This window comes from Spermophilus citellus (genome assembly GCF_964194105.1).
Source record: "Spermophilus citellus genome assembly, chromosome: 15".
Classification (NCBI taxonomy): Eukaryota; Metazoa; Chordata; class Mammalia; order Rodentia; family Sciuridae; genus Spermophilus; species Spermophilus citellus.
The window spans coordinates 45,815,155-45,959,333 of record NC_138195.1 but is presented as its reverse complement, the minus strand read 5'-3'; the positions used below and the strand labels follow the sequence as shown (position 1 = coordinate 45,959,333).

At 39.8% G+C, this 144,179-nt stretch overlaps 2 protein-coding genes and 1 long non-coding RNA gene across 6 annotated transcripts in view; 2 read left to right on the top strand and 1 right to left on the bottom strand.

The window, feature by feature from the left end:
- LOC308633888 overlaps positions 1-1,669 on the top strand; it is a 2,033-nt gene extending 364 nt beyond the window's left edge. The window contains exons 1-3 of the long non-coding RNA XR_014018893.1: positions 1-529; positions 1,058-1,296; positions 1,438-1,669. The exon at positions 1-529 is cut by the window's left edge and continues 364 nt beyond it. This is a non-coding gene — a long non-coding RNA (uncharacterized lncRNA). The remainder of the gene's footprint in view (positions 530-1,057; positions 1,297-1,437) is intronic.
- A 29,010-nt stretch (positions 1,670-30,679) lies between these two features.
- On the bottom strand, positions 30,680-46,831 carry ANAPC16 (anaphase promoting complex subunit 16). The gene is made up of 4 exons (XM_081268458.1): positions 46,696-46,831; positions 40,870-41,036; positions 34,814-34,888; positions 30,680-32,559 (listed from the first exon to the last, which is right to left on the bottom strand). The coding sequence occupies exons 2-4, from the start codon at positions 41,009-41,011 to the stop codon at positions 32,444-32,446; spliced, it is 333 nt and encodes a 110-aa protein (XP_081124584.1). The 5' UTR covers positions 41,012-41,036; positions 46,696-46,831; the 3' UTR covers positions 30,680-32,443.
- Positions 46,399-140,301, top strand: ASCC1 (activating signal cointegrator 1 complex subunit 1). Of its 4 annotated transcripts, none has more exons than XM_081268454.1 (11): positions 46,399-46,630; positions 48,631-48,775; positions 50,627-50,726; positions 54,199-54,296; positions 56,456-56,634; positions 83,422-83,558; positions 92,810-92,929; positions 103,049-103,173; positions 105,858-105,943; positions 138,614-138,771; positions 139,923-140,301. In XM_081268454.1, exons 2-10 carry the CDS (start codon positions 48,664-48,666, stop codon positions 138,728-138,730), a joined length of 1,074 nt encoding a protein of 357 aa, XP_081124580.1. In that variant the 5' UTR covers positions 46,399-46,630; positions 48,631-48,663; the 3' UTR covers positions 138,731-138,771; positions 139,923-140,301. The 4 variants fall into 4 exon arrangements, with proteins under 4 accessions (XP_081124580.1, XP_081124582.1, XP_081124583.1 ...); XM_081268456.1 differs by lacking the exons at positions 138,614-138,771; positions 139,923-140,301 and adding exons at positions 117,694-117,729; positions 117,841-117,888; XM_081268457.1 differs by lacking the exon at positions 46,399-46,630 and adding an exon at positions 46,877-46,984.
- The last annotated feature ends 3,878 nt before the right edge of the window (positions 140,302-144,179 follow it).

The following is a 144,179-nucleotide window of genomic DNA, read 5'->3' as shown; positions in this document are numbered from 1 at the left end:
GCCCCCAAACGAGCCTAGTCCCCTGTCCTACCCGCTCCCATTGCACTGCTGAAGCCTTGGGTAGGTGGTCAGAGGAATAAGTTTCTGGGCTTGGGCTCCTGCCCCCTGGCCCAGCGGCCGACAACAAGGACCCACAACAGACCAACACACTGACCCATCCGTGGGCCCTAGGGACCGACAGCAGCGCTGCCCGGCCTCCCCCGCCTGCAGCGGCGAGAGGGGGCATCCGCCAGGTCCTAGAGCCCTTTGTCCCCGCTTTGTCTAAAAGACTCAGAATTCATCAAACCGGGAACCGATATCTCAGACAAGCATTGCAGAGAGTGCAATGGCCATCCCCGGTTTCGTCATTCAGGCGGGGCCACAGGAAATTTGGCCTGGCAGCGATGCTCTAGGGCTGACAGTGGGTTGCTGGGGGTGGGAGGAGGTTTGGACGATCTCGACCTTTATTCGTTAAAGGTTTATCAATCCGGGACGCGCGGACACTGATGGAAGAGAGAACCAAACTTACATCAGACACTCTGGACCGCCGGTAGGAGCCAAACCAGATCAGACCGACGAGCCTCGCTCCAGGGCAGGCTTGCGCGTGACATGTGACACATGCCAAAGAAGTCAGGCCACTGCCATCTCCAGCCCCACCACACCCCCACCCCAAATTTATTTTTTTTTAAAAAAGTCCGACCTATGGGGGCTGGGATTGTGGCTCAGTGGTGGAGCGCTGGCCTAGCACGGGGGGGACCCGGGTTCGATCCTCAGCACCACATAAAGATAAAGGCATTGTGTTGTGTCCATCTACACCTAAAAAATAATATTTTTTAAAAAATAGTCCGACCTACTGACCATGGGGCAAACTAAGACTTAGTACCGCAAAGGGCCCAATCCAAGCCCTGCATTCCTACTCCCATTTTACAGGTGGAGAATCATTTTAGGGGGCAAATTTATGGGAAAAAAATCAGGGGCCCCAGATTAGGAGACATCTTAAATAGAAGAGTCTTTAGCCCTGAGGCTTCCAAGGCCTGAACACTGACCACCTCTTCCTATGCCTCTTTCTATCCTTTAGGCTCCACCACTTGCTGGGAGCCTTTAAGACATCAGATCAAGGTGATGAGATGAAGGACGAGGAGTTGGAGCAAATCACCCATGACTGAGGGGGAAAGAAGAGTTGGGGATGTCTTGTGTGAGTGAGTCTTCCTGTTGCTCAGGAGAGGAGATAAGGGAATTAATCTACAAGAGTAACATCCATTTCTCCTACCAGGCTAACTGAGCTGGGGACACCAGGCCAGCTGAGCACAGACTAAGGTGGTTTTCTTTTTCTTCCATTCCCCCCCACCCCAGGGCTTGGACCCCGGCTTGATGCATGCTAGGCACAGCATGTGCTGGACCCTGAGCTTCACCTCTAGCCCTTCATTTCCTTTTTTCTCCCTTTTTTCTTTTTGACAGAAAAAAAGAAAAGAAATATATCAGAAAAATCTGGAACATTAACCAAGAAAAATAGAAAAAATTAAGCGGATAGTAATGAGCAAAGGTATCCAAAGTCAGTTGGGGAAGGTCAGTTTATTAGGAATCACTCATTTATCCAACAAACACCATCATGGACTATATGCCTAGAGGTGTGCCCGGCATCTTTTTTTTTCATTCACTGTCTCTTTAATAACTGTTAATAAAAGAGTTTCTCGAAAATGGAAAGTGTGATGTTAATAGGCACTGGGTAATTTTCTTTTCAAAAGAAATCTGTAGGGCTGGGGCTGGGGCTCAGTGGGAGAGCGCTTGCCTAGCATGCGTGAGGCACTGGTGTTGGATCCTCAGCACCACATAAAAATAAACAAATAAAATGAAGGCATTCTGTCCATCTACAACTACAAAAAAAAATTATTAAAAAAATCCCCAGAAATCCGGGCTGGGGTTGTGGTTCAGTGATAGAGTGCTCCCTAGCAAGCATGGGGCACTGGGTTTGATCCTCAGCACTACATAAAAATAAAATAAAGATATTGTGTCCACCTAAAACTAAAAAATAAATTAAAAAAATAAATCCATAAATGTTGCTCCCCTCTCCCTACCCCACCGCCTTTCTCCAATCCTGAAGACTGATGTGTTTACCATGAACCATATCTCCAGCCCTTTTTAAAATTTTGAGACAGGATCTTGTTAAGTTGCCCAGGATGACATCTTATTTGTGATCCTTCTGCCTCAGCCTCCCTCAGAGTTGTGTACCACCCCCTCTGGCTGGTTTCTCTTGCTTTTTAAGAGGGTGTGGGTGGGTGTGGGGAGGACCGAGGTCCTGGCCCTGGAGGTGTTTCCCAGACTAGGAGGGAGTATGTCCCAGGATAAACAGAATCCTGCTAGAAGAACTGACAGAGGCTTAGGATGGGGGCTCACTTGTCTTCCCCTGTGTGATCCACACTGAGATAGAGGGGGACAAGGCCCTATGTCTGGTCTGCCAGGAGAACCTTTGAACCTAGAAGAGGGATTCCTTAACCTGTCTGAGGAGATGGAGAGAAGGGTCTCTGGAGCTGGAAAGCCTTTATCATTGCATCACTCACCCTTTCCTGCCCTAAACACTGCCCCTCCTCCCCCGCCCCCGGGGAGCCTTTCTGGAAAGGGCAGCTCAGCTTCTAGCCTCTGAACCAAGCCTCTGCAGAGCCCTCAGAGAGCCTGTGAACTTACATTTGGTGTTCTCCCCTCACGCTCCTACTGCCGTCCGCCAAAGCTGGCTGCAGGTCAGGCTTGCCTGGACCTGCTTCCGACCTGCTTCCACCAGCGCCCCTACCCCAACCCTTCACCCTTAGGTGTCCTCATCAAGTCACTCTCACACCCTGTGTATATCTCTTATTAATGATTGTTTCCACTTGGAATGCTCGAGGATAGTGTTCTGCTCATCTTGCAGTACCCAGCACTGTACCAGGTGCCTAGTAGAGGCTGGGTCAGTGTCCCTTGGATGAATAATGAATGAATGGATAAATGGATAGCCAGGTGAAGCGCGAAGTTGGCTTCTTCCAGAATTGCACAGATCTACACCTGGATAGCCAGGATCTAGCCGGGCCAATGGGATGGCCCTTCATAGGACCTTGATGCTACCTTCCAATCCCCTTTCTGACAAGCACTGCCAAGGGCCTTGGACATGTTTGAACATTTCCTTTTTCAGGTGGGGTCTGGAAGCAAGGCTTCTAAGCAAGTTGGTTTTTTCCATCTGGAACATAGGTAGCAACCCAGGAAGCTAGGGAGAGGTGACACAGTACAAAGGACTTTCCCTTTAAGAATTAAAATGGTACTGGGGGTGGGGGCTGTGCTGGGGATTGAACCCAGAACTCACACCTGCTAGACAAGTGCTTTACACCCCCAGCCAAAATATTTTTAATTGAGATGAAGATCATATAGGAAATTAACCAGTTCAAAGTAAACAATTAGGGCTGGGGATGTGCGCTCGCCTGGCATGCGTGCGGCCCGGGTTCGATCCTCAGCACCACATAAACAAAGATGTTGTGTCTGCTGAAAACTAAAAAATAAATATTAAAAAATTCTCTCTCTCTCTCTCTCTCTTTAAAAAAAAGTAAACAATTAGTACATTCAAAATGTTGTGCAACTGTCACCTCTATATAGTTTCAAAACATCATTGTCCTCGCAAAGGGGACAGTGTGCCCATCAAACAGTCACTCCCCTCAAAACATCTTTGACGTTTATGTTTCTTGTTGGTGGCGTTGGGGGCCGCTTCTGAGTGGCTTACTCTGGAGAGTAGTGTTCCAGGGATCACTTACCACTCACTGCCCAATGCGCAACATGGACTCTACCTTGAGGTGACCCTGGTAGGAGACTAACCAGCCACCTTGCAGGAGTGGGCTGTCATTGTGGCCTAGGCAGCCCAGACCTCTGGAGCTGGTGACCAAGCCCCACGTTCCAGCCTCTGTGTCCTGGGCCCTGACCATGCAGAAACCCTCTTTCTGGGCTGTGCTCTATTCCCGTGGGACCCACTGCAGCCTGCAATTTAGAGTCAATGAGCACTCCCTCCCGGCCACCTGCCCCTCCCTGTGCAGGCGGTTCCTGTCCCATGCACCCGTTCCCAGGGCCTCGGTCTGGCACATTGCCCCAGTCGGGTTTGGGAAGTTAAACCAGATCTTGGAGTGGGGGTGTGATTCTGGGAACCCGAGAATTCAAGATGGGAACCCCCGAAGGCCAGCTAGCTCGCCTGCATGGCTTGCAGTGTCTTCTCAGCTCTTTGGAAACTTCTGACTGGGGTTAGTAATGGTGGAGTGGGGAGCCCGCGGGTCAGGGCTGCCGGGAGAGGCTGGAGTGTTGGTAGGAGGTGGAGACAAGAAGCCAGCAAAAGTCTTCCCAGGCCTTCTCGGGCTCTTTTACTTAAAACAACAACAAACAGCTTGGTCAAAATAGCAAGATTATAAAATGCACCTGGCTTAGTAAGATGGTTTTTGAAAAGCTGGCGCCAGCCAGGGGTTTCAAGTAGGATTTTGATTGTTCTACTGAAGGGTGAGTTAAAGACTCAGTGGGGAGTCTTTTTGCAAATGAGGCTGCTTTTTGAAATGGAAATACTAACAATACAATGTATTGCAGCCTTTCAAAGAAGCTTTTAAAATTTGTTAGCTGCGAGCACCCTGAGGAACAAATATACTGACTTCTACAGACCGGACATTGAAGCCCAGAGAGCCCAGTAATCCTTCCATCAGCCTGGGGCTTTCAAGTCTGATTCATAATTGGAATCAGGGGCTTGGGCTGTAGCTCAACAGTAGAGTTCGAGGTTAGCATGCACGAGGCCCTGGTTCAATCCCCAGCGTGCACGCGTGCTCACACACACACCCCAAATTGGAATCACTGGGGGAGGTCATTTCCACAAGCCCAATCTGAATGACTGGGCAGGTTAGGTGTGATTCTATTATACAGAATTATCTGGGTAATTCTGTGCTCATCTTTAGCACAGACATGACTGTTAATCTCTTGAACAGAAAAACAGGGCCTGGAATGAAAGCTGGGTAGCTCGCCGGACTATCAAAGGGCCTCCTTGTGGAGGCAGGGTGGGTTATGGGTGGGTGAGGGCATACAGCTGCGAAGACAAGGCCCACACATGACAATAGTGAGCTCACAGATAGCCAATTCTGTTGGAGTCTTAAGTTCACAAGAAGTCACTTCCTCTGGGGACAGGACAGAGGTAGTGTTAACCCCACAAAGGGTTGGCTTGATAAACCACTCATGCCCACCGACTGGAAAAACAGCTTTAGGATTCTGCAGACCCACGTTTATTCCCAGCGATAGCAAAGGTCCAGACAGCCCAGGAGAATAACCCAGCCTCCTTGTCTCATTCCCACCAGCCAGGGTGGTCAAGGGAGTTGCCTGAGGGACACAGCCAGGTTTAAAACCTCGTCCTTCTATCTCTTCCTTAACCTGTGGTTTTCTGGAAACCCCTCTGTTCTTGGTAACAGCTTTCTGCCAGTTTACTTCCATCCTGGGACAGAATCCTCGAAAGAAAGCAATGAAGTGGGAGGAGGGATAGGCAGCCCCCTCTTTAGTTAGTACCTGAACCTAAGCTAAATGGCTGGCCACTTCCTGGAGGCCAGGCCAGGCCCTGTGGATCAGGGACAGAAGTTAGTAGGCTGTAGCCTTGATGCAGTCTCCAGGAAGCATAGCATGTCTTTGAAGCCCAGTGTTTTTATTTAAAAAAAAAAAACAACAACAACAACAAAAACCAATACAACTCTGCATTCTATTTTATATTCTATCTGTTAATTTTAGTAGCAAACTTTTAAATTACTAGGGACATGAATCTCTCCCAGCAAAAATATTTTAATAAAAAGAAAGAAACACTGTGTTTATCCTGTGGCTTTATGAAGTTTTGAGATTTTCATAACCCAGTTTTGAAATTCAGAGCTACAGAATCTCAAAGGCCCCTTCAACCTCCACAAGGACCATAGCAAAGGAAAAAGATATGACAAGTTCAGTGGACCTGCTGTTCCCAAAATTCCAGGCCAAAAAAAGAATAAGAAAAAAAAAATGACCAGGCCTGGCCTGCAGGGGGTTCACAGTCAGGGGTCTGGAGGAGGCCTACCCTACTGGAGAAGGCATTTACAGAGGGCTCAGCACTTTTTGAGGGTTTCCAACTGTCAAATATCAAAGGGGGAAGAGGGAAAGGATGGACTTTGTTCCTCCAGCTAGAGAGCTGGGGGTGACGGCAAGGATGATCAGATGTCACGGTGTGGGCAGCCAGAATCCAGTCTTACAGATGGCCTAGACAGCCAAATGAGCTTACTTTCTTTCTCTCCCTTTTTTCAGAGAAGAAACTCTGTGTGTGTGTGTGTGTGTGTGTGTGTGTGTGTGTGTGTGTAGGGGTTTGGTCCAGCCCCTGGGTTTCCCAAAGGGCTCTGGTGAGTAGACCAGATTAGGATGCTTCAGCACAGACAATTAATTGCTCTCCCTTTTAGGACTCTGGCAGTAGAGTGAACTTTAAAGATTTTAAATGTTAGGGCCAGCAGGCCTGGGGAGTACCCTGTCTGTCCCCACTCTACTGAGCTGAGCTGCAGGGCAGGGAGCCTTAGGAGATGCAGTTAGGCCTCAAGTTAGGCCTCAGGAATTTGGCTTTCCCCTCCTGGGAACTCCTTCCTCACCCCTTTGTCAAACCTCTAACCTCACCCACGAAATGCATTTTTATCTCCAGTGACCTTAGAAGTCAAAGGCTTGGGAAACTCAGGTCTATGCAAAAAGCAGCAGCCCAGGGTCTGAATTCTGGACCTTTCTTTGGAATTCTTGAACTGGCAGTTGGTAGGAGCTGCCAGTCCCACCTGGCAATTTTGCCACCTCCTCACAAAGCTCTTGAACCCATATGGGGCTCTCCACGTTTTTTAAAAAACACTTTCATATCCTTTAGGATTTTTACACCTCTGCTAATAAAAGTAATATTTATGTAGCATATGTAGGTAGGTCAGGGCTCATCAGTGTTATTTTACAGGTGAGAAAATGAAGAAAGTTCAGATAGGTATGGTGACTTGCCTAAGGTCACACAGCCAGTCAGCAGGCTGGAGCTGACTCTAGACTTAGGAGAATCTCCTGATCCTTGGCCACCAAGGCTCTTAGTTATGAGCCAAAAGGTAATGTAAAGGCCGGAGGTGGTGGGAGTGTTGAATGGGGTGCAGAACAGGTAGAGTGGACACCTGCAATCCTATGCAGTTATTGACACAAAAACTTTCTCTGGGGTTGGCTCTTGTTTTATCTGATCAAGTTCTTCCTCCTCTTGGAGAATTCAGCAGGGCCCAGCAGTGCTGACTCAAATGGCTCGGCAGATTGACACCCAGGGGTTTCCCTCTGGCCAGACACCTTCAGTTCCAGAAGTGACAGTGATTCTCTCACCACATCACCCTCCCAGAATCCTCTCCTTGAGGACTCTGGCGCCCCACAGCAAGGGCCATCTGGGAAGTGGTGTGTGAGAAGAGGGGCCCCTTCTGGCTCCAGCTGTTCCATTTATAACCCACAAAGGGACAGACTTTGACATAGGCACCCAGGAGCCACTGCTGATTTTATTGTATTTTAATTTAAAAAACAAATGCAGAAGCCGGTCCTGGTGGTGCATGCCTGTGAACCAGCTACTGGGGAGACAGAGAAGGATGATCCCAAGTCTGTGCCCTGGCTAAGCAATTTAGGGAGACCTTGTCTCAAAATAAAAAATAAAAAGGATTGGGAGGTAGCTCAGTGGTAGAAGACCACTTGGGTTCAATTTCCAGTATCCAAACCAAAACAAAAATGTAGAGAAACACAAAACTTTTAGGGTCGGCTCTGGGAACTGGTGCCCCCAAGAGCTAACCCCACTTCCCTGCGGTCTGCAGTGGCTCGTCTGGGGCCAGCGGGGATCAGGGCAGGGAAGACCCCCAGGTCCCTCTCCCCTTCCCCCCACAGGCGAGGTGCGCCCTCAGGGGAGTCGGGCCGCTGAGGTGACAGATGCGGAGCAGCTGACTTGGGGGAGGGGTCGTTCCCCACCACCCCCTGCTGGAGGGAAGCGAGAACGTGACTTGGAAAACGTGCGTCTGGGGCGGTAGGGGGGGACGGCGGGGTATAGAAGGCGAATGGGACGAGGAGAGGGGCGGGGCTGTCCCGACCCCGCCTTCCCGCGAGAGAAGGTAGGCTCCGCCCACCGTCCGGCCGAGATGCTGAGCTCAGCGCTTCTGCGGCGGCGGCGGCGGCTGGGTGGGGGCAGGGCGGCGAGGCCGGCGCCTTTCTGGAGAGGGCCGCGGAGAGGGCGAGGGGGAGGGGAGTCGGAGGAGGCCCTCGCAGCCCCGAGGCTGTAACGACGGGGTCCTGCTAACAAAGCCATCTCTGTTGGGGTGGGGGAGGCCTCCTGGGTGCACACACAACCTAAGGGGGGTGTGGGGGGGTTTCTGTGACTCACCCCAACCCCGACTTGGCCCTTCCGAGGGGCCAGCCGCGGTGCTCTCTGACCTCGGGATTTACTCGGTGGTGTTAGGGCGCAGGGTGCGGGGCCTGCCTCCGTAGTGGGGCCGTTCGGCACCGCCCCGGCCACCCCCAGCTAGTACTGGCAGGAACTTTTATTTCAGGCAGCCTTGTAAAGAGCAGAGCAGAGGAGCTTGGGAGGGGGAGCCAGCAAACCCTTTGTCCCCACCTGGCACAAATGGTTACCCAGGCCAAGTGGGTGGGGGCTATTTTTGAGCTGACCTACATACCTATTTGCCTCTTTATCTTTTTATTATCACACATGGTTATTATGGGAGCTTTTCTTTAGCACTTGGTGCAGCCTCCGTGTTTGCTGAGGGCTGCACAGCAAAGCGTGTTGCCTCACTCACCAGGAAGTTTTAAGAGTGTCTGGGCCTGGGAAGAAGGGCATCCACAGGCCTGCGGAAGCTTCCCCAAGCTCTTTCCCGGTGAAACAGCACCCAGCCCTGAGACAGCAGACTCCAGAGCTGGGCGGCCCCGATTCAGATTTGGATCACACTGTCTCTGGGTTTTCCGGGGACTGCCTAAAGCTTGGGCCTTTGTGTTTTGCCAGGTTTGACCCTGTGGTCCTGCAGCCCCAACCTACAGGTTTCCTTTACAGATGCAGGGACAGAGGCCCAGGGAGGAGTGGGCAGACCTGGTTTGGGATTTGCTGCACTGATTGTAGAAACGCCTCTATTTTCTTAGGTCCAGGTAAAGAGAGCTCAACCTTTTGTTTGCCTTTGCTCATCCTCTCTAGGGCCTCCCTCTCCGAACCTTTTAATAGCTCTCCTTGCCTCAGCCTAGCAAACCTCCAGGGCAGGCCCTTGCCTATCTCTAGGTTCATCTCCCTCCCACAGCCTAGGAGGGGGAAATCACATATGGTTCTAATTATCTCCAAAAAGCTCTTAAATTTTTCATAAAGTACAGTATGCCTAGCTTTGTGTATACAGCTTTACACGGTAATATGTGTGCAAAATATATACAGCCACAGAAGGTGGATCATAAAGAGAACATCAACAAGTATAAGCATATAATTTACAGTATTTTTATCATGCTAAAGAGAGACAGACATATAGACCTGGAAGTGAGACTGGCAGAAGTAACAGTAGATTTCTATCTTGTCTTATCTGGTGCCCCATTTGGGGCAAGAAATCCTTGGCCCCTGAGAAAAGTGGGGGGGAGGGGGATGCTTGCACACATTAACCTTTCTTTCATTGGGATTTTCCTTTCAACACTGATATAATTGGCTTTGCCCAGATTCCCTGTACCCTGAGGGATGCCATTCCTCTGTGGTCTCAATTCCCTTCCAGCTTGTTCCTACCATCACAACAATTACAGTCAGTCCTCCATATCCATGGATTTGACCAACTGTGGATTAAAAATATTCAGGAAAGGGGCTGGGATTGTGGCTGAGCGGTAGAGTGCCCCCCCCCATCATGGGCGGGACCCGGGTTCGATTCTCAGCACCACATAAAGATAAAGGCATTGTGTTGTGTCCATCCACACCTAAAAAATAAATTTTTTAAAAAAGGAAATATTCAGGAAAGAGAAATCAGGTCTGTACTGCACAAGTACAGATGTTTTTCCCGAAAAATATAGTATAACAAGTATTTACAGAGCATTATATTGTTAGGTATTGTAAATAACCTAGAGGTGGCTTAAAGTATATCAGAAATTAGGCATAATTTATTTTCAAATCTTATGCCATTTTATATAAGGGACTAGAGTGTGGGTGGGTTGTGGTATTAGCAGAGAATCTGGAACCTATTCTTCATGGATATCAAGAACAACTGTACTAGCTGAACACAGTCACACATGCCTGTAATCCCAGAGGCTCAGGAGGTTGAGGCAGGAGGATTTCGAGTTTGAAGCCAGCCTCAGCAACTTAGCAAGGCCCTAAGGATATGGCTCAGTGGTCAAGTTCCCTGGGTTCAATCCCGAGTTAAGAACAACTGTATTCCTCTCAGATGCCCTTCTCCCTGGCACCCACAGTGCCAGCTCATCTCTCTAGGCCAGGGTCCTTCAGAAAGCCCTCCATGAACAGATTTGAGAAGTCAAGTCCCCTTCCTGGGGAGTGAAGTACAGGGCGTCAAGGCCAGAGCAGGTGCAACTGACATGGCGGCAGCTGAGTTGCTTTCTTCTCACTCATTAGCTTGTATTGAAATGATTATGTCCTGGGTCTGATGCCCCATCAGACTGAACTCCTTCTAGTGAACATATGTTTTAAAATCTTTAAACATCTCCCCATTCCCACATCACTCCCCTTCTACACACCCCTATCCCAGCGTCAGAAACCTATGGTACATGCACAGTGAGTATTTGATCCAGAATTGATGATCCAGAATTAAATGGAACTAGAACCTACCAGTGACTCCAGGGCAATGTGGAATCAGCAAGAGATCGCCCCTGACAGTGGAGAACTCTGTTTCCAATGAACTTGGATAACATTTATTATTGTCATATAAAGTTAAAATTGAAAGGGGGATTTCCCTTATTGCACATTGGGGGAGGCTAAATGGGAAGTGCCAAGAGTGACACAGGATGGGAACCAGATCCCATGGTCTGCTGGCATCTCTCCATTGTGCCTATCATCTCTTCAGAGAGCCTTCCCTGGTGGTCCCTGTCCTTCCCCTCCGTTGTTTTCTTTCAAAGAACTCACTGCATTGGTAATTGCAAGTATGTTTATGTGTGTCTGATGCCTGACTTTCCCACTAAACTGCAAGCTGCGGGAGGCCAGGGGCTGTTTATTTCATCCTGAATCTGCCACTGTCCAGCCGGAAAAGAAAGAATGAGTGAGTGTCCATGTAGCCTGAGGCCTAAGAACATTTCCCTGGGGTAGCAGCACTGAGACTGGCTCAAAAACTGCTGAGTTGACAGGCCTGGGGGGCACCTTGCCAGGAGCTCCAAGGCCACACCCTGCCTGGAGGAGGTTAAGCCTGGAGGAGGTAGACACCTAGAATTACCTTGACCCCAGGGAGAAGTGTCACCTGGGAATGACAAATTAGAATCTAGTAGTGGTGTAGATAGAGGATTGCAGGTTTGAGACCCAGGGTGGTAGACTAATTAGATAGCTTTTGCAAAAATGGAAAACCACCTCAATGTCTCTGGTGGGAAAACAGATAAATAAAGGATAGTACATCCAAGTAATGGAAAACTATCTGGTGTTAAAAAGGGAGAGGTAAACAAGACACAGTAGCACATGCCTATAATCCCAGCCACTCAGGAGGCTGAGTCAAGAGGATCGAAATTTGAAAACAACCTCAGCATCTTAGCAACTTAGTGAAGCCTGTCTCAAAATAAAAGCATGAAAAGGGCTGAGGGTGTAGCTTAGTGGTAAAGCACCCCTGGGTTCAATCCCCAATACTGAAAGGGGGAAATAAAAACAAGGGAAAGGTGACTGCTCGGGTGTATGTAGCTCAAAGGTAGAGTGCTTACCTAGCATGCCTGAGGCCCTGGGTTCCATCCCAACACCTCAGCAACAACAGGAAAAACAAAATTAAAAAGGAGGGGAGAGGATATTTTTGAAAGGTGTCCAAGATACACTTGGGTGAAAAGAACAAATCACAGAACAATTTGTACACTTTAATCCCATTCTGGAGGAAAAAAAGAACATTCCCTTGAGGATCCATGCTCTTAAACATGCCAGTGGCCATCCAGGACACAGGGAGGCTGTACACAGAGTTATCTCTGAGAGCTGGAGAGGCTTTTTTTTTTTTTTTTTTTTTTTGGTACCAGGGATTGAACTGGGGATTAACCACTGAGCCACATCCACAGCCCTTTTTTATATTTTATTTAGAGACAGGGTTTTGCTGAGTTGCTCAGGCCTTGCTAAACTGCTGAGGCTGGCTTTGAACTCATCATCCTCCTGCCTCAGCCTCCTGAGCCACTGGGATTACAGTCATGTGCCCAGTGCAGGAGCAGCTTTTACTTTTACTTTACACCTTCTGCACTGTTGGATTTTTACCATGAACATATATTACTTACATCAGATTTTTTTTTGTGGGGGTGGGGCCGGGTAGGGATGGAACCCAGGGCCTCGTACATGGCTGAGTAAGCACTCCACCACTGAGCTGCATCCCTCTTCACAGCTTTTTCCCCAGCTCTCCCAGGACTGAGGGCGATGGGAAAAGAGGTGGGGTGACTATAACAGTGGAGGCCTACTGAGAAGTACTGCAGAGAGGGGAAACTGACAGATGGACAGGCGCCTAGAGGTGTGGGACATGGGAAGCATAGTGCAGTGTTGGAGAGGCTCATTTGAAGTGTCTGACCTTCTCTGTGCCAGTGACCCTGTGTTGAATCCAAGTCCAAGGCCAGGAAACTCTGACATTTGAGGAAGAAGGGCTAGGAAGGGAAGAAAGTCGACCTTTAGGACCCCACGGATTCCCTGGCCGTCAGCACCGTCCTTCGGTACAGGCCGTTCTGGCTGCAGCAGGGAAACAAACAAACCCGGGAGGGGCGGGAGCCCAGGCGGGCGGGAGGGGACCGAGCTTCAGCAGTGGCGGTGAGGGCCCTCCTCATGCTTGTTTTGTGGCTGCCCGCCTGCAGGCCAGGCTAGCATCCAGGCCCAGGGTGAAAGGCCAGGACTTCTGGCCCCTTCTGAAGGCTCAGCCCCTTCCCAGGACCTGGAGCAGAGGAAGCCAGAACAATGCTGTTCTTGGAGAGATGGGGGGAGCTCTGAGTGGGGGCTGGAGAAGGGTTTGGCTCAGATAAGCCAGTAAAAGCCAGCAGAAGGTCAAAGATAGAGGAATGTTCTGTGACTTCTAAGACAGCAGCTCATTTATCTCATAAACACTCGCTCAGAGCTCCAATCCAGTTGTATACTGCCCTGCACAGAGCTGGATAGGGACCTGCAGGGGGACTGTGCTTGGAGTCTTGTTGCCAAGGTCTTTCTGTGAAAGCCCCCCCCCTCCCCCGTGAGCTGCTGAGGTTCATCGTGTCTATTTAGTTTATTCTATTTATTTTTTTCTATTTTTTAGAACCTTCTAAAGAGATATTTGTTCAAAGGAAGAAACTGAGGCTGGGCATGATCACTGGTGCGAAGCGTTCAAACTGGGATTCCTACCTGGGTGTGCCTACAGCCCACTTGTAATTTGGTTGCTTGGAGCTCAGAACACATTTTTCCATTGAGACAATGCTGTAAGTGGTGGTTTGGCTGCCCTGGTGGCCTGGCTCACCCGGGGGACAGCCAGGATTAATTCTATGTTTCACTGTGATTGTGGAGGAACCAGGCTTCTGTGGGCTTGCCTGGAACCCACAGGAAAGGGAAGAAGCATTGGAGGGTGTGCCCAGCTGGGAACTCTTGCCCTTCCTATAGCACCTGACTCAGGGCAAGCAGGGCGTATGGTGGCTCAGGAGCACTTGTCCATTTCCAGGGCATTGCCAGCAAGCTTTGAAGGTTCTTCTGGGGCATGGGCAGGTTATGAGACAGAGAGTGCGACCTGAGAACAGGCATTAGGTTTTCAGACTCTGGAAATCTTGAGTCCTTTCTCTTTCTTTCTTATACTACCTCTCCATACAGTCATCTTCTATCTTCTTCCTCTGGATGGAGCACAGAAGGCAAGGTCTAGGGCTCAGGGCAGCTACTATGAGAAACTAGGATCAGACCAAGTTTTACAGTGACTTCAGGGCAAGCATTCATTCAGCCATTCAACAGACATTTTCCGTGGATGCACTGGGAACTATGCTCATTCCTTCATGGAGCTTCTGTAACTCAAAGAATCCTGGACAGGAATGACTATGGGTCTCAGACCCGGAATCTCAGCATTGGAAGGAATCTTTTTATAGACAGGAATTGTAGTCATTCATTAGTTCAAAAAGGCATGGGCTATTCTAAATACCAAAGATCCATAAATCCTGAACACTGAGGTCTAGAGAGGTGGGAAATGATTTGCTTAGTATCTTACTCCAAGGTCCTAGTGCCTGGACCAGAACCCACCCCATCCAGTGTCTCCCCTTGGCCTTCCTGTCTAAGTGTGTCCCAGCCATCTTTTAGGATTTTCCATGGTCCCCAGGACTGGGGCCTGAGGCCTAAGGACAGACCACAGAGAAGCAGTGGATTTCTTTCTACCTAGAAATAATATGCCTGGGTGCTCCCCTGGAGTGAGGAATGAGGAATTTTCTTGCTGCTGGAGTTCAGAAGACTCCAAAGACTTTCCTCAGTTCTCCCAATGAACCACTTGCTTTCTAAATCTAGGTCTTCTGAAGCACTTTTAGCTTAGCTTGAACTGTTCTCCCAACCCTCCATCTGGTGAATTTGTGAGACTGAATATTAAACCCAGGGGCATTCTACTACTGAGCTACATTCCCAGCTCCCCCTCCTTTTTTTTTTTTTTGAGACAGAGTCTCACTAAATTCCCAAAGCTGGCTTTGAAATTGTGATCCTCCTGCCTCAGCATCCCAAGTAGCTGGGACTATAGGCATGTGCCACTGCACCTGGCTCATTCTTTTTTTTTTTTTTTAATTTTTTTTATAGTTGTAGATGGAGAGCATGCCTTTATTTATTTTTTTATGTGGTGCTGAGGATTGAACCCAGTGCCTCACACATGCTAGGCAAGTGCTCTGCCACTGAGCTACAGCCTCAGCCTGACTCATTCTTTTTTTTTTTTTTTTTTTTTTTTTTTTTTAGTTTTTCTGTGGATACAACATCTTTATTTTATTTTTTAATGTGGTGCTGAGGATCGAACCCAGCGCCCCGCGCATGCCAGGCGAGCACATTACCGCTTGAGCCACATCCCCAGCCCTGACTCATTCTTTTTTTTTTTTTTTTTTTTAAAGAGAGAGGAGAGAGAGAGAGAGAGAAGAGAATTTTTAATATTTATTTTTTAGTTCTCAGCGGACACAACATCTTTGTTGGTATGTGGTGCTGAGGATCGAACCCGGGCCGCACGCATGCCAGGCAAGCGCGCTACCGCTTGAGCCACATCCCCAGCCCTGACTCATTCTTTTTTAAAAATACATTTGAAGGGCTGGGGTTGTGGCTCAGAGATAGAGCGTTTGCCTAGCATGCGTGGGGCACTGGGTTCGATCCTCAGCACCATATTAAAATAAAGATATTTATTTTATAAATATAACTAAACTATAAATATAACTAAAAATAATAAATATTAAAAAAATACATTTGAAAACAATTTTATTGAGATGTAGTTGACGTATAATAAACCTAAGCATATATGAAATATGCAATCTAAGTTTAACATTTGTAACTTGGCATATAATAATTGTACACATAGCTAGGTACAGTGGTTCATACCTGTAATCCCACCTACTCTAGAGGCTGAGGCAGGAGGATCAAAAGTTTGAGGTCAACCTCAGCAATTTAGAGAGGCCCTGAGCAACTTAGGAAGACCCAGACTCAAAATAAACATTACAAGGACTGGGGATGTGGCTCAGTGTTAAAGTGCCCTGGGTTCAATCTCCAATACTCCCCTCACAAAATATATATATATTTATGGGTTAAAGTATGATGTTTCAGTACATGTATACAGTGTGTAAGGATTAGATCAGGTTAATTGGTATAATTAGCACCTTAAACATGTATAATTTCTATGTGTTAGAAACATTCAAAATCCTCTCCACTAGTTAATTTGGACTATGCAGTTCATGGGTGTCAAGCATGGCCACTGAGCTGTGCTGTAGAATGTTAGAACTGACTCCTCACACCCACCTGCTCCCTTAGCCATGTTCTCTCCGTCCCTCTCCCCTCTGGCTAATTCTTGGCTTCCCCTCTGGGCCTTGGCTTAGTGACCTCTTCCTGGAGGAGGCTCTCCTGGCCCTCAGTGTCAGGTCTCCGCTCTGCGCTCATCCACAACACTCCTGCCTTCCTAGCAGTACCAGGAGCCCTTGGCATTCTTTTTCTTTCTTTTTGCCCCTGGTGCTGGGGATAAACGCAGGGCCTCGGGGCTGGGGATGTGGCTCAGCGGTAGCGCGCTCGCCTGGCATGCGTGCAGCCGGGGTTCGATCCTCAGCACCACATACAAACAAAGATGTTGTGTCCGCTGAGAACTAAAAAATAAATATTAAAAATTTTCTCTCTCTCTCTCTCTCTCTCTCTCTCTCTCTCTCTCTTTAAAACAAACAAACAAACAAACAAACAAACAAACAAAAACGCAGGGCCTCATTATGCCAGGCAGACTCTCCACCAATGAGTTACGTCCCCAGCCCTTCTAATTTTTTATTTTGTGATAGATTTTCACTGAGCTTCTCAAGTTGGTCTTCAACTTTGATCCTTCTTTCTCAGCCTCTCGAGTAAAGTCACTGAAATTACAGGGGTGCACCACCATTCCCAGCCCCCCGGAATTATTCTTTTTTTAAAAAAAATATGTATTTTTAAATTGTAGATGGACACAATATCTTCATTTTATTTATTTATTTATTTATTTATTTTTATGGGGTGCTGAGGATCAAACCCAGAGCCTCATGTATGCAAGACAAGTACTCTACCACTGAGCCACGACTCGAGAATTATTCTTATTGGGTGTCTTTCTTTGTGCTAGACTGTGATCTCAAGGAGGGGCCTTCCCTATGTTGCTGTCCTTGTTGGGGGCAACTGTGTGTGCATTCTCTGTCAGTGCCTGGTACATTATAGGTGCTCAGTGCACAGTTAGTGAATGACCATGACCCATGGCTGGAGGAAAGGTCTTCTGGCGAGAGACTTTCCTTCAGGTCATTCAACAACTATTGATCCTATTGGTTGGAGGGACTCTGCATACCCAAGGCCAAGGATGTGGTTGGCTACAAAGATTACTTGGAAAGAAAGGCCTATGGTCTGAAAGGGGAATTTATAATCCAGAACATATTTTGAAAATTGCAAAACCCTTTAACAGCCAGAGAGCCTGTGGAGTGTGTGGTTTGGAGGTGGTTTGTGTGTGTCCTCCAGAGGTTCATGTGCTGGAAGCTTGAACCAGTGTGGGAGGGTGGGGGATCTTTAAGAGGTGGGGTCTAGTGGGAGGTAATCAGGTCGTGGGGACTCAACCTCATGATTAGATGAACAAGCAAGGGTATTGTTATAAAGTGAGGTCATCCCACGTGCTCACCCCTTCTGCACAGGACTGATTCTATTTCCCCTTCACTGCCATGTTGTAACACAGCCAGGGAGTGCTCTCCAGGATGCTGGCAACAGGCTGTTTAGACCCTCTAGCCACCAGAATGAGAGCCAAGTAAACTTCTTAGCTTTATAAGGTAGCCAGCCTCAAGTATTTTGTCATAACAATGCAAAATGGACTAAGACAGCCCCCATTTCCTCCTAAGTAATCCCCCTTCCCCTGCTGGCTCATTGAGTCTTGGCTTCTTGGATTGGAGCCCAGCAATGTCTTGAGTTCTAGGACCCTACACAGCACTGGACAATCTAGGGCCTCGTGTGGTGGCAGTTCGAGGAGTCATGCAGGCAGCATATGATCTAGGCTCTGGATCACCTGCCTGACTTTTAGCTGTTTTAGAGACTTCACTAAGAAAGCACCTATTGAAGCTGGATGTGGTGATGGATGCCTAGAACAGCTACTTGGGAGGCTGAGGTTTGAGGCAGGAGGATTGAGGCCAGCCTTGGCAACTTAGGGAGACCCTGTCTCACAATAAAGTAAAAAGGACTGGAGATGTAGCCCAGTGGTAGAGCATGCCTGGGTTCAAGCCTCAGTACCACTAAAATAAACAAAAAGCACCTATTGGGGGTGGAGTGTAGCTCAGTGGTAGAGCACTCGCCTAGCATGCACCAGGCCATGGGTTAGATATCCAGCATTGCAAAATAAATAAATCAATAAAACATTACAAAGTGCCTATTTTCAAACTTCTCTGGAGGGAAACCTTGAAGGCAAGGGCTCATATTAATTTCTAGGGTTTGAAATAATGCCTCAAAATCAGTTACTCCTGAAGGGATAGGAAACCTGCATCCAGAAACCTCTACTAAAAAAATATTAACATTGGTGGACCCCCAATTTCCCTGACCCTCTGTCCTGTTATCCCAAAGATATTTTGTCACGAGGCATATGCAGTGTCCACATGCCACGTGCATGGAAGATGCTTTGGAAGTGTCAGATTCTCAGTGCTCACAGTCAGTCACTCAGGGCCTCCCCCACAGGGAGGCCACAGTGGAGAGGGCTCCCTTGGGTGCAGCAAGGGCTGAGGCTGGAGAGGCCCAGCACTAGGACCCAGGGGCCGAGTGTGGAGCCGGCTCAGCAAGAATAGTTCCCAGCCAGAACACAGTGTTCTCGGTGTACCCACAGGAAACCCCAAGAAGAGGGCTGCCCATGGCCGCTGCTGGGCGTGTGCTCTCTCAGCCTTTTATTCTTTTTCCTAAACTCAGTCCCCACTTTCACATCCTGTAACCTGCAAAGCTGCCTGCCCCACCCGGCTGGGCTGGTCCCAGGCCCCAGGAGAGCAATCAAGGCAGGAAGCCCAAGACCTTGCCCGTGTCACCATCTTCAGATGAGACCCATGGCTCCTAACCTTGGTTTCCTGAATGGACCTCTGTGATGGAAACTTTGTGCTGTGCAGAAGGCAGACAAAGCTGCGCTTCTAGCCTTGGCCAGGGTCTTGGCCCCAGTGCAAGGGAAACAGCTGATGGTGCAGGGCCACCTCCTCCCTTCCTCCCCCAAGGCCAGGCCCCACCTGGGTGGGGGTGGGTCCCCACAGCCGCTGCATAAATCAGAAGGAACTTGGAGCTGTCCTGGAAACCAGAGCCAAGTTTGCTGCAGAACATCCTATGATGTGGTTCCTAGTTTTTATTTCCACGAATGCTATAATATGTTGTCCCACCAAGCTATTTTTATTGAATGAAAAATTTTTTACAAAATTTAAAAAAGCAAACCACTGCAGAACCAACAGGCCTGTGACAGGGAAGGACAAGGTGAACTTTTCACTTCCTTTCTTGCAGCCTATCAACTCCATCTGTGGTTTGGTGTCGCCCACACTTTTGTGCTATATTCAATCTCAATTTTTGCCTCTTTGTTTCTGAGGTCACAAGAGCAAGGCTTTTTTTTTTTTTTTTTTTTTTTTATACCAGGGATTAAACCCAGAGAGGCTCAGCCACTGAGCCACATCCCCAGCTCTTTTTATATTTTATTTTGAGACAGGATCTTAATAGTTGCTTAGGGCCTTGCTACATTGCTGAGGCTGGCTTTGAATTTGCAATCCTCCTGCCTCAGCCTCCTGAGCGGCTGGGATTACAGGTGTGCACCATGGTACTCTGTTAGGCTCTTAAACCTGTGTCACTTCCGTAAGTTACATGGAACTTTTTTGCCCTGAATACTAGGGATTGAACCCAGAGTCTTGCAAAGCACCAAGTGAGGGGATGTGGCTCAGTGGGGAGCACTTGCCTAGCATGTGTAAGGCTTGGGTTCAATACCCAGTGCTGGGGGAAAAAAAAAGACTTCTGGCGAGTTCTTAAAACAGATTGCAAAATGTGGACCACCGGCCTTTTGGCCAGGCCTAAGCAAAGGCAGGCCCAAGAGTGAACAGCAGGAGTCTGCAAGAGAGCCCACCAGAAGTCTAGCAAATTCCCAGCCAAATTCTGGCCAACTGTGCTGTTGGGGGCCCTGCAAGTAAGGAATGGAGCTCTATGTGACAGACTGCATTTCTGGCCCCTTAATTAACCATTGAAAATAAGACTCCGTGCTAACAGGAAGCTCCATTAATAGGGCTAACTTCCACTTTGGTGTTTTAGAGTCTTTTCCCAATTATTGGTTGGGAATAATAAGTGAGAGTGTGGACTCACTTTAGACCTGTAAATAGATTTGTGTGTGTGTGTGTGTGTATGCGTGTGTGCTGGGGATTTCACTCAGGGCCTTGCATATGGTAGACAAGCACTCTACCACTGAGCTGCATGCCAGCCCCTGTAAAGAGATTTGACTGGGTACTTCCCTGAGTTGCCCAAACTGCAGATGCCCCTCTTGGGGAAGGAGCTTCCAAAAGCAGGTAATGCTGCTACCCCTGGGGTGCCCTCTCAAGGTGGGGGGCCCCCAAAAGACTTGGATTCTAGTCTTAGATTTTTCTTTTTTTTAATATTTATTCTTTAGTTGTAGTTGGACACAACACCTTTATTTCACTTGTTTATTTTTATGTGGTGCTGAGGATCGAACCCAGGGTCTCGCACGCGTGAGGCAAGCGCTCTACCACTGAGCCACAACCCCAGCCCCAGTCTTAGATTTTTCAACTTGCTGTATGACCAATGCAATTCACTTCCCAACTTGAGACTTCAATACCCTCATTTAAGGAGAGTTGGGTTATCGCTTCTGTGTTGAATTGTGTCCCCCTCAAAATTCATATGTTCAAGTCCTAATCCTGGTACTACATAGTGTGAGCTCATTTGGAGATAGGTCTTGTTTGTTTGTTTGTTTGGTACCTGGGATTAAACTTAGGGGTTCTTAACCACTGAACCACATCCTTAGCCCTTTTTCATATTTTTTATTTAGAGACAGGGTCTCACTGAGTTGTTTAGGGCCTTGCTAAATTGCTGAGGCTGGCTTTGAACTCACGGTCCTCCTGCCTCAGCTTCCTGAGCCGCTGGGATTACAGGTGTGTGCTACTGTGCTTGGCTGGAGATAGGTCTTGACAGAGGTCATCAATGAGGTCAGTAGGGTAGGCTCTGATCCTAATCCAAAAGGACTTTGTCTCTGAATAAAAAGGCAAAATTTGCACAGAGACATGTACAGAGGGAAGACTATGTAAAGGGACATTAGTAGAAGATGGCATCTATAAGCCAAGGAAGGAGGCCTGGGGCAGATCCTTCCCTCATGGCCCTCATAAGGGAGCAACCTGTGGACCTCTTTCTTGGTCACAGATTCCCAACCTTCTGAACTGGGAGGTAAGAAGTTCCTGTTGTTTCGGTCACGTAGTCTGTGATATTATTATCATTATTTTTATTTTTTGGTATGGGGGATTGAACCCAGGGATGCTTAACCACGGAGCCACATCCCCAGCCCTTTTTTATTTTTTGTTTTGAGACAGGATCCCGCTAAGTTGCTTGGGGCCTCACTAAATTGCTGAGGCTGGCCTTGAGTTTGTGCTCCTCCTGCTTCACCTTCAGAGTCACTGGGGTTACAGGTGTGCACCACTGCACTCAGCTCTTAGGCTCTGGGTTCTTTCTGGCCATCCCAGCCATACCTTGGTGGCTCCCTGCCATCCCACATGGCCTTTCTATTATCTCTTCCCAGTGAGTAAATGACATCATGTGTGGGAAGTGCTTGGCACAATGCCCACATACGGCCCCTTGCTGACCGTGATGAATGTTCTCAGCCACTGGGAACCACTTGTACCTACCCTGAGACCCTGGGTACCAAAATGAGATGTGTGGGTCCCAAGCCCAGTCCTCCTCCTCACTCCTGCCTCATTATTGAAGACTTTGCTACCCCACAGCAGCTTTCAAATCTAAAAGCCTTGCAGGGCATGGGCATGGTGGCGCACGCCTGTAATCCCAGTGACATGGAAGGCTGCGGCAGGAGGATTGCAAGCTCCAGGTCAGCCTCAGCAACTTAGTGAGACCCTGTCTCTAAGTAAAATAGAAAAAGGACTAGAGATGTTGCTCAGTGTAGAGTGCCCTGAGTTCCATCCTCAATACGGAGTAAATCAACCCATCATAAAACAAACAAACAAACAAAAAAAAAATGAAAAAAACCCAAAGCCCTGAAAGTATTCAGTTGGCATCTTCCTGGAGCCCAACTCTTTTATAATTATTTTTGGAGGTACTGGGGTTTGATCCCTGGGGTGCTCTACCACTGATCTACATCTTCACCTCTTTTTAAATCTTAAGACAGGGTGTCCCTGAGTAGTCCAGGATGGTCTTAAGCTTTTGATTCTCCTGCCTCAACCTCGAAGTCACTGTGATTGCAGATGTGCACCACCATGACTGGCCCAGTTCTTTTTTTTAATTATTTATTTGTTTATTGATTCTTTTTAGTTGTGTATGACAACAGAATCCATTTTGGTATAATTATGTAAGCATGGAATAGAGCTTATTCTAGTTAGAGTCCCATTCTTATGCGTGTCCGTGGTGGTGGGGTTCGCTGTTTTGTTTTTGTATATGTACATGGGAGAACAGTCAGATTCATTCCCCTGGCTTTCCGTTGCTTATCCTCCATCCTTTCCCTCCAACCCCCATCGTCTAATCTACTGCATTTCTATGCTTCCCCTTTCACTTCCTTATTGTGGGTTAGCTTCCACCTATCAGAAAATATTTGACCTTTGTTTTTTGGGGACTGGCTCACTTTACTTAGCATGATAGTCTCCACATCCATCCATTTACTGGCAAATGTCATAGCCATTCTTCTTACTGGCTGAGTAATATTCCATTTTGTATATATAGCACATTTTCTTTACCCATTCCTCTGTTGAAGGGCATCATCGCTTGGATATTGTGAATTGAGCTGCTATAAATATTGTTGTGGCTGTGTCACTATAGTATGCTGATTTTAAGTCCTTTGGGTATAAACCAAGGAGTGGGATAGCTGGGTCAAATAGTGATTCCATTCCAAGTTTTCTGAGGAATCTCCATACTGCTTTCCAGAGTGGTTGCACCAATTTGCAGTTCTTTTTAATGGAGCCACAGAGCCAGCAGGTCTAGAAAGAGACTGAAGAACTCGGGGTGGAAGACTGTTTCTCCGTCCTGGAGTATTTGCCTGTATGAGCTGGTCCCCAGGGTCTAGAAACCTCTGGGGCTAAGCCTCAGGTTTCCCATTTGTCTCCTGAGGACAGGTCCTGGCTGGCAAGGTCCTGAATCAGTCTTGGCCACTGCAGGTGTCAGGGGCTTGACTCTCTGACTGAAGGCACTGCCCCGCTTTGCTCCTCCACCTTCCCTTCCAGATTCTGTTCTAGCTTCCAGAATGAAGGAAGCTCTGTGTGGAGAGATGGTATGGGGACAGTGTCCTCTCTTCTGATCCGGGTCCACGGGTCCCTGGAGGCCATAGGGTCCTGTACTAGAGCTGGACTCCGAGGCTGGCCAGAGAGTCTGCTTTCCTTTTCGTTATCGGGAGTCTTGGGGAATAATTCTCTAGCCGAGGGCACTGAAGTGGGGCCACAGGATGAACCTCAAGTCCTCTCTGGGCAATGACTCTGGTCTGGGATGGTCAAGTCCTAGGTTATATTCTCATCCATGTGGGTTTGAGAGCTTAGTCACTCCGGTTTTGTAGAATATTTCAGATTGACTCTGTTTTGGAAACTCTGCAGAGAGTTAAGTGGGGATTGGGAGACTTGAGCGGCCCCCAAGCATGACCTTTTGGTTTGCTAAACAAATGAAATGTCTGTATGGTTTATCTTTAAAATGTGCCCAGAGATTTCTGAGAATAGGCGGGAGAGAAAGGGCTTGGAGCAGACTTCAGGCTTTCAGGGCCCAGGGAAGGAAGGAGGAGAAACCATCTGGGGAAAAACATCTCTCAAAGATGTGTATATGTTTTAAATTTGATCACTCCAGGCTGCCTCTTATCCTGGTTTTTGGCTCAGAGCCCAGAAGGGAGCTTCCTTCAATAATTCTCTCTGAGCTTAGGATGTCTGCCTTTTCCTAAAAGTCAATAAGTAACTACAGAACTGTGAATGCTTAGTTTCCAGACAGAGCAAAAATCCTGTTCCCCACCTAGAGGTCTGCACAGATCCCATCTGTGGTCTAACCCCCGGGGCTGGAGGAGCCTGCTTTCCAAGTGATTTATTGTGGGTTCTTGGCTTCTTTCTTAGGCGTCCCCTGGCAGTTTCAGAGAAGTGCTCTTCTGTTGGAAAGTGGAGCACAGTGAACAAGACTCAGAACAATGTGCTTCTTGCTTCCTTCTCCTGAGACATCTCACCACTCCCCTGTTTACAGCCGGCATTCCAGCCACACCGAATGACTTGGAGTTCCACAGCTGTGGCCCTGACTTTGCACATGCTGTTCCCTGAGCTTGGAGCAGTTCCCCTCTCTGCCTGGCTACCTCCCACTCCCTCATCACACTCAAGCCAGGCTCAGCTTCAACAGAAAATTGTCCTTGTCCTCTCTCCAGCATTCCTGCCTTCAAGCCCTCGTGGCTTCCACAGCCACCTGCGTCGACCAGGGCCATGATCATCACATTGTGTGTGTTTCCTGTTTCTGTTTACTTGTCTACTTTTTCCATTAGTCCAAGTGGCTTCAAAATTCAACTTTGTGGGCTGGGGCTGGGGCTCAGTGGCAGAGCGCTTGCCTAGTACCTGTGAGGCACTGGGTTCCATCCTTAGCAGCACATAAAGTTAAACAAATAAAATAAAGGCATGCTGTCCATATCCAACTACAAAAAACAAAAACAACAACAACAAAAAAAAAAATAGATAAAAGTAAGAAAAAGCCGGGCACAGTTTGTACATGCCTACTCAGCAGCTCAGGAGGCTGAGGCAGGAGGATCCTGTGTTCAAAGCCAGCTTCAGCAAAAGCGAGGCTCTAAGCAACTCAGTGAAACCCTGTCTCTAAATAAAACACAAAATAGGGGAATGAGGTTCAGTGGTCAAAGGCCATGGAGTTCAATCCCTGGTAGGCCCCACAAAAAAAAAAAAAAAAAAAAGAAAGAGAAAAATTTGACTACCTGAGAGTCACACTTGATGTCATCCCTCCCATTCACTTATTGGACCCCAGAATGGGGCTGGGGAGTTTGTATTGTTATTTGGCTTAATCATGAGACATGGTCAGGTGTGGGAACTGCGGCCTTATCTTTTTGTTTTGGGAGTGCTGGGGGGGAACCCAGGGCTTGAGCATGCTAGGTGAGCACTCTATGCTGAACTAGTCTCTAGCCCCCGACCTTTTCATTTCTGTCTCCCTGTGTATTTCTTTCTGGCAAGCTCTCTTGTTTTCACTTCTCTCCCTCTCTCGCCTAGACCAACAATTTGCTTATGCCCTTGCCATTACCATGCAAAACCTTAACCACCCACTGTTTAGTTTTTCCATTCCCATTGCCAGGCTGCTGGTGGACTGCCCCAAAGATTGTACTACTGCAATTCATGGATTCTGAGCGCACCAGGATGCTCAATGTGCTTGGTGGTCCTTCTGACCCTGGACAACTCCTGCCTCTCACCACAGGCAGAAGAGCTTGCCACCTCCTTTGCAGAGAAAACAGAAGCCATCACATGGACTCCCTTGTCTTGCTGCCGCCTCCCTACACACGCACTTCCGTCAGCGTTATTCCTTTTTTCTCCTTCACTCCAACCAGGGTCTGCACCCCTCTCCTCCCACTTGCCCAGTGACCTTGCCCTCAGTCGTCCCCCTTTCTCTCTGACCTCTCCCTCTGGACTCTGGGCTGTCTGGCCCCTCATTTTTGCCACCCTTTCCTGTTAAGGTCTTGAAGGTGTTCTAGATTGGTCCCATATTTCCACCTTCCACTCATTCTCCCACCCGCGGCTGAACGGCTCTGCCCCATGACCCCTGAGGTGGCTGAGCTTAAGGCAAGGTCACACAGCCTTCCTGGTAAGATCCAGAGACCTTCTCCGTCTCTTCTCACTGAATTGCTTGGGTGCACCAGATACTACTGTTGGCAGCTTTCTTGAAATTTTTCCCTCTGGTTTCTGTGATGCCACCTTCCTTGCTCTCTCTGGGGACTTTTTGCCAGTTGATTTTCGGAATCCTGCTTCTCTGCCTTCCCTTGTGTGTCAGCATTCCTGGGGGATCCCTCCTTACTGCAATTCTTTTCTCACTTCCCGGGCTTTCCCTCTGGGTAATTCCATCCACACCCTACATTTGGTTGGATAAACACCTCTGGGCTGGTGAGTCCCAAGTCTAACTTCAGCCCGGTCCACTCTCCTGTACTATAGACCATAGAGCTGACTACGGGACACCTCCTCGGCCTGCTGCTCTCTCTGGACCCTAACCTAGTGAATGGCATGACGAGTCCCTCAGTTCCTATCACAAGAAACCTGGGTGTTCTGAGTTCTCCAAGTTCCACCAGCCACCAAGTCCTGTGTAGGACACTTTTGAGTAATTCTCAAATCAAATCTGTCCTCTTGTCTCCACATCTTTTTTTCTGGCTCGGTCATCCCTCCCTGTATTTCTATGCCAGCGTCCAAGAGACCAGTCATCTGCCATTCCCTCTAACTCAGTTTTCTGAAGTGTAACTAGATTGGCATTCCCTTACCTTATGCCCTTTGGTGGCTCCCCACTATCCTCTGGTGAAGTTCAAATTCCTTAACAAAGTGCGTCAAGTCCTAGTCTTGGTCTCATCTCTTGCCCTTACACGGTGTGAATCCACCATGACAAAGCACCTGCAGCCTTACGAAAGCACAGTGCCCTCTGCTCACCCTGGGACTCTGCACACTTTGCCCCATTCCCTGCACCTAGACGTCCTTGCCTCCCACTCCTGATTTTTCTTCAGGTCCCTGTCAAACCATGCTCCTTTTAGAAAGCCTTCTGTGATCTCTTACTGAACTGGATTAGTTGCCCTTGCTATGGGATTTCATAGCATCTCATGCTTCCCCTGATCAGAAAAGTTTTTATACTTAAAATTACCTTTTTTTCTTAGTGTTTATGTAAACATGTCTTTTTTTTTTTTTGGTAATGGGGATTGAACCCAGGAGTGCTCTACCACTGAGCTATCTCCCCAGCTCTTTTTGTCTATCATCTATTTATTTATTTGAAGTGCTGGCCAGGGCCTAATGCATGCCAGGTAAAGTCTCTACCACTGAGCCACATTCTCAGCCTCTCTATTTTTAATTTTGAGACAGGGTCTTGCTAAGTTACCCAGGCTGACCTGGAACTTTGTGAGTCACTGGAATTATAGGGATGTGCTACCACACCTGGCTTGGGTCTTGTTTTATAACATATCCTCAGCATCTGGCATATGCTAGACACATAGTGAGTGCTCAATAATATCTGCTAAAAGAGTAAAAGACAGGGATTGGGGCTGTAGCTCAGTGGTGGGGCGCTTGCCTGGCATGTGCATGTGTGAGGCATTGGGTTCAATTCTTAGCACCGCATAAAAATAAAATAAAGGCATGCTGTCCATCTGTAACTAAAAAAAAAAAAAAAAAAAGGAAAGAAAGAAAGTAAAAGACATCTGAAAAGTTACACTCCCCTCTCTTTCTTGGGGTAATAAATTGCATGTTGTTACATTACCTGCTCTAGACAGCTTATAATAAGGAAATAGGTTAATTTGGGAAAACAAGTCCTCCTAGGGAAACTTGACAGACTGGAGAAATTAAAGCATCTGAGAGGTGGAGACTAGCTTGTGGATGCTGACACATGGCACTAACCCCAGGCTCATGTGCAGGAGCCCATGAGGGCAGGGAGCCACAGCATCCTCTGCCTTGGCTCATCCCATGACGGTCATGTGAAGCATGGCTGCTCTGGAACAGTCTCCACCTGTCAGTGTAGTAGTAGCATTACAGAAGGCTGCACCTGGGTTATGGTCGTCCCTCTGGCCACTAATTATCTGAATTGCCTCAGGCAATACTCCATTATGGATTCTGCACTGGAAATGGTAGTTTTAAAAATAGGGTAAATGCTCATATGTCATCTATTACTTTTTTAACAAATACCTATTATAAGGCTGGGGGTGGAAGTCAGCACAGTAGAGTACTCCTCCAGCATGCATGGGGCCCTAGGTTCTATCCCTAGCACTGAAAAACAAACAAGAATGCTTTTATAGGGCTAGGGTTGTGGCTCAGTGGTAGAGCGCTTGCCTACATGCATGGGGCACTGGGTTTGATCCTCAGCACCACATAAAAATAAAATATTGTGTCCACCTAAAAACTAAAATATAAATATTAAAAAAAAATAACCCTGTTATATACCTACTATGTGCCAGATACTGTTTCAGGTACTGGGATCTGGCAGTGAATGAACTGGATCAGGTTGCAACTTCCTGTCTGTAAGCAAGGGGGTGAACCAGATAATCTCTCCCAGCTTAATGTTCTGAGACCCCACTTTGATCAGATACAAACTTATGCATGGAAGGGCTAATGGTAAAATAGCAGGCTCCAGTCTCCCTCCCCCTTCTCCCTTGGTGATATCTCCCTCCCAAACTCAACATTGGGAAAACAGAAAAAGGTTTGGCATCATTTATGTTTGCCTGCAACCAAAGATTTAACTCTCCCCAAGTATCTGTCATTTAATACTTTTATCTCTTTTGTGGAATGAAAGGTTTTGTTTTGGTTAGAACTGCAGACAGTTACAAGGAGGCCTGGCAAGATATTTTAGGCAAAGGTAGGTGCATTGGTAAAGGACAAAGCACAGTTTCTCTGATTTGCCAGAAAGGGCAGGTCACTCAGGTTCCTCCCTTCTGGGTGTTAGGATCTCCTGGTCCTAGTTCCTTTCCTTTACAGAGGTAAAGGTCTTCAGCCTGAAGGTCCTGAGTCTCTACCACTTCAGTATCTGGTACACTAATTAGGAACAGAGGATTCAAGAGAAAGCCTTGGGTCCTCAGCCTGATTTATAGTTCCAGATGACCATCATTCCAGGTTAATGTCAGGTGTGGGATGGCACTACTCAATTTTTAGGTTGGGTGCCTTGGCACACACCTGTAGTCCCAGCTACTTGGAGGCTGAGGCAGGAGGATCAGTTAAGCCCAGTTCAGAGCCAGTCTGGACAACATGGTGAGACCCTTTATTGAACAAACCCGCCCTCTACAGAATGCTGAACCTTAATGTTGACACTGGATAATTACATGTGATAATTAAATTTTCAATTTTTGACTATATAATAGAAAAGTAAATGAGTCAGTAAGTTTACTATTTGTGTCCCACTACTATGAGACAACAGTTATATGGAATTATGTCAGAGTGACATGAACATTTCCTTATCAACAGCAAACTCTGACTTCAGATCTTGAAGTATATGATGAAACAGAGGGCAGATGATTCAAAAGACACAGCTCCTTTGCTTATTAGCCGTAATACTATATTGATATCTTCTCTGTGCAGATTTCAACTATTAAGATACTTGCCTCATTTGTTACAGGATTGATGTGACTCCAGACAACATATGTGAAAGTGCTCTGGAACGGCCAACTGTTTTATGCACAGAAGGCACTGTCACCATCAGCCTCCCAAGGCTGGCTGGCTGTGCAGTCCTTGTTGCTGGCCACCATCTGACCTCTTGCCCTCTGTCTTGCTCACTCAGGCATCCCTAGGAGAACAGCCTCCCCAGCACCTAACAATATGCCCCCCCTCCCCCCACTGAACCTTAAGAGGATATGTGGAAAGCTAATTCTTGTCTGCTCCATCACACTTGAGAGCCCTTCTCATCAAGCACTGGAAGGAAGAAGGGAGGGCAGTGACAAGGCTTATTTTCTCCAGGTAGTTCATTCATTTTACCAACGAATAAGAGGTTTTAGAATTTTTCTTTGTACAAACGTTCTGAGTTGGGTTCAGTGATACAGCATGATGCTTCTCAAAGAATCTCAGCTTCACAGTCTGGCAGACTTGAGTCCACATCTGGACATGGCCAACTTTGGCTGTGCAGCCTTATTCTGAACTTGAAGTTCCTCTTCTATATGAAGGGGTACTAGATAGCTTGAAGCATTACTGAAAGGATTATAATTATTGTCTGAGTGACTGGCATCTAAGTGCACCGAAGACAACAGATGAGCCACATGGCCCATCTTTGAGTTCAAAGCATCATAGAGTTGTGGGCGATGGGACATAAAGACCAAGAGAAGGTACACAGAGGGAGGTACCATATTCAAAAAATAGTGAGGGTCTTGTTCTTGGCGGGACTCGTGAAGGACCTGAATGATCCAGGTGAACATTGAAAGCATTTCAGTTCAACTTTAAGATCTCCATCTCTTTTTTGGACCAGGGATTGAAGCCAGGGGTATTTAACCACTGAGCCAAATCCCCAAGTCAAATCACTCTTTATATTTTGAGAACAGGGTCTTGCTAAGTTGCTGAGGCTGGCTTTGAACTTGCCATCCTCCTGCCTAGGCCTCCTGAGCTGCTAGGATTACAGGCGTGTTCTACTGCACCCTGTAGATCTCCTTAATTGTTAAGGTCATACAAAGAAATATCCATCTGAGGAGACATTCTGTAAAAAACTCAAAATACTGCTGGGTTTGGTGGCACATGCCTGTAATCCAAGCAACCTGTGGGCTGAGGCAGGAGGATCACAAGTTGGAGGCCAACCTTCGAAACTTAAGTTAGACCCTAAGCAACTTAGTGAGACCCTGTCTCAAAAAAAAAAAAAAAAAAAAAAAAAAAGGCTTGGGATGTAGCTCAGTGTTAAAACACCCCTGGGTTTAATCCTTAGTACCAAAAAACAAAGTTCAAATACCAAAGTGTAAAGATTGGATGATGCAGAGTCTGTCCTGCATAGCTACACAAATGAAATAAGAAAGTGATTACTTCCCAGTTGTCAATGAAGTTCTGATTTAAAGGTTTATTACAGTGCAAGTTAGTTTTTAGTTTTTCCCTAGTTATCAGCAAGATGACTGGTGCTAAGAGTACTGCAGGGAAACAACTGGTTTTATACATGTGTCTTGTTTTGGTTGAGTAAGGTAAAAAGGAGAGCTTGTCGACTGCTCCTTGTGGTTCTCTGATTTGCTTTAGAGTCAAGATTAGTGAGCTGAACTATCAAGCAACTCTGATTTATCCCAGGTTCCTGTATTTCTTCTGCCTGAGTTATGTGACCATGAGTAGGTCTTCATCTTCACTGGGCTTAGACTTTACCAACTGAATGAAGTCACCACCTCCCCGTCAGGTAGCATGTATTAAACAAAATTTTGAACTCCTGAGATTAAGGTTAATTGCTCCTGGGATTATATTTATTTATAATTAAGCAACTCTAAGAAGATCAGGTCTAAGTTGTTAATGAGGAGAAAAGCAAATGCTAAGGCAAAATATGTATACATTGTAATAATAAATGATTCCCTTAATTGTGCAGTGTAGACACTGGGATCCTAAAAAACATTCCCAATCATTCTTCATGGGAGAACAAAAAAACAAAACAAAACTCCACTTCTTAGCCTTCCAGGTTTTCCTCTATCATGGTACAAAAACCTACTCAGATACTGATAAGATAAATTCAGACCCTTCTGCAAAGACAAATATCTCTGAAGCAAAGCAAATCTACCATTTGCTTAGGAGAAATGGTTTTTAGATTCTTGTAAAAAGTAATTTGACCTCTTTTCCCTATCCCAAATCCCTTAGACTTTGAAAGGATAAAACACCAATCTGGAGCTCTTTCAAAGGATTTGCTACAGAATTGCTTGAATCTACCAATGAGCTGAATGGAGGATTTCTGTGTCTAAAAGGATTTTGCTCACTGTTTTATTTTTTACAAGTGTTGCAATATTCAAAAAACACAATTTTTTTTTTTTTGCCAGTATGTCTAGAAAGGGTTAGAAAGAAGTAGGATCTATCTACTCAGATGTCTAAAATAGAAAAAAAATTTTTTTTTAAAAATTCCTTATTTGGATAGGTCCTGAGTTGAAATCACATTCATCTGTGAAAAGAAATGTTAGGGTCAGAAAGGTCTAACTATAGATCCTCACCTTGGACTTCACTGGTAAAAATTTCCAGGCACTATATGACAGACAGAACGCATGCCATGTAGTTGGCTAATTCTGGCACATATCCTACTTGGCTTGTGAAAATTTTATAAATATCTTTTAAAGTGAATGGTGTGGCTCTATTTTATGAACAATCACAGACATGAAAAATTGTGCTCTGTATGTGTACTATGAATTGAAATGCATTCTGCTGTCATGTATAACAAATTAGAGTAAATAAATAAATAGATAGATTGAAACATTTATAGCATTACCTCAAGAATATATCCCAAGCCCCACCATGTGTCTTGATGTGGAAGCATAAGATTTATAAACCTGGTCCTGACCTCCACAGATAAAAATGTTTCATTACATTAATGAAAAAAAAAATATCTTTTAAACCTAAACCTTCTGGTTCTCTGATTGTCTTAATCCGATTCCCAATACTTTTTTAAACAAATAAATGTTTTCCCTGCAAGATCACATATTTAAGTATTTGTTGGCCATGGATAGATACAGGGAAACCAAGTATGGATGGGATTTAGCAGTTTGGTGATACAGCTGTGAATCTGAGCGGCTGCATAAGCTGTCTCTGTGGCTCTGCTCTGGCTGTGCTCCTCCAGCACATCCTCGAAACATCAACCTGAAGAGGGTGTGAACCCCAGCAGCTGCTCAATGGGTTTGAACCGCCACTCATCAGCCTCCAGCTCTTCTACTAAACCAGCTAGTTTTTCCATCCGAGCAACTTGCTGATCTGTAAAGAGTGAAGGAAATATTACTATACAATGGTGCACTTTCCATGACACTGTCACTAATCACCAACATGATGACTGGTTTAAAAATAATTTCTAGTTGGATTTTCCCCCTCAATGTTTCAGTAGTAATGGGGTCTCTTTATGTTGATCAGAAAACTTTTCTTTTTGGTACTGGGGATTGAACCCAGGGGTGGTTTACCACTGAGATCCATCCCCAGGTTCTTTTGTTTATTTTTTTAAATTCCGAGGCAGGATCTCAATAAGTTGCTGAGGCTGGACTCAAACTTGTGATGATCCTGCCTCTGCCTCCCAAGTGGCTGGGATTAAAGGGTGTACCACCAAGAAAACTTTAATCTTAAAAAATAGAAAAAAAAAAATCAAGCCGGGCGTGATGGTGCATGCCTGTAATCCCAGCCACTTGGGAGGCTGAGGCAGGAGGATTGCCAGTTCACAGCCAGCTTCAGCAATGGCAAGCAACTCAGTGAGACCCTGTCTCTAAATAAAAAAATACAAAATAGGGCTGGGGATGTGGCTCAGTGGCATTTTTTCTTCTTGTTGATGTTATGCTAAGGTTCATACACTCTCACCCTGCTTCTTCATTCCACACCATAAGCATCCTCAGTGACCAATTACTTATTCTATTCATTTTCTAAAAAGTTTTTTTTTTTTTTTATAATGTTAAAAGTTATTTTTCAATACAATTGTCACAGGCCTGGAGATAGAGCTCAGTGGTAGAGTGCTGGCCTAGCATGTCCTTGTGCCTGTGCCAGTGCCAGGTCCTGAGTTCTAGCCCTAGTACTATGAAAAACAAAACAAAACAAAACAAAAAAATCCCCTCAAAACCAATCATTAGGGCTGGGGATGTGGCTCAAGCGGTAGCGTGCTCGCCTGGCATGCTTGCGGCCCGGGTTCGATCCTCAGCACCACATACAAACAAAGATGTTGTGTCCGCGGAGAAATGGAAAATAAATATTAAAAAATTCTCTCTTAAAAAAAAAAACAACAACCAAAAAACAACCAATCATCACATTTTCAGTATGTGCTCTTGTTTTGCAGTACTGGGGATGAACCTAGGGGTGTTTTTACCATTGAGCTATATATATTATCCCCAGACTTTTTTTTCAAAATATTTATTTATTCATGTATCTTTAATTTTAGGTGGACACATTATTTTGTTTTTATGTGGTGCTGAGGATCGAACCCAGTGTCTCATGCATGCTAGGTGAGCGCGCTACCACTGAGCCACAACCCTAGCCCTCCCCAGACCTTTTTGCTTTTACTTTTTTGAGTAAGGTTCATGCTAAGTTGCTGAGGCTGGCCTTAATCCTGTGATCCTCCTGTCTCAGCCTCTCAAGGAGCTGGGATTATCAGCAAGTGCCACTATGCTCAGCTGTGCCCTTTCTTTGCTGTTTTGTGGTGCTAGGGATTGAACCGAAGACCTCATTCATACTAGGTGAGTGCTCTGCCACTGAACTATATCCTTAACCCTGTTTTTTCTTTTCTTTTTTTTTTTTGTGTGGAACCAGGGATTGAACCTGGGTATGCTTTAACAATCAACTACATCTCAGTTCTTTTTATTTTTTAATTTTTTTAATTTCAGCTAAGTTTTTTAATTTCTGCTAAGTTTTGCCAAGGCTGGCCTGAAACTTCTGATCCTTTTGCCTTCGCCTCCTAAATAGTTGGGAATACAGGTACAGTGCTCCGCCTTGCTCTATTCTTTAAAAAAAAAAAAGGTACTCATCCTCTATGCCATAGTGATTCAGTTCTGGAGGGAGGGACAACTATGGCTTTCTCCCCTATGTAATGCTTTCCATGGAGAAATGGTCTGGTGGGGGAACAGTCCTTGATGTATAATGAAGGCTTGGTGAGGCATGATGGGGCAGAAATCATACTATACGGGTATCAGAGTCCAGGTAGACCATGAGGTACACTTAAATGCTTGAAGTTGAAGAGGGTAACCATGGAGGACAACAGTAAAAGGTTTCAGAAAGGAAAGGGAAAGGCAACACAAGAGCAGCAGGAAGCACTGACTTCCCTAGAGAACCAACCCCTCTGACTTCAACTTCAAGTTTCAATGGGACATTCTGTCTGACAACTAAGACCTTGAAATGTTCTTTCATATAGAAAGTCCACTTAAATAATTTTTTCTGAGTTTGGGAGTTTTGTTACAGCATACTGACTTTTAAGAATCTGCCTCCCTCACCCTCCGTAAATTTATTCTTATAGTCAAATACATGATACTCACGTGCTTACCATGTTTCACCTGTTTGAGCGTGGATGCCACTTGATAACTGAAAACAGATTCACAAAGGAACCTCTCAGAGCCATCTACAAATAAAAAGAGGAAATGGTTTTAGTCTGCTCTAAGGGTTTTATGAATTTTGATGAACCAAGTAAACCTGTCCATTCTTTTCCCTGTTTTTACATTCAAGGTCTAGTTTTCAGGGTTAACAAAGAGGATTTGTGTTTCATTTGGAATTAACACTGCTCTGTTATAAAAGCTACTTCTTCTATACCCAGGATGCTAAAATGGTCCCTCTACTTGTTTAAGAGTTTAAAAATAGTATTTAAAAAAACAAAAACAAGAAACCTCAGTGTGATGTCCTAGTCAACATTTCCCTCCTCCCAACCTAAAAGTTTCTTAATGTTCTCTTCTGTACACCAGGCAAACACTGCAGCTGACACATTTGGCCGTGTGGCACCTGTGCTATCAAAATACAAAGTTTCACCCAAACTCCAAATCATTTTCATTCTAAAAAACAAAGCTGAGGGAAAAATCTTTGTTGATTTTTAATATATCAAATTACATCAAAACACTGCTGGGAATTTTCATTCTGTAAACACAAATTGTAACCTTGATTTTCCAACTGAACCAGAACACTGTAATTTGGATGACGATAAGAGTGTGGTGCAAGTTCAGAACCTAGAGCTGTACTGGTGCCAAGAACTGCCAATGAGGAGGTGGCTAACTTGGTCACCACAGTACTTGGAATATGATTGGGAAACATTGGTAGTTCATGATATTCCTTGTGGCAAAGGCTGATTCAGCAAAACATATCCCCAGAGAAATATATTTCACGTAGGAAAAGTAGATTTTTTTAAAGGGCAGTGGACACCACTTGGAGTATATATCTTCTTGCAAAAATTGTAAAACAAATGGAAAGAGAGGGCACTGCTGTCTTTTTCAATGCAGTAGTACGTGCCAGCACTACTAGATGTCAACCATTCACCCATCAATCACGAACTGGTTGTGCAGGTCAGGTATTAAGTGACAAGGAGAGAGGATGAACACATATTCTAGCCTTATGCTGAGTATCACACAGGCAAACCTTTGCAGAAGTCATGGTATCAAGGAGAAAAACTACAGATATTGTCTCCATTTAGTTTGAACACACAACTAGGAGGGCTTTCTTCCAATGCTATTTTCAAACTGATGCCAAAAAAAAGAAAGAAATGACAGTATAATTCTTAGGATGTACACTATCTTCAGAGAGTTACATTCTGCAAATTCACATATTGTATAATATATAGAATACAATTCCTTCCCCTCCCTCTGCACGTCTCTGGTTGAATGTAAATCATTTGTGAGTAGATTGCCTAAATTAAACAGAGCAATTTTTTTTTCATTTTAATTGACTGAATATTATGATGAATATCCTTATTTATTTATTTATCCTTATTGTTTTGGTGCTGGGGATTCATGCTTACTAAGCAGATGTTCTACCACGGAGCTACACTCCTGCTCTGGACTATCCAGTTTAAAGATCTAGGCATGCTGACGACATCACTGAGTTGATTTTTTTTTCTTCTTCTCCTGAAGATAAGAGCACTTGGCGGCACATACAGTGCCTAACTACGAATTCCACTATGGGAAGAACTGTTGTGAACATTTGATATCAATGATGCAATTTGTTTTTAAAATTTTATTTTGTAGGGGCTGGGATTGTGGCTCAGCGGTAGAGTGCTCGCCTAGCATGGCAGGACCTGGGTTCAATTCTCAGCACCACATTAAAAAAAAAAAAAAAAAAATAAAGGCATTGTGTTGTGTCCATCTACAAAAAAGATTCTCTCTCTCTCCTTTAAAAAACAAATTTGTTTTTGTAGTTGTAGATGGACAGAATGCCTTTGTCTATTTTTATGTGGTGCTGAGGATCAAACCCAGTGCCTCATACATGCTAGGCAAGTGCCCTGCTGCGGAGCTCTAGCTCCAGCCCTGTAATTTGTTTTTTTAAAAATAATTAATATTTTCTTTTTCTTCTGTGCCACCCTCTTTTTTTTCTCCTGGTGGTATTGGAGATTGAACCCAGGGGTGCTCTACACCAAGCTATATCCCTAGCCATAGCACTTTTAAAATTTCGAGATAGGGTCTTGCTAAATTGCACAGGCTGGCTTAGGAACTTGCAGTCCTCCAGCCTCAGCTTCTCAAGTCACTGGGATTACAGGTATGTACCAGTTACCAGTACACCCGGGTTCAAGTTTTATTTTAAAAAGAGCAAAGAAAGTAGAGCTTACTTCCCAGGTGATTTGATCTTGAACTTTAGGGTCTCTCACAAGGTAGTGGGAATTACCAGGTGTAAGAATCAAGCCAACATGTGTATAGAAGCTCTTGGAAGTGCTACCTCCCACTTGTATTTAATCATAGATGTTATTAGGATAAAATGCTTATGTTATAACATTTGCATATTTTCCTTGGTAATAAATTTCAAAGCAAAAAGATATAAGCTTATCTTTCAAAATGGTACTTACATATCACTCTGCCATATTAAATGCCTATGAAACACACTTTTGTTGATCTGCAGCTCTATATTAACCAAAGTCCACTGCTTCTTAGCCATATCCCATCAGATGTGCTATCTGTACCAATCTAAAGCTTGGAATTTCTCCAGAGAGGAGTCAGCCTGGGGCAATCTGTCTTCCATTTAGAAATTGTAATCAAATCCTTTGTAAAGCACCAAGTAGCAAATACATCTGCTTTTCTCTTCATGGACAAGCAGAGGTTATAAATAGAAGTTCTGTAAATTACCCAAGTCTAATACTATATCACTAATTCCAATAAATATGATGCTAACAAATTCATTTAAAAGAATATTACCTCACCAGAAGGAAATTAGACAATGCTAGGTAGTTTATATTTCAGTGGCCAAAAAAGTCACTAAAATATAGCCACTTCTGGACTGGAAGGCAGTCTTTAATTTGCTCACTAATAACTGGGTTAGGATAATATTAGCCACCCTGCTCATGCGGGGTGTATGTTATCAGAGAGCTGATGCTCCAAAAAAAGTTAATTTTCAAGGTTAACTACAGGTTATTTGAATTTATTATAGACTTGGGGGAATGAAATGGCAAACTCAACTTAAGAGTGTGAACAGTGGGCTGGAGTTGTGGCTCAGTGGTAGAGCGCTTGCTTGGCATGCCTGAGGCCCTGGGTTTGAGCCTCGGCACCGCATATAAATAAATAAATAAAATAAAATAAAGGATTCATTGACAACTAAAAAATATTTTAAAAAATTATAAACAGCATTTGACCTCATCTCCTAACTACTTTTGTCCTTTACTCTCTACAGGCAATCTTTACTATTTTATTTTTCTACAATTTTAAGAATGGTTTCCTGCATGAATGTTAGATTAACTGCAAAATAATATCATCTACATGATAGAAATGCTTCAAAATCTAACATGCTAACCAGTCCACACTTAGAAGTACTATACTGGAAGATGTACAAATGTTATATGTACATAGCTTACGTTTTATGTAAGAGACTCAAGTATCTGCTATTTTAGAATCCACAGTGGTGGGGTGTATTAAGTGGGAGGTAGGGAGGAGGTGTGTTGTGGGTGTGGGAGTGGGGTGCCAGTGGTCCTTGAACAAATCTCCTGTGGATTCTGAGGGATGAATGTACTCTTTAATTTACTATGCTTGAATTGGCCCAGATAGTTTAGGGATTGCCCTTTGGTTTTTTGTACCAGGAATTGAACCCAGGGGTGCTTAACCACTGAGCAATATCCCCAACCCTTTAAAAAACTTTTTGAGACAAGTTTGCTAAGTTGCTTATGGCCTTGCTAGGTTGCTGGGGCTGGTTTTGACTTGTGATCTTCTTGCCTCAGCCTTCCCAGGCAATGGGATTACAGGCATGCACCATTGTGCCTGGTTCTGATATTTAAGTCTGTTTTAAAATGTAAACAGCTTTAAGATTAGTGGTGTAATGTAAAAGCTAAGAAGAACTACAACTGCATTGTGAGTTTGGACTAAATTAAAAGAACCCAACACAAGCTGGGCATGGTGGCACATACCTATAATTCCAGCAACTCAGGAGGCTGAAATAGAATTGCAAGTTTGAGGCCAGCCTCAGTAACTAAGTGAGGCCCTAAACAACTTAGGGGGTATACCTGCTCACTGGTCAAGCCTCTGAGTTCAATCCCCTTAATCCAAAACAAACAAACAAACAAAGAAAACAAAACCCAACATATTCCTCTACAAAGCAGTAAGAATGGATAGATCTATAACTTGTTAAAATAACATTCAGACTAAGCTCAGCAGCTTTTCTTCTTTAATGTTTCTACATAATCTGGTGCATGCTGATAGCTTTGAAACTATGGAGCTACCTCCTGTATTAAAATTCCTCTTGTAGGTAGAATTTAAATGACTTTAAGATGATCTTAAGAGTGCTATTTTTAAGCACTGATTTATCTTCTACTTTTATAAAACTGATTTAGCAACTTAAGAGCCTTCAACTTTTTGTTTTGTGAGAAATTCCCTGAATACCACATCTCAGGCCCCTCCAATCAGACTGGTGATACTACATTGAGTATTTCTTTTTGTGGTGGTCCTGAGGATTAAATCCAGGGCTTTGCATATGCTAAGCCAGCCCTCTACCACTTAGTCACATCCCCAGCTCTTCCTATTTCATTTGAGATGGAGTCTTGCTAAATTGTTCAGGCTGACCTTGAACTTGTGATCCTCCTGCCTCAGCCCCTGAGTAGCAAGGATTACAGGTGCTCAGGTCCTAACATAACACAAATAAAGATGATGAAAAGGCAAGAGCCTAAGTACACACATCTCACCATATGCATGGCCTGGTCAGGTCACTTATTTCACTACTGATCAGAACCTCAACAAATCTAGATAGCCTAATGCTTCTGGAGTCTTCCCATATTTTCCTGTCATAAATGATTCTTCTGTTTGCTCTGACTTGCTAGGGATATAGCTCAGCAGTGGAGTGCCTTCCTGGCATGTGCAAAGCCTCTTCCCCAGCACCATAAAAAAACAAAGAATCAGCTATAGTGTTTGGCCTGGTTTAATCCAAAACTTTGCTTTTTATCACTTATGATATAAATGAATAAAGAACCCCCTTCAAACTGGCTCCTGACTATAGTTTGTTTCAGAGACATTCCAAGGTTAACTTAAAATACATTTATATAAGTATGCAAGATTTAGAGCAAAAAAGATCAACATATAATTAAGCACCAAATTGCTTGACTCAAGTAGATTTTGAGTCCTTAGTAGGTTCTTTGCCAATGTTTTTTAAAATATGGTGAGAAGATTACCTTCAAGGAAAGGCTCTAAATGTTGGTCAAAAATGTGCTAGACTAATTCTGAATCTCTAAAATTGGCCTAGCAAAGTGCATTTTAAATAAGCTCCATGGGGGAATTTTAAGTTCCCTATGAAGAATTATTAGTCTTGATCCTAAAGTGATGGAAATCTCATGCTGATTCATGATTACTGTGTCCTTATCTTGACAAGCCAGTTTGCAAATGTGAGCTGAATAAGATGGAGGATGACTGCACGCAAATCTGTCTCTGGTTGTAGAAAAACTACACTGCAGTATCCTACAGTGGGACAGGGAAGCCGTCTTCACCTAAGAGTAGTGTATCAGTTTTTATTTTGTCTCAGAACCTCTCTGGTATGGCTAATCTATCTGTAGATTAATTACACTAGGAAAAAAAATATACCAACTTACTAACAATAGGGAAGAGGACAGGGGCCAAGATAAAGCAAACTGGAGCGGGAGATTGAGAATTCCTGGCTTCCCTGCTGACTCTGCCTCTAACAGGACCAAATCATTTAATGTTTTTGGATCTAAAGAACTCTAGATGACCTCCCTGCTTTCCAAAGTCCTTTTCAGCATCAAATTCTGATTCTGGAACAAGATTTGTGTTGGAAGATATTACTTTGGGATGTGGACAAGAGATGAAATGTGGAGCTGAAATCAGGGCAAATTCATTTCTAATCCACTTAATAGCTTCTTTCCAATTAATATTCATTGCAGGTCTGAATCCAGTTATTCAGCAAAAAGCAGCATGAGATCACCTTCTAACACCTCTCCAGCTCCTTTGGGGTAGGTGAAAAGGGTTTTCCGTGGTGGGGCAAGGTCTGAGACACTGAAACCTGATGCAGTAACAGAACTTCCACTGACCCCACCAGCTGAGGAGGAGGATGAAGAGGCTGCCATTTCCTCTAGTAGAATTTTCACTTCACTGAAGAGAAAGAAAAACAGCAATTGGCAAATTTATGGATGTGAGACTGACAACATTTCACTCTAACTGCCACAAGGACCAGCATATAATTTTGTAAAGAATTAGCTCTCCTTTTTTTCTATCCTCTTTATTTCCAACAACCTTTTATTGAAACCTCAGACCAAAATTTCATGCAGGTTTTGAAGTAAAAATATGCTTTAGAATATTCTGTCTACTAAAACAATTAGTTCCTATCATTAGCAAACTATTTATGTCATTTGAGATTGACTGAAGGTAATTTATAAATTAAGAAGGGGTAGTATGGCAGTGCCAAGGCAAAAATGTGACTGAGCAAATAAATTATGAGGTTAAAATAATCATCTTCCATAGGACAGTTTGTCTTGGATACATCCTGACCAAGCCACACCAAGAAATTCACTCATAAAATTTTCCAAATAAGATTCCAGAAAACACTGTGTTCTGTTCCCAGGGAAGGGAAATTGGTTAGGAAATACACATTGGCACTTTCATCAAAATTTAAAAAAAAAAAATATTTTAATCCAAATGTAATACCTGAATTTATCACTTGGTGGCGTCCCAAAACTGGAACAAAATAGCTCAGAAAATGATCCTGGAAAATCCTGGCCCTTATGACCATAGCAGCTGTGCATTTTAATCATGTCTCATCAGAAAATTCAAATGAAGCCAGGTGTGGTGACACACACCTGTGATCCTAGCTAGTCAGAAGGCTGATCCCAAGTTTAAGGCCAGCATGGGCAACCTGGCAAGACCCTGTCTCAAAATAAAATAAAAAGGGTTGGGGGAGATTGCTCGGGACTGAAGTACTCATGTGTGAAGTCCTGAGTTCAATCACCAGCTTCCATTCCCCCTCCATCCAAATGTAAATGGGGTACTTTGTACTGAATACATGGCTTCCTAAAAATGTTCAAAATGAGGGCTGGGGTTGTGGCTCAGTGGTAGAGCACTTACTGGGTTCGATTCTCAGCACCACATATAAATAAATAAAAATAAAGGTCCATCGACAACTAAAATATAAAAACAACAAATATTCAAAACAAGAACTCTTTGCACAGAAGCTTGTGCCATTTTAACAAAGATTCTAAAGTGTATTCTTTCTATTTATTTATTTTGTGATACTGGTGATTGACCTTAAAGTGTATACTTTTTTTTTTTTAAAGTATTTTCAATATTTATTTTTCAGTTCTCAGCGGACGCAACATCTTTGTATGTGGTGCTGAGGATCGAACCCGGGCCGCACGCATGCCAGGCGAGCGCGCTACCGCTTGAGCCACATTCCCCAGCCCAAAGTGTATACTTTCTAAAAAAGATCTAGCACCATGCTAATAGAAATTTCTGCTGTAATGGAAATGTTCTACTGTTCTATTGCTGCACTGTTCTGTGTGGTAGCCACTAGCCTCACATGTTGTGGGAATAAATTAAGTGTGGCTGAAAATTATATTTTCAATGTTAACTAAAATTTCAACATAGCCACAGGCTAGTGGCGTTCTAGTATTTAATTAAAAAATGATTTTAGCCAGGTGTGGTGGTATGTGCCTGTAGTCCCAGCTACTCTGAGACCAGGGAATTGAGAGGTCCAGGCCAGCCTGGAAGACCTTATGTAGCAAGACCTTATTTCAAAAAAAGGAAAAAAAAAAAGATTAGTAACAATGAAAATTAAAATAATGGGGGGGATCCTAGCTAAAAAATAAAAACAAACAACAAAAGAAAAAAAAATTCACAAACAACTCGGCTATTGGTGGACTTTCTTTTTAAATGTTAATTTTTTAGTTATAGTTGGACATAATATCTTACATCCTGATGAGCCACAACCCCAGCCCGATTTTTTTTTGAGTAGTTGGGATTGAACCCAGGGCTTTACACATGCTAGGCAAGTATCTACCACTGAGTTACACCTTAACCCTTTTTTAAGATTTATTTTGTGACAGGCTCTTGCTAAGTTGCCCAGGCTGGTCTTGAACTTGAAATATTCTTAATGTGGCCTCCTGAGTAGCTAGGATTACAGGAATGCACCACAGTGCATGGCATGATTAATTTTACGTTATGTGAACTTTAGCCCAATTAAAAAAAAAAAAAAAGACTCAAAAAAGATTTAAAACATGGATTTTCCTATGCAATGGTCAGAGAGAATTTTAGTTGAAAGCCAGGGGGAAGCAACTCAGTAACAGATCAGTAATAGACTGCTTGCCTAACATGAACAGGCCCTGAGTTCAAGCCGCAGTATGTGGGGGGGGGGGGGAGAATTTTAGTTGAATATTTTTTCATTGACTTTTTTCTTACTAGTTATAAAAAGAATGGGATTGTAGCTCAGTAATCAAGTGCATGTTTAGAAAGCTTGAAGCTCCTGGGTTCAAACCTCAGCATTTACAATAGAAAAAAAATGAGAGAATGCTATGTTGATATAAATCCTGCCTGTATAAAACATCCAGCTTCCTAGTAAGGAAAACAATATACTCTATCTGATATATTGGTTGTTTCCTTAATTTTATGATAATGATTTAAGGCTGTCAGAGAAGCAGAGCTTAGTTTCTAAGTGTATGTTTATAATACTGATTCATGCTGCAGGAGAATATGAGAATAGTAAGGCTACTGCTATAATTAGACTGTCAGCCTATTAAAATGTAAACTGATTAATAATTTTTTATTTTTAATATTGTTACTAGATTATTTTTAAATTTTTTTCTGTGCTTTGATAATTTTTCACATTCACATCCATAAAGCCAACAACTTTACAAGTTAGATACATATCCAATCCTTTGGACCATAATGGGTCAAAATAAAGCTTAATAAGTTTTTAAATGCTTTTTGAAAAGAACTTAAGCAGTAATGGACCAATCCAAATCTCTAAATGGATTCCTGGAGGGATTCAAATAAAGCATAAAGACAACTTAGCCACCTTTTAGAGAGTAGCTTAGTCTTTGTTTCCTATCTGTTCAGAGTAGAACCCACTGTGAACTGTTTATATATCTCACCTAAGATTTAAAATTGTAAATCTTTTTCCTCCCCTGATAAATGCTCTGTTTAGTTGAAAACCTTTATACTTTATATTTTGAGATCAGCTGCTCAGCAGAGCACCTAAGCAACTGCCAGAGTGAGGCCAGCTTCAAAAGCTAGACACAGTGTGACTTCTAAACTGAATATAATCAAAGGGACTTCCTCTTTATCCTTTTTTATTTCAGTTTCTTAGAACTACTATCATTTCATATACAAGAGTGTCAGGGTTGAAAAATGAGGCATAGAATTAGCACAAGGCTAACATTAAATAAGCAGTTTTCTGCTGAGGTGGAAAGATACACCTAAGCAATTTCTAGTTCTAAAGATATAGTTTGTGTGTGTGTGTGTGTGTGTGTGTGTGTGTGAGAGAGAGAGAGAGAGAGAGAGAGAGAGAGAGAGAGAAAGAGAGAGAGAGAGACTGACTCTTGGTGTGTGGTGGAGATTGCAGGACCCCATGCATACTAGGCAAGTGTTCTACCACTGACATGCATCCCCAGTCCTAAGTAAAATTTTGTTTTTGGTGCTGGGGATGAACTTACAGACCTGCATATTCTAAACATATTTTCTACCACTGGGTTACATCCTCAGTTCCTAGGTTGTTTTGAAGGCCATCAGCAAGTCATAAATGGAAGTTAATTAACAATAAACCCTGGATTATAACTGCTCTCTAAGGGCAGGCATTAACTAATCTGTCTGAATCAAGCATAATGTGTGGCCTAATAAGTGGTTGCTCATTTAAGTAAACATTTGGGGAATGAATTAAATATTTCACAGGAAACACAGACTCCTTAAAGGTCATCTAATCCAATTTCCTCTTTTTATAGCTGATACAATGAAACAGAGACATTGAAGCTTATCTGCTGTAACATTTTTGAAGCAACAGCTTTTTAATATATCATGTTTCATGTGGAAAGCAAACTTAGCATAGTGGTTAAGAATTGACCATGATGCCACTCTGTCTTTTTTTTTCTCTTTTGTAGTACTGGGGATTGAACCCAGGGCTTCATGCATGCTAGGCAAGCACTTTCTCACTGAGTTACATCCCAATCTCATGTCTTGGTTTTGCTAAGTACTTGCATGACTCTGGACAAATCACTTAAATTTTTTTTTTTTTTTTAATTTCTCAGTTGTTTCAATAGTAGTGTGGAACAATAATGGTATAGAGATGTTGAAATTAATAATATGTAAAGCAACTGGAATGGTTTCAGGCTTAGTAAACAAATAAATATTAGCTTTCAAAAAATTATTAATAGATATTTGCTCTTGAATCTTTTTTTTTTTTTTTTTGGATACTGGGGATTGAACCCAGGGGCACTCAACCAATAAGCTACATCCCATCCTTTCTTATATTTTATTTAGAGACAGGGTCTTGCTAAATTTCTTAGGGCCTTGTTAAGTTGCTGAGACTGTCTTTGTAGTCTCAATTCTCCTGCCTCAGACTCCAGAGCTGCTGGGTTTCTACTCCTGGATCATTTTTTTTCCTATTTAGTTACCAGTTGTTCATACTGTATATTATATACCAACATATTTATGGGTAAAGTTTTATTCCTCTCCATCTGATATAGACACAGCTAGATCAGAAAGAGGGACAATGTCTTCTATTATGCATATGACATACTTCACTATTGAGTTAAACACCCAGTCCTTTCATTTTAAGATTCATGATCTTAGGAAGAAGTCTGTGATTTGGAAACGAGGTAAAGAACTGACTTTTTAACCTCAAGACCTGGTACAGAATCTCTATCATTGCGTTTTCTGAATGAATGATTTATAAATAACAGTAATTATTTACAAATTACAGAACAAGGGCCAGAAGTTCAGCAAACATTATGCAGGGGGCACAGAAGCTTGGTGTCATGAGGGCTGGCCCATTATGTTTTCTTTTTGTGCAGATATATTTACTCTATCTTCCACTAGGCTGCCAGGCCCACAAAGGGTGTTCTGTAAGACTTTGCTGAATAAATTTTGATGACGAAGTATCCTGGGACTTGGCCCTATCCCGGAAGCTGGGGCTACTAGCAGTATAAATCCTCATAGGAAAGCAATGACATTTTGGGAGACACAGTACAGCATGATTAAACATTCACTTTCAGGTAAGACTAGGATGACCTCAAGTTCACAAACTACGTTTTCTTGCAGAAATATGCCTATTTTCTTAAAAATGATCCTTCCTTAAAAAAAATCTCATCAATAGGTGAAAAAGGTTCCTGTTGTAATTCAAAGGCAAATTACGACAATCGTCAAATTCATCAACAAAACCTTCTACTGTATTCCACTTAAAACAGTTTAATTACGATACAAACCAAATAAATGCTACAGCGATAGCTGGGTGGAGTGGAGAGAGAGGCGGTGGAAAGGGGAGGGGTCAGAACTTCAGCGGTTCCCAAGCTAACTTCCAAGCCTAGCTTTCAGTCCAGCTGAGTCCCAAAGAAGCAACGCCAAGCGACTGCCTCACTACGCAGGCGCCACTATTCGGGGCGCATGCGCATCTCGTTCTCGGCCTGGGAGAAATTTCCTTTTCCACGCCCGCTGCGGCAGTCTCCTGCCTCCTCCCATCTTCTCCATTTTTCTAGTCCGTGCAGGTAGGAACCAAGTTAACTCCCTTCCCCTCAAGCTCCCGAAGGCCCTCGAACCTTCGGCTACTTACCTCAGTGGCCTTAGCACTTTCCCCTTCAACCCCGCCCCCCAGGCCAGCCAGAAAGGCCGCGCTCACAACGACGAGACGGCGGCGTGCTCGCGCCCACGCAGAGGGAGCCCGCGGCGGCGTGCGCGCGCCCGCGCGGCAGTGGGCGTGGCCGGGGCGGAGAGAAGCCGAGAACAAGCTTCCTGAGATCACTTCCGGGTCTTTAACCCGAGCACTAATTTCTTCCTTCGGTTTGGCACGCTTGTTCTTTTTGGTTTCTTTTTATGATTCTGGCCTTCAGCTCCCCCCAACGGTATTGCAGAAGGATCGTGCTTCCCTCTTCCTCTCCAAACCTCCATTTCCCCTCTTTCTTCTAAGCAGTTACGTAGCCCAAGGCTGTACAGGAAAGGTAGATGCCAAGTTTGCAGTCTCACCTGTCTCTTCCTCCAGAGCTCAGGGTCTGAGGGGCCGACCTCTGTGGAGAACTCATTGTGTGTGTGTGTGTGTGTGTGTGTGTTGTGTGGAGGAGAGGCCTAGGGGAATACAGAACTAGGGTGTAATATCAGTGGACTATTGCTACTTATGTACCCTCCTCCTCCATCCAATTAGATTTACTCTATGTGTTATTTCTCAAGACAAAACTTCTGCTTGTCTCTGTAAACAGACTGCCAGTTAAAGAGACTTGCTGAGGGTTGGGCTGAGCATTAGTGTGTTTAATAAGGATTATGAATATTCTTTGGAACTCTTGAAGTATTTGGGGCTTCAAGACTATCCGAACTAAATGGCGGGGGCGGGGGTGGGGTGGGGGGAGGGAGATCATCCAAGCTATATGTGGTAGGGACACTGTTTGAACTTCACCATAGCTAGCTCATAAGGGACCTCTGTTTCTGAAATTATTATTATTTTTTTCTGGTGTTGGGGATGGAACCCATGGCCTCTGGCATGCTGGGTAAAGTAAATATTATACCACTAAATTATTCCCATCCCCTTCTAAATCATTGATTTATTAAGTGGTGACTAAAAGCTTGGCTTCTTGGTAGGCTATGTACCATTTGTTGGATAGTGGTCTATAGAAATTGGATTCCTTTCCTTAGCAATGTGTTGATCTGAGAAACACATTGGTTAAGCTTTTTTTTTTTTTTTTTTTTTTTTTTTTTTTTTTTTCTGTACTGGGGATTGAACCCAGGGACATTTTATAACTGAGCTACATCCCCAGTTCTTTTTATTTTTTATTTTGGGAAAGGGTCTCCCTAAGTTGCTGAGGGTCTTGCTAAATTGCTGAGGCTGGCCTTTACTTGCTATTCTCTTGCCTCAGCCTCCCAAGTTTCTAGGATTGTAGGTATACACCACCCTGCCTGCTGGTTAAGTTATATTTTGACAAGCATAGTTATATATTTCTAGTACCTTAAAAGTTCTTAGCCCTTCCTCCATAGAGAAGTATGTTAAATATCCTTCATTCTCTTATTTACAGTATTCAAATGATTAGATAAAAGTAAAAGGTTGTAATTTACTCATTTAAAGTAATGAAGAGACCTCTCTCTTTCAAAGTCATGGGCACAGCTGGTTATGGTGATGCATACCTGTAATCCCATGAACTCAGGAGATAGAGGTTGGAGGATTGCAAGTTCTAGGCCGGCCAGGGCAACTTAGTGAGTCCCTATCTCAAAAATCAATCAAAAGTCATGAGCAGGCTGTATTTAAAGGCCTTTTAATAACTTTTGGGGTGAGAATACACACATCACCTTGCTGTCTAGAATGAGACATGAATGAAATGAAATAGTGTGGAAAATACAATTGACTTTTTGTTGGAGAAATCAAATGGAAATCAGTATTTCTTTTGCTTAGGATGTGTTGTGAACTAATGCCCAATTATATCCTTTTAAGCCTATATAATGATCCATTAAATAGAGATAGGATTTTTATTTCTAAAAAATAATAAGATGGTAATTTATTTTTCAGGATTTCGATAGAATATTATTTGGAGAAGGTGTCATGGAAGTTCTACGCCCACAGCTTATAACAATTGATGGACGAAATTACAGGAAGAACCCTATCCAAGAGAAGACTTACCAACATGAGGAAGATGACGAAGATTTCTATCAAGGTAGTTATTCTTTTTTTTTTTTTTTAAAGAGAGAGTGATAGAGGAGAGAGAGAGAGAGAGAGAATTTTTAATATTTATTTTTTAGTTCTCGGCGGACACAACATCTTTGTTGGTATGTGGTGCTGAGGATCGAACCCGGGCCGCACGCATGCCAGGCGAGCGCGCTACCGCTTGAGCCACATCCCCAGCCCCCAAGGTAGTTATTCTTAAATCAGGTTAGAAGTAAAATGTATTGAGCTGTGGATGTTGCTCAGTGGTAGAGAGCTTGCCTAAGTTCCATCCCCAGCACCACAAAAAATAAGTTCAGGAACAAAGGTTTCTTGTGGGCTTGCTATGGTTAAGTTCAACTGGTGTTCCTACCATACACATGCATGCACACATACACACACCAAAAAAAAAAAAAAAAGAAAAAGAAAAAAGGAAAAAAAAAATGCCCTCTCTCTTGTAGGAGCAATTCTTTTTTTTTTTTTTTTTTGTAATCTGTAGTTGGACACAATACCTTCAATTTTTTTTTTTTTTTTTTTAATGTGGTGCTGAGGATCGAACCCAGGGCCTTGCATGAGCTAGGAGAGTGCTCCACCGCTGAGCCACAACCCCAGCCCATGAAGCATTCTTGTTGTAGTTCATAAGTCATATTTAATCTTTGTACAGAGACTTAAATGTTACAAAGGATAATTATAGAAAATATTAATCACTAATATTCTGTGACAAAATTAAATTCCTTTTTCTGTGAAGTAATACATATTATCAAAATAAAGGAACATACATAAAGGATTAGTCCAGTGACCAATAATGTTAACTGTTAATATTTTATTATTTTTCTTTTTTGTAGCCACAGATTGGCCATTCCAAAGTTACAACTAACTTTATTTTAATATAGGTAGTTTTAAGAAATAAACAGTTTAGATGGGTTATAAATATTTTCAGGGTGTTTACCTTGGGCTTGGATTTAATGCATAAACAGGGCCTTTGCAAGTGCTTTGTGACTTTTCCCTTTTGGATTATGAGCCTTTCCATTGGACCCTAAGTCTCAGGGTCAGTATGCTCTCTCATCCTCTCCATTGTCCCTTATCATCCTTGAGGCCCTCATCTCCTTTATCCCTCCTCTTTTCCCTGTGTCTGGGCTGAATGGAGTAAGTTCTCCCAGTGTCTCATTCACTGAAGTAGTCTGTGTCTTAATACTAAAAGTCACTGAATTGTGTATTTATTTTGCAGTTCTGGTAATTGAACTCAGGTATGCTAGTCAAGTGCCCTACCATTGAGCTACATCCTCAGCCATTTTAATTTTATTTTGAGCCAGGGTCGTCTTAAGTTGCCAAGGGTGATCTCAAACTTGTGAGACCTCAGTCTCCCAAGTAGCTGGGATTACAGGCATGTGCCACTGTGTGCAACTGAATTGTATACTTTAAAGAGTGAATTTTATATGAATTATAAATAGTACAAAAATTGATTATTGTGTCTGAGCTTTCTTTTTCTTTCTCCTTTTTTTGTTTTTTTTGGTACTAGAAATCAAACCCAGGGCCTTGCACTTGCTAGGCAAGCACTGTACCATTTAGCTATATTCCCAGCCTTTGTGTCTTAGCTTTTTAAGAGAAAATGGTTAAATACTGGTATATGTATGTATATGTATAAGGTCCCAAGACTGACAGATATAAAATAGTCTTTTATTAAAAAGCATTTTTATTTCTTATAAGAGCAGGTCAGGAAGACCATCAGAGCAGTGTTCTGTGATGTAATGTGTTGGGATATTCTTAATGCCTGTGCTTTATGTTTTTAAAATCCTGAGAGAGATTGACAGCTGGGGAGAAGCAGCAACAGCATTTCTGAAGAGTTGTTGTGGTTTCTCTGCAGATGCCATGGAGTATGCTGATGAGCCCTGTGATGCCTATGAGGTGGAGCAGACCCCGCAAGGATTCCGGTCTACCGTGAGTGCTCCCAGCCTGCTCTACAAGTGAGTGAATGAAGTCCCTAGCTGATCACAGGGTGGCATTTCCAGGAAACTCAGCAGGAAGCTGACTCTCATCTTCCACACTTAAAACCATGTTTGCTTAATGATAAAATAGTATTTTATGTCCTAAAACGTCAAAGGCCTGATTATAGATTAATCTTATCATACCATGTATATTGCCACTTCCTGTTGATTTTACCTCTTAAATATCCTTTGAATTTACCACTTATCATTGTCTTCATTGCTACCCTTCTGCCTTTCCTGTGGATTTCTTAAAATAACCCATTTTGGTTTTTACACATTGGTTCTTGCTCTTCCAAGTCAGTTTTTCACATTGAGGGTTGAATGATCATTTTAAAAGACAGGATCATTTTACCACCTCTGCTTAAAATCCATCAGTGGTTTTCCATTGAAGATGGAATTAGAGTAGTGGCCAAAATCTTGAGCATGACTTAAGAGACTCTTATTTTTTAGTCTCAATTCATACCACTCTTTCCCTGTCTTTGGCTTATACCCATCTGGTTTTCTTCAGTTCTCCTTTCTACCTTAGAACTTTTGAATATGCTGTTCCTTTTGCCTTAGAAACTTTCCTTTTTCTCACCCAGTTATATTTCCTCAGAGAAGTCATCCCTGTCATCCACATTGATTTCTCTACTGTTTTCATAACTACTTTTCCTTTATGGCATTTATCACAATCTGTGTTTGCATTTATTTGTGTGCTATGTGATATATCCTTCACTAGGTGAGAAGCTTCTTGAGGGAAAGAACATATCTGATCAATTAACTCCTAATGTTTGTGAAATGACTGCTATGCTTTTTCCAGGGTTTTCTTTTTTTCCTTGTTTTTTTTTGTGCTGGGGATTGAACCCAGGACCTTGTGCATGCGAGGCAAGCACTCTACTAGCTGAGCTATATCGCCAGCCCCTTCTTTTTTTCCTTTTTGTAGTGTAGGTAATCTTGAACACAGGGCTTTGTGAATGCCAGGCAAGCACTCTACCACAGAGCTGCACCTGCCGCCCGGGATCATCTTTATAAATTGCTTGGAAGTTTGTGATCACTGCAGTCTGTGCTTGCTTGCATGCATGTTTGCCCATATTCTGTTCCATATTAACCACTAGTAGAATATTGTCAACTTGGACTGCAGTTATGGCTCAGTGGTAGAGCACTTGCGTAGCATGTGCGAGGCACTGCGTTTGATCCTCGGTACCACATATAAAAATGAATAAATAAAATAAGGTATTAAAAATGTATCTGTCTAAAAAAAAAAGAATATTGTCAACTCACGTGGCTGACTTTTGGTCTTATACCTTTGAACATAAACTGGTCTAGGACATACATAAGTTATTATTGTGTTTTCTGTGTTATACCAAATGAAGTAGATCTATTCTGGGAGGAGATCTACAAATGTGGACTCATACACTTAATTGCCAACCAGCATAGTTTCATTTTCATCAACCTTGAGAGCATTTTGAAATACCTATTTAGGATTAAATTCTGGAATGTGGCCAATAGGAAACCAAAACTAACCCTAACTCCTCCCTTTCTTTTCAGGCTATGCTAACATTTTTCCTTAAGAAACATGATTTTACAAAATTGTAACTGAGTTTCCTGACAAAATCAGTGTCACGTGTCTTAATGTATATGTGTCCTACCTCTAAGATGTATAAAAATTCCTTAGAAATCTGATTCTAACTTGATCTTTTGAATCCATATATTCTAAGTCTTCATTATATACTAGATGACTTGCCTATTAGATCAGATGTTGGCTCTGCTAAATCCTTTTTTTTTTTTTTTTTTGGGCGGGGGTTACTGGGGATTAAACTCGGGCACTCAACCATTGAGCCACATCCCCAGCCCTATTTTGTATTTTATTTAGAGACAGGGTCTCACTGAGTTGCTTAATGCCTTGTTGCTGAGGCTGGTTTTGAACTCGTGATCTACCTGTCTCAGCTTCCTGAGCCACTGGGATCACAGGCGCCACTCTGCCCAGCTTATTTATTTATTTTTTTAAGGTAGTGCTGAGAGATAGAACCTGGTGCCTCACATGTGCTAGGTGAGCGCTCTACCACTGAGCCACAAACCCAGCCCTCTAAAGCCTCTGACTTCAACTACTTCCTTTTTTAAGGTAGTGAATTCTAAACTATTATTAACAGTTTGAGCCAACTACAGTTTATAATAGGCTTGTCTGCTAGCCACATATCAACAAACAGGAGCTTGTTTGAAGAAAAATGAATTGGGTATAACTTTCTTGTGTTCATATATGAATACATGACCAGTGAATCTCCACATCGAGTACCAAGAATGGGAAGTTATACTCCATGTATGTATGATACATCAAAATACATTTACATTGTCATGTAAACCTAAAAAGAACAAATGAAAAAATTAAAAAACAGAGTAGATCTTAATGGAAATAATTAGATTTGGTTATCCCATGTAAAAACTAATGAGAAAATGTTGTAGCCTAGCATGTATGAGGCCCCAGGTTCAACACCGTCTACTACTAGGATATGTCACCCATAGTATTGGTTGTATAATGAAATCATATGAAATCTTAGAAGTTGAAATAAGTTGTTAACTGGGAGCTCTTTACCTTAATCTTATGGTCCTGGGGAATGGTCTCTTAGTACTTCATAGATTCTGAAACTTCTCTCCTGAGATCCATGTTCTCATTCACTTTGACACATCTAATTACTATGGGCTCCAGAAGATAACCCTAGGTTGTCAGACTTATTTATATAAAGAGGCTAGACAAGTAAGTAAATGAATCAGTAAGTGATAGAGGTGGGGTAAATGAAAGATCGTAGGGAATGGTGGGGATTATGATAGCTTGTGTCTCCTGTTTAGGGGGGTGTTCGAGAATTGGCCATTGTTGCCATGAGTTGTCAGATCTTCTAGTTTTTCTCAAGAACTTGCAAATAGGAAATGTCCTAAATAAAACATGTCTATATGATGAATTTAGCTTGAGGGTCATGTGTTTGCTCTTTGTGCTTTTGAATCTATCCTGAATGGTGAACCTTGTTTTTGTTAAGCTTATTACTCTTATTTAATAAATCAAGGATAATTCCCTTAGGACAAACTCATAATATGGTTAATTTGTTCTCCAAAATGGACAAGATTCTACTCCCTCAAATTGTAGACCCGTTGAATGCTGAAAGTGCCCTTTGAGACTATGCCAGAATTCTTTTCATTGTGCCGCAGACCCAGATTTTGAATCTGATTTTCAGCAAACAAGGTTTGGGCATGGTTATTGTACCTATACCTTGTATTAGCGATAGCATCATTTTGCCAGTAAGTGTAATGTAGCATATTCTATGAAGCTAGATGACTCATAATAAAAAATCGAGCTTTTACTGAAGGATTTTTCTTTAAGAGTATCTTTGGTCACATAGTTTAAAACAGCTAGGATTTCTTATTTTGGAACATTTTGATTTAATTTTCCTCTGTTAATTTTTTTTTTTTTTTAAAATTACAGGCATATAGTTGGAAAGAGAGGGGACACTAGGAAGAAAATAGAAATGGAGACCAAAACTTCTATTAGCATCCCTAAACCTGGACAAGAGGGAGAAATTGGTAAGGCTCAGTATGTGTATTACGATTGTAATCACTTTTGCACCTGAATGGAGTAATGTAATTGAACTGAGGTGTTCAGGGACTTTATTCTCTAGGATCCAGTAGCAATTGGCCTTTTTATGATAGATCAGTATCAGTCTTCCAAATGAGAAGAGATATAGACATCCTTCTTTAGATTTAATACCAGGGCCTTGACTTTATACTTGACCATGCGCTGATAAACTGAAGCTTCCAGATGTCCTTGTGCATTAGATTTCTTTTATGCTTTGGTAACTTGAAATGGAATTTGTGAATTGTTTCAAGTTAGAGCTACAGAAAAACCAGTGAGATAAGAGAATATGAAACAAAGTTCAACCCTTTTTTAAAAAAAATATATTAGTTGTAAATGGACATAATACCATTCTTGTATTTCCTTATTTTTAATGTGGTGCCGAGGATTGAATTCATTGTCTCAAACATGAGAGGCAAATGCACTACCACTGAACTACAACCCCGGCCCAGTTCAACCCTTTTAATATGTGTTCTCTATAAAGGTTTTTAATCTTGTTTTGTAGACTAGGAAGGAAATCATAAGAGTAATGATGAAAATAACATAATCTGTTTCAAATATTGCTCAGATGAGCAAAAACAGTTCATTGATATAAATCAAGCCATAAAATGTCTGTACTAAGTGTTATTGTGAAATTAAAGGCATAAACTTTTGTTTTCAGTGGCTTTGAGAGGCACTGTAGAGACAACATATTAAAAAACTCATTCTAAAATGACAGGGTTTTTTCAGAATTAAAAAGGGTAGTAGCCTCCAATAGTCTATTTTCTTTCTTTTTTTTTTGAGATGGGGTCTTGCTGTGTTGCCCAGGCTAGTCTCAACTCCCTGTGCTCTGGTGATGTCCCTGGCTCAGCCAGTCTCCCCAGTGCTGGGACTGTAGGTACATGCCCCCATACCCAGCTACTAGTAATCCATTTTCCATAAACACTCAAGAGATTGTATTACATTTTGGCAGAAAAAAATTACGAATATTCTTTTCATTTTGTGCTGTATAAGAATAATTATCTTGACAGATAACTAGCAGTTGCCTTTAGAGTAATGTTGTTCAAAAGAATTTTCTTCGATGACAGAATGTTCTATGTCTACACTGTACAAAAAGGAGCCCTTGGCATGTGACTATGAGTACTTGAAATATGGCTGAAGTGACTGATATAAACCAAATTTTTAATTTATTTACTTCTATTTAATTTAGCTTGTTGTATGTGGGTTCTCAGAAGTATAGGACAGAGTTTTTGCTGGTCCTTTGGTATAGTAAACAAACTCTAGTATAAGAACTTTTAACATCTTGGAAGGACTTTTATTAAAATAAATACTTTTTCTCTAAAGGCTTAAGTTAAAAAAAAGATTTTTTTTTTCTTTTTTTGGTACTGGGGACTGAATCCCAGGAATGATCTACCACTGAGCTCTATTTCCAGCCCTTTAAAAAAATTGCTAAATTGCCAAACTGGCCTCTAACTTGCAATCCTCCTGTCTCAGCCTCCTGATACAGTGAGATTACAGGTGTGCACTATTGTGCCTGATTGAACATCTATTTTTACTGATGATAGGTGTTCCCAGGAGGGGAATTGCTGGGTCATATGGTAATTCTGTGTTTAGTTTTTTAAAGGAACTGTCAAACTTTCCCATATCAGCTATACTATTTTATTTGCCTATTAGCAATGTTTAAGGTTTGCTTTGTAGGTATTGAACTCATTTTTCTACTTTATTTGTTGATCTTAAAGATCCTCTTTTTTTTTTTTTTTTTGATACTGGGAAAGACCCCACGGCCTCATGCATACTAAGCAAATATTTTACCACTGAACTAGATTCCCATCCCCCTTTTTAATTTTAAGATCGGGTCTCTCTGAGTTGCACAGGCTGTCCTCAAACTTGTGATCCTTCTGCTTCAGCCTCCTGAGTAGCTGGGATTATAGGTGTGTACCACCATGACTCTTCAATATACTCTATTTTTAAACTTCATTCTGCTTAGATTGAATTTATTCGTAGTTTTCTTGGCTTTGGCCATGTCCCTGTTCAGATGTATATGCACATTCAGAACCTTTTTAGTTCCCTAGAGATGATCTCTGTCCCAAGCTGGTGGCCTTCAAGTGTTTTCACTTTTCTTTGCTTGCAGTGATCACTGGCCAGCATCGAAATGGTGTAATTTCAGCCCGAACTCGGATTGATGTTCTTTTGGACACTTTTAGAAGAAAACAGCCCTTCACTCACTTTCTTGCCTTTTTCCTCAATGAAACTGAAGTTCAAGAAGGATTCCTGAAGTTCCAGGAAGAAGTGCTGGAAAAGTGTTCCATGGTAAGCAGTAAGCAAAACAAAAAGTTAAAAGAAAAAGTCAATATAAAAAAATATAAAAATGGTTCATAATTGAAATAAGCAGAAAGATACAAACTTCTCTCACCATGAAAAGTAACTATTTCTGGGAGCTGGGGAGCAAGTGGCACATGCCTATAATCTCAAGTTACTTGGGAGGCTGAGGCAGAAGGGTCAGAATTTTGAGGCCAGCCTCAACAATTTAGTGAAACCCCATCTCAGACTTAGAACAAACAAATGAAAATTGCTGGCGATGTGACTCAGTGGTAGACTGCCCCTGGGTTCAGTTCTCACTACTGAAGAGAAAAAAATTGTCATGAATATGTAAACAGTGAAGTGCTTATGACTAGGATAATAATAGCAGATAATCCAGATTTAAAAATAAGTTTTAAAATTCCTTTTGAATATAGTTTTAGTTGATTTAAAAAATGAAGTTAAGATGGGCATGGTGGTATGTGCCTATAGTTCCAGCTACTTGGGAGGCTGGCAAGCTGGAGAATCTGAGTTCAGGTTTTGGGTAACATAGACCCCATCTAAATGAAAAAATAAAAGTTCATCAATTAAAAAGAAAGTATGGAAATAATATAGCTTATTATAGAAAATACTAATAAAAAATGATCTGTAACCTACCTCTAAGAGATGGTATTGTGGCATATTTTTTTCAAATATATGTATATGTATCAATGTGTTTGTACACTCATATTTAAAAGATAAAAGTTGGCTTATACATGATTTTATGTTCTGAATTTTTGAAACATAATATTATATCATGAACATTATTTTATCATTGAACAAAAATCTTAATATTTTGCTTTCTTTTTGGAGACTAGGAAGGAAATTATTTCAGTGATAATTAAAATCATCATCATCATCATCATCATCTGATTTTTCAGCTATTCAGATGAATTGATTTTATATTTTGAGTTGGGGTTTTAATATGTTGCTCAAGCTTAAAGTTGTAAATTCAGGTGATTCACCTCAGCTTCCCAAGTCTGGTACTACAGATGTGTGCCTCCATGCCTGGCTCAGATGGCTTGATTTTTTTTTTTTTTTCATTATACAGATATGTAACTGTTTAACCTTTATTTTATTATTTCTATTATTTTAATGTCTATTTTCTTATTATTATAAATAATTGCTATAATGAGTAATCTCCATACATTATGATCAGTACTTACTTAAATTCTACAGAAAGAGTATGTGTGTTTGAGATTTTTTTATGTATACATCTAAATTACCTACAGGAAATTTTATAGAACCTTATACTCCAAATTAGAGTTTTGAGTTTCTTTTTCCTACTTTTGTTAATACTTGGTATTACCATTCTTACAAGGTTTTTACCTTGAGGATTGAACTTACGGGCACTTTACCACTGAACTTCATCCCTGGTCCTTTTATTTTTCATTTTTGAGACAGTTTTGCTAAATTGTGAAGCTGACCTTGAACTTGTGATCCTCTTGCCTCAGCTTTGTGAATTGCTGGGATTACAGGCATTACCCCGTGCCTGGTTTGTATGACCCATTTTTAAGTGACTAACGTGGCATTCAGGTGCTAAAACAAGGCCATAGCTATAAGTCAAATGCTCAAATATGTAGAGAAATGTGGATGTTATAAAAAGTGAATCATCAGAACATCATTTTTCAAAGCAAGATGATTTCAGCTGGGCATGGTGGTGCACACTTGTAATCCCAGCAATTCTGGAGGCTGAGACAGATTTCAAGTTCAAAGTGAGCCTCAGCAATTTAGTGAGGACCTAAGCAACTCAGCAAGACCCTGTCTTTAAATAAAAAATAAAAAAAGTCTGAGAATGTGGTTTAGTGGTTAAGTGTCCCTGGGTTCAATACCTGGTACCAAAACCAAAACAAACAAAAAAAACAAACCAAAAACCCAAGAGATGATTTCATTCTTGGTGGTAATGGAAGGTTGGGTAGATCAGGAACACTGAAGTGTCATATAGGCTGCTAATTTTTTGGTGGGCAGAGGCTTGAAAATTTTGAAATTATTTTATCTTGTAAATACTCACCAGTTGAATATTCTTTGGAATGTTACAGATACCTCATATGAGACAATTGAATTGAAATAAATTAGTCTTTTTTTTCTCTTTGTATTAAGTGTATGCTCACTTTTATTTTCTCTTTTTTTTTTGGCTCCTGGCATGGGCTGACACAGAACAAATATTGGAAAGATTACTTTAATTTGGCCTGAATGAGATTGTCCATAAATGTCATGCCTTAATCAGTCTGAAGTACTTCCTTCCTGCTTTTAGGAAGACTGCATACTGGCATGGCCTGCTTTTTGCTTTTACATCAGGTACTGATAACAGGAGGAAATAAGCACAGCATAAAAGAGGAAATAAGTAAGGGACCATTATCTACATTATATGGAAGGGATTTTAGTGATAATAGAATGACAGCAGATGGGTATAAAAGCCTGTAGGCATTTTCTAGTACTACTTTAAACTTAGACCTCCAATTTAGGTGAGTTTCCTTCTAGAAGCTTTGAAGAACATATAGAGTTGTTCACAAAAGTAGCAATTGTTTCCCATGTTGCCTTTGGTCTGTTTTGGTTCCTCTGAATCTCACCTGACATCTCTGATGGAGTTTTATCATCTTTAAAATAGGGAAGTTCTCTTTATTCCCTTACTTAAGACAGGGGAAATGGTTAACAACTCTTTTTGGAGGGGAAGGCAGGAGATGGGGTCTTGTTTTGTTGCCCAGTCTGGCCTCAAACTTACCGGCTCAAGTGGTCTTGCTACCTCAGCCTCCCAAGTACCTGAGATTATAGATATGCATCACCACTGCTAGCTAAAAACAGAAAATTTTAATTTTGATGGAGTCCAGTTTTTTTTTTTTATTGTTTATGCTTTTTATGTGTCTAAAACACTTTTATCATGGGCTGAGGTTATGGCTCAGCAGTAGAGCATTCATCTTGCATGTGCAATACCCTGGGTTTGATCCTCAGCACCACATAAAATAAATAAGTGAAATAAAGGTATTGTATCCAACTACAATTAAAAAAAAGAAAAACAAAACAAAGTTTTGTCACAAAGTTGTCAAGGTTTTTTCTTAAAGCTAAACATGACAAACCTATGTTTTAACTTTTATATTTAGGCTTTTGATTCCTTTTGAGTTAATTTTCATGTATGGTGAAGAGTAAGTTTGAGTTTCACTTTTTTGCTTATGTGTCTATTTGTTCCAGCACCATTTCTTGAAACAATTCTAATTTCACCTTTGAATAACTTTGGTTTATTTGTCAGAAATCAAATGACTTTGTTTTTGTGGGCCTATTTCTGGACTTTATTCATGTATTTATTTTATACTAATACTATACAGTCTTGTTACTATAGCTTTATAGTAAGTCTTCTGGTCTTAATAGTGTAAGTTCTCCAACTTTGTTCCTGTAGTATGCTGTTTTTAAGTCCTTTGGGTGTAGACCTAGGAGAGGGGTAGCTGGGTCAAATGGTGGTTCCATTACCAGTTTTCCAAGGAATCTCCATACTGCTTTCCATATTGGCTGCACCAATTTACAGTCCCACCAGCCATGTATCAGTGTACTTTTTCCCCCACATCCTTGCCAACACTTATTGTTGTTTGTCTTCATAATAGCTGCCATTCTGACAGGAGTGAGGTGAAATCTTAGAGTAGTTTTGATTTGAATTTCTCTAATTGCTAGAGAATAATGAACAAAAATGATGAACATTTTTTCCTATATTTGTGGATTGATTGTATATCCTCTTCTGAGAAGTGTCTGTTCAGGTCATTGGCCCATTTATTGATTGGATTATTTGAGACGAGGTATCTAAGTTGCCAAGGCTGACCTTGAACTTGTGCTCCTCCTGCTTCAGTTTCCTGAGTTGCTGGGATTACAGATGTGTGCCACCATGCTTGGCAAAAACATTTTTATTTTCATTGATAATAATTGAACATATTTATAGTGTGCAGTATAAAGTTCAGTGTGTGGTGCACAGTATATAATAGTTAAATCATCTTACTGTCAGTCTGTCATTTCTTACATGTATTACATCTTTGTTTTGGAAACCTTCAGAATCCTTTCTACTACTAATTTTGAAATATTCAGTTAAAAATTGTCAACCATAGTTATAACACTGTTATGTAGAATATTAGAAGTTATTTCTCCTGTTCATTTGCACTCTGGTACCTGTCAACCATCCTTTGTCCATTCCTGTGGTTTTGATAAACAGGATAATACTGACTGACTGACTCAAAATCAGATGAGTAAAATGAATTGGGAACGGTGCCTTGTATTTTATTAGAGAGTTTGTATAGATACTATTTCTTTTTAAAATGTTTGATAGAATTCATCAGTGAAGCAAACAAAATTTGGGAGTTTTGCAAGAAAGTTTTTTGTGTGTGTGTGTGGGGGGGAGTATAGGGAATTGAATTTGGGGGTATTCAACCACTGAGCAACATCCCCAGCCCTATTTTTTTTTTTTTTCATTTTATTTAGAGACAGGGTCTCACTGAGTTGCTTAGTGCTTCACTTTTATTTAGGCTGGCTTTGAACTCTTGATCCTCCTGCCTCAGCCTCCTGAGCTGCTAGGATTACAGGCATGCACCACCATGCCTGGTTTACAAGAAAGTTTTAAATTGCGAATCTGACTTCTTTAATTGGTTTTGTACCCTTCTAGTTATCTTTTTTTTTTTTTTTTAAAGCAGTCCTGGGAATTGAACCTATAGCATTGGGTATGCTAGGCAGGGGCTCTACCAGTGAGCCATGCTCCCCTATTAGTTATCTGTTTCTTTTTTTTAAATAACACTTATTTATTTAATACTTTCAGTTTTAGGTGCACACAATACCTTTTTTTTACTTATTTATCTTTATGTGGTGTTGAGGATTGAACCCAGTGCCATATACATGCAAGGTAGTGCTCTACCATTGAGCCACAACCTCAGCCCAGTTATCTGTTTCTTGAATGTGCTCTGGTAGTTTGTGTCTTTCCATTTGTTTAAGATTTTGAGACTTACTGGAATAAAGTTGTTCTTTTTTTGTCCTTTAATGTCTAAAACTCTGTAGTGATATCCCTTTTTTCATTGTTGGTATTGGTAATTTTATCCTTTCTTATTCCAATTCTTTTTATTTTTTTTTGGAGGACCAGGGATTGAACCCAGGGGCATTTAACCACTGAGCCACATCCCCACCTCTTTTTAAAAAAATATATTTAATTTAGAGAGAGTCTTGTTGAGTTGCTTAGGGCCTTGCTAAGTTGCTAAGGCTGGCTTTGAACTCGTGATCCTCCTGCCTTAGTCTTCCAAGCCGCTGGAACTACAGGTTTGTACCACCGGGCCTGGCTAGTATTCCAGTTTTGTCTGTTTAGATGTTTATCAACTATATTGGTCCTTTTGAAAAACCTGCTTTTGGTTTAATTTTTCTCTGTTTCTTTTCTATTTCATTTATTTCTGCATTTATCTTTATTACTGAATTTCTTCTGCTTAGCTTTGTCTTAATTTGGTCTTTTTTTTCTTCTTTTTTTTAAAAATTTTTTTTAATATTTATTTTTTTTAGTTTTCAGCAGACACAACATCTTTGTTTGTATGTGGTGCTGAGGATCGAACCCGGGCTGCACGCATGCCAGGCGAGCGCGCTACTGCTTGAGCCACATCCCCAGCCCCTTTTTTTTCTTCTTAATGAAGAAACTTAAATCATTAATATGAAACATTTCTTCCTAGTGTAAGCATTTAAAGCTTTTTTTTTTTTTTCTCTCTCTCTCTGCATGTTACCTCTTATCCTCCAAATTTGGATATATTGTATTTTCATGTAGTTCCAAATATTTTCTAATATTTCTAATTTTGTGATCCTTTTTTGATCTATGTGTTACCTTAGAAACAATTAGAGCTTTTCATATTTATTTTTGATTTCTAATCTAATTCTCCTAGTTAGCTAGCATTCGGTTTATTTTTCTATAGTCTTATAAATGCATTTAGACCCATTTTCTGGTCCAGAATACGATCTGTCTTGGTAAATGTTCTATACCTTGAAAAAGATGTGTATTCTGATGTTTTTGAGTCAGGTGTTTTCGAACTCATTCTGAAATGCTTTAACAGTAATCCTACAGACTGGGTGGCTTAAACAATAAATTTATTCCTCACAATATTACAGGCTGGAAAGTCCAAGATGAGATGCCAGCCAGTTTGGTTTCTGGCTTCCAGATGGACATCTTCATAAGGTGGGGCAGAGGAATTATTGGAGAGGAAGGGAGCTCTAGCCCATCAGAGGGCTCCATCCTCATAACCTAATTCAGCAGTGCAGTGCTTGTCTAGCATGTGTAAGGCCCTTGGTTTCATTCCCAGTACTGCAAAAATCAAAAAAGCCAAGCCAAACCAAAACAAAGCAAAACAAAACTACGGTTCATATAATGTCCTATAATCCTTTATCATTGTGTCTTCTGTAACTATATTTCTTTTCTATTTGCTTATTAATTTCTGAGAGAAAAGTGTTAAAATCTCTAGCTAGTTTCTGATAATAATTGTGAATTCACCTACTTCTTTTCAGTCTATTGATTTTTTTCATGTTCTGTTGATGAAATGATGCTTTTAGAATTATGAATTTTTTTCTTTATCTCTGCATTGTTCTGAAGTCTACTTTTTTCTGATGTTAATATAGTTATTGCAGCTTTCATTTGATCAGTATCTACATAATATAAATATATATATGTATATATATATATATACACACACATATATATATTTCCATCCATTTTATTTTAACATATTTGTACCTTTATATGCAAAAACCTTCTTATAGATGACATCATATTAGTTTTGGATATGTTTCTTTGTTTTAAAATCCTAGCCTTGGTTGGTTATATAGCTCAGTTGATAGAGTGCTTGCCTCATATGCACAAGGCCCTGGGTTCAATCCCCAGCACCACAAAAACAAACAAACAAACAAACAAACAAACAAAAAACTTAGCCTTCAGAATCTCTGCCTTTTAGCTGGAGTGATTAAGCCATTTACATTTAATGTAGTTCTAGCTATGGGTAGGTTTAAATCTACCATCTTTCTCTCTCTTCCTATTTTTTTTTCATGGTCTGGGGATTGAACCCAGGGGTGCTTTGGCACTGAGCTATATCCCTAGTCCTTTTTATTTTATTTTTTTTAAGACAGGGTCTCTCTATATTACCTAGTTTGTCTTTGAACTTGTGATCCTCCTACCTTAGTTTCCTAAGTAGCTGGGATTATAGGCATGTGCCACCATGCCTAGTTATGAATTGAGGGTTTTTTTTATTGTTTATCCTAGTTTCTGATAATAAATTTGTAGTCATTCTTTGTTTTCTGTGTATAATCTATCTGCCTTTCTTCCCTACCCCTTATTGGAACAAATTTCAAATTTATAGAAAGTTGTAAAAAGATAGTATAAGGAATACCCATATGTGCTAATGCCATTGTGATCTAATACTGTCTTTTATAGCATTTCTCCCATCTAGTATAAGATCCAGAGTCAGGTCAGCCAATGCATGTAGTGCTTTCGTATGTGTTTCTGCAGTACTAGGGTTAAACCCAGGTTCTCATACAGGATAGGTAAGTTCTCTACCACTGAGATACACTCCTAGCCTGTGTGTAGTTTTGAATCTCTTTAATTTGTGTGTGTGTGTGTGTGTGTGTGTATGTGTGTGTGTGTGTAAAACTGGGGATTGAATCCAGAGATCCTCTACCACTTAGCTACAGCCCAATCCCCTTTTTATTTTTTTATTTTAAGATAGAACCTTCATAAGTTGTTGAGACTGGCCTAGAACTTGGGATCTTCCTGCTTCAGCCTCCCCAGTCACTGGGATTACAGATGTGTACCACTGTGCTTGGCATCTTATTATCTTCTTATACTAGGAACATTTTCATAGCCTTGGTGAATTTTATGCAATTCACAGTTTCAAAGAATACAGTCCCCTTCAACTTTTTTCCCCTAAATTTTGTGTTTATTTTATGCTTTCTCATGTTTAGCTTAAATTTATTTGTTCTTAGTAGAGTTCTATATAGATGACAATGTGTCCTCAGGCTATCATATTTTAGGGACATAGAATGTAACCATCTGTCTGATTTCATAGGTGATGTTACACTGAGCGAAGATGTTGCCCAGTTTCTTCTAAGTATAATAACTATGTTTTACTTCTGTCTTTGCAACTAACAAGCAGTCAGTAGGGAGATGCTCAAGGCCATGCAGATATCTTTATCTTGATCAACATCTCCTCTTGGGTTTAGCATCCAAAGATGATTCTTGCCTGATCCATCTTCATTGTAAAATGATTATTGTCTTACTCTAGAGTTCTACTCCATATTTGGTATTCAGCTTTCTGTACTATTCGGTAAGGAGGTGACCTTCCTTTTCCTTTATTTATTTATATTTTTACAGTGCTGGGGATTGAACCCAGGACCTTCAACATGCCAGGCTTACACCATTGAGCCATATTCCCCAGGCTCTTCTCTGCTCATCCTCTTCCGCTCCCCGCATTTTTTTGGTACTGGGTATTGTACATAGGGGAGCCCTACCTCTAAGCTATACCCCCCGTACTTTTTGTTAGTTTATTTAGAGATGGGGTGTTGCTGAGTTGTGGAACTGGTTCAAACATGGCAGTCCTTCTGTTTCAGTCTCCCAAATTGCTGGGATTACAGGTGTGCACCACCACACCTGGCTTCCCTTACTTTTAAATTTTTATATTTATTATTGGTGTTATTTAATGGGTTTTTCTTTTTTCAAATACTTATAATTTATTGCTTTTTAAAATTATTTTGGTGCTTAAATTATCTCAGATTTGTCTCTCAAATCTTTCCTGAATTTGCATCTTCCCTGAGTCTTTTTGTGCCTACTTTTGCTCAAATTCCTGTGTTATGTGGATGCTTGTATTATTATTTATTTTATTTTATTTTATTTATATTTTTGGTACTGGGGATTGAACTCTAGGTAACCACTGAGCCACATCCCCAGCTCCTTCATTTTGAGACAGGGTCTCTCTAAGTTGTTTAGGGCCTCGCTAAGTTGCTGAGGCTGACTTTGAACTTGCAATTCTCCTGCCTCAGCCTCCCTAGCTGCTGGGATTATAGGCGTGTGCCACCATGCCTAGCATGTAGCTGCTTTTAAATGTCTTGATTTCATTGAGTCTTTCCCCTGCTTCTTGGAACCTCTGTGCTATTGCATTCCTCTGCTCGTGATCTTTTTCCCTCAGGTGCCCACCAGTTTGCAGCTCTCTTACCTTGCCATCATTCCCATCACTCTGCCCTGGAGTCCCATTAGCCCTCCGAGTCTGCTGAGATAGAAACCAGTCCTCAGGCATACCCTAAATGATTCAAAACGTTGGGCAGTTTCTACTCTTTTGCTTTTTTCCTGAGGGTGGAAGTGAGGCAGCTTCTCATTAGTGGAACAAGGTGGGACAAGGGTGAGTGGAAATGCCCCAGAATTCCCTACCATTTTTAGATGTGACTTTTTCTTAGTCAGGAGTGTGTTTGGTTGTGGCAGCGTCTTAACTAGTCTCTAGTCTCACAAAGCTAATTTGGTGTGTGTGCCATTTTTTTGGTGTTTCTGTGGAGGAATGAGGGCCTGGAACTTTCGAATCTGCTGTCTCACTGATGCCATTTCAGGTTTGGGTAATTTTCAGCTATTATTTCCTCAGATATCCTTTTCTCTTTTTTTTCTCCTCTTTTTGAGAAGGTGTATTTATTCTCCTTTATAGCTCATATCAAATATGTCAAGTACTTGTGGGAATCTCTGGGGTGAAAGGTTCTTATGTTGAAATGCCAGTTTATTGTTTACATTTATACCCTACCCTTTGAGTTTTCCATTACTGCATATAAATTACCACAATTATCTCAACCTTAAAATAATACCCATTTATCATCTCTTAGTTCTGTATTCTATAGTTCAAAAGACTCAATGGGCTGGACTGAGGTCTCTGCTTAGGGTCTCACAAAGCTGAATTCAAGGTTGAGCAGCCTAGTGTATTACCTGGAAGTTTTGGAGAATTACTTTTAGGTTCATTCAGGGTTTTGGGAGTATTTAGGTCCTTGTAGCTGTAGATTTAAAAAAAAAATTTTGTGGGGGTTATTGTAGATTGAACCCAGGGGTACTTTACCACTGAGCCACATCCCCAACACTTTTTTTAAAAAATATTTATTTTTTAGGTGTAGGTGGACACAATACCTTTATTTTATTTATTTATATGGTGCTAAGGATTAAACCCAGTGCTTCATGCATGCTAGGTGAGCACTTTTCCTCTGAGCCACAACCTCAGCCCCCTCCCAACACTTTTTATATTTCATTTTGAGTCAAAGTCTTGCTAAGTTGTTTAGAGCCTCACTAAGTTGTTTAGATCCTTGCTAAGTTATTGAGGCTGGCCTTGAACTTGCAATCTTCCTGCTTCAGCCTCCCAAGTTGCTGGGATTATGGGGTATGTCACCTCATCTACCTTTGTGCCTATGGATCTGAAGACCCTGTTTCCTTGACACATGGCCATCCTGGCTTCTATTAGGACCTTACTTGTGTGTGTTTCAAGTCTTTGCCACCAACCAAAGACTCAGCTTTTTAAAGAGTTGATGTATCTATAGATCAGACTCCTTTAAGGTCAGGTGAACCATATAACCTAATCACAGGATTGATGTCACATTCACAGATTCCACCCAGAATTAGAGGGAGTAAATTATCACAGCAGAGTTTTGGGGGGTTATTCTGAGAATTCTGCCTAGCGCAGCTGTAAATATTCATTGTGTAATACTGTTGTGAAGCTCACATTTTTATTATAGTAGACAGCTTTTCTACTCAGGTCTCATCCTATTTTTCTGTCACCCTTCCTTGAACTTGTCCTTTTCTTCCTTTCAAGTAGCTGGCCTCTTTTCCGTCTTTGTAACATGCTTGTCCTTGACCTTACCCTTGACACCCCAGGAAACTGAATTTACCTTTTCTAAAATCATTTCCTAAAATTACCTTCCTTTGTGCTCATCAGTTATATAAGAAATGTTACTTCACTACAGACATTACCACTGTGATCCCTGTTCTTCGGTTCCTGAAGCCCGAGTATTTAATGTGGGATTTAGCTGCTCACAGACATTGGTAAAGTGTTTTTCATCTCTGTGATCTGCAGATAAACGGCATCTTATTTTTTCACGCTTTCCACTGTCACATTAAGATTCAAAGATGTCTCACTGTCTGCAGGTTCAAGAAGTATATTATAGCCCTGTATCTCTCTCAATCATCCTATAGCTAGTAATGCTGCTATAATTCCATTTTATCTCACAGCAGGGTCCAGCAGAGAGCGCATCAGTAATGAAAAACAGTAATTCAAAACTGTGTGTGGTGGAGCATTCCGAAGGCTTATAGATCTGTCTGAAGCAACAGGGGACTTCTCAGGCTGCTAGAGAACCAGAATAGGTTATAGCTCCAGAGACTATATAATTCTGCTCACATTGTAGTGTGAAGGCTAACACTAGCAGAAATGGCTAATAGGTCTGGGTTCCACCTCAACTCCTCCAGATGGGATTATTTTTTCCTGGTTAGGACTGTTCACTGAAGAAGAAAATTCTATATAAATACTTAATGTATAATTTGAGATTCTTCATACACAAAGGGAATTGCAGGATTTGTAGGTATCTTATGAACTAATTTAGAATGAAGATGATATAATTGTCTTTGGTTGTAAGAAAACTTGAAACTCCTGAGTTCTGATGTTGGATAGAAAAGTAAGAAAAGGACCCAGAAGTGGTAGCTAATGCCTGTAATCCCAGCAACTTGGGAGGCTGAAGCAGGAGGATCACGAGTTCAAAGCCAGCCTCAGCAATGGCAAGGTGCTGAACAATTCAGTGAGACCCTGTTTCTAAATAAAATAAAAAATAAGGGGGCTGGGATTGTGGCTCAGCGGTAAAGCGCTCGCCTAGCACGGGCGGGACCCGGGTTCGATCCTCAGCACCAAATAAAAATAAAGGCATTGTGTTGTGTCCATCTACACCTAAAAATATATACATATATATTAAAAATAGATGAAAAAAATAGGGCTGGGAATTTAGCTCAGTGGTTGAGTGCCCCTGAGTTCAATCCCCAAATCCCCAGTACCCCCCCCAAAAAAAAGAAAGAAAGGAAAAGAAAAGGAGATGTTTATAAGATTCATGTATTTGCCATTTGGACGAGATCGTAGTTATGAGCAAGTTTTGGTTTTTTAATTCATTTGTATACTTTATTAAATGCATGCCATTTGCTAGGTAGACAATTTTAATGCATGCATATTATTTAGTACATACATATTATGTACAAACAGTGGACTCTGCCTTTAAGATTCCCATAGTTTTAGTTGGGGAAGTAGACTTTTTCCAGGAATAGTTTACAGTATTGTGAGGTGAGTACTATTGGAGGTGAGTGCATTGGCATCCAGAGGAGAGTCTGTGTAGCGTTGGAACAGGCTTGCTAAGGGAGGTGACACCTGCTTGGGGTCTTGAAGGAAAGGTAGGAGTTTGTGCCAGGTCAGCAGAGGGTAGTGATGAGCATTTTGGCGCTTATGAGGTGTTGAGGGAGGGTGAGGAGTTTGTTAAAAGTGAAAAGTGGATAGCTAGGGAGGAGGTGGGAGTTAAGAGTGGAAAGGTAGATGGCCTTCAGGTTGTGAAGGTCTTATAGAGATGGTGAGGAACTTGTAAAGATTTTAAGCAGGGACTAATATGGCAAATTTAGCATTGTAGAAAAATAATTGTGAGGTCAGTGTGGAGGATGTGTTAAGGGTAAAGGAGCGGATACCAGAGGCTGGTACCAGTTAGGAGCCTATTGAAACAAAGCAGGGTATGCCGTATATTCAGGAGGGGATATATCCCATAGATATTTTAGAGGTTTTCTCTACAGTAGGGAAGTTAGTAGTACTTATAGTGTTAGCAGGAAGAGTGAATTAGTTAATAAGTTTAAGGTGTTTAGAGCATGACACATAGTTAGTGCCGAATAAGCGTTAGGCGGTATTATACTCATTATAATATTTGTTATACTACAAAGAACTTGTAATAATCCCATGGATTACAGTAGGGAGATGAGGGAAAACATGGCACCAAGTAGCAGCTGAGGCACTAGGGGTGTCTCTCACCTAGCATCCATAGGGCCCTGGGTTTGATCCCTAGTCCTGGGTTGGTTGTGGGGAGGCACCCGGGAATCAACCTTCAATTAGGTTGTTGGTTGTATCTATCACAAAACTTACAGTGATCAGTATCTGTATTTGGGAATAAATGTAGGTTGGTAGGTACATTGTTAACTGTGGCTTTCAAGCAATTTATTGAGGCTTGAAAAAGTAGGCTTAAATCTTTATTGTGCTTAAGGAAGGTAAATGGGTACATCCTAGTGAAAAGCGGTGCTCTTTACACCTCTGTGATGGGTGAAGATTTGGAAAATGCATGAGGAAGTTCTTTATTCTGGTCATTACAAAAGATGATGCTTGAATATTTGTCCTTTGTTGTTAAAAAACTCTCTGCTTTCTTGTAACTATGTTTGATTGATAGAATTTTTAAGCCAGAAGAATCAAAACTCTTCTGAAGCTTTATAAAAATTAACAAAGTATTTCATTAGTTAACACATAGTGACTCTCAAATCAAAGTCATCTTTCCTTCTCATTCTTAAAGAATAATGCAAATGACTCAGCAGAGCCCAGTTGAGCTCCCAGAGTTGCTTAAAAAGAGAGAGAAGATAGTGCTTGTTTAGTGTTGCATAGTCATTTAAAAAGCAAGAAGAGGAGTAAACCTGTATTTATTCCATACTGCTGTGTGCCAGAGACTTCATGTATATTTCATTTAATTCTCAAAACAAAGCTGATATGGAAATAGAATCTACTTTATAGAGGATGAAATTGAGTTTCAGAGCAGCTCAGTAACTCACCTCAGGTCACACTGCTGATAGGTGGCAGAATTGGAACTTGAATATAGACTTGTCTGGTTGCAAAACCAAATGCTCTATTCACCACTCTTATTATTTAAGTAACTCACTTGCTTTATTTAAGTAACTTTCAGATGTGAATGAGGTTTATATCCCTTTCCCAGAGTGGTTTTATGGAATTTGGCATTGGAGTAATAAGGAAAAGAAAATATAATGAGCAATAGAAAATATAGTAAGCAAAACCATGAAGATTCTCCATGGTTTATTTCCTCTTTTTCCTCTTCTTCCTCTCATCCACCTTCTTCCCCTCCTCTTCTTTATTTCCTTTTCCTCCTTCTCTTCTTTTCTTCAGATTGAACCCGGGGTGCTCTACCACTGAGCTACACCCCTAGCCCTTTTCATTTTTTATTTTGACCCCTTGCTAAGTTGCTGAGGGTCCCACTAAGTTTCTGAGGCTGGCCTGGAACTTGATACCTTCTTGCCTTAGCTTCCTGAGTTGCTGGAATTACAGGTGTATACTGTCTGATTCCTTTTTTTCCTTGCTTAGAATATCAGGAACTGGATTGGTGGATCCTTCAAAATTCCTATTTTGTTAGCAAGACTTACTTATGGATTTTTGTAGGATGATTTTTAAAAATTTATTGGACCTTTGACTTAGAGGTTAAATAGGCTATCTCCCTTATTTTATGGAGGAGGAAACTTGAGTCCTAGAAAAGTGAAATGACTTGCCTAATTATGACTTGCCTAATTATGTAACAAGAGTTGGAATTAAAACCTAAGACTATATTTCAGGTCAAGGCACAAACCCAAACCTTTGTTGTACTGGGAATTCCTAAAAGATGATGTATGTGTATATAACTTGAAGATTATTATTTCTTTTTTGTTTTTGGCAATTCTCATGTACCATCAAAAGCAGAGTGCTATAAATTATTTACAGTATGGATGCTACACATTTGGATCAGATTCTTAGAAGTTCTTTTCTTAACAATCATGTTAATGGAGCATGACCTTATGGTCCAAGTCTGAAGAAAAACTTCCCTTCTGCTTGCTGACAGCCCAGGCAGATGCACCTACACTATGTTCCCGTCAGTGTGAAAAGGGTGGTTGAACTTTAAGGAAGCAGAGTGAATGCTCCATGGTGGGCTGATCCATACTACTATTTATTGACTTTCCCCCTAGGCTTGACATTTTTAGAACTACATTGCCTGCAGTTCTGCCTCAGTGGGTCCCAGAGTGCTGGATTGAATGAGAAATCAGTGAAGGGCCTGTGTGATGATGTGGTGATTGCTAGTGGTAAATCATAGCTGCACTTTGATTGTACCTGGGACTGCTGAGTCAAGACATGACCTTGAGCTCTGAACTCTGTCTGACTTAGGCCTGCATGCAGGTTTTCTGTGGAGGTAGTTTTCAGACGCAAAAGCTTTCTTTCTTTCTCTTCCCCACCCTTAGATAAGACCTCATATAACAAATAAAGAAACTGAGGCTTGGAGATGTTATGACAGCCATAAAGAAGCATATTTATTTTCATCTTGGCAAAACTGCCCTAGGAAATTCCTGTTACTTCATTCTTGACTTCTTTCCACTGGATACAAGGTCAATACCATTAGAATTTTCAGGCGCCAGCCTGGGTGGCCAACCTAATGGAGCAAAATAGTTCCAGCTTCAAATAATGGTGAACTTGGAGCAGGGCCCAGTGTAATTAAGCCTCTGGAGTAAAGAATTGATATTGGTCTTTATTTCACTGAACAGGCTTGTGGCAGGAATATGATATATTCTGAGCAAAGAAAAACAGTGGCTCTAGAGATTCAAACTTGAAAACAAATTGTCTTTTCTCTTATATTTGCACTTAGAGGTTTATTTGTGTTTTTAAAATAACACACATCAGAAGACTATACCAGATAAGCTGGGTGGGGTCTCAACTACTAGGGAGTCTAATGCAGGTTTTCACACATTTGAGGCCACCTTCATCAACTTAGTAGGACTGTATCAAAATAAAAAAGGGTGGAGATGTAGCTCAGTGGAAGAGTGCTTGCCTGGATGTGTGGAGCCCTGGATTCAATACCTAGCACCACAAGAAAAAGAAGAAAAGACTATGCAGAAACAAATGGATGCATTTATAACTAGCAGCCAAGCTGGGAGAAGTAACCTGACTGTTACTCCACACTTCCTCATCTTGCCTGTTTTCTTGCCTTGAAGGATATTCATGTCCTGACTTTTCTGACATCACACACATCCTTAGTTTTGTTTTATCACTCAAAAGTATATCCAAAAAAATGCCTTGTAAAACTTTGTTTTTGATTGAACCCTCGGGTGGTCTACTGTTGAGCTACATCTGCAGCTCTTTTAAAAAATATTTTAATTTTGATACAGGGTCTCACTAAATTGCCCAGGTGGCCTTGAACTTGTGATCCTCCTGCAACAGCCTCCCTTTGCCTGTGATTACAGGGCTTGGTTTAGAAAATGATTTGTGCATTTGTGTGAAAGTTGGGTGAGAAGAGCATATGGCTTTGGAGGGCCATCACTTTCTTTCTTTCTGAACTACTATAGAGTGAGTTACATGGCCCTTTATCCCTAAATACTTTAATATACACTTCTCAAGAATAGGAATCTTTTAATTTAGTAACTGTAAAGTTCTCAATAAACTTAACACTGATAGTTTTACCTAATTTTACCGTTCACATTCTAATTTTGTCAATTGATCCAGTCATGTCCTTTGTAGCATCCCCCCTCTACTACAGGATCCAGTCTAGGATTATGTTTTGTGTTTACTCATCATTATTTTCCTTGAATCTGAAACATTTATTTTGTCTTTCTATTTTTGGGTTTTTCTGATATTTCCTCATGAGTAGACTTAGGTTGGGAATGTCTGCGTGAGTACTGCATAAGTGAAGAAATCTCCTTCTCCTGGTATATGACGCACTTTATTGGTGATGATAATTTTGACCCCATCTAGTGAAAGGATTGACTAATTTTATCATGTATAGTTACCACTAGTTTTCCTTTCAGCACATAAGCAATTTGTGGGGAGACATTTTAAGACTAGGCAAATATTTTACTCAATAAAATTTCCCCTTAGGTTTAGCACTCTGTAATGATTCCTACCTTTTTTGCTATATGTCTGCAAAGTTACGATTTTCCAACTCCAATATTTTTTCGTTTTCTTTTCCTGTTCTGTTCTTCTCTCTTTCTCTCTTTTTTCCTCTTGAAGCACTGGAGATTGAACCCAGAAGCACTATAACTACTGAGATACATTACCAGCCTTTTTAATGTTTTGAGATAGGGTCTCACTAAGTTGTCAAGGCTGGTCTCAAACTTGAGATTCTCCTGCCTCAGGCTCTAGAAGAATTGGGATTATTATAGGTGAGTGCTCCCATACCCAGCCAGTGTTTTTTCTGTTTATCACTTGGCATTCAGTATTCTGCCTTAAAAATAACCCTCTCTTCTCATCTGTTATCTGTCTTATCGGTTATTAATGCAGAATTACATATTTCTACTTTTCAAATAGCTTATGAAATTATTGCATTTGCTAATTATCATAGTGCTCACACTATTCCTTATTTAACCAATGGGGGCCGCTTAAAGCTGGTTCCTGTGTTGACAACATGCTTTTTTTTTTTTTTCCCCTGGCATTTTCATACTTTCTGGTGTAACAAGATGTTCTAGGCTTATCTTTCCCTGCTCTAGCCCTGGAGTCATCCACTTCTCCATGAAACCCAGATTCCTTTTATGTAGGAAGTGATACCGGAGACCAGAATATGAATATACTGAGGCTGTCTTTTAGCTCTTTCAGTGGATAGGATCTAGGAAATATATGTATGATATGTATAAAAAATGTACATATTTTTATGTGCACACACACACTTACATGTGCATGTATTTATGCGTGTATACTCTAGAAATCAGGAGTTTACAAAGTTGGCCCCAGTCTTAGTTCATTCCCACAGGGTCTTTCTTGCTCTCCTCCATTCTATATTTGTATGTCCCTCCCTCCACAGTAAGCACCCTGGCTTCCAACATCATCAACATCTTTATTCATTTACTCAGTCCAATGGTGCATATAAAATAGTTTTTATTTGCTTTTCCTATACTTCCCCAAGAAATAAACCTACAAAAAAATCTCAGGAAAAAAAATTCAGGGCTTGTTTATAGTTTTTACCAATATCTGCTGAAAACTGAGAAATGAAGAATATTGTGTTCACTATTTTTTTTTCTCCCTGTACTGGGGATTGAACTCAGGGTCATAAACATGCTAGGTAAGTGCTCTACCACTGAGCTATATCTCTAGCCTTTTTAAATTTTATTTCAAGTCAGGTCTCACTAAGTGGTCCAGATTGGCCTTTCAGTTGTGATCCTTCTAATTTAGCCTCCTGAGTAGCTGGGATTATAGGCATATGACACTGTGCCTGCCTTCATTTCTTTTTTTAATCAGTGAAATTTCACATCTTTTCATGTTTAAATCATTGATTTTTTAAAAACAGTTCTTATATGTTAGGGATATTAGCCCTTTATCTTTTTTGGCGAGGGTGGGTACTGGGGATTGAACTCAGGGGCATTCGACCACTGAGCCATATCTGCAGCTCTAGCCCTTTGAGATAAATTTTGTATTTTTTTGTTTTTACTTTATGATTTTTTTTCCCTGTGTAACAAAGTTTTCCTTTGTTCCTTTCTTTCTCTTTTTTGTGATAACGGATTGAACCCAGGGCTCACCCTTGCTAGATTGTATTACTTATCTTCATGCTCAGCCCTTTTTGAATTTTTAAAAATTTTGAGATGGGATTTCACTAAGTTGTTGAGACTGACCTTAAACTCGTGATTCTTCTGCCCTCAGCTTCCCAAGTGGGATTATAAGTATGTACCACCATATACTGCTTAGTCAAATTTACCAGTCTTTTATTGCACCTGGAATTATAATGTTAGTTTGAAAGTTTTTTTCTACCTTCAGATAAAGGAAGAATTTGTGTTTTTTTCTGATAACTTGTGTTTTTCAGTTTTTTACATTTCAGTCTTTGATTTGGAGTTTATTCTTGTGTAAAATGCAAAGATGGATATAATTGTATTATTTTTCCAAATGGCTGTCTAATTGCCTGAACATAATTATTTGTAGGGATGTAGCTCAATGGTAGAGTGCTTGCCTGGCATGCCTGAGCCCTGGCTTCTATCCTTAGTGCCTCAAAAAACAAAACACATTTGTCCCATTGATTTGATGTGCCATCTTCATCAGATTTTCAGTGTAATCACAGTATTTTTAACTTTATAGGTTGAAAAACTTTTGGAAAGTCATTAGATCAAATAAGATACAACCACATATAAAGTATTCAGTAAGGAGAACTTCCTGAGTTATAGGTGATAATTTGCTTCAGGGTTGTTAGGATGTTTTTAGAAAAGAAATGGCACAGACACATATTTATATATAATAGCTTTATTGAGGTATATTTTAACATATCATAAAATTTACCCATTTTAAGTATAAAACTCAGTGATTTTTAGTAAACTTACAGAGTTGTGCAGTCATCACCACAATCCAGTTTCAGAAGATTTCTATCACCCCAGAAAGATCCCTTGTGCCTTTTTGCAGTCCCACTCTCACCCTAGGCAACAATTTATCTGCTTTTTCATTTCTGTGGGTTTGCCTTCTCTGGACATTTCAAATAAATGGAATTATATAAATAATTTATTTTTTTAAATCCGGCTTTTACTTAACATATTATTTTAATGTTATCTATATAATTGCATGTAGTTGATTACATTTTTTGGATGGATAGGATTCTATCGTTTGCTTATATTACATTTTATTATTAATTATTATTAATATGGTTATGTTACATTTTGTTATTTATTTGCCATCTGGATATTTGGATTATTTCTACTCTAGGGCTATCATAAATAATACTGTTATGAAATTCCTTGCAAGCCTTTATGTATCCTTTGTTTTTATTTCATTGGGGAGAATCTACAAGTGAAATGCCTGGGTTGCACTATAAACTTATGTTCAACTTTTTGAGTAATTGGTGAACAATTTTCCAAAGTGTCTGTTTAATTTTACATTTACATGTTACATAACTTAGAAACTGCTTAGTTTCTCTAAATCCTTATTGTTTTCATTAACTTTTTCATTGCTGGGACCAAAATACTTGACAAGAACAATTTAGAGGAGAAAAACTTGATTTTTCCTTCATGGTTTCAGAGGTTCAGTCCATGGTCAGCCAACTCCATAGCTCTGGGCCCAAGAAGAGACAGAATATCATGGTGGAAGGGTGTGGTGGAGGAAAGCAGCTCAGGAAGTAGAGAGAGAGAGCTTCACTCATCAGGGATAAAATATAAACCCAAGAGTCATGATCCCAGTGACCTACCTCCTTCTGCCACATCCTTCCTGCCCAGTAGCCACCCAGTTAATCTATATCAGTGGATTAATCCACTGATTAGGTTATACTCTCATAGTCCAACCATTTCATCCCTGAACATTCCTGTATCTGTCTCACACGTGAGTTTTTGGGGCACCTCATATCTAATCATAACACTTTTCCACACTGGCTGTTGTTGTATCTTTTTGATTGTATTTTATAGTCATTCTAGTGAGTGTGAAGTGATATCTCACTTTGGTTTTGAGTTACATTTCCTTATTGACTAATGATGTGAAGCACCTTTTCATGTTCATTAGTGATTCATACATCTATTTTCTTTGGTGAAATTTCTATTTATGTTTTTTCCTCACTTAAAATTTGGATTGTGTGTCTTTTTATTACTTTATTATTTTTTCTCTTTTTGTACTGGAAATTGAACTGTTGTGTGTTTTTTAATTTTTTAAAATATTTTTGAAATTTAATAATTTTTTGAAACAGAGTCTTACTAAGTTGCTTAGGGCCTCAATAAGTTGCTGAAGCTGGCTTTGAACTTGGAATCCTTCTACCTCAGCTTCCTGAGACACTAGGCTCTCAGATGTGTGCCACTGTCCATCTCATTATCAAATTATTAAGAATTTTTAGCCAGGCACAGTTGACTGCACCTATAATCCCAGATACTCAGCAGGGTGAGGTGGGAGGATTACTTGAGCCCTGGAGTTGAGACTAGCCTGGCTATCATAGGGAGATCCTGTATAAAAGTTAAAACAAAAAAAAGTTTATATTTATTATGATTTGTAAATACTTTTTTCCCCAATGTTTTTCTCTGTGGCTTAACTTTTCATTTTCTCAGTGGTGCCTTTTGAAGCACAGGTTTTTATTTTTTTATGGTACTGGGAATTGTACCTAGGGCCACTCTACTGCTGAGCTACATCCCCATTCCTTTTTAATCTTTTAATTTTGAGACAGGGTCTCACTGATTTGCTGAGGCTGGCCTCCAAGTTGTGATCATCCTGTCTTGGCCTTACGAATCTCTGGGATTGTAGGTGTGTACCACCATGCCTAGGAAAGCACAGGTTTTTCTTTTCATCAAGTTCAATTTATTTGTTTTTTTTTTTTCTTTAATGGGTCATGGTTTTGGTGTCATATTTTAGAAAAGAAAGATATTAAAACTACTTTTCTCCTTATAAAATTTGATTTCTTTTATACCCAGAACTAATTTAGTGATTAGACCCATTCATCATGTGAGTGTTGCTGAAATGCGTGAAGACTTGCTTCTCAGACTTACTTGCCTCTTATTGGTGGTTCTGTTTTCTAACCTCCTTTGGGCAACTGGCAGGCTTTGGGGCCTGACCACTTGGGTTTGACTTTTTTATTTCATCCCTTCTCAGCATAGTGACCTTGGGAAAGTGACTTACTTTGTCACTGCCTCAGTTTCCTGCTTGATAATAGTACTCAGAGTACATCTATAAAGTGTATAGAAGATGTCTGGAGCAGAGTAAGGACCCAACAAATTAGCCATTATTAGGAGACCAATTCTCAGTGCTCTTTGGGATGGGTTTGTAGAATCATTTGCAGGAGTTTTGCATGCCTTTTCTAGAGTGACATGTTGTGCCTGGGGTTAGAGCAGCTGGGTGATAAGCCTTGCACTTAGCCTTCCTTGACACTTTTAAAGCTGATTGTTCTTTAAAATCACTTTCATTAAAATGAAGCAATTTGGGTTGATGTGTGGAATCACAAAACTCTTCATCAGATTTAAAAATAGCTCAAGCTCTATTAACACATAGAAAATGAATAATCTATTAAGGACTGTTGCCAAGGCAGAAATTAGGCAGTAAATTTAGGCAAGCCAAGAACAGGATGCACACTGTCTGTGTGTTTGATAAATACATCTCTCTCTGCCTTTGGGGTGGGGTTTTTTTTTTTTTTTTTTTTACGAGGCCAGAGATCTGATTAGGGAACTTGCAATTCAAAGAATTCCTGCTTTGCTCCCATTAGAAATAGTCTCAGCTTTTTTCTGGTTTTCATTTACAGAAGGAGATAATGATATTTGAGACTTACCTGCTTTTTAAAAAATATTTTTTTAGTTGTATCTCTGCTATTTATTTATTTATTTATTTATTTATTTATTTATTTATTTTCATGTGGTGCTGAGGATTGAAACCGGTGCCTCACACATGCAAGGCAAGTATTCAACCAGTGAGCGACAGCCCCAGCTTGAGACTTACCTACTTTTAAAAGGGATTCGTGATCTGATATGTTCACTAGTGTAAAAAATATATAAAAGCCAAACATAGTGACACATCATAGTCCCAGCTACTCAGGAGGCTGGGGAAGGAGGATCACTTGAGTGTACAAAGTTCAACATCAGCCTGGGCAACATAGTGAAACCACGTCTCAAAAAAGGGAAAGAAAGAAAAACGTGGTAAGAGAAGAATAATACAAGTGGAAGAAAGGATTTACAGTAGAGGGGGTAGAGAGAGAAATGGGGAGGGGAGGGGAGGGGAGGGGGGATAGTAGAGAATAGGATAGACAGCAGAATACATCAGACACTGAATGGCAATATGTAAATCAATGGAAGTGTAACTGATGTGATACAGCAATCTGTATACGGGGTAAAAATGGGAGTTCATAACCCACTTGAATCAAACTGTGCAATATGATATATTAAGAACTATGTAATGTTTTGAACGACCAACAATAAAAAAAAAAAAAGAAAAACATGTAAAGAACTCTTAAAACTTGACAATAAAAAGACAATTTAAAAATAGACAAAGGAGGGGCTGAGGTTGTGGCTCAGTGGTAGAGTGCTTGCCTAGCATGTGCAAGGCCCTGGGTTCAATCCTCAGCACCACATAAAAATAAATAAATAAAATAAAAATATTAAAAAAAATAGACAAAGGAATTAAATAGATATTTCTCCAAAGAAGGTATACAAATGTCAAGTGGACACATTGAAAAATGTTCAACAGCATTGGTCAACACATGATACAAGTCAAAACCGTGACAATATCACTTCACACTAGGATGGCTGTAATTTTTTTTTTTTTTTTAAGGAAGTTAATAAGTGTTGGTGGAAGTAGAAAACCTTTTATATATATACATTGTTACTAGGAGCATTGCGACAACTGTGGAACATGGTTTGGTGGTCCTTAAAAATCTAGACATAGGGTCGAGGGTATAGGTCAGTGGTAGAACATATGCTTAGCATGCTCATGGGCCTGGGTTCACTTGCCAGCACCAAAATAGAAGAGGAAAAGAAGAAATTTAAATAGAGAATTACCATGTGACCTAGCAGTTCCACTCCTGGGTGTGAGCCTGAAGAACTTGAAAATATTTGTCAATGCAAATAGTTGTACACACGTGTTCATAGCAGCACTATTTATAATAGCTAAAAGGTGCAATATCCCAAATGCCCATTTGGGATGAATTTACAAACAAATAGTGGTATATACATAACACTAGCATATTATTCAACCCTGGAAAGAAATGAAATACTTTCACATAGTTACAATGTGGATCTACCTGGAAAACGTCATGCTAAATAAAAGAAGCTAGTCACAAAGATCACATATTGTATGATCCCCTCCCCCCCCCCCCCCCGGCTTTTTTTGCTATATTCAGAATAGGCAAATCCAGAGAGACAGAAAGCAAATTAGTGGTTACTGGAGATGGGGAATGGAGAGGGATTATTTACTTAGTGGATACAGAATGTTTTGATGGGTGATGAAAAGGTTTTTATTTATTTGAAACTAAAGAAGAACTGTCGGTTGTGTAACATTGTGAATTTTTTGAACACTACTCAATTATACACTTTAAAGTGGTTAATTGGGTGTTAAACAAATTGTACCTCAGTAAAATAAACAAAAGATACATGAGGTGTACTTGTCTTTTCTGCTTCCTAGAGGTAAAGTTATTAAAGGACAGGGAATGACAATGCCAGGAAAAGATGACCATGTTTGATGTGCCAATTCCATTATCTAAATATTTTTCCAAATTAATTTTTCACTTATCTTTTTGCCTGGTAGAATTTATTCTTTGTTTTTTTTTTGTTTGTTTGTTTGTTTGTGGTGTAAGGCATCAAACCTAGGGTCTCAATGTACCACTGAGCTATGTCCTGAGCCCTCAGAATTTATTTTCAGTACAAAGTATTATACATGAAAATACTGTAATATCTACTAAAAGATGAAATAGTCCTTTTTTTTAAAAATAAAAAGTATGTTACTTTTTGGGGGCACCCATTAAAAAAGTCCACTTGCTCTGATACTAATAAAGCTGGTAAGGACCAAAAGATATTCTTTTTTTTTTTAATTTTTTATTTTTTTATTTTATTTTTTTTTAAAGAGAGAGCGAGAGAGGGGGGAGAGAGAGAAAGAGAGAGAGAGAATTTTTAATATTTATTTTTTAGTTCTCGGCAGACACAACATCTTTGTTGGTATGTGGTGCTGAGGATCGAACCCGGGCCGCACGCATGCGAGGCGAGCGCGCTACCACTTGAGCCACATCCCCAGCCCAAAAAAGATATTCTTAAACCTACATTTAGATGGTGTTTTGTTTTTCCTGGGCCAAGCCAATTTATCAGGCTAGTGTTTCCTTATTTATTTATTTATTTAGTGTGCTGGGAACTGAACTGAGGGCCTTGCACACACACTAAGTAACAATCTACCATGGAGCAACATGTCTAGTCCCTGAGTACTTTTTTCTCTCCAGTACTGGGGATTGGACTTGGGTGCTCTACCCCTGAGTTACACCCCACCCTAGCCATTACTATTTTTTCTTTTAGGGTGGGGTCTTGCTAAGTTTCTGAGGCTGGCCTGGCAATTGTGATCCATCTGCCTTAACCTGCCAAGTAGCTGTGACTACAGGTGTGTACCACCACATCTGGCTCTTAAGTACTTTTTTATTGAGGTGAAATTCATATAACATTGAATTAACCATTTTAAAGTAAACAGTTCAGTGGCGTTTAGTACATTTATGTTGTGTAACTATTAGCTCTGTATTGTTCCATAACATTTTTATCACCTCAAAAGGAAATCCCATATCTTTTAAGCATTTGCTCCCTAATCACCTGGTCTCTAGAAACCACCCATTTGTGTCCTGTCTCTGTGTACACCTCACGTAGATATTTCATATAAATGGAGTAATACAACATGTGTTCTCTTATGTCTGGCTTCTTTCATTTAACATCACGTTTTCAAGGTTTATTCATATTGTAGCATGTATCAGTACTTCACTCCTATTTATAGCTGAATAATAATCTATTATAAACAATTTGTGTATCCATTAATTTGCTGATGTACATTTGGACTGTTTCCCACTTTTAGCCACGTGAATAGAGCTTCTGGGAACATGCTTGTACGTGTGTTTGAGTTTCTTTTTCATTTCTTTTTGGGCACATAACTAGGAGTAGAATTGCTGGGTCATGTGGTAACTATGAACTTTTTGAGTAACTGCCAAAGTGTTTTTCACAGTGACTGAATCATTTTCCCTTTCTCGCATTGTATTTGGGTTTCAATTTCTGCACATCCTTGCCAGCAGTTGTTTTTTTCCCCATTATTTTGAGTATAGCCAGCCTAGTTGGTATGAATTGGTACCTCATTGTGGTTTTGATTTGCGTTTTCCTAAATGACTAGTGATGTTGAACATCTTCATGTGCTTTTTAGCCATTTGTAATATGTATTTATTTATCTATATTGTTACTTTCTTGAGAGCATCTGTTGATGCACAGTTTTTTCTTAAAATATTTATTTTTTTAGTTGTAGTTGAGCACAATACCTTTATTTTATTTATTTTTATGTGGTACTGAGGATCAAAACTAGGGAGACGAGTGCTCTACCACTGAGCCATAACCCCAACCCTGATGCACATTTTAATTTTGATGAAGTCAAATTTATCTCTTTTGTTGTATACACTTTTGGTGTCATAGCTAAGAATCCATTGGCAAATTCAATGTTATAAAAATTTAGTTTTATTTTTTTCCTAAGAGAAACTTTAGCTTTAGCTTTACTAATTTTAGGTCATTGATCCATTTTGAATTAATTTTTCTGTATAGTAGGGGTCTACTTTCACTCTTTTCCATGTGGATATTCACTTGTCCAAGCATCATTTGTTAAAGAGACTGTTCTTTCCCCATCGAATGGTCTTGCCACCTTATTGAAAATGAGTTGCTCATATTTGTATGGGTTTATTTCTGAGGTCTCAATTCTGTTCTAGCCATTTATTTTTTAATTTTTTCTTTGAGGTATTAGGGATTGAACCCAGTGGTGCTCTACCACTGAGCCACATCCCTACCCCTTTTATTAATATTTTTTTCTAAAATTTTTTTAATATGGACACAATATCTTTATTTTATTTATTTTTATGTGGTGCTGAGGATTGAACCCGGTGCCTCACATGTGTGAGGCAAGCACTGTGTTGCTGAGCTATAACCCCAGCCCTCCTAGCCCTTTTATTTTGAGACTGTCTTGCTCTATTGCTTGGGCTGGCCTTGAATGTACCTCAGCCTCCTGAGTAACTGGGATTCCAGGTGTGTGCCACTACATCTGGCACCATTTACTTTTGTATAAGCTGAATTTCTTGTTTTTATCCCTATGATTATAGGATCGTGGGGTTGATAGCTCCATTTTCCAGAATTCCAAGAAACTTCACCTAACTATTGGGATGTTGGTGCTTTTGAGTGAGCAAGAGATCCAGCAGACATGTGAGATGCTACAGCGCTGTAAGGAGGAGTTTATTAAGTGAGTGATCTGCAAGAGTGGGGAAGGGTGGTAAACCTGGGTTGGCTTCTTTTTGTTATCACAGACTTGTTTTTGGACTAGATGACATAGGAACAAGGTTTGTCAGCTCACTCATTTGTGGCACTTAACATTGGACTATCTCCACAATGAGACATTACTACAAACTTAATGGCTTGAAAGCACACAAATTTATTATCTGTGTGTCAGAGAACCTTTCTGAGTTTCACTGGGCTGAAGTGATGGTGTTGGCAGGGTTGTAGTTCTTTCTGGAGACTGTAGGTAATAATCTATTTCTTTGCCTTTAAAGGTCAGCTTCCAGAGGCTGCCTGCCATCCCTTTTTTTCATCTTCAACTTCAGTAGCATTGCATCTCTCTGACCCTTCTGTTGTCAAATCTCTCTCTGTGGCCACAGCAGGTTGTTGGCTTTAAGAACTCGTGTAATTTGATGAAACCTACCTAGGTAATCCAGGCTGATCACCCATATCAAGCTCCATAGCCTAAATCACATCTGTAAGATATTTATGGTAGTATATTTACAAATTACAGAGAATAGATGTGGGCATCTGTGGAGGGCTGTTATTCTGCCTACCACATTAGCTCAAACAGTACAGTAGCATTCTCTAGAAAAGTCTTTACTGTACTTTAGAACACTTTCTTTTCTTCCTTTTTTCCCCCCTTGAAACCAGGATTGAATCCAGGGGTGCTGTATCACTAAGCTTGTATTTTTTGTTTAGAGATAGAATCTTGGTAAGTTGCTGAGGCTGACTTGAAACTTGCTGTCCTCCTGCCTCAGCCTCCCTAGAATTATAAGTGTGTGGAACCATGCCTGGCTTCTTTTTATTATTTTTTGAGACATGTGTCTTATTGTGTTACCTAAAATGGCCTCAAACTCCCAAACCTCAAACCTCCTTTCTGAGCCTCCCGAGTAGCTGAAATTGTAGGTATGCACCACTGTGCCTGGCTCCTCAGTAGGTCCCCCCCTTTTCTTTTTTTAAAATATTTTTATTTTTTATTTTTAGTTATACGATGACAGTAGAATGTATTTTGGCAGAATATACATTCATAATTAGGTTCTATATAGATTTCCACTCTTTTGGTCCTACATGATACGGAGTTATCCTAGTTGTATATACAAATACAATACTAGGACAGTTATGTCCAGTTAATTCTACTTTCCTGTTCCCCTCCCCACTCCCTTTCCTATATCTCCCTTTGGCTAGTCCAGTGGATTTCTGTTATTCCCGTCTCTTACATCTCTTGTTTTTGTTAGCAACCACAAATCAGAGAGAACATTCACCCTTTGGTTTTTTGGGATTGTCTTATTTCACTTAGCATAACATTTTCCAGTTCTATCCATTTACCAGCAAATGCTATAATTTCATTCTTTTTATGGCTGAGTAATATTCCATTGTGTATATCTATTCATTCGTTGAAGGACACCTAGGTTATTCCCATAGCTTGGCTATTGTGAGTTTAGCTGCTATAAACATGGATATGGCTGTATCACTGTAGTATGCTGTTTTAAGTCCTTTGGGTATAGACTGAAGAATGGGATAACTGGGTCAAATGGTGGTTCTATTACAAGTTTTATGAGGAATCTCCATACTGCTTTCCAGAGTGGTTACACCAATTTGCTGTCCCACCAACAATGTATGAGAGTACCTTTCTTTTTTTTTTTTTTTTTTTTTGAGAGTACCTTTCTTCCCGTATCCTCTCCACACATTTTCTTCTTTTTCTATTTTTTTGGGGGTGGGGGGTACTGGGGATTGAACCCAGGGGTGCTTAACCATTAAACCACATCTCTGGCTTTTTTTATTTTTCGTTTTGAGACAGGGTCTCACTAAGTTGCTTAGGGCCTCGCTAAGTTACTGAGGCTGACTTTGAACTTGAGATTCTTCTCTCCTCAGCCTCTCCACTCACTGGGATTACAGGCATGTGCCACCATGCCTGGCTTTCTTCCTTTTTTAAAAGATGGAATCTGGTTATGTTGCCCAGGCTGGCCATAAATTCCTGGGCTAAAGTGATCCTTTTGCTTCAGCCTTTAAAGTAGATCAGACTACAGGTGTGCACCACTGCATCTGGTCATTTTTCGTTTTTTGAATTCCAAGTAATTTTATTTGAGTCAGTAAGGATATAAAATTGTTCAAGCAATTTGCTTTGATTCATGCAAAATTCTGGGGACAAAATTGTTCTTTTTCATACATGTGTAAAAATTTAATTTACACATGTATCTGATGTCACAGCTTTTTTTCAGAGAACATTCTCTTCCCCTCTCACTTCACTCCTTTTATTTAAGATGGAGGAAGAAGAGAAATTTGAAAGCTGACTTACTCAAGTAGATTTTAAAAATTTCATGATTATGTGCAGGTCTCACACTTTTCTAACATGATCTTGTAGAAATGACTTAAACTGTCTTGTTCTTCACTCATGATAGACATGTCTGTTTTTTTCACTATTTTGCCTAAAATTCAAAATAATTTGGTGTTCATCATTAGGTGTTTGCAGTTGTACTTGTACAAAATAAAACTTTGTGCTGTGTTTTGCAAAGCAGGACAGTTTTACCTGGTTGAAGTTCTAATACTTTAAAATATTCTCAGTTCAATTTTTGCTAAACTGAATTGAAAGCAGTTGTATTTTCTTGTCTGGCATTGGGATAATCCTACTAAGAAAAATATTAAAAGTAGATAAAATATTTTTTAGAGAGGAATTTGCTCTTCTTACCTGATGAAAATCAGGTCACAGGTTTTAATCACTGAAGGTTTATCCTAAGCTAGGTGAAGCTTTAGCTGAGTTTCTCCCTTTTGTATTTCTTAGCGCCTTTTGTGACTAAATGCCAAATCTGAGCCTTTAAGCATGTCTAAGTTGGTGTGCATGAGAATAAAGAGGAATCTTAATAGTTCCTAAGAATTTCTGACATGACAGGATAAAAACAGTAATTGTAGTTTTTCAAATTCAGCAAAGCTTTTGAAATAGGACAAAGTTACCCTGCCAAAAATCTGTGGTGCCTGCAAAAATTTGTTTGAAGATGCACTTTTCAAAAAGCTGGAAAGCTTTGAAACCAGAAAGTAAAATAAAGCAGCCATCTCTAACACTCTTTTTCTACCTTCCCCCTGCCAAATGTACTTGTTTAAAAAGTGTATAGTACAAAATTATTCTGAGAAAGAAGATGAGAATTAGAATTGGTTGTGGGAATGTTTAGAAGTCTTGTTTCCCTAAATGGAAGAGATATCTCCTTGAAGATAAAAATATTTGCATTTCTCAAATTACTGGAGATGTTGAACATTTTTTCTTATATTTTTGACCATTTATATTTCATCTGTGAAGTTCCTTTGCCCATTTATTGATTGGGTTATTTTATTTTTATTTTTATTTTTTTGCGTTATATTTTTTGAGTTCTTCATATTTCCTGGAGATGATGCTTTATCTGAGGTACAGGAGGCAAAGATTTTTACCCATTCTGTAGGCTCTTTCTTCATGCTCTTGATTGTTTACTGTGAAGAAGCTTTTTAGTTTGATGCCACCCCATTTATTGATTATCAATTTCACTTCTTGCACTTTAGGAGTCTTATTAAAGAAGTCAGTTCCTGAGCCAGTGTGCTGGAGTACTGCGCCTACCTTTTCTTCTGTCCTTGATTCACTTTGAGCTGAGTTTTGTGCAGGGTTGAGGTAGGGGTTAAATTTCATTCTACTACATATGGATTTCCAGTTTTGCCAGCATCACTTGTTGAAGAGGCTATCTTTTCTCCAATGTACATTATTGGTGCCTTTGTTTAGTATGAGGTAACTGTATTTTTGTGGATTTGTCTCTGTGTCTTCTGTTCCATTCCAGTGGTGGTCTTGCCTGTTTTGGTGCCAGTACCATGCTGGTTTTGTTACTGTAGCACTATTATATAATTTTAGGTTTTTGTTTTTTTCACTAAGGATTGTTTGGCTATTCTGGGCCTCTTGTTTTTAGCAATTAGAGAAATGAAAATTAAAACTACACTGAGATTTCACTCGACTCCAGTCAGAATGACAATTATCAAGAATACAAACAGCAATAAATGTTGGTGAGGATGTGGGGAAAAAGGTACACTTATACATTGCTCGTGGGACTGCAAATTCATGCAGCCATTCTGGAAAGCAGTATGGAGATTCCTCAAAAAATTAGAAATGGAACCACCATTTGCATTTCTCAAATTACTGGAGATGTTCAACATTTTTTCATAATTTTTTGGCCATTTATATTTCTTCTGTGAAGCACCTGTTCAGTTCCTTTGCTCACTTATTGATTGGGTTATTTGATTTTTTTTAGTGTTATATTTTTTGAGTTCTTCATATTTCCTGGTATACATCCAAAGGAGTTAAAAAATATCAACATACTACAGTGACATAGTCACATCAATGTTTATAGCAGCTCAATTCACGATAGCTAAGCTATGGAACCAACCTAGGTGCCCTTCAACAGATGAATGGATAAAGAAAATGTGACATGTAAACACAGTGGAATATTACTCAGCCATAAAGAAGAATAACTTTATGGCATTTGCCAGCAATGATCTGGAGACTTATCATGCTAAATGAAGTAAGCCAGTCCCAAAAAACCAAAGGTCAAATGTTTTCTCAAATAGGTGAAAGCTAACCCACAATAAGGGGGGACTGTGAGGGAAAGAATAGAAATGCAGTAGATTAGACAGTAGGGAATGGGGGGGAAGGGAAGGGGTTAAGCAAAGGAAAGCCATTGGAATGAATCTGACTTAGTTTCCCCATGTACATATATGAAAACAACACAGTGAATCCCACCACCATGTACATCCATAAGAATGGGACTCTAAATTGGGCTCCGGTACATGCCTTTAATCCCAGCGGCTCAGAAGGCTGAGACAGGAGGATTGTGAGTTCAAAGCTAGCCTCAGCAATGGTGAGGCACTAAGCAACTCAGTGAGACCCTGTCTCTAAATAAAATACAAAATAGGGCTGGGGATGTGGCTCAGTGGTCGAGTGTCCCTGAGTTCAATCCCTGGTACCAAAAAAAAAGATATATTCCATGCTTATATAATCATACCAAAATGAATTCATATATAACTAAAAAGAACCAATAAAAAATAAATAAAAAGTACTTTTATTAAAGTCCTGGTAAGTAAATAATTTCATCTGACTTTTTTCCCTTTATTCTTGCTCTTTGACCTTAATATTTTCACTTAGTATATTTAGAAAAAATATCAGTACATCATGCTATTTCTAAGCTGCACACTTTATAATGCAATTTAACTGTGAAAAGGAAAACATTGAAACTAAATAGACTAGTGCATAATTTGCTGTAGCTTAATATTATGGCATTTTAAATTGGAGTATTAAAATAAATGTGGCTTATATTGGAATTTGAGTACAACTACTGTGCTATCTAGGTATTTTAAAGAAATGGGTAGTTAGTTGTGTATGTTTAAATTGGGGGCAGTAGCTTTTAAATTTAAAGGATGCTATCTAAGCAGGAACAGGATTTTCATTTCAGTTGTTAGGCTACGGGCTCATGTAGCTATATAGATTTTGAATAAATTATTCAGTGTTTAGCAAAGCTGAAGCTTTAAATGTGTCCCTTGTGACTTTTCTTTGTGAGCTGTGGGATGGAAACAGCACAGTAGCTCTGAGTATATAGCCTGACACATGTGTAGCACACTTCTTTTAGCTCCTTTGTCACCCTACTTGTGCCTAAGTGTTCTCTAATAGCCTTGAGTCCAACCATATAAGTTTAAAAGGGACAAGAAAGAGGAGAAATGAGAAGTTATATGAACAAATGTGAATTCATGATTATTATTTTTTAAAATATTTTTTAGTTGTCAGTGGACCTTTATTTATAGGCAGTGTTGAGAATTGAACCCAGTGCCTCACACATGCTAGGTAAGCCTCTATTACTGAGCCACAACCCCAGCCCTCCATTTTGTTTGCTTATTTTTATGTGGTGCTAAGGATCAAACCCAGTGCCTCACATGTGTAAGGCAAGAACTCTGCCACTGAGCCCCAGCCCCTTAATTCATGATTATTGCCTCAGGTGTCATTCAGTTGAAAACTTGAATAGTTTGGCCACAAGACAAAGAACATTCGTCAGGCAAACCATTGGGTTTCTCTCCTGCTCTTTCATGTTCTTGATATGTCTTAGGAGAAGGGTGCAAGAGTTTTTGGTTCTTCTCTAAAGCAGGAGGCTTTGGATCCTGCTTGTTTATAGTGAGGACATATACACAAAGGAATTGTTAAAGTCAAGGGAATGGGGATGTAGCTCAGGTGTGCTTAGCATGTCTAAAGACCTAGGCTCAGTTCCCAGCTAACTTCTTTTAGCTCCTAAAAACCAAAAACCAGCCAGTCAACCAACCAACCAGCAAAAATAGGTAAAATCAGAGAGATCAGAAACTGTAAGGATAGAATTGGTGGAAAATTCTACCTGAAAATCACGGTAAGATAGTAATTGTATTTACTCAAACTAAATTTAGTCTACTCAAACTAAATTTTAAAAAGAGACACACTGATTTTGTTACAGTTGTTACCAGATAAAAAGCAGTATAACAATTTTGTAGAACAGTTCAACTTCAGGGCTGCAGAAGCCCAGAGTACAGTTTACTGACCCAAAAAGAAAGAACTTGGAGGATTCAACAGAAAGGATTTGGATATTTTATTACTCAGGAGCTCTTAGCAGCAGGAGGCCAGGGTACAATGTGGGCTGCACACTTAACAAACAGCAGGAGGAATAGATAGAGGACAGGTTGCGTGCCAGCTGAACATTTGGAACTCTTCAGAGTTCACGACTTTACCTCACACCCAAGGTTGTTCTGCTTTGATTCTCACCTAAAGATTGGAGACAAGGGAGGTGGTCAGCTGGAACTCCTGGAAATTGAAGATATAACATTACATATAATATAATTAAGAACATTTTAGTGAGAAACAGAATGTTATGGTACTTTTTGGTGATCTAACTATGCAAGGTTAGAGTTTCAAAAACATAAGTGAAGCTGGAATCCCATGGCATGTGCTTGTGGTCTCAGATTTTCAGGAGGATTGCTTTTGGTCCTGGAGTTTAGGTCCAACAAGACTTTAGCTCTAAAAAAAAATGGTGTGTGTGTGTATTGGAATGGAGATGTACTGTATTATTGATGGTCTGAGATGAGCTTGGCTTGTGTTTTGAAGTACCCAGCTTCATACATATCTATAATCTCAGCTACTTGGAAGGCTGAGGTAGGAGGATTGCAAGTTTGAGGCCAGCCTCAGCAATTTAGTGAGACCTTGTCTCAAAATAAATAAAAAGGGATGGGAAGGTAGTTCAGTGGTAGGTAGCCCCTGGTTGAATCCCCAGTACAAAAACAGAAACAAACAAACAAACAAAATCTGGTTACAGGATACAAATGATCAAGGCCATAAAATTTCTCTTAATCAGGTATCTGCCTATAATAGTTGAGTTATTTAATTTACTGAAAAAATTTCTGTCTCACAGTAACCTGGCCTTAAAGTTTCAAGTGAATCCTTACCCAAATTAGGACGCATGGGCTGCAGAGAGCATCCCTATGTCCTGGATTCAGTATCAAGAGAACTTTTTAGTATTTTGGAATTGTCTTTTGATGGATCCTAACATCCTTTTGTCTTTGAAGCTAGTACCACTTTCTTTTTTGAGTCGGGATCTCTGTATTGTCTGTGGTAGCTTCAAACTTGCTATCTTCCTGCCTCAGCCTCCCAAGAAGCTGGAATTATAGGAGTGCACCTGTGCACATCCACTGCTCAATACACATTTTTTCCTATAAGTACATTCTTTTCAAAATTGACCAGATTGGGCTGGGGCTGGGGCTCAGTGGCAGAGTGCTTAACTTGCACATGTGAGGCAGTGGGTTCGATCCTCAGCACCACATAAAAATAAATAAATAAAATAAAGGTATTGGGTTCATCTATAACTAAAAATAGTTTTAAAAAATTGACCAGATCACCTTCCCTCTTGATGGGAGAATTTTCATCTCATGTATTTATTAAGCACCTGTTTCATGGAAGGCATTATGCCAGGAATAGGGGGATACGGGGATGGACAAGATGGGGCCTAGCTTCCTGGGTCTTGGGGGGAAGCTCTGAGGTGATTTTTAGTTAGGTTTCAGTTTGGCACAACAAGGACTTTTCTACTTGAATTAAATGCCTGTTTATGGAATCTGGGAAGAAAATAGGATGGTGGGGTTTTATATAACTTAAAATGAATACATGTTAATTTTTGGAAAACTAAAAATTATAAACAACAGTAAAACATCACTTTTATCTTACCATCTAGTAAGATTGTCTAGTAGCGTCTGTTTTGGGGTGAAATGAAGTTTTCCAGGTGTGCTCCCGATGGTCCTTTGTTTCTAGAGCTCCTTTTTTTAGGGTCTCTCTGTTTTCTCTAGCCTTTTGCTTCATTTTTACTAGCCATTGGTGATCTTTATCTTGGAACCATTATTTTATCAGGGATTGCAAATGGCTATTTCCCAATCTTGTTATTCCTTCTGCATTTATTGGAATTCTTTTTTTTTTTTAATTTTTTTTTTAAAGAGTGAGAGAGAGTGAGTGAGAGAGGGGGGAGAGAGAGAGAGAGAGAGAGAATTTTTTAATATTTATTTTTTAGTTCTCGGCGGACACAACATCTTTGTTGGTATGTGGTGCTGAGGGTCGAACCCGGGCCGCACGCATGCCAGACGAGCGCGCTACTGCTTGAGCCACATCCCCAGCCCTATTGGAATTCTTTTGTAAAGGAAAACTTTGGTCATCAGCTCTGGTTGATTTTATAGCTGAATTCATAGAATGCTTCCTAGAATGGGCTCCTAGAAATGGAATTGCTTTAGCAAAGGTTTTCTATTCTTGAAGGCTTTTCATAAATATTGCTGCACTGCTTCTAGAGATATGATGGCAGTTTACACACTCCCATGGTTACATGAGTAAAGGATGGTTTGTAAATTGGAGAACTCATGGAGAGAGATGCACCCCTAAGAGATGGGCCAACACAGTAAATGTCTCTGCCACTCAGAGCTGCCATCCCTTGGCCTTTTCCCTTGAAGAGTACTAACAAATGGAAATTGGGATAAATATAGGGGGATACTGGAAATGCTTTCCTGTGTTTTCCAGGTGTGTGCATTTATTTTGAAAGTAGAAGGACAATTAGATAATATCAATAGAAAAAAAGAGAGATTTTATTGTAATATTGGACTTTATTAACTGTTTCAAAATATAATAGCCCTGTTAGCTGAAACATTTATAACTCTAATTTTTTTTTTCAGTGACATTTCTGGGGGCAAACCATTGGAAGTAGAAATGGCCGGAATAGAATACATGAATGATGATCCTGGCATGGTGGATGTTCTTTATGCCAAAGTCCATATGAAAGATGGCTCCAACAGGTATATTTCTGGAATATTTATTTATTTCAATTGAGAGGTACCTAAATGCATCCCTTGGAGTTCATTTGTTTTGACTCTTCCTTTTTAGGATCTAATGTACTATTTTCAGGAGTATTGCAATTCCTCCTCTTCCTCAGTAAGCTAACATCTTATATGTTATTTGAATAGTGTGTGTTGGTAGTAAGTCAAATTTTTGTGGAACTCAGGGCTTCCTTTGTTTTTTCCAGAATAATAGGCAGGAAGGATGGCCTTTTGGGATGGGTGTTTCAGATGTGACGCAATGCAGATGTAGTGAATACCAGCACAAAATGGGATGAAAGTTTTATTAGTATCACATGATTATTAAGATTAAATTAGTCTATAGAAAGTGTTTAAAACAGTGTTTAGTGCATACCAACATTATCAAAACATTGAAAAATGTTTACTATTGTTAATTTTTGTTATTATCACGTGTAGGTCCTTCCTATGAATTCTGTTTGAAATACAGACTATTCTGACTAGCCTAGGCATCCACAGCTGTTTCCAAAGGCATCACAATATATTAGTTGATTCAAGGCCTTTGGTGAGCAGAGAAGCCCACCTTGAATTGGAAGTTTGTTTTTGTGTGGTCTTTTCAGTTAGGGGAGGGTAGAAAATGGTTCACATTGAACCGGAAATCCTCTGGAGAAAATCTAGGTAGGCTCCCAAATTTATTTGCTTTCTTTTTCAAAAAAATTTTTTTGAAATAAACTTTACAATTTATTAGTAGGTATAGGTAAAGAAACACAATTTTCTGAAACCAAAATTACAAACAGCTTACTGACATATGTACCTTAATCTGTTTGAGTGCAGACCCAAAATATGTCCTTCTCCAGCCCTACACTATGAAGTATAAACAAGGCTCTACCCTGTGACACAGAAGTTCTACTTAGTGTTGTTAATATTGAAAACTAAATATAATGGGCAAAGGCTTTCTATTTTTCTAAGGAATCACTGAGTTCCAGAAACAAATATAACCACAAATGACTCTTTGCTAAGGTGCCTTAGTATGACAGTGTTTTTAGTGAATTTGTGTAGATCTACTCTGGCTTCCCAACTCCACATGAAACTGATTTTCCATACCTAGTACATATGTGGGCAGATTGCGCTCTCCCTGAAAAACCCTTACTATCGCCACTGTGTCCTTTCTGGAAAATTTATGCAAATGCATATTTTCCATTTAAAAAATTTTTTTTTTTTTTAGTTATACATGGACACAATATCTTTATTTTGTTTATTTATTTTTATGTGGTGTTGAGGATTGAACCCAGTGCCTCACACGTGAAAGGCCAGCACTCTACCGCTGAGCCACAACCCCAGCCCTCTAATTTTAATAATTACTATTTATCACTCTATTATATGTCAGATCCATAATAAGTTCTTTACCACATTATTTTAAATCTTTTAACCATTTGATTTGTTAATTTGTAATTATGATATCTTCATATTACTTCATATTATAAGCATTTATTTTCTATTCCAGATTTTTATTTTGCATTTGCCTATTAGAAATTTTGAAAGCTGAAATATTTTTCAGTTTTGTTTAACTGAGTCACTCTCTTATCCTTTGGACTGACTTTGACCTCTCAGTTTAAAGCCTGTGCACCTCTTCATCCTGAATTTGGTGATAAAATCACAGTGAGCATCATGGGCTTTTGTGTTATCATTTCATAGGTTAGGACATTTTGTAGCCTTTGAATCATTGTAGTAACATTCATTGCCCCCCCATTTCAATTCAGTACAGAAAAACTCCAGTTTAGCTCTTAGATTTTGACTAGTTTTCTTTGCTATACCCTTTTATTTTAGATTCAGTTTAGCATTTCCTTTAATATACTGACTCAGTTCTCTTTTAAATTGGGCCTTTTCCATTTTTAAGTGTTACCTAAAGATTGGTTTCTTTTTTTTTGAAGAAGTTTGTAACTCTCTATTCTCTACCTGATTTTTTTTCTTGTTTTATAAATTCTTACATTGAAATCTCCCCTCCTCACAAACAAACTGAGTACTTCCAGAAGTGTTGATACTCTCTCCCTAATCCCAAGAATCCATCATTGTATTCTGCTTTTCGTTAGCCAGCTACATGAAGCTTCCTTGTGTATCTCCAAACCTGAGGATGTCTGTTGTTGCCAAAAGATGCTTCCAGTCTTTATCTTCCATAATATCTTGGCAGCATTTGTCACTATAGATCCTTTTTAAAATACTCTGTTTCCTTGACTTATCTGCTGTCATGCTTTTTCTGGTACTCCTTTCAGTTCTCTGTTTGGTGTCCATGTGTCTATCTTGGTTTTCTTCTCATCCCATTCTGTACTCCCTTCAGGACACATTTCTAGGTATTCTTGGTGGTTCAGAGCTTCCAGCTATTCTGTCTTTTGTGTGGTTCTATCTCAGAATCTCTTATAAGGTGAAGACAAATGTTGAGGCTGGAGTATCCATTTCTGCGATGGCTGGTGTTCCTTGTGGCGGTTGCCTAGTTGTTTCTCACCTCCTAGGCTTTTCCATAGACTGCAGTTTCAGAGAGTCAGTCCATGATTGGCGACTTCATAGCTTGCCTGAGGTGAGGCAGAACATGAGGACAGAAGGACACTGCGGAGGAAAGTTGCTCAAGCCATGGCAACCAGGAAACAGTGAGATCGGTTTTTTGCTTTCTCCTATCTTCATTTGAATTGATAATCTCAAGTATCTCTTTTCTCAGTTTAGTTGAGGGAAGATGGGGAAAGTGGTATAAAATGGGTATAGAATCTATTTTTTGTGTGTGTTCTATGGTAGATTTTTCTTTTCCTGGATACCTGGCATGTGCCTGAAAGGCATGATAATGACCCTACCTTAAAAAACAGAGCACATATTTTTTTCTTACTATCATATTGTATACTAGGATATCCCCAAACATTTTTTTTAATATTTATTTATTTTTTAGCTTTCGGCGGACACAACATCTTTGTTTGTATATGGTGCTGAGGATCGAACCTGGGCCGCACGCATGCAAGGCAAGCACGCTGCCGCTTGAGCCACATCCCCAGCCCCAATCCCAAACATTTTGACCAGAGATTTTGATATCTGCTCTGGATCATTTACTTTGTGTTTAAGTCATAGCTATCTAAATGTCTTCCAGTACTGTAGATCTATGAATGGGGTAGTTTTTTTTTTTTTTTTTTCAATTTGTGAACAGAAACAGTGAATGATCTAAGATTGCGGTTGTCAAACTTTTGTGTAACTCTTAACAATTATTAGAACTCACCTAGCACGTGTGAAGCACTGGGTTCAATCCTTAGCACCACATTAAAATAAATAAATAAAAATCAAGTCATTATGTCCATCTACAACTATGGAAGGACATTTTTTTTTAAAGTGTATGATTTAATGGTATTTGGTACAGTTTACAACCATTATCGCTATCTAGGACCAGAACATTTTTATTACCTCAAAAGGAAATCTCATATTCATTAAATGTAATGTCTCTCTATCCTCCAGCCTCCTGGCAACTGCTAGTCTGTCTGTCCCTATAGGTTTGCCTAGTCTAGGTGTTTCTATAAATAGAATCCTACAATGTGTGATGTTTTGTGTTTGGCTTCTTTCTTTTAGCATATTTTTTCAGTGCTGGGTATTAAACCCAGGGCCTCATGCATGCTAGACATGCTACTGAGCTATGTCTCAGCCCGCAGGATGTTTTTAAGATTCATGTGTATCATGTATCAGTACTTCACTCCTTTTTGTGTCTGTATAATGCCTTATTTGTTAATAGCAGTCAAGCCAGGATATCTGCCTAAATCCCAACTGACTGGGTTTGGTCACTCACCCACATAAGAAATAAGCAAATGATATAAAAAGGAAAAATGAATTTAATGCAGTTTGCTCAGAAAAGCAGAAGCAACTCGTGTCTCTCTGTGGGTTCTATAGAAGCATTACAATTTATAGAAACAAAAGCCAGGAGAGGCTGTGCTAGCCAGAGAACATGCCATAATTCCTGTTTTCTTGGTGCTCACCTGGGCTAGGTAGTAGCTTTTCAGTTTTCATTCTCAGAATGAGGATGTTCAGAGAAAAAATAACTTTTGCCAGGAAGTTGAGGGAAAAAACAACTTAGTGCTTTTAATTTTAATGAGGCCCAGGTAGACTTTATATGGAGATATACTATGTTTTCTATACCCATTTATCATTTGGTGTACATGTAGATTGTTTTTACCTTCTGACTATTGTGGATTATGCTGTTTTCAGTTCTTTGGGACTGACATTTTTTCTTTTTTTTTTAAACTTTATTTATTTTTTTATTTGGTGCTGAGGATCAAACCCAGTGCCTTGCACATGCAAGGCAAGCACTCTACCACTGAGCCATAATTCCAGCCCTGATTGACTTTTAAATTAAATGTATTAAAATCATTGACTTTTATATCCTTTATTAATTTGTTAGCAGGACATCATAGCCACTTAGAATGACCTTTGTTCACTTGTTTTCATATATTCTGTGATGGGACTTATTTAATTCTTGTCGGTGCTTTTGTTGGTACTGTTGTTAGAGTGCATGGCTTCTGGGAAACGATAACTTAATTTTTCATTAGCATTTACTGTTGTCTGGCACTAAAATCATATTATCAGGCCTCAAGTGTAGCTCAGTGGTGGAACGCATACTTAGCATGCATGTGATCCTGGGTTTGATTTACAGCACTGCATGTGCATGTGCATGTGCATGCATACACACACAAAATCATATGTATTTTGTCTTTGCAGCATGTGTGTAAGATAAGTGCTATTAGGCAGCTATGCACTTTTTTCTTACTGTTGTAAAACGAAAGTCTGTGCTGTGGCCATTCATTCAACATGAACAAAATAGTGATTTTTTTCTAAAATAGGACTTTACTTCTGTTTTAATATACATGTGGCAGAGACTCCACAGTTTTGGTCTACCCAGTTTTTGGTGGCTCCCAAGAGAGAAAAAGAGTGGTCACTGGGAAAGAATTGATGAAGTTATTACCTTGATTGTTTCCATTGGACATGTTTACCTTCTGCTTTAGAGGTTAAACCCTGAGTGGTATAGATCTCCAAGCACAGAGAATAATTGGTTTGAGATTGGAAGAATATAAGAGCTATAGAAAACTCGATGTCTTTTGAAGACAGTGCTCAGACTTAATTTGTCATCATATTAATGGAGAGCTAAGGGCTGAGAAGGTGAATCCACCCTTTATTTTCCTGTTGTCAAGGCTTTGTAAGTTAAAAAGGTGAAATACCTGCTGAATCTACTAGCGGGATCAACCAATCACATTTTTGAGTAATTCCCAGCTCTTTTTATTGCTGTATTTTGTCTCTTATATTGTCTGTTTCTCTTCATAGGCAGAGCCATGTTTGTATTATTTCAAGAAGATTTGTAAATTTCTCCTTCCAAATCATGATTTTCAAAGAATTACCTTTTTTTTTTTAAGAGAGAGAGAGAATTTTTTTAATATTTATTTTTTAGTTTTCGGCAGACACAACATCATTGTTTGTATGTGGTGCTGAGGATCGAATCCGGGCCGCACGCATGCCAGGCGAGCGCGCTACCACTTGAGCTACATCCCCAGCCCAAAGACTTACCTTTTATTTAATTCAATTTAAAAGCTGAAATGCCTTCCTTGCACAAGGTATTTTGTAAGGCTATGCCAGTTGATAGAGAAGTAAGACATGACCCCTTTTTAAAGGTTCATTCAGCCTTGTATGCTGCTTTGTGTGAAGAGACACAGCTCAGTACAAGAGGCACGGGGGACAGAGCATGTTATAATAAAAATACACACAGTCAATCTCCTGCGTATGCTTTCATATATTATAAATGCAAGGGTCCCTTAAAACGATTGAATGTAAAGTACCTGACTCTTAAAAGGATGGGGCCATTTAGATCAGATTTTCTCCTGGAAACAGCTGAGACGGTGGACCTACTGTTATTGATGCATCCTTGGATTTGGTAAGGCACAACCAGGTTAAGAATTTAAGGAGCTAGGGCTGGGGATGTGGCTCAACTGGTAGCGCGCTCGCCTGGAGTGCGTGCGGCCCGGGTTTGATCCTCAGCACCACATACCAACAAAGATGTTGTGTCCGCCGAGAACTAAAAAATAAATATTAAAAATAAAATTCTCTTCTCTCTCTCTCTCTCTCTCTCTCTCTCTCTCTATCTATCTATCTATCTATCTTAAAAAAAAAAAAGAATTTAAGGAGCTAGAAGCCTTTTACTCAGTACCTACTAGTCAGTTTTTAGACTTTAGATGCTGAATACAGTGGCTGTTCTGTCATTCTTTGAAGCCCATACCCCCTTGTCCCTCTAGAAGAATGGTTTCCACACTTCTCACTTAGATCATGCAGCCAACCCATCAGTGTTTTCCTTCTTCCCCCTCACAATTTACCTGTTTTCACATCTTCTACCCTACTTGATTTCATTATTATTATTATTATTATTATTTTTAAAGAAAAGCACACATTTCGTCTGATGAACCTAATTCCTTTACTTACTCTTCTGACCCCATTCCTTCTTCACTCCTCAGAGACCTGGCACCATCAGTTAATCCACTGATTAGGTCACACCTCTCAAAATCTAATCATTCACCTATGGAAATTCTTGCATTGTCTCACACATGAGCTTTTGGGGGACACCTCATATCTAAACTGTAACATTAGCAGCAGTCCAAATCAGAGATGGAAGTCTAACTCAGTGATAGAACGCTTACCTAGTATACACAGGGCTCTGAGTTCTATTCCTAGCTTCACTAAAAACCAAAAACCAAACCAAAACAAAAAACCCTCAGGTTGATGGGAAGTAAACTGCAAAACATCTATAGAATAGAGAATACTATGGATTAACTAAATATTATCTTAGAAGAATGTTAACTGTAGAGTGTTAAATAATAAAAGCAGATTACAAAATTATTTGTACATTCATGTGTTCCCCTCAAAAGTGGGAAGAGAGAGAAAGAGGGAAAAAAATTAAAAATAATGTTGGATCAGGCACAGTGTCATGTGGCTGTAGTCTTAGCTACTCAGGAGGCTTAGGTAGGAGGTGAGAGAAAGGACGGCTTCAAGTCAACCTGAGTAACAAAGCGAGACCCCATCTCTGAATGAATGCATACATAACCACATATAATGTTGGGTAGCAGGCAAATGTTATTTGGGTATACTTGATACACTTGGTGCTGGGGATTGAACCCAGGGGCTTGTGCATGTGAGGCAGGCACTCTACCAATTGAGCTATGTCCCCAGCCCTACCTGAAGGATTTTATGTTGTTTATTTCATTACCAGAGTCTACTTTATAGTCTTATAAAAAATAAAAACAAAAACAAAAATTTTTGGTATTTTAATAGACTGTAGATTTATTGATAACAGATTATGTTTACTTAGTTTTTTTGAAATTCTTGTAGTGGCAAACATATTGGCTGTATATAATAGGCATTTAGGAAGTACTAATCAAATAAAACTGAATTAAATTGAAGGGAAAAAGCCAAACCAAAGGCTGGACTTTAGGGAGTCAGTGAACATTCGCAGAATATTCCATATCTGTAAAGATGACTCTGGATGCTTGTGCTATGTGGCACTTACAGCCTTAAATGAAGAGCTTAAATTTAATGTATTTATACTTGTCATCTGTTTTCATGCCCAAATCACTACAGAATAAAGCTGCTTAAGAATAATTATTGTCATAGCAACTCTATTATTTTTAATTTGCTTATAAAGAAGCAGAGGCATAGGAATCTTTAAGACTTATTCATAGTCAATCAGGAAAGGATCATTGAAGTAAGATTGAAAGAATATACTGTCAGAAATATAGTGACATGTTGTCAAATATAGCATCCATAGTATCAACCCCAAATTTAGTGATTATGCCCAAGTACCCTTATGTTCTTTTAATAGCACTCCAAAATATTTGGCATTGATGAATTCGCACATTCAACTGTTTATTGAGCACCAGTGATGTGTCAATTACACATTAATCTTTATGCAGTAATAAAGTAGTGCATGTGGAAAAAAGAGCCCACCTTCATGGAGCACAGTGAGGTAATAACAGAGCTCACCAGTCACCAGAGATGGATCCTGGTTCCTCAGTTACTGACTTTGAGCAGCACAGCCTGGCTGTGCATCATTTCCTCCTATTTAAGAACAGCAGGTTTTATAGGACTTTAGTCCTTTAAAAAATTCTGAGTCAATAAATTGGCAGAAATCCTAATTCTCTGAAAGACAAAGCTGGAATCTCATATCTTTCAGTTAGTCTATTCAGTTATTTCATGTTTTGTGTAGTTGACTTGCTTTCCACCTTAAGTTGAGGCATCATTCTGTCATGGTTGTAATTGAGGTAGGTTTTGAAGTGCATGGTTATATCCAGACTTATGCTGAGTGTTTAGAAGTATTTCCAGATTTTATGGTTCTCTGGTGGTGTGAGTTAATCAGGAACTTGGTGTATTTTTTGTGGTACTGGTGATGGAATCCAGGACTTGGCACATCCAGTGTTCTACCACTGAGCTACATCCCCTGCCCAATTAGAAACTTTAAAACCCAGTGTATCTTATTTGTTCTTCTGATTATATAACTTAACCACCACACATGAACACTTGTGTTTATGAGGTTGTGTTTTCCTTTTTATGCTTTTCTGCATTTTCCTTAATGAACATTTATTGTTATTATTATTAATGTTGTTATTACTACTACTGCTAGTGGAGATTGAACCCAGAGTTGTTCTACCACCGAACTAATACCCGCAACCTTTTTATTTTTTAAGTCAAGCTCTCACTAAGTTGTCCAGACTGGCCTCAAACTTGCAATTCTGCCTCAGCCTCCTGAATTGCTGTGATTAGAGGCATGTGCCACCATGCCTGGCATGTATGATTTTTTTTTTTTTTAAATGGTGAGCAGAGTTTTAACAGCTGAGAGGCAGAACATTCTGGATTTTCCTTAGGAGATCCTACTTTCTTTAACTCATAAGGAAAGTGATACTTTCTTTCTTTAATTTTTTTTTAAAGAGAGAAAGAGAGAGAGAGAGAGAGAGAGAGAATTTTTTAGTATTTATTTTTTAGTTCTCGGCGGACACAACATCTTTGTTGGTATGTGGTGCTGAGGATCGAACCCGGGCCGCACGCATGCCAGGCGAGCGCACTACCGCTTGAGCCACATCTCCAGCCCCCATGTATGATTTTTATAACCAGAAAAATTAAGGTAACTATGTAAGGAAGCAGAACAGCTCTCCCCACCTTTCCCCCACTCCCAGCAGTGCTGGGGATCAAACTTAGGATCTAAACATGTATTCTATACCACTGAGTTACCCCTGAACCCCACATATTCTAATTTTGAATCTGTCCCATAATAGTTAAGTGTCACCTTGACCAAGTTTCATAATTTCTTTGTGCTGTAGCTTCCTCATTAGTGAAAAAGGGATAATAAGTTTTGTGAGGGTTGAATGTTTCAGCATATGCACAGTGCTTAGCACGGTGCCCATACGTCCTGTCTGTTATTTCTCTCAGCAAGCAGTTGCCTCACTGACCCTGTGCTGCTGCTTTTCCCTGCCTAAACCTCTTTGCACTGTGCCACAATCAGCTTTCAGAAATGGGACAATGGATCACACCATTCCTTGCTAAAAGTCTTCTGTGGCTCCTGTGGTCTGATCACTGCTTACGTATCCAGCTCCTCTCCATTGTCCTTCTTCTCTCCCTCTGTTATAGGTGTATTAAATAATTGGAAGTTTTCTAGATGCTGTGATTTTGCATGCCTTGGTGTCTGTGCACATGCTAGTTCTTCTGCTTCAAGTGCCCATCTTCTATGGTTTTGCTATGAATCTTTAATGACCCTTCAAGACTGTGTTTAAACCTCCTGTGGAAACCTGGCCTTCTGTGTAGAGTTGAATGCCTTCTCAGCATTCACCATAGTGTGTGTGTGTGTGTGTGTGTGTGTGTGTGTGTGTGTGTGTATTATAACTGTTTGTCTCTGTGTCTGTCTGCTTGACAAGACAGTGAGCTCCATGATGGTAGGGCTGCAGCCTCTTCTTTCTCCTCTGATGAGGGGCTTTGTGCAGTGATTGGTGTTGAGCAGATGCTTCTTGCACATTGTTGAATTAGTAATCATGGGTCGAGTTTATTAACATTTTATACTTCTTCCTTCAATTTCTCCAGGCTGCAGGAATTAGTTGATAGAGTGCTGGAACGCTTTCAGGCTTCTGGACTAACAGTGAAAGAGTGGAATAGTGTGAAACTGCATGCTACAGTCATGAATACCCTGTTCAGGAAAGACCCCAACGGTAAGTCCTCACAGAGCTGGAGCACAGCCAGGCTTGGCAGTGCACTCTACTTCTTCCACCAGGAAGGCTGAGATAGGAGAATTGCAAGTTCAGGGCAACTTAGTGAGACCTTATCTCAAAATAAAAAATAAAAAGGGCTGGGAATGTAGCTCAGTGGTAAGTTATCTCTGAGTTCAATCCCCATTTCCACAAAAACAAACAAAAAGGAGCTGTAGCACAGTTGTGATCAGTAAGGCCTTATGGTATTAGAGTTTTAAATAGAATGGCCATTCTGGAATCTCTGATGTATCTTTACTTCTAGATCTATTAACTTGTTTTGATGAACCTAGTAGAAATGGGCAGTGACATATCTAGCTTACTTCCATATCTTTTATTTCAGTCACATATGGGGTTGCCAGATTCAATGAATAAAAAAATGTAGGTTCAAGCCTGGAGATGTAGCTTCGTGGTAGAGTACCTGTTTAGTATGTGTGAGGTCCTGGAATGGATCTCTAGCACTGCAAAATAAATAAATAAATAAATAAATAAATAAATAAATAAATGTATGTGTATATGTATATATGTACATGTGTGTATGTATGTAATGTATGTGTGTGTGTATATATGTGTGTGTGTATATTTGTGTGTGTGTGAGTTGAGACCAGTGGTTCTCACCTGGGTGTGATTTTACCTCCAGAAGATATTTGGATTGTCTGAAGATCTTTTTAGTTGTCACAGTTGGGCTGGGGGTAAGTTTTTAGTATAGTCAGAGTCGTATAACCGTCACCACAATCAGTTTTAGAACATTCCATCACCCTGTCAACAAGACAATACCATTTACAGTCACTCCTTATTTCATCCTGTCCCCAATGCTAATTCTAGGCACCACTGGTCCACTTTCTTTCTCGATGCATTTGCCTGTTCTAGATATTTCCTGTAAATAGAATCATGCAGTATGTGACTGTTTTCTTTCACTTAGCATAATGTTTTCAATGTTTATCCATGTTTTAGTATGTATTAGTACTTTATTCCTTTTAATTGCTGAATAATATTTTTTGTATGAATGTATCACATTTCATGTTCACCAGTTGATGAACATTTGTATTGTTTATTCTTTTTGTCTATTACAAATAATCTACTATGAATATTGTGTGCAGGTTTTTGTAGGGGCATCTGTTTTTACTGTCCTTGGGTATATATCTAGGAATGGAATTCCTGGGTCATATGATAACTGTATGCATAATATTTTAAGAAAGTGCCAGACTTTCCAAAGTGACTACACCATTTTACATTTCCATCAACAGTGTCTGACCATTTCAGTTTCTTCACATCTTTATCAGTACTTGCTATTATCTGTGTGTGTGTTTTCCAATTATAGCTATCCTTGTGGGGTATAACCTTATTTTGGTTTGGATTAGAATTTCCCTGATGGTTAATGCTACTTATAGATTTTGAACTTGTCATTAAATATTTCAATCTTCAGATATGACTTCTGTTTTTTAATTGATAGTTATTTGGTATTAATTTACTTGTTCTTTTAAAACTGTATATGTTCTCTTTTTCTTAACAGGGAACTTTTTTTTTTTCTTAAAACGGTGTTGGGGTTTGAATCCAGGGCCTCACATGTGCTAGGCAAGTGCTCTACCACTGAGCTACATTTCTGTCTCCCAGGAAATTTATTTTTAATTGTAAAATATGTTTGGGATTGGGGTTCTTGGTTAGGAGAATACTTCTCATTAGAGAAATAGTTACACAGTAACCTGTATGTCTAGAAAAAAATGCATTATATTTGTGGAGTTGTTAAAACTGTGGATAAATTTTTATCAGTTTTGACCTGGAATTATCTACATCTGAATAAGCAAAAGAACCCACTCAAAGGTGAAAATATGATAATTTTTGAAGATCTCTCAGTAGGTAGGAAAGATTTGATATTTCAGAAAATATTCTGAAAGTTAAATAATTCTTAAGAATGCTTTGAATTTTCTCTTGCCTGTACTCTTCTCTGTATTGAATTTTTATTTGAAAAGGACATGAAATGATGTGTTGCTTTTTCTGTTTGCCTTTCCTTTGATATTCCTCTTCTTTTTTAAGGACATCTTTTGGGATATCAGCCTACATTGACACAAGAATCTAGAGCATAGCTTTGTTTGGGCCAAGGTCATAGATTTTCTGTATTCTGTGTAGAATGTTTGTAAGGATACCTTTGATTGCAACTAAAGGACTCTTTTTCCTTCAAGGGGAGTGCTTAAATGAACCCAAAGCCTCATTGCCATCAGTTTTGACCAGAGTGTGAACTTTTGTGTATTTTTATACACTTAAAATTACATGCAGCTTATCTTGGATTTGTAGATGGCAAGGAACCTTTGGAGAGACAGTTTCATCTCAACCTCTGACTCTGTAAGGAAGAACTGAGGTCCATGGAGGAGAAATAATTTCCTTAAGAATGTAGCTAGTTACAAAGTTATTAAGTATGTATTGTGAGTATTTGGAGGATGTTGAATGAATAAATGTGTACTGAATGAGTTGGTGACAGAGCTGGCTCTAGAAACCATCACTTGATTTATAACCTGTTGTTTTGCCCATCATATTATGCCACTTTCCAAGTAGTACATGAACATTTGCTAGTTGCATCTGTGTACCTATAGAAATCAAGAGAATATATAACCCAAGCTTCTCCTCTAACATTATCTTTGGAATATTTACAGCTGAAGGCAGGTACAATCTCTACACAGCGGATGGCAAATATATCTTTAAAGAAAGAGAGTCATTTGATGGCCGGAACATTTTAAAGGTCAGTATGAAGCAGAATGAATTGGAAATCCTTCGGCATGGTGTCCTACATAAGAGAGGAAAACAAGTTGTTCTCCTTTTAACAGTAGAGTATATTTTTTTTCATGCTTTTCATGAGGATCATTGATTAAAAGGGCTATTAATTTTTTTAATGTTCTGAAAAAGTGGAAATCCTCTCGACTCTGTTAATGCCTTGGTACTTCTAAGTGCTTGAAATTGGTGACTTAAGAAAAAATGAGGGAGGAGCCAGCACAGTGGCACACATCTGTAATCCCAGCTACTTGGGAGGCTGAAGCAGGAGAATCTCGAGTTTGATATCAGACTGGTCAGCTTAGTGGGACCGTGTCTCAAAATAAAATAAAAAAGAGCTGGGGCTGCTGCTTAGTAGTAAAGTGCCCTGGGGTTCATTGCCCAGCACTTCAGGAAAAAGGAAAAAAGAATAGAAATAGAAAAAATGAGGGGCTGAGGGGCACAGCTCAGTGGTAGAGAGCTTGCCTAGCATTTCTGAGACCCGGGTTTCCATCTCCAGCACCGCAAAGTCGACAACAGAAAGGAATGATGGGGTATCCCGACTAATTAGGTCCATAGGAATAAGTGTTTTACTCTGTACTTAACCTCTGCAGGTTCAAGATTGCATTTATTTTAAGTGAAAAAGAACTGTTTGTCTTCTTCTAGTAGACTTTCCCCTTCACCCACAAAGTCACTTTCCTAAGTTGTTGTATAGTCTGTTTTTACTCAGGAGCAGTCCATGTCCTAAAAAGTAGGTGGTCCATTTCTGACTGTTGAAGCTATGCTTTTCTGAGTGTTGCATTAACCTGTGAAATTTAAATAGAAGGGGTTCTTCGGGATTGCATTTATCTTTCTCCCACAGACTACATTCTGTAATATCTATGATTTATGCCCTTTCTGTCAGGTTAACAGACCATTGTTCCCCTGGGCAATGAGAAACCGTTGATTCCAAGGGAGAGTTTTTTGATTGTTCATTTCAGTTGTTCTGTAATGGTTTAGGTGAAACATTTTCAAGGCCATGGGTGTTTTTCAGAGACAGGAGAGAGAATAAGCTTCAGCTTTAGAAATGCTTTTTCTTTTATTTTTTCTACCCCAGGCTTCATTCCCTTATCTCATCATTTGACGGTTTTCTTTGCAAATGACTCATGTGACCCCATTGCCTCTAATTTGTGACATCACTGCCCAGCAGCTGTGAGCTTCTTTTCAAAGAGCCTAGTGGGCTATCCACAGCAGGTACTCCAGCATCCACGCTGCAGAGCTGTGGCAGTTCCTTCTTTTCCTAGATATTTTCCTCTTTTTGTGCTGTTTTCCTAATTAGTTAACTTTTTCCCAGGCCATAGCTTCAGTGTGATATGAGTCTCTTCCTCTCTCTCCCTTCTTTGGGAAATTTCCAACAGTATCATTAATTACTTTGATTTTGTTGTTGTTAATTTGATTAAGAAAGAAAATAGACTGAATAGGAAAGAAATCTTTAGGAGTAGCTCAAAGCCAGCTTGATTCTCAGGGGATTAAAATTAAAGCCCAAACAATGTGTCAATGCAAGTGAGGTCTGCAGAGCTTTGATATCCATAAGAGCCTGTGAATGGCTGTATCTACAGTATGGATCCCTCACTCCATATTGAGTTTCTCTCATTCTGGCAAATCAGTTATCCATTTAAAGATGCTTTTTCTTGAAATCTCCCAGACTACCCCCAGTGATGACATGAATGTAGCTCCCTCTAGTGTTAGCAAGCACTGTTACACCAGTTATACCAGAAGTACCTTACTAATTTATGCCTAATCATTTTTTAGAGCTGGACCCAGTGAGATACTAGGAGACCATTTAGTCTAATTTCCCATTTTAATCTCTCATATGAGATATGCTAGGGTTAAAGTGATTTGCCTAAGGTCATACTAGTAACAGTGACTGGAATCAGTAAAAAGATGGAAAACCCACAAATAGAGCATGGTTTTTGCTGTCTCCTGTAAGAATGCTTAGTGTTCAGGTAGATACTATTGATATTTGAAACTGGGCATATCTGTCTAAATTGGGATAATGTGTGATTAAAACTTGTTTCTTAAATGTTGTGTGTCAGGTAGTTTAAAACTATGACTAATTCATTAGCCTTTGGGGGCTGGTAGTATAGCTCAGTGGTAGAGCAGGTATGTTGCATTGCAAGGCCTTGGGTTCAATACCCAGCCCTGCACTCCCCTCCAAAAAAAAGGGCAGACTTTTACATTGAATGTAATACCAGCACTAACATGATTGTCTACCATCTTCTAGACCCTGTGCCTTGAAGATGAAATAGTCATTATTACATAATCCCTACCTTCTAGGAGTTTCCTGTCTTTGAGGAATATAGATGATTAACAGGCAGATACATATATAATGATGGTGTCAAGTAGTATAAGAGAAGTACCTTGAACACAGGTAGTTAGGACAAAGTGTTTTTTAGTATAAATTCTAATATTTTACTCCTTAATCATTAGCTCCAGAAAAGACAATCTTACACCTAAAAGGGAATCAGATTTTCTTTGAGAATAATGATAAATTTTGGGCTGCATAGTTTATCTCCTACCAAATACACAAGGTAATAACTATATATTTGTAAAGTAGCTATAGTATACTGTCTTTTGGAATTACCACAAATGGACATGTTTTTCTCAATGAGAACATGAAAACCCATGACCCCTGAAGCCCTTGAAATAAAAAAAAAATAAGAATTTAGAAAACCAGTGAATTATGTGTGTATGTATATATATAAAATTTATATATGTACATATATATGTGTGTGTATATATATATGTTTTTTTTATCAGATTAAATTATTATGTTAAGAAAGAAAAAATCAATTTTCACTAATAAGATAGGAACTGACTTGGAATAAACAGAAAGGTTAACTGCATTGGTTGTTAAGGAACCAAGTATATGTGTGCAGCATATTAATAGCTACATAGGCCAAAGATCAGGGATGCTGATGCTAGGAGGTAGCCTTGGGGAAAAAAAGTCAACTTCATCAACTATTCAAAGAGAAACAAAACAAGAAAGAAAGTCATTGCTCATTGCTGTAAGAATTTAATGAGTAACAGCCAATTGCTATTCTACTCCATGAAGAAAATTGGTCCTTTTGGCTCAATATAATATTGTATTCTGGGTACCTTAATAAGAAAAAAAAAAATCTAATGGCTTTAGGACGTGGAAGCCACATTTTTCTTTTGTACAGCTTTTTAAAGTTGTTGCAGCTGTAATAGACTAGCATCTGGTTATTCCCAGTTAAAATAAGATTTTTTTTCCCCTAAGACAGGCTTTGAATGAAGAATTAAAAATGAAAGGGTGATTCTCCTGTGTTACTGAAAGCAGAAAAGGAAAAAAACATATTCAATTATTATTATTTTTTTTAATGGCGGACTGACAGTTCTAAAAGAAGATGTATTAGTGAAGACTAGCTAGGCCACATTAATAGGATGATGTCCCCTCAGAGACATTCTGTTTCTAGGAGATAGCAACAAAGATACTGTTTGGATGGCCGCAGTCAGTGATCACCGTGAAATTGGAGCACTCATGTTGACCTAGAGACATACTGCAGGGGAATAACAGCTCCCTCCCTAGCTGGAAGTAGGAGGGTCATTAATTGCCAGCTTCAGGAGAGAGAAGTAATGGCAGTCTGCTTGGGGGTTATGAAATGGCTTAAAAGCACTAGAGTCAGTTTTCTAAGATTTTGCTCTCAGCCAGTTGAACAGGGATATAATATTAACTGCTCACAAGCAAAGCATCTGACTGCAGTGAAGAGGTGGCATTTGAGCCCTATAATGTACTCTTTAGAGAAGGTGATATGGCACAAATAAAGGCTCGGTCAGGTATTTGAAAAGGAATGGCAAGTACTGCAGGTCCAAAATCAAAGGACACAGTAAAAGTACCATTTCCTTAGGCACTTCAAAAAATTTGGAAAATATAAGCCAAGTACTAGGGAGAAGAATTTGTGCCTTTTCTACTTCAAAAATAAGTCTCTGATTTGGAAAGAGAATATTAAACTAACTATGTTAATTTTTGATCCTTTTGCCTGCAATTGTTTTAACTCTTTCACCACATGGAGACTTTTCTTGAAAGGTGTGAATGCAAGTCACTCAGGTATTTAATTTATTTTTGTTTTGGTCCCATCTCTGTTCCTTAGAGTCCTTAAGAGAACACTGAGAATGAATAATTTTTCTTTTTTATTAACATATATTAATTGTACAGATTCACGTGTTTCACTGTGACATTTCCATACAAGCATTTAATGTACATTCCTCATGTTCATTATATCTACCCTTCCTTCTGCCCTCTCTCACTGTCCCCTCTTTTGTGCTTTCCCACAGCCCCACTTCCTGCTTCTAAAAGTCCCTCTTCTACTTCCAGGTCATCTTTATTTTATTTTTTATTTTCCACATATGAAAGAAAACATGGGTAATTGTTTTTTTGTCTGACTTGTTTCACTTCACATGATTCCTCTAGTCCCATCCATCTTTCTTGCATATAACAGGATTTCATTATTCTTTATGACTGAGTGATACTCCAGTGTGTGTGTGTGTGTGTGTGTGTGTGTGTGTGTGTGTGTGTGTGTATTTCATATTTTCTTTATCCATTTACCTGTTGATAGGCACCTTGGCTGATTCTATATCTTGGCTGTTGTGTATACTGCAATAAACCTGGAAATGCAGATATATCTTTTGTATGCTGACTTCATTTCCTTCACATATATACCCAGGAGAGATATATAGCTGGATCATATGGTAGTTCTATTTTTAATTTTTTGAGAAACTTCCATCCTTTTTTTCCACATGACTGTACTAATTTACATTCCCACCAACAGTGTATATGGGTTCCTTTTTCTTTTTTTATTATTTTATTTTATTTTGTACCAGGGGTGCTTAACCACTGAGCCATATCCCCAGACTTTTTTATATTTTATTTAGAGATAGGGTCTCACCAAGTTGCTTAGGGCCTCACTAAGTTGCTGAGGCTGGCTTTGAACTCACGGTCCTCCCGTCTCAGCCTCCTCAGGGGCTGGGATTATAGGTGTACATCACTGCACCCAGCATGGGTTCCTTTTTCTCCACATCTTCACCAGCATTTTTTTTTTTTCCTTCTCTTCTGGCACTAGGGATTGAACCCAGGGCCATTATACAGTTGAGCCCCATCCCCAGCGCCACTCCCCCTTTTTAATTTTTTTTCTTTTCTTTTTTTTGAGAATGGGTCTTGCTAAGTTGCCTAGACTGCCCTTGATATCCTCTCGTCTCAGCCTCTGGAGTAGCTGGGTTTGTAGGCATGCCTGGCCAGAATCTTTTAGTTTTCCTTTGTTGATAATAGCCATTCTAACTGGAGTGAGATGGAATCTCATTGTAGTTTTTATTTGTATTACCCTGATGACCAAAGATATTGATCATTTTCTTATATATTTATTTGCCATTTGCATGTCTTCTTTTGAGAAGTGTCTGTTGGGGTCATTTGCCCATTTTTTGATGAGACTGTTGGGTTTTTTAAATTAAAGTATATTAAAAATATATTCTGGATATTGTTTACTTTGTTGTGCAGAAACCTTTTAATTTGATGTAATCCCATTTGTCAGTTCTTGCTTTTTTCCCCTGAGCTGTTGGAATCTATCCAGGAAATCATTGCCTGTGCCAATAAGTTGAAGTGGTTCTCCTGTTGTTTTCTTCTAGTAGTTTTAATGTTTCGGGCCTTAGAGATCTTTGGTCCTTCTGATTTGATTTTTGTATAGGGTGAGAAATAGGAATCTAGTTTTAATCTTTTACATGTTGATATCTGTTTTTCCCAGAAGTGTTTGTTGCAGAGGCTGTCCTTTCTTCAGTGTGTTTTTGGTACTTTTTGGGGGGAATCAGTTGGCTAAAGGTGCATAGATTTATTTCTGGGTCCTCTATTTTTGCTGCATTGGTTTATGTGTGTTTTTACACCAGGATCATGTGGTTTTTGTTACTATGGCTCTGTAGTGTGTTTTGAAATCAGGTATTGTGTCCAGCATTGCTCTTTTTGCTTAGGATTGCTTTGGTTATTCTGGGTCTTTTGAGTATCCATATGAATTTTATGATTGTTTTTTCTAGTTCTGTGAAGAATGTCTTTGGTATTTTGGTGGGGATTGCATTGGATCTGTAAATCACTTTGGGTGTATGCCCATTTTAATAATATTAATCTCCAAATCCATGAACATGGAATGTCATTCTATCTTTAGTGCCTTCTGCAATTTCTTTTTTCAATATTTTGTAATTTTTATTGTAGAAGTCTTTCACATCCTTAATTAGGTATTCCTAGGTATTTTATTTTGTGTGTGTGACCATTGTGAATGGGATTACTTTTCTGATTTCTTTCTCAGCAGGTTCATTACTGGTGTATATAAAAGCTACTAATTGCATAGTGTGGTGGTGCAGACCTGTAATCCCAGCAATTCAGGAGGCTGAAGCTGGAGGATTACAAGTTCAAGGCCAGCCTGGATAACTTAGTGAGACCCTCTCTCAAAATAAAGATAAAGAGAGGGCTGGGGATGTAGCCTATGCCTAGCATGTGTGAAGTCCTGGGTTCAGTCCCCAGTACTACCAAAAAATTAAAAAAAAAAAAGCAGCAGCAGCTATAGATTTTTGAATGTTAATTGATGAGAGTAGACACCCTTGTCTTGTTCCTGATCTTACAGTAAACGCTTTTCATTTTTCTCTGTTAAGTTCATCATATGTAGCCTTTATTATGTTGAGGTATGATCCTTCTATACCTATATTATTCAGGGCTTTTATCATGAAGGGATGTTGAATTTTATCAAAGGCTTTTCCCATGTCTATTGAGAGGATCATGGGATTTTTATCCTTGATTTTATTTATGAATTATGTTACCTTTATTGATTTGTATATGTTGAACCATTTTTGTAACCCTGGAATGAAACCAAGTTGATCATGATGTATGATCTTTTTAATGTGCTATTGAAATGCAAGTATTTTTTAAATTTATATTTTAGTTGTAACTAGACACAATATCTTTATTTTATTTATTTTTATGTGGTGCTGAGGATCGAATCCAGGGCCTCACACGTGCTAGGCGAGCGCTCTACCACTGAGCCACAGCCTCAGCCCCGAAATGCAAGTATTTAATTCAGTTTTTTCCCCCTTAGTGTTTTTTTGCATGCATTTTGCACCATGGATACTGGTCAGTAGTTTTTAATTTTGGTTGTGTCCTTACCAGATTTTGGTAGCAGGATAATGATAGCTGCATTGAATGAGTTTGGAAGTGTTTTCTCCCTTTCTAATTTATGGAATAGTTTGAGGGGCATTTGTGTTAGTTCTTTAAAAGTCTGGTAAGATTCAGGAGTAAATCCATCCAGACTTGTGCTTTTCTTTGTTGGGAGACTTTTTTTTCCCTTCAGTACTAGAGTGGAAGCCATGGGTGCTCTACATTGAGCTACATCCCCATCCCTTTTCAGTTTTTATTTTGAGATAAGGTCTTGTTCAGTTGCCCAGGTGGACTTGGAACTTTTTCTTTTTCATCCTCCTAAGTACCTGGGATAACAGGTGTGTGCTTAGCTGTTAGAAGTCTCTTTCTTACTGCTTCAATCTTATTACTTATTATTCATCTATTTAGAGTTTTTATATCCTCTTGGTTTTGATAAGTCACATGTGCCCAGAAATTTGTCCACTTATCCTGGATTTTCCAATTTGTTGCCATATAGTTTTTCAAAATATTCCTTAATGATCCTTTGAATTTCAATGTTGTTTGTTGTAAAGTCTCCTTTTTCATCCCTAATCTTTTTTTGGAGGGGATGGGGGATGGGAATCTTCTGTCATTTTTTTCTGATTAATTTAGCCAAAGTTTTGTCAGTTTTGTTTATCTTTTCAATGAACCAGTTATTTTTTGCATTGATATTTTGTATTGTTCATGAAGAATAAATTTAAGGGCTGGGTTTGTGGTTCAGTGGTAGAGCATTTACCAATCATGTGCTAGGTTTGAGTCTCAGCACCAAATATAAATAAATGAATAAAAATAAAGGTCCATCAACAACTAAAAAAATATTTCAAAGAAAGAATTGATTTAAATGAGATCTTTGTTTTGTTCGATTTAGAGAATTTTTTTACAAGGGAGTTTGTTTTTTTAAAAAAACATACTATTTATTATTTTTTGTTGAAAAAATATATCCATAAAGCATGTATGCCCTGTTTAACAAATAATCATAAACAACACAAGTACTACCAAGGTCAGAAAGTAGAAAAATGCCCCCGCCATATTACTGTCTTTGCAATTTTTTAGTCAGTCTCTCAAAAGACTAACAAAGACATAATTAAGTTTTTAAGTGCTTAGTGTAGAGGGGCTTGTTTTGAGTGAATATTTGGTTTTGAAGTGTTGAAAAAAATTAATTTTTACTTTTTCTAGGGAAGAGAGAAAAGAGGTAAGATTTAGAACTATGTAGCCATTTAAAAAAGTATTTAATAGACTTTAGAGTAGTTTTAAGTTCACAGCAAAATTGAGCAAAACAGTGTCCTCCTATACTCCATCTGTGCACATGCACAGCATCCCCTGCTGCCCCACAGTGGTACATTTGTCATCGTTGGTGAACCTACATTGACACATCATTATCACCCCAAGTCCATAGTTTACATTTGGATTCACTCTTAGTATTATATACATTCTGTGGATTTGGACGAATGTATAAGTGGCGTGTGTCTACCACTGTTGTACCATGTAGAGCAGTTTCACTTCCCTAAAAATCCTCTGTTCTGCCTGTGTATCCTCCCTCTCCTTCAGCCCCTGTCAACCACTGACCTTTTTACTACCTCCGTAATTTAGCCTTTTCCAAAATATCAGATAGTTGGAATCCTACAGTATGTAACCTTTTCAGATTGACTTCTTTTACGTGATGTATGTGTTTATTATTTATACATTTATGTTTCCTGCATATTTTTTATAGCTTAATAGCTAATTTCTGTTAGTGCTGAATAGTATTTCATGGTCTGGATGAAACAGTTTATTTATTAACTTACCTATTTTTTTAACATTTATATTTTAGTTGTAGGTGGACATAATACCTTTATTTTTATGTGGTGCTGAGGATTGAACCCAGTGCCTCATGAGCACCCTTCCTCTGAGCTACAGCCCTTGCCCTGTTTACCTATTGAATGACATCTTGGTTGCTTCCAAAGTTTGGCAATTATGACTAAAGCCATATATATTTCTGTGCTGCTTTTGTACAGATATGTTTTTATTTCCTTTGGATAAATAAATACCAAGGAGTGCAATTTTTGAATCAAATGGTAAAAGTATGTTTAGTTTTTTTAAAAAGCTGCCAAATTGTCTTCCACAGTGGCTGTAGTACTGTTTTGCATTCCCATCAGCAATGATTGAGAGTTCCTGTGTCTCCACATCCTTGCCCGCATTTGATATAGTCATTGTTTTGGGTTTTGGCCATTTTGATAGGTTTATAGTGGATCTCATTATTTTTTAACTTGAATTCTCTAAAGATGATGTTGAACATCTTTTCATATACATATTTGCCATCTTGTATTTCAGCTTTAGTGAAGTATTTGTTCAGATCTTTTAGCTACTTTATAATCAGTTGTTTTCTTGAAACAGTTTTTTGTGTTTTGGGGATAACAGTCCTCTATTCCATGTGTCTTTTGTAAAGACACATTTCTGTAAGGAGATGTGGTGAAGGGGAAGGATGAAAAAGGAAGAGCAGGACCTGTCTCAGTCTGTAGCTTGACTTCTTATTCTCTTGATACTGTCTTTCACAGAGCATAAGTTTTTAATGATGTTCTGCTTATGAATTCTTTCTTTCATCATTTGTTATATCTAAAAAGTCATTGCCATATCTAGGGTTGTCTAAGTGTTCTTCTATGTAATCTTCTAGGAGTTTGATTGTTTTGCATTTAAATTTGGGTCTGTATCTATTTTGAGTTCATTTTTGAGAAGAGAGTGAGGTTGCTATTTGGATTTATATTTTTGCATGTGGATATCCAGTTGTTCCGGTACCATTTGTTGAAAAGACAATTTTGCTGGGCATGGTGGCACATTGCCAGCAATCCTAGCTATTGTTGGAGGCTGAGACAGGAGACTTGCAAGTTCAAGGCTTCCCTGGAGAACTTCTGAGATCCTGTCTCAAAAATAAAATAAAAAGGGCTGGGGACTGGGGTTGTGGCTCAGTGGTAGAGCACCTGCCTAGCATGCATGAGGTACTGGCTTCGGTCCCCAGCACCACATAAAATAAACAGATAAAGGTATTGTATCCATCTACCAAAAAAAAAAAAAAAAAAAAAATTAAAGGGCTGGGGTTATAGCTGAAAAATAGAATGATCCTGGGTTTAGTCCCAATAGTGTCCCCCCTCAAAAAAAGAAAGAAACAGAAGATTATTTTGATCTTTTTAGATCTGCAGAGAAATGAGGTTTGCTTCTTTGTCCAAGATCAGTTGACTACATGTCAACTGATGTGGGTCCTTTTGGAGCTCTCTATTCTGTTCCAAGCATTTATGTGTCTTTTGTGAATACCACACTATCTTGATTATTGTCCTTTTGTAGTTGGTCTCAAAGTTGGGTAGTATCAGTCCTCTGACTTTGTTCTCTTTCAGTATTGAATTGGCTGTTCTGATCTTTTGTCTTTCCATATAAACTTAGGAATCACTTTGTCAATATCCATAATATAGCTTTCTGAGTTGTTTTTTGTTTTTTTTTTTTTGGGTGGGGATGGAACTGGGGAGTAGATGGACCCAGGTATGTTCTACCACTGAGCTACATCCCCAGCCCTTTTTTATTTTGAGGCAACTTCTCACTGAGTTTCCCAGTCTGGCCTCAAATTTACAATCCTCCTGCCTCAGTTTTCTGAGTAGCTGTGATTAGAGGTATGCATGACTGCACATGACCTTTCTGGGATTTCGATTGAGATTGTTTTAAATCTGCAGATAAGGTTGGGAAGAATTAATACCTTGACAGTATCCAGTCTTCCTATCTATGAATATGAAATATCTATTTAGTTCTTCTTTGATATGTTTTGTTAGAGTTTTCTAAGGTAGATGGTGCACATATTTGGTTAGGTTTACACTTGAATACTTCACTGTTGAGATACTAATGTAAATGATACTATTGTTAATTGTAAACCCCACTTGTTCACTGAAAAGTGATTGAGGGCTGAAGTTGTGGCTCAGTGGCAGAGCACTTGCCTAGCATGTGTGAGGCACTGGGTTCGATTCTCAGCACCACATATAAATTAATAAATAAGTAAAGGTCCATCAACAATTAAAAATTTAAAAAAAGAAAGAAAAGTGATTGAATGTTGTGTATTGATCTTATAGCCCACAAGCTTGCTATAATTACTTGTTAGTTCAAGAGGGTCTAATTCTTTTGAATTTTCTACCCAGATAATCACGTTGTCTGCAAATAAAGACAGTTTTGTTACTTCCTTCTCAATCTGTATATCTTTTATTTCCTTTTCTTGTTTTACTGCTTACCTAGGATTTCAAGGCACTGGTGAGAGGAAACATTTTTGCTTTGTTCCTGATGTTAGCAAGGAAGCTACAAGTTTCTCACCATTAAGTATAATGTTAGCTGTAGGCTTTTTGTAGGTTTTTTGTTTGTTTGTTTGTTTTTTTGTTTTGCAGTACTGGGAGTTCAACCCAGAATCTTGCACATGCTAGGCAAGTGCTTTACCGTGTATTTCGTTGTAGTGTTTTTTTTTTTTTTTTTTTTTACTATTAAACTTGTCCACACACACAGGATCCAGCAGTGTGTCATTTGCTTTTTAGGGTTTCCTACTCTGGAAGTTTCTCCTTTCTGCTGTGGTAAGTTGTGATTCATTGTATCCTCCTGTGTGTGTTTTCAGTTTGGGGTATAGCAGTTTATCCTGTGACCTCATTTCTCTGAAGATCTAAAAAGAGTTATTGTTTTTTTAGTCTTTTCAGCTTTTTACTTGTTATTAGAATGGAATGGGGACTTCTGAACTTCTTTATGCTGGACCAGAATCCAAGAGTCTCATAACTTTTTAAAAAAAGGTATTAATGAGGGCTGGGGATGTAGCTGGGTAGAGCACTTAGCATGAGCAAGGCCATGGGTTTGATCCCTAGCCAGAAAAAAGATACTAATAATTGCAAAGGAATAGTAGCACTTATAAAGTATATTATTTTGGACTGAGGATGTAGCTGAGTGGTACACTGCTTACCTAGCATATGTGAGAGGCCTTCCCCAATATTACAAACAAAAGTATGTTATTTTACTTGAGGAAGAAAAAAATTTTTATTATCTAATTTCATATTCAGCCATGTTATATATTCTTCTTGAAAATAATTTTTAATCACTTGGTTTTTTAGATTTTTTTTTTTCCTTAAAACTCAAAAATTTCAGGAAGTTTTTCACTGAGTGTCTTATTAGTAAATTTCTGTTGCACTCTGGTAGCAGGATAAATAACAGCAAATTGAACTTAATATCTTTTGACTTTCCCTATAGCTATGATATCATTTTTACTACCTGATATGTCTGTGGCTTGAGATTTTAATCTTATATAAGTAAAGTCACTAAGCAAATGTCACCTCCTTTATAAGCTTTTTTGTTTTCAAAAGTAAATTGCCTTTATCGATTTCACACATATAATGATTAAATTTTGCTAGAAAACAGACAAAAGTCATGTTGAGCAATAAAGTAAATCATCTTATTGAGCAATAAAGTAAACCTACTTTGAAAATATATTGTACATATTGATTGATTAGTTCTAAAAATTATATTTTATGAAATTATGCTAATTATCTCTCCATTTCTCCTTGCCTTTGATGTTTTATTTTCTCTCTGTGAAGCTAAAACCCCATAACTATAGTTCTCTGACCTTCAGTCATGAAGATCAACCTGATTTCCTTGAACAAAACTGGGATGTTTTTCTCTAGCTAATCTTAAATTTTTATCAAGGAATCGAGAACTTTTAAAAAAGAAAAATGATAATAGCAGTTTTGAAAAAGAACCAAATAGAAATGCTAGAACTGTGGCAGGTGGCAGATGGGGTAGTGCATATCTATAATTCCAGTGACTTGGGAGGCTGAGCCAAGAGGATTGCAAATTCAGGGCCAACCTCTGCAATTTAGGGAGACCCTGTTTCAAAACAAAAGATAGAAAGGATTAGGAGCCTGGTGCAGTGGCACATGCCTATAATCCCAGGGGCTCAGGAGGCTGAGGCAGGAGGATCATAAACTTAAAGCCAGCCTCAGCAACTTAGCGAGGCCTTAGAGGCTCTAAGCAACTCAGCAAGACCCTGTCTCTAATAAAATACAGAAAGGGGCTGGGGATGTAACTTAGTGGTTAAGTGCCCCTAGGTTCAATACCCTGTATCAAAAAAAAAAAAAAAAAAGGATTAGGGATGTTGCTCAGTGGTAGAGCTCTCCTAGGTTCAATCCCTAGTACTGAGAAAGAAAAGGAAAGAGGAAGGGGAAGGGAAGGGAAGGATTGTATGAAATGTAGTGGGTGAGTTTAGCAGCATATTAGACATAACTGAAGATAGAAATAGTGAACTAGAAGTTACATCAAAAGAAATTATCTAGAATGCAGTGTGGACAGAGAGAACGGTAAAAATCACAAAAGAAAGAATAAGACACGTACAAGATAAGAGTCAGAAGATCCACTGTGTATCTAACTAGAGTCTCAGAAGGAGAGGAATGAGAGAATGAGGCATAGGTAGTGGAATATATCTACCTACAGATCAAAGAAGCCGGTTGGTACATTTTAAACAGGAGTTCTATTAAATGAGCTATATTGTATTGCTTTTCTACAATTTGGGACCATATTGTAGACAATATTTGCTACTTGAGCCCCAGCTGTTTTTAAACCAAATGGCCAAAATTTATTTGCAATATCCACATTATAAAGAACAAAAATCAGGAAGTTCAGCCAAGGAATGCGTTTCTTTTTTCTTCATTTTTAAAGGAATGCTTTTCTCAAATTGTCTATGAAAAAAGAAAGATTAAAATATTCAGGAATTTTTTATTTCACCCTTTTCATTAGTCTTCTGTAAGTCTGAAACTGTCAAAATAAAAATTTAAAAGGAAAGAAGGAGAGACAATAATGCGCTTAGGAGTTGAATAGGATACTTACCCATTTGGTAAGTGTCGATGTGTGTTTTAAAAGTCATCTTCCAAAAAGGATTTTTGAATTCTTGGTTATATCTTGTTGAATTGCTTATGATAGGTACAGCATTTTTAAGGGTTGATCTTACCACAAAAATTGAGCCCTTTGATTTCAAAGGGCATGAGAACTTAACCCATGTAAGAAACAATTGCCTGATAGAATGTTTCATATTAAAGCAAGTTTCTAAGAAGATAGCTGCATCTTTCATAGAGTGATTTTTGTTTTGATTACAAAATGAGGATCCATTTCTCTGTTCTCATTAAATACTATGCAACCATTTTCCTACCATCACCCCTTTTGAACTGTGTTTTGTTCAATTCCTTCAGCCTGCCTCTCACTTCTGTCACTGAAAAAAGTTGTTGAGAGCTCCTATTTTTTCTGTGCTTTGACCTCCTTTTATTTTTTTCCTCAGTAGTCACGCTGAGAGTATTAGACCTTTACTCCTTCAAATGCTTTTCTTCTGTTGGTTTCAGTGGCAGCTTGGCTCTCCTGATTTTCTTCGTGCTTCTTAATCTGCTTTTTAAAAATTTACTTCCTAATGTGTTACCCTTAAACATTTTATTTTTATATCTCCTTTTTCTTTCCTACACATATCTTTGCCTCCAAATCCTACTTATTTTTAAAGTCCAGTACACATACTTTCTCTTCCTTTATGTTAAGGGCCATTCCCGTCACTGGAGCTCTCTCCACCTTTTTTTTTTAAAAATACCTTTATTTATTTGTTTTTATGTGGTGCCGAGGATTGAACCCAGTGCCTCACAAGTGCTAGGCAAGTGCCCTATCCCTGAAGCACAACCCCAGCCCTTCTCCCTGCTCTTAAGTCAGCTTCCTCCCTGCTTTGATTGGGGACCTTTTATATGTCCTTCACTGCTTAGCCTTGTGTCTTGCATCTAGCAGCACTCACGGAATTTTTCTGGATTAACTGATTAAAACTCTTTTCTAAAGCTGGGCCCAGTGGTGTACACCTGTAATCCTAAGGAGGCTGAGTTACGAGGATCCCAAGTTTGAGACCAGAGTGGGCAACATGGCATGATTCTGTCTCAAAATAAAAATAAAAGTGGTTAGGGATATAGCTCAATAGTAGAGTACCCCTGGTTTTAGTCCCCAACACTATAAAATAAATATATAAATAAATGGATGGATGAATCAGTCAGTCAATCAATCAAACAAACTAAAGGTTGACCCAAAGGCCTCAGCGTCTGTCCACAGAGCCTCATTCTCCCTCATCAGGCCCTAATGCAGCAGTGAGAAACCCCTTTACCATCACCCCTCCTGTTCCAACCCAGGGCCCCAGAAATGATTTAGTTCAGTCCAGTTCTACAAGTATTTGTTGAACAGTTCCTGGGCACTGAGGTTTGGTGCTAAGTAATTGGGGAATAAGAATAACTATTAACATGAATTTCAGCCCCAGTTCTGGCTGCCTAGCAATCACCAAAGCTTAAAAAAAAATTCCCATGTACAGCCAGGCACAATGGCAGGTGCTGATAATCCCAGCAACTTGGGAAGACTGAGACAGGAGGATTGAAAGTTTGAGACCAGCCTGGGTGGGTAGTTTGGCAAGATCCTGATTTCAAATAAAAATTTAAAAAGGATTTGGGTAGAGCGCCCCTGGGTGCCATCCCTAGTACTGAAAAAAAAAAAAAAAAGAAAAAAAAAAACAAGCAAAAAACCCTAAAACACCTGTTTTCCATAGAAGTCAGATTTTGGAAGGGGAGAAGAAAAAGAATTTTCTGTTATGCATCATTAGCAGAAACATTATGTTTGTCAGAGGGGGTGTTTTTTGCCCAGCACTTCAGATCAGAAATTTTCAGAGCAGGATTACACAAATTAGCTTGAAGGCCAAATATGGTCTCCACCTATGTTTGGCCCTCAAACCATGAATGATTTTTACGTTTTTTAAAAATTTTTTATTTTTTTAGTTGTAGGTGGACACAATACCTTTATTTTATTTTTATGTGGATCTGAGGACCGAACCCAGTGCCTCACATGCCAGGGAAGTACTCTACCTTTGAGCCACAACCCCAGCTCCTGATCTTTACATTTTTCAGTGGTTGAAAAAACATCAAAGGAATATTTCATGACATGAAAAAATGGTATTATTTATTTGAATTTCATATAGTTTTTTTTGGAACACAAACATGCTCATCTGTTCATGCATCATTCAGCACAGTTGTGATGGGAACTATGTGTCCACCTGGCCCTTTGTGGAAGAAGTTTGCTTACCCCCGTCTTAGAAGTTAGAGTTTATTTTTTTGTTTTTAGTACTAGGGATTGAACCCAGAGGTGCTTAACCTCTGAGCCACATCCTCAGCCCTTTTTAATATTTTATTTAGAGACAGGGCCTCACTGAGTTGCTGAGACTAGATTTGAACTCACAATCCTCCTGCCTCAGCCTCTTGAGCTGCTGGGATTAGAGGCGTGTGCCACCTCACCAGTTTGATGCACATATTTGATAGACCCTCAGGATGTCCTAATGATGTCTTAAATATTTAGTTAACAACAATCAATATTATTAAATTTCTATTTACTTGATTCTTTCCTGGAAAATGTTTTGTTTTGTGCCATTTGTTTTCTTTTGTGGTGCTGGGGATTGAACCCAGGGTTGTCCTTTTTATTCTTTATTTTGAGAAAGAGTCTCCTTAAGTTGCCCAGGCTAGCCTCAAACTTGTGATCTTCCTGCCTCAACCTTTTAAGTGGGGATTACAGTCATGCTCCATGGCATCTGTCCTGTGTTTCTTTTCTTTTATATATATATATAGTTGTAGATGGACACAGTGCCATTATTTTATTTTTTATGTGGTGCTGAGGATCAAACCCAGTGCCTTCTACATGCGACGTGAGCACTCTACCACTGAGCTCCAACCCCAGCCCTGGCCTGTGTTTCTTTTTAAGAATGAGTTTACTCAATTCAAGAAGAGAGTCCTAAATTAAATATACCTGTAGCTCAGGTGCACAATCCTCTATTAACAAGTGAAGTTCATTTCTCAATTAAATTTTTTTGTAATTTTATTACTTCACATAGCAAGACTCAGCTGATATGGATAATAATGAGATTAAATTTACATTTAATTTCCTTTTATTTTAAAATACATCCGTGCCGGACACAATGGCAAGTACCCATAGTCCCAAACCTCTCAGGAGATTGAGGCAGGAGCATGACTTGAATCCCAGAGTTGGGAGCCATACTGGGCAACAACATAGCAATGACCCATCCCCCCAAAAAAAGAAGAAGTATTTTCAATAAAAATTGTACTTTTACCAAAAAATAACCGATAGTTGCATGCTTCTCTGTGACATGCACTAGATAAGTTGAAACATGAACAAGTTATTTTGGGAAGTACATTGAGATACGATATCTTGCCAAAACATGAGTGCTGTTACTACTAATAAAATACGTCTTTACCTCCATTCTTTTTTTTTTTTTTTTTTTTTTGGTATGGTACTGAGGGGAGATTAACCATTGAACCACATCCCCAGCCCTTTTTATTTTTTATTTATAGACAGTCTCTCTCAGTTGCTTAGGGCCTCACTAAGTTGCTGAGCCTGGCTTTGAACTTGCAATCCTCCTGCCTCAGCCTCTTGAGTTGCTCCCACTATGCCCAGCTCTGCCTCCATTCTTGATGATTAAAAAACAAAACTCATAAGAATAGGAGATTGAAGAAAATTATGAGGGCCTTTTTATATTTGTCCACTACTAGAGGCATACTTTATTTTAAAAAATATGAAAGATTTCTGGCAGGTGATTAGATGATTCTTTAGGGCTTTAGATTTATGTAAGGAAAAAGTGCAGTTTGAAATGCTCCAGTTTGGTTTCACAGCTTCTCATTTAGGTTATTTTAGGGGGTAGGTTGGAGAGAAAGATTCAAATCTAAGCAGTGTTTTACCAAGACTTTTCCTCTGAATTTATTTCATGAGTTACTTTGCTTGGAAAGTAAAGTCTTAAGGTACTAATGAGGGCACCCAAAGATATAGCTGTCAGTGAGGTGAAGCCATTTTTAAAATAAATCTGAAAAATGAGCAGTTGGCTGATTTTTGACAGAAGCCAACATTCATTCTGGAAAGATGTGCCTTCCCTGCTCTGCTGCTGTCTCTTCACACATGATGTTTCTCCTCTGCTCTCTTGTGAATTCATTTCCCTGGCTGTTCCTCTTTGCAGTGGCATTGGGAGTTTTCCACGAGTTGTCTTGGCTCAGAGGGGGTGATGATGACAGGTTCAGAAGGGTCTCACCAACACTGTAATAAGGAATAGGCCATGGTTTGGCAGAGGTGATGATAATACAACAAAATTAAGAGATTGACATTACTTTTCTTAAAATAATTTTTGGTTCATATAAAAATGAAATATAAATATTTGGTAATATTTATTGAATATCTACTAAGTATATTTATGCTAAATGATTGCTTGATACATTGCTGGGGAATAAATAATCATCTTTGGTTGCTCTGATCTCATTCCTTTGAATTCTTTGAGTAGGGTACCTGTCCTTATGGCAGGCAGTACTCTCTGTGTTTATTTCTAGGGATGCACTCATTATTTTAGGTATAATTTGAAGATGCAGTAAATTGGGTTATGGTTCACCTTAGGTCTGTTATAATTTTTTTTAATTGTAAAATATCCTTAATGTTTTCCATTTTAACCATTAAGTATGTTCACACTGCTGTACAACCATCACCACCCTCCATCTCCAGAAATTGTCGTCATCCCAAATTAAAACTCCATACCCATTCCCATCTAACAGTTCCCATCCCCTCTTATCCAAGCCCCTGGTAACCACAATTCTGCTTTGTCTCTATGAACATGTCTATTCTAGGTATCTCATCTAAGTGGAATTATACATTTGTCTTTGTGTATCTGGCTTATTTCATTCAGCATGGTGTTTTTCAGGGCTCATTCATATTGTAGTACGTATCAGAATTTCATTTCTTATTAAGGCTGAGTAATATTTCTTTCTGATTGGGCAGCTTTGTGCCAAGAGTATCTGTTATTCCAAGTTTTAGAGGACTTTGATGGAAAAAGATGTGATGTCTTCTTAAGAAATGATGCCTTTTCCCCATGTCCCAGCAGTAAGAAAGTTTTAGAATCATTACTCAAATGTAAGCATTATTATCACAAGTTAAAAGTGAGAAAACAGAATATAAGTCAGCCAGAACTCCAGTTCCAAGCTTACTACCTCAGTTATAGGTTAAAGCATTGATTACCAGTTTCTTAGATTGTAGTGGCCAACTCCTGTGGCGTGCATGGGCATGATAACCCTCTCTCTCTCTCCCAAAGCCTTTTGCTTATAAGACATCTAGCGACACCTTATGCAGAGGGAAAGGAGGCTCTCTGAACTGAATTATAGAAACCTAAGTGTGTGTCACAATCTATAAAGCTAGGGTGTTGTACTGAAGGCTTGTTTCCTATGGTTCTAACAGAAGGTGAAGTTTTTTGTGTGTCTTGTTGTCTAATGGAGTGACTTAGTTGAAAATAACTTAGTTGATTATATGTGGCAGTCTGTCTCCCATCTTGCAAGGAGCCATTCCAAGCCCAGCCATTCTTTGGACAGTTACTATATGTATTACACCCTTTTCATTGCTTGATGTTGCCTAGGGCTATCTGATTTGCTAACTTCTGAATGCTCTCATGTTCCAGAAGTTGGAGTGGGGATGGGCTGGGGCTGATGACTTTGTGTTCTCCTCTCTCACCTTTTTTTTTTCTGAATTTGTTGCCTTGCCACAATAGTCAGCACTCAGTGCTCAACCTCCCTCAAGCCCCAGACCAAAAAGTCGCCTCTGCTGTTGCTTCCTGTGCCCCCTCCAGAATTCACTTCTGCTGACTTGTACTTATAAGTACAAGAACTGTTTCTTGCAGAGATCAAGTACTTACCTTCTGTTGCATTTGTTTGGGGGACCCTGATGAGGAACATCTAAGGGAAGATGATCAGACAGGAAATAGAAAATGAAAGTGGTGACAAATTTTAATTAGCATTAGGGAGACTTATCTAAAGAAACATCCTGCAGCCCTCAGGCTTCATGCTCACAGGTGTAGGTGTTGAGGAATCTGCCAGCCAACAGCTGCTGGAGCAGTTTTGTCCTGGTAAAGCAGGACAGAATCCATGCCTGAGGCAGAGCTTTCTGGAGAAGGAATTTTGCAGCAGGCTGAATTCTTAGGCACCATTTTTAAAGCCAATTCTGTGGAAAAGAGCAGTGTGTGTGGCATGTGCTGAGGCCCGTATAGGTGCTCCAGCTGTGCCAGCGCAGCCTCTTCTCTCCTCTGCTCCTCCCCCACCCCATGTTTTTTCTTGCTGTTTTTCAAAATTGAAAGTCTCTGCAGGGTGGGGAAGTCCCTTGGCATTTTGAATATTGAGGTGCTCAGCAAAACTGCCTGGCATCCTGTTTGTATATAGCAGTTTTAATTCACTCTCTAATAGGTCATTTGGCCTTACCAGCAGAGTCTTAAACTTGATAATCCTTACATCAGCAGTGAGGCTCAGGCCAAACATCCAAAAGTGCAACCCTGAGTGATTATTTGAAGGAGGTTTTAAATCCTTCATTTCTGGCCCCATTTGTTGCCTCCTTAGGTCCAACCATTAACATTCCTCGTGCTCAACTGCAGCCAAGACAGGTGATTTGAGAGCACAGAATGGCTGAGGGAATTTTCTGCTCCCCTTTTGTGCAAGGAATGTCATCCCTGTCAGTAGAGATGGGGACTTGGGCTCTGGGGACATACAAGCGCTTTGGGACTGTTTTAATGCACATGTGTGAAACTGGAATGGCATGCTGATGGGTTGAAAAATGCTAGCTATTCCACTGAGGTACGTGCAGACTTTTGCTGCTTTCCTTATAGAGAGAACTGATGATGATAAGAATCACTCCTCCCACAGACTGGCTTTGGCTTTTCTTCTTGGATCTGAGGTGCCCTAGGTCTTCTACAAGTGCATCATGTCATCGTTTTATTGGCTATCAGTAGCTTTTATTAATGACTCATACCATTGATCACTGCAGGTTGAGGTTTCAGATTAAAAGTAGCATCTTGAGCAGAGTTAGGACTGTATTTGTAGATGCCTCTAGGATAGCGGCTACTTGCCGTGTTGTCTTTTACTCCAAAATAAATGTTCCTACCTTGGTCTTTAAAAATATCACAACCTTATGTGATCAGATTAGGATTGCAGAGACTATAAGCTGTCAGAGTTCCAAACAAACCATCTCCTTTTTTTCTTTTAAGAAAACTCTGTTTTTTAGCTTCTGGAATGATGATAGAGCTTACTATAGTTTAAATCTATGACATCCTTCAAACGCCCACGTGTTAAAGGCTTTGTCTCCAACTGTGGCGCTATTGGGAGTAGTGGGACCTTTAGGAGGTGGGGTCTAGTTGGGAAGTGAGGTCATTATTATACATATGAGGTCATTGAGGGTGTGCCTTCTCTTCCCTTCCTTCTCTTCCTCCCCTCTCTTGTTCCCTCCTTCTCTCCCTCTCTCTTTCCTTCCTAACTTTCTTGGTGTCAGTGGTGTTAAGAATCCACTCTGGGGCCTCATACTTGTTAGGCAAACCCTACCACTGAGCTGCACCATCAACCCAAATAAATTTACAGCTGAAGGGTGTGCGTATGTGTATGTGAGAGCCATGACTTACCTTAGGGTTAATAGGCTCAGTTTTATTTTATATATATATATATATATATATATATATATATATATATATATACACACACACACACATATACATACACACACACACACACACACACACGAGAGTAAAGTGTATTTTGACATATTATACATATGTGGAATATAACTTATTCTAATTAGGATCCCCCTCTTTTTTTAGTAGTCAATGGACCTTTATTTTATTTCTTTATATGTGGTGCTGAGAATGGAACCCAGTAATTCACACATGCCAGGCAAATGCTCTACTACTGAGCCACAACCCCAGCCCCAGGATCCCATTCTTGTAGTTGTACATGATGTGAAGTTTCACTATTTCAATTTTATTCTTTTGTGATGATATTTAGAAGTGATCCAAATGAATGCAGCCATATTTTTAAAGTAGACAGGAGGTTTTTGTCCTGCATGTGCTGGATTTCCATCTCTTCTTGCCTCTGCATACCCCCATGCTTGCTCTCATCAGAAATATTCTTGCATGTGGCCAGAAGAAAAATGCAAGTTATGGGAAGGCTTGAAAATTTGAATTGTCCGATATCTTGGCAGAAACTTAGCATCATTTTTTAGGTTTGGGGAAATTTAACAAACAGAAATTTGAATCAAACTTGTGGAAAAAAAAAGAAAACTTATTTGTGATCCTAATTCTAAGTGAGATTAGTAATATGACATGAATAACCCTTATGTTTTCAAAATCTATTATATTTGTAGTCTGTTTACATATCTTTCTGTTTACTATCTAAAGTCTTATTCATCTAATACCTAGAGGCCTTTTTCATGAAGAATGCTTCTGAAATTTACCATGGTTTGTTTTGTGGTTTTTCAGTTAGAATCTTCCAAGGACTGTGATTATAGCTTTTTACATAATTTGTTTCTCATTCTTGGTTACTGTACTAAGTAAACACTTTCTCTTCTCTGATTGCATAGTGTAGCCTGAGGATGGAACTTCTTCCCCATGTGGCATTCTTTGGTACAGATTTGTTATTCCACTTGAGAGGCACACACGTACTGCCTTGTCACATCTTTCTGTTGGCCTGTATCCTAGGCCTGGTCCCAGGAACTCTTAAATGTATCTCACAATGTTAGTGATCCAAGCCTGTCTGTCTGTTATCTTTTGAGTGGGTGTAGTAATGCTCTGCTCTGGTTTATATAAGAGCAATTTTTTGAAGGGTTAATGAGCTGGGCTTCATAAGACTTTTAGATCCTTAGATGAAAGGTGTTATTTAACCACAGCAAGACTTTGTCCTGGGAGTGCTTTCCCAAAGAGCTCAAAGTGCTTGTCAGACTGTCTTCACTCATCCTCTTACTGTCCTGGTAGGGAGGCAAGTGGTTAAGCATTATGATTAACTATGAAATAGTGTTATTACTGTTACTTTTATGTGTAAATGGGGTAATTGTGCAAAGTTGGAGTTGGTAAAACAGATTATGGAAGAAAAACACTGGGAAAATTTCAAATTAAGCCTGTACTTACTGTTCCTGTTCGTGCTACTTTGGGTTTCAGAAGTCTAATGGCAGACATGGAAACAGTAGAAAGCATTCTTTCTTAGGAAGTGGAACTTAGTACATCCTTCTCAATATTTGCATTAACGAACCACTTGTACTTGTTTTTAGTTATACCAAATATTACATAGTATACAAGAATAGCTAATAAAGTGCATAGGATTTGTGTGTATGTGTGTGTATTTAAAAACAAAATTTGTGGTGCTGATTGAACCTAAGGCCTTGCACATGCTACGCAAGGCCTATACCTGCAGCCCCATCATATATTTTGAATTTGGGATTTTTAAAACAGACACCCCCCCTTTTGTGTATGTGGTACTAGATATTGATTCCATGGCTTTGTGCATGCTAGGTAAGTCTTCTACCACTAAGTATATACCTCTAGCATTTTTTATTTTTTAATTTTGAGTCAGAGTCTAAGTTCTTAAGTTGCTGAGGCTTCTTGAGCTTGCCATCCTCCTGCCTCAGCCTCCTGAGTAGCTGGTATTACAGGTGTCCACCACTGCATCCAGTCTGAATTTCCTCTTATCAAAGTTTAAGTCATGTTTGGACCACAGATAGTTCACTGAGGCCACCAGCATCAGAAGTAGATTTTCTTAAAGAAGGGATCTTTGGCAGGGTATGGTGGCACACACCTATAATCCCAGGAATTTGGGAGGCTGAGGCAGGAGGATTGCAAGTTTGAGGCCAACCTCAGCAATTTAGGGGAAACCCTGTCTCAAAACTAAAAACAAGAAGGTCTGGGAATATAACTCAGTGGTAGTGTGCCCCTGGGTTCAACAGTAACAGAAAAGGAGGATGGAGCTTTGAGCAGTGTGACCTCTACTGTTACCAAAGCCCTAGGCTAGAGGGCTGACTCTGAGGATCTACCAAGTTTTTAAGTCTGGCCACTCACCCCAAAAACCAAACAGAAAAGGAAATGATGAGAAGCATGAAAGGAACTTTAATCAGTGTGACTATTTGGGGAAGACAAGGGAATGCTTTTTGTTTGCCCTGTCTTTGAGGGATTCACAACAGCTTTGAGGTTTTATAAAAAGGGGAATGAGGGCAAGAATGGAGGGTTTGCATAGCTGGAGGGTTTTCACAGTTGCCAATGAGGTGATCTTGATGATATGTGGTCTGGTCCATAATTAATCTCAGGATTGGGGTCGGGTGTGCTTCTCCTAGATAAGAAAGTTGCTCTTGCCTGGGGAGTGGTAGCTTCCACTCATCACACGGTGTTTATTGGGTCAGACTTTGTCCCTGAAATTCAAGATGACCGAAGCAAAAGAGATGGATGCAAGATGGTGGCAAAAATGCCAAGTCTTTAATCCTGCTTTTAGCCACTCATCAGACATTTGCAGACAGAAGTAAAGGATCTAAGGCCTTGTTGCACTGCATTTGCTACGATGGAAGAAAGAGAATGAGCTTCATTTTGGGAACCATATGTGCCAGGGTCCCCAGCAGAGTCTCCATTATGCTATTGGGAATTGGCCTTTATTCGATTTTATAGCTTGAGGTCATGTCACCATAGAAGAGATGTCTCTGAGAAAGGGTCCTGAGGAATTCCCAGAGAAGAGGGGAACTTGACTTAGGGCATGTGGGGTCCTTGATATACACAATGAAAGAACATTTCAGCACATGTCAGTAGAGACAAAGATTTATTTAGGAAAGCAGGGAGTACACATTCAAGGGAGACTGGGCCATCTTGGGAGTGAGAGACACCCTCAATGGGTTTCTAAGCTCTTCTTTTAAAGGAAACTTGGTGAAGGGTAGGTATGGTAAAGGTATGTGAGGATGACATCAGTCTGGTCGTTTCAGGTTCCTTAGGCTAATGTGGTCTCCATTATCTGATCATTAAATAATGTTGGAAAGTCCCCTAAATTATAGGTCTCTTAAAATGTCATATCTCTCTTAATCTGTTTATTGGTGGGCTAATTAACAGTGCACAGGATAATTTTCATAAGTGGGTGAATTTACAGTAACTCTCAGGTGTTTATTGGTCAGACCTCAGGTTTACAGATTTCCCAGAAATGTGGCAGTGTGTGACAGGCAGAGAGAGACTAGCTTAGGGTGTGACAGGCCTGGAAAGGTTTACAGAACTTTAAGATTATATTTCTTTGCTGGATATGGGGGTGATGCCTATAATCCCAGCTACTCAGGAGACTGAGGCAGGAAGATCACAAGTTTGAGGCCAGCCTTGGCAACTTAGTGAGACCCTGTCTCAAAATAAGGGCTGGAGATATAGCTTAGTGGTTTAGTTCAGTTCCTTAAAAAGTAAAATAATATGATTTTTGTCCTTTAAGCTTTACCTATTTCTTATGTTTTTTATCCTCCCTTGGTCACAGATATGAGGTTCCTCTCTACCTTTTGTCCCACCTCTGGGATTTCCAATCTCAGTTTTGCAGCCTCTGTGCATTTGGAGTTATTTCTGGTCTTTGATGTTTGTGACACCCAGTATGAGAGGAAGGAGTAGGATATTTGAAATGAATGCAAGGGAAAAATGAGCTCAGTTAGCCCTTAAATCTTGCCATTTGTTTTCTTTCAGTGTATACCATTATATTGCCAGAAATCAATAATTCCCTGTGTGCTCTCCCTAGGAAACAAACATCTGCAAACTAAAAATGGTAGGCTCAGATCATGTGAACAGGGAACAGCTAGGATGGTTGAACTTTATCTTGCAGTTCTTTGTCAAGGAATCCTTGGTTTTGACACAAAATGTTTCATCTCAGTGGATGTCAGTTCTCTTTTTGCTTGGTGATAGGAAAAGTTTGCTTAATTTTCAATGGTACTGTGCGTACACAATAAAGGATAGTAGCTGTCTGGCTCTGCAATTTTCAAAATGTCATACTGATTTTGGTATTAAATTTTCTTCTTAGGGCTGGGGTTGTGGCTCAACCGTAGAGTGCTCACATAACACGTGCTAAGCCCTGGGTTTGATCCTCAGCACCACATAAAAATAAATAAATAAAATAAAGGTATTGTGTCTTACTACAACTAAAAAATAAATATTAAAGAAAAAATTTCTCCTTAAATCATCCAAGTCAATGCTTAATATTGACTAGTTGATATCACAAATACTGGCAGTCTTAAATTATTTATACATATCACACACACATACACATTTATTTATTTATTTTTTGGTACTGGGGATTGACTCCAGGAACACTCTGTTACTAAGCTATATCCTCAGTCCTTTTTATTTTTGGATGGAGAGTCTTGCTAAGTTGCTGAGGTGGCTTTGAACTTGCCATCCTCCTGCCTATCAGCCTCCTGAGTTGCTGGGATTGCAGGCATGTGCCACCATGCCTGGCTCTTAAATTCTGTTTTTATTTCCTTATCAAATATTTGTTTTGTGGTTTGTGTTGCTATTCATTGTTATGTTCCTGTGGAGTAGGTTAGTTCTGTGCATGTGTGTCAGAGAGAATGTTTTCAAAAGAAGGTGGTTTAGGTTTCAAAATCCCCAAGGGAATTGTTATAAAACAACAGAGAGGAGAAAAAGCTCAGTGTGACTTAAATACCGTGACTAGGTTCTTTTTTAATTTTAAAATTTCTTATTAGATCTGTTATTTTCTAAACAATAGAACACTTTGCCTTTCATGAACTACTTTAACTTCAAAAGAACAACCAAATTTCTTTTTTTAAACTTGTAGTTTAAGCGTTTTTCTCTTTCCCTATTCAAGTACTTAATTAAATGGAGCCGTTAGGTTGATTTGTGCTTATTTTCATCTAGAATTCAATTAAAATTCTTCCAGCTGAGCTAGAGCCATCTGACTCTTAAACAAGGTCCAGGAAAGAGGTGGCAGTGAAAGCCAAAGAATGTGTTTCTGTCAGTCTTTGGGAGTTGTCTGGTGTTAGTCTTCCTCTCTGTGGTTCAATGGGGTCATGTTTTAAAGCTGCGGTGGTGAGGGTAGTAGAGTACGGGGTCAGAGGGCTCAGATTCTAGAGTTATTCTGTCTAGGGTCAATCTCAATTTTCTACCCTACTTTGGAGGAAAGGAAAGGTTTCTTTTCTCTCCCATCACTAGGTTCAAGGCTGAAAACCCTGTAACTAAAGACAGATTAATAAGAATAAATCATTCAGCCCTAGTTTTACATGCCACGAAGAGTTTAGAAATGAAAACCCAAAGAAACAGGTGAACTGATATATTTTTATACTTAGAGTTGATGAAGAAAAGTATATATCTATATATCTGTATTTATGTGTGTGTGTGTGTCCATCCACTTCTGGTCTATTCTCTCATGTGATAGGATGGGATTCTTAGGGAAGAATTTCCTTCATACAGATAAGAGAACATCAGAGAGCCCCTCCCAGAGCTTCCAAAGGAGAAACAAGTGATGGTCAGAGAAGCCTTGATTCTAAGGCAGCTTCTAAGAAAGCCCTTCCAGTCTCCTTCAGCTCAAAGTGCTCAACATGCCAAAGCTCCAAAACTTGAACATCAAGTGCTCAGTAATATTCCACAACAGGAACTGGAGCTAAGAAAGGAAGCTAGGTTTTGACAAAGTATCAGTATCATCTTCTGAGCCCCAACACCAGCAAGGCCTATTTGTTCAGATTCTTCTTTGTATCTGTATCTGAGTCCTTCACAGATAAGGATGTTCTTTTCTCCTGGTCTGGAAAGGGCATCTCTCCCAAGAGGGGAGAAGAACAGTGGAAGGCAAAAAAGACCTTTCTGCTCCTGCTGCTCTCTCAGATGCCACAGTGTGTATTGAGGGCAGTCTGTTCAGAACCCTTTGAACTTGCTGAGTGCCTTCCAAACCACAGGTTCACCTATAAAATGTGAGTTCATAGTAGCGTCTGCCTCTTACAGTTGTGAGGCTTTCATGGAGTGTCCTCAGCATGACACCCGGCACACGGGCTTGCTCATAAATGCTGGCTCTTGTGATCCATATTTTATTAGTGCTGTTGTCAGTCCTAATACATTTTTATGACTCACCTTTATATTTTAATATATAACAGTATTGGCATTAGGTCACTTTATTTTAAAAACCTTCTGTTATGAAAAATGTGAATTTGTAAAAATTTAAATTTAAATTGACATGGTAAACATCATAAGCAAAGTCAAAAAGATAAATGACAAACTGGGGGAATCTATATTTGCAATTTAGAACACAGACAAGGGGTTCATTTCTCTAATGTATAAAGAACTACAATTCACAAAAAAAGTGGACAGTTGTAAAACTCTTTATGATGACATATTTCCACTTAATTGTGCTCAGATTTCATGTCTTTAACACTTATTCTCAGTCTATCATTTCATAGCTGGGAGCATATACAGCTAGAGATACAGCCGTGATGTATAAACAGACCTGCGTTTTATTTCCCCCATAAAATAGCTCCTTCTCAGAAATGCTCTGTTGCTGTCCTCCACTTAGGCTGATTTTCCCTTGCTCTTCCTTGTCTTAAAGTTACCTAGGATTCTCTGCTTCCTCTCTAGGAATTCCTGTTTGCTCCAGCCTTTGCCTTGAGGCTGTTAGTCAAGAGAGACACCATCTGCCTCATGACTGAGCCACTGCCACGGTCTCCTTGCCCTTCCCTTGTTTCCTTCTCCAAGCAGTACATTGTACAATACCAGGATAATCTCCCTAAACATACTTTTCATCAACCTACTGAAAGACCTTTAGTAGATTTTCACCAGCTAGGATGAAGTCTAATTTGTGAACCTGACCTTCAGGGTTCACCTTTATCTGTTTCTCCCTCCTTGGGTTTTTTCTCACTGCCTCTTTGCAGGACTCCTCCAAACATCTCGACTGTTTACTTGGCCTGGCCCACTGTTCCCATTTGTGCCTTCATTCCCCCAATTTCCATCCAGTACTTGTCGTGAGACCCAGCTCAGTTCCAGTCTGTCTTTCCTAGGGGCGTCAGCCCTCGTCATCCATTGTTTCCTTGCCTCTGGTGTATTTGTTGAGTGCCTGTACTTCTCATCTCATACTAAATCTCTGTTGTAATATTCTTTTAGGTAAATTTTTATTGAAATGGAACACACATATGGAAAAGCATGCAGATCATAAAGAAAAGCACTCAGTGACTTTACATAAGCATTCCTTTCTTCTGATTCACACTCTGTCCCCCAAAGATCTGGGAGACAGAACCATATCATTTGCCTCTGCATGAAAATGCTTAACATGAAGTGCTCAGTAATATTCCACATTGGGAACCAGAGCTAGGAAAGAAACTTGGGTTTTGACAGATAAGACACAGGTAGAAATTTGAAGGACTTCATAAAATTTGCATTACTTACTATAAATTCTTTCTTGACAAATAGTTAGAATTGAAATATATTCCCCCTCCTCCCTTGATTAGAGGTAATATCATTTTGGTTAGTTCTATTCAGGAATTCCTTGATAGTAACCTATAAATCAAACCTTTGAATCCAGTTTAGACATTACAATATCATTGTTTCTCTTTTAGACATATAGATATACACAAACACCTTTGTGTACATCTTTGTATCTGAGTCCTTCACAGATAAGGATAGCATTAGTTCTCATTTTGCCCAACAAATATTTATTGATCATTTTCCCCCAACAATATTTATTGATCTTTTAAAAAATTTTTAGTTGTAAATAAACACAATGTCTTTATTTTTATGTATTTATGTATTTATTTATTTATTTTAGGTGGACACAATACCTTTATTTTTATGTGGTGCTGAGGATCAGACCCAGGGCCTCATGCATGCCAGGCAAGCAGTCTACCACTGAGCTACAACCCCAGCCCTTATTGATCTTATTTATTGGTCATACTATTACAGCATATAGTGAGATTCAGCTCCTCCCTCCACAGGGCTTATAGTCTAGTATGTCACTGGAAATAATTGATAGAACTTAAAGGAAGGCTTACTACTAAAAATATAACAATGATTAAACAAGAAAATAACTGAAAATTATTTCTAAAGAATCTGTTACAAAGTCATCATAACTATTCAGAGAGAATAAGAACACAGAGATAGGAAGGGCTAAAATGAAGATTGGCACTGCCGTGGGGGCTTCTAGATAACAAATCCATTTGATGTAATGTTATCAAAAGGTATGAAAGAAGATGGCAGCTTAATAAAGGTAAATACAAGGTTAAGGACTGCTGAGAGATCTCTAGGCATATACCTGTAAGTCCAGCAACTTGGGAGGCTGAGGCAGGAAGATCATAAGTTTGAAGCCAGCCTTGGCAACTTAGCAAGACCCTGTCTCAAAAAGGGAGGGTGGGAACTGGAGTTGTGGCTCAGTGGTTTAGTACCCATGGGTTCAATCCCCAATACCACCAAAAATATTATTAGAAATTTTCTAATTTTCAGTAGCATTTTATTATTTATAAGACACTTCTACTTGTTCTTCTTATTGGATTTCTGCCCATTATGATATTTTACCCCTATGGGGTTGGTACAGTAAGTGACATACCCTTCCCACTTGGCCACATGAATGTTTAGAATCCAACTTTAGCACTCTTTTCACAGCTTGTATTGGCCTTAATGAAGTATGAGAATTTATGTTCAGCTTTTTCATAATTTTTGTAAATACTGTGTTGATATCACATCCAGTTACCTTTATTATCACCATGTTTTACTATTTCTTTTCAACCTGAAGCAAGAGATTCTCCTTGGCAGATCATGTTGTTTTAAGGTCACGCACATAAGGCAAAATCAAGGCACAGGTAGGTCACTTCCAGCTCCTCCCTGTGGCATCTCCATTACTTGGAACATAGGCCAAGAGAAAAGGTAGAGGACCCATAGGCTGCCAATCCTTTAAAAGTAACTTGTTGAAAGTATTATGAGCTCACTTTTAATTTTGTTTTGTCTTGTCTTTTATTGCCTCTTTGATTATATCTTTTCTGTACCTAGAAAGCTTCAGTTTGCAAAGCCGTAAATCTGTCAAGTCTCATTTACGTGGCTTTCACTTCAAATTAATGTTCAGCAAAGGGATTAGCAGATAACTCTTTCAGATTCCTGAATTCCTTTACAGAAAAAGGTGGATATGGTTTGAACAGGCTGCCCAAGCCAGGAAGAGAAGTTAATTGTGTAGATCAATACAGGCGAGAGCTGGTCACCTTTCTGAAAAACAAGACATTGCAGCACACAACCTCCAAATAGATCTTTGAGGTCAAGTTGATGTCATGTTGAAGAATCAATATTTACTGGGCTTTGTAAAGTTAGCCTTTAATGAACCTCAGGCATGTTTCTAGGCCATTAATTGCAGGAAGAGGTGACAGTGACTGAAGTTCATGAGTATGGGAGGTGGTGTAAATCAGAAGTGAAGAGATAGTCACTTGTCAGTGTGCAAAGCCCCACCTCAGGTTCCACTCAAGCATTGTTTGTACATGTATTGAAAGGCATTCTTAGGGCAGGAGTGTAGGTTAGTGGTAGAATGTGTACTTAGTGTGCTCAAGGTCCTGGGTTTGATCCCCAGCACCAGAAGAAAGGGAGGGAGAAAGGCTGACTTTCTTGGGATCTTACTGACATTTTAAGAAAGAGCAATTCTTGCATCCTAACAGAAGGTAAGATCTTTATTCTTTGACACTCATTATCCAAGCACTGTGTCATTTTTCTGTGACATTTTCTGATGTCATTTTGGATTCTGCCTTATAAATGTGCTAATCACAAGGTCAGGTCCCTCTTAGAGAATAGATCCTCCCTTCTTCAAACACATTTGAAAGCTTTTATAGAGAATTGTAATAAAGAGCATTTACCTGAAGATGCTGGCTTGAATCCCTATCTAGTTAAAGGTTTTTAATAAATAATTATCTTTGCCTTTGTTATGTCCTCCAGTGGAATGCTCCTCTGGTTGTTTTCTGTGTCCCTCACTGGATTGTCCAGATCATTTGTGGGTCAGGAGCCTCATCTTGTATTTACGTTAGTCATTGCTCCTAATAACTGTAGTTGACAAGGGAAAGCAATGCCTTGTATCAAGTTTTATCCTGAGTGCAGCAAAAATAAGTTACTAAGGAGTCTTACTTGGTGAGTAACTGCAAGTGAGAAGCAACTTTTTATCAGGCCCTTTGAATCTGGGCGTGCCTCTTGATGTTTATTGCAAGTTCTTGGTCATTTCTGCTCAATAGATAAGTTATTTGACTTTCCAGGTCCCTTTCTGTGGTGCATTTTGCCAGGGGAGACTTTAGGATTAATCACAGGGAAGAACTGGTTGTTCTTTTCTCACTCCACCCCCATCCCTCCTCTCCAAGATAATTATTCAGAATAAATACTGAAAAGAAAGTCAGGAGAGATTTGTTGCTATTATTCTGGTTTGGTGTTTTTACAGGAGAGCCCCATGGCTGTGTCCCAGCTACTAGGGAGGCTGAGGCAGTAGGACCACAAGTTTGAGGACCCTGTGGGCAACTTAGCAGACTGTCTTAAAATAAAAAAAAATTTAAAAAGAGAGAGAGAGAACCTGATATTTAATATATTCATTTGTAATTCTCTTTATTCATTCTGGGTTGTCAATTCTTCCCTTGCAGTTGTTTGAGAACTTCTACTTTGGTTCCCTAAAGCTCAATTCCATTCACATCTCTCAGAGGTTCACGGTAGACAGCTTTGGAAACTATGCCTCCTGTGGACAAATTGACTTCTCCTGAGGTGGATCTTGGGAAGTTCTGGAAACTGAACATCTCATGAGGTGCTGAAGAAGAGTGTATTCACTTTAATTGCCAATTGGGGGGTGGGTGTGGAATTCTGGATGGTGATTTCCCTGGGTGATTCCCCCCTGGACTCACCGCTGCCTTTAATGTTCAGCCACAGTCACCACATGGTCAGCCAGATGGTTGTGGGCACAAGACAGTTGTTAGCTTATTCTTCTTTTTCTTCAATTTTTTAAAATAGTAAAATACATATAACATAAAACTATTGACATAAATCTTAACCTTTTTTTTTTTTTTTTTTTTTTTTTGGCACCAGAGATTGAACTCAGGGGCACTCAACCACAGAGCCACATCCCCAACCCTATTTTGTATTTTATTTAGAGACAGGGTCTCACTGAGTTGCTTAGCACTTTGCCATTGCTGAGGCTGGCTTGGGACTCATGATCCTCCTGTCTCAACCTCCTAAGCCACTGGTATTACAGGCGTGCGCCACCACTTCCAGCAATCTTAAATCTTTTTTTTTTTTTTTTAATATTTTTAGTTGTAGAGGGACACAATACATTTATTTTGTTTGTTTAGTTTTTTTTGTTGTTGTTGTTTTTGCAGTGTGGTGCTGGGGATCGAACCCAGTGCCTCACGCTTGCTAGGCAAGCACTCTTCCACTGAGCCACAACCCCAGCCCTTAACCATTTTTAAGTGTACAATTCAATGTTATTAAATACATGCATAATGTGCAAACATCACCATCTCCAGAACTTTTGAATCTTGTAAAACTTGAAACTACACCATTAAGCCATACTCCCCATTGCCTACTCTCCACCCTAACAACTACCATTCTGCTGTCTTATGGTTTTGACTGCGCTAAGCATCTCATATAAGTGAAATTCACAGTATTTGTCTTTGACTGGCTTTTTTTACTTAGTGTAACATTCCCAGCGTTCACACAGGTTGCCTCATATTATAGGATTTCCTTCCTTTTTAAAGATGAATAATATTCCATCATACATACATAATTTACTACCAATAATTTCATCTTGAGCAATCTCAAGTTTGTCAAATCTGTCCATTTTCTTTTGAAGTTAGTCCTTAAAATATTTGTTGGGTTTCTGTATCTCCACCCCATCCCCACCCTGGCCTTCCTCTGCCCCCTGTGGAGTTGTACTGTAGCTCTTTTTTGTTTACTTCTCAGGGCAGCAGCAAGGAAATGATGATATCAGCAGACTGTGCGGAATATGCTGGAAGAATGTCCTGGCAGAAGGCGCCTGCTTCTTTCAGCAGAGCAGCAGAGGGAGGGGTGCCCCCAGCATGGCTTGCCAGCTGTCCCATCAGTCCTCCCAGGTGCTCTGCTGGGGAGCTCCAGTCCTCCTCCCTCATTACAGTCTTTCTCCCTACATGTCCCCTCCTTCCTCGTTTCTTCTTTCCTTAATCTTGATTTTTATTTTCCGTTCTGTAAGTCTCAAACCTGTGTGTCTGGGGAGCTACTTTGTGAGGACTGTGTCTAACCACATTCAAGGATCTATCAGTGGGATTGCACAGGTCATTTGTGAATAAATGAATTTGCAAAGTAACTGCGTTTTCTGTTAGTATCGTCACTTAGTTTTAGTTTGGCTCCCTTAGTGTTGCCCTTACTCCTTCACTACATAGCTGTATCATTCCTGCAGGACTTACAAATTGGTGCCTGCACGGGTTGGGTTTTTCCCAAAAGGCCTTCTCTTTCTACTGGTGATACTCATTTTTTATTTAAATTGAGAATTCACCTCACCTTACACTGTCAGGTGCCATATGGCAATTAGTGCTCCTAGTGATATGGCACTGAGCCGTGATGCAACCTAGGAGTTCAGTGTCCCTTCTCAGTCCTGTCTCTCCCCAGTGCTTCTCTTATAAACCCTTGGGCAGCCTTGGCTGGGGATTAAGATGTCTTCTTTTGGGTGTCAAAAATTTATGACTTAGGTTTACAGGAAATTTTTAAAAAATTTTTAAAAGCTGGGTGTGATGCACATGCTCAGGAGGAGCATAAGTTTAAGGTCACCCTGGGCAATTTAGCAAGACCTCATCTCAAAAAAGGTTTGGGATGTAGCTCAGTGGTAGAGCACTTGCCTAGCGTGGACAAGGCCTTGGGTTCAATCCCCAGTACTGCAAAAAAATTTTAAAACCAAAGAGTTTTATTGGGAAGTATAATGTTATATGTCAAATTGTAAATTCTTTTTTTTAAATTTTTTTTTCTTAGTTGTTGATAGATCTTTATTTATTTATACATGGTGCTGAGAATGGAACCCAGTGCCTCACACATGCCAGGCAAATGCACTATGCTGAGCCACAGCCCCAGCCCAAATTGTAGATTCTTTTTATTCTTTTAATTTTAAATTTTTCTTTATTTTTTTAAAATTATTTTTGGGTAGTTGTAGATGGACAGAATGCCTTTATTTTATTTGTTAATTTTTATGCGGTGCTGAGGATCGAACTCAGTGCCTCCCACATGCTAGGCAAGCCCTTTGCCCCTGAGCTACAGCCCCTGCCCCTTTATTTTTTTCTAATATTTATTTTTTAGTTATATGGACACAATATCTTTATTTTTATGTGGTGCTGAGGTCGAACCCAGTGCCTCACGCATGCTGGGCGAGCGCTCTACCTCTGAGCCACAACCCTAGCGCAAATTGTAGATTCTTAATCTGTTTTTTATAATCCAGAGCTTACTATTGCTTACATATGTGAGCATATACTGTATTATGAAATATTTTTTAACAAGTTATTTGTCTCTTTCATTCCCGTTTTCTCATGAGTGTACCGTGGAGTTTCTAGAGGCTGCATGACATGGTGACATTGCTCAGATTAGTTAATGGAACATATATACTTGTGTATTATTGTTTTTTCTAGAATTTGTATGCTGCTATTGGAAGACTAGGAAAAATATTTTATCTTTTAAATTTTCTTTCTAAAAGTCTGTATGCAAATTTTGAGTCAAGGTAACATTAAAGGAAATAAATTTTAACTGGTATTATGGAAGGGTAACAGCTACTATTGATGTAAAACTTTTATGAAAAAGCAACAATGGTAAAGAGCAAGTGTGTGTGTGTGTGTGTGTGTGTGTGTGTGTGTGTGTTTGGTAGTGGGTTTGGGGTGCTATACCACTGAGCTACATCCCTAGTCCTTTTTATATTTTAACTCAGGGCTTTACTAAATTGCCAAGGCTGACCTTGATTTTACCATTCTCCTGCCTCAGCCTCCTGAGTACGTGGGTTTACAGGTGTGTAACACCATGCCTAGTTACCCTCATTTCTTTAAAGAAGAAGAGGGGGGAAATAAAAATCTGTCACTGCAATAGTATCACAGAATCTGTTTTGCTGTACAAGGAACCTTGTGATGGGGAATAATATTGATTTGGAGGAGAAAGGACACAGTGAATTACCCTAAGTGAACTTCACAGTCATGGTGGTTACATTATAAATGTTACTTAGAATGATTTCTTTTTAATTGATGTCCAGAGTATCCTAAACTGGGCATTGAGCGGAATCCAGTGTCCTGATGATCTAACCATACAAACTCTTGCCCTGTGCTCTTTTCCTGGCGCTATAGGGAACCTCATAGCACCAGAAGTATATTGAGTCAACAGAACACCCCTCACATAAATTCCACCTTTATACTATAGGAGTATGATATGAAAGCCCATGATTGGTAGGAGTGAGGAAAGTTGGCTGCTAGGGGTTTTATTAATGGCTTTAAAATATTTTTTTTAAATGTTCTTTTCTCTCTCTCTCGTGTTTGTTTTGGTACTGAGGATTGAACCACTGAACCACATCCTCAGACTTTTATTTTTTTTTAATTTTATTTATTTGTTTGTTTGTTAGTATGTATGTGATGCTGAGGATCAAACCCAGGCCTCACCTGTCCTAGGCAAGTGCTCTACCACTGAGCCATAATCCCAGCCCAGACCTTTATTTTTTTTATTTTGAGGCAGGGCCTTGCTAACTCACTGAGGTTGGCCTCTAACTTGCAACCCTCCTACCTCAGTCTCCAGAGTTTCTGGGATTACAGGCATGTGCCACTGCTCTGGGCTTAAATGTACTTTTAAAACAAAATAAATTCACTTTGTAAATAATCATCAAGTTTGTGCTTTGTGTTTTTGTCAGTATGTGATTTAATTTAAATGTTGCTTAAGAAATAAGTTTTGAGGCTGGGGTTGTGGCTCAGCGGTGGAGCGCTTGCCTAGCATGTGTGAGGCACTGGGTTCGATCCTCAGCACCACATAAAAATAAATAAATAAAATAATAAATAAATAAAATTATTGTGTCCAACTACAACTAAAAAAAAGAAATAAGTTTTATCACCCCAAGGTAGAACTATTCCTTTGCATTTTTTTTTAAATTTTGTGGGGGGAAAGGTACCAGGCATTGAACTCGGAAGTACTTGACCGCTGAGCCACACCCCCAGCCCTATTTTGTATTTTAGAGACAGGGTCTCACTGCGTTGCTTAGTGCCTTGCTATTGCTGAGACTGGCTTTGAACTTTTGATGCTCCTGAGCTGCTGGGATTACAGGTGTGCACCACCGCGCCCAGCTATACTTTGCATTTTAGGCACATATCAAATATGAGAAGTGAAGTGATTTTTCACAAATAGTAACAGCTAATATAGACAGAATTTTTTAAGAAAAGAAAAAAAAAAAGATGTGGTCTTTCTATGAGTCTCTCCATGACTGTATTTGGAAATGGGCCTCTAAAGAGGTGATCAAGTTAAAATGAGGCTGTTAGGGTGGCCCTAATCCAGTGGGACTGAAGTTTCCTCTTCTTATAAGAGGAAATTGGGACACACAAGAAACGCAGAACTAGTACAAGCATAAAAAGACCACGTGAGGACACAGTGAGAAGGTGACCATTTGCAAACCACGGAGATTGATCTCAGGAGAGACCAAACCTGCTAACACTTTGATCTTGAACTTCTAGCCTCCGGAACTGTGAGAAAGTAAATTTCAGTTGTTGCAGCCACCTTGTCTGCAGTACTGTGTTATGGTAGCCCTGTCAACCAGATACCCGGGCTCTAGTGCAGAAACTGATGTGAGAAGCTGCCTGCCATCTTGTAAGCCAGACATTGAAGAGATTTGTGGAAATGTAAAACAGTACCACTCTCTAATTTGGTGGGGACAATGGAAATATAGTTTGCTCTCATAAAATACATTTTTAAAAATGTAAAATGGATGTTGTTTTTTAAGTAAGTTTATAAAAAATTTTATTTTCAAGTACAGTAAACATCTATATATCAATCAATATACAGAACGTGTGTGTGTGTGCGTGTGTGTGTGACATAAAGGTTCTTTGGGATTCTTAGTAATGTTTGAATGTAAAGAGCTCCTGAGGCCAGGAAGGTTGAGAACCGCTGCACTATACCGTACTTCCCTCCAAATGGGATCGTGTTGTTCATATTACTGTGGTTTAGAAGTGTCCCACAGAGGTC

What these genes read in the sequence shown, in the direction of transcription:
- ANAPC16 (XM_081268458.1), bottom strand. Translation starts at nt 41,011, where the DNA reads ATGGCAGCCTCTTCATCCTCCTCCTCAGCTGGTGGGGTCAGTGGAAGT. An exon ending in AGCTGGAGAGGTGTTAGAAG is followed by an intron (nt 34,889 to 40,869) that starts GTGATCTCATGC and finishes TTTTATTTGTAG; the next exon opens with ATGGCTCTGAGAGGTTCCTT. An exon ending in GCTCAAACAGGTGAAACATG is followed by an intron (nt 32,560 to 34,813) that starts GTAAGCACGTGA and finishes CACTCTTTACAG; the next exon opens with ATCAGCAAGTTGCTCGGATG.
- ASCC1 (XM_081268454.1), top strand. Translation starts at nt 48,664, where the DNA reads ATGGAAGTTCTACGCCCACAGCTTATAACAATTGATGGACGAAATTAC. An exon ending in GCTCCCAGCCTGCTCTACAA is followed by an intron (nt 50,727 to 54,198) that starts GTGAGTGAATGA and finishes TTAAAATTACAG; the next exon opens with GCATATAGTTGGAAAGAGAG. An exon ending in GTTCAGGAAAGACCCCAACG is followed by an intron (nt 103,174 to 105,857) that starts GTAAGTCCTCAC and finishes GAATATTTACAG; the next exon opens with CTGAAGGCAGGTACAATCTC.